The 143,463-nt window shown below is 53.8% G+C and overlaps 1 protein-coding gene across 1 annotated transcript; it reads left to right on the top strand.

The window, feature by feature from the left end:
* Positions 1-31,416: 31,416 nt before the first annotated feature.
* On the top strand, positions 31,417-136,662 carry LOC310919499 (low affinity immunoglobulin gamma Fc region receptor II-like; the record flags this gene model as incomplete). The annotated part of the gene is made up of 7 exons (XM_083878865.1): positions 31,417-31,447; positions 133,721-133,741; positions 133,830-134,060; positions 134,314-134,580; positions 135,848-135,931; positions 136,428-136,478; positions 136,562-136,662. 7 exons carry the CDS (start codon positions 31,417-31,419, stop codon positions 136,660-136,662), a joined length of 786 nt encoding a protein of 261 aa, XP_083734991.1.
* Positions 136,663-143,463: the final 6,801 nt, after the last annotated feature.

The following is a 143,463-nucleotide window of genomic DNA, read 5'->3' as shown; positions in this document are numbered from 1 at the left end:
TTTGTAGCTTATTTTTTTTATCAAACTAATAACCAAATTCTCACTGAGAGGTTTGCTTAGCCAAAACCATTCTCTTATAGAGCACTCTCCAGTTAAGCTTTGCTCAAAGGTGGCAGTATTTTTTATGACTAATTGTTTTTTCTCAGCCTGACAGGTTGAGAGTTGCAGATCAGCAAAGCAAGTGTGGTTTGGGTTGATATAAACTTCTATTGAGGACTTTGAGTTCTTCTCATCATTGATGAGGGAATGCCTCTCTGAACCAGCTCCTTTTATGGGTTTACTCATCACCCAGACTATCATGAGTCCTCCCAAGAGTCCAGTATGAACCTTTCTCATTTTTTTGGTCTCACCTGGGCTTGCCTCTTGGTTTCAGGAGCTGTCCGGGTTCAGTTTCCAGAGGTTTGTTTTTTTGTTTGTTTGTTTGTTTGTTTTTCTTTTGCACTTTCACACTTGGCTGTTAACTTTTAGGTAGCTTTCTTGGGGTATGCTCTATGAGAGATTTCTAAATTTTTGTAGTAATTTTTTTTTAATAATTTATACTAATTCAAGACAACAAACAATCCCACAGCTTTTGTGATTTATATGCACTCTCAGAAACAACATACAATAATAACAACAACAAACTTTTAACAACAATATTACAACCAACAATACTAACAGTAAAAAAGAAGAAAACAAAACAAAACAAAACTAAAAAATTTCCTGTAAGCAGTATGTAGTTCTTTTTCACTGAGTTTTTGGGGTTTTTTTGAAAGTCATTTTTAAAGGATCTGTCTGTGAAACAACTGTCCACTGGGGATGTTTTCTTGGAAGATCTGGGCTGGACAGATTGTTTGGAGCTGGCACTGGTCCCTTCACTCTGGTAACATGGGTCCAGCCTTTTTCCTGTGTTCAGACTGCGGTATGGGTGGTTAGCAACACCTGGAAAGGACCTTCATATTTTGGGGCCTGTCTTAGTTTGAAAAGACAGGAGTCTGTAAAGGAAGGCAAAAGCCTCCTGTGAAGTGGAAAAGGTAAACCCCCTCCCTCCCTCCGAATTACCACAATTTCAAAATAAAAAAAAACAGCTCTCAGGCAAAGGTATGGGAATGGGAATAATAGTTATTTACTAGAAAAAACTAAAAATAAAAAAAAAAGAACAACAAATGTAATTAGTACAAACAAAACTACTGATACAGTCAGAAAACCTGACACCCTGAGGAGTCAGGGTGTTGGTAAAAGTCCAGTTGGATGGTGGCTGTGGCTCCTGCAGTGGCAGATGAAATGCTGCTGAAGCAGAGATCCTGTAGAAGGGTATAGTTCTCTGTGAAGGTCTGGTGATAGAGTAGATGGGCCTGGTCCTCCTCTGGGAATCCAGCAGGGAAGAAGCTGCTTCTCTGGGAATCCAGCGAAGATGGCTGCTCCTCTGGGAATCCAGTGAAGAAAAACTGGGCCGATGGCTTAGACCAAGCTTATTTTATGCAGGTAGGAATGCTTGGTTCCTCCTTCTGGGTGGAGCATCTCACAATGGGATGATGTACCTTATCAGTCATGCAGTGAGTCACTTAATGGCCCATTAGCAGGAGACATCTCCCCGGAGGGAGACATTGTTCTTGGAAGAGATAAGATAACTGCCCCCCACCTCCAACAGATGGCAAATAGAATACATTCTTATCTCACAAATCCAGGACATTATCCACCCCTTATTCTATTTCCATCTGCATCACAATGAAATCTTACACCCATTTCTCACTTAAGACTAGGTTTCCTTGTGGTACACAACGGGTTTCTCCATCTTTCTGCATTACCCACCAAGTATAACCAGGTCCTTGAGCAAAAACAATCCCACGGATGGGTTTGTCTTTGCCTGAGGTGGGATTAATCCAAACAGTTTTTCCTAAAATACCTTTCATATGTACCACAGGGACTTTATCTCCATCTACTGTGTGCACGGGTTCAGACTGGGCAGGACCAGCTCGATTGATGGACCCTCGGGTGTTGACCATCCAGGTTGCTTTTGCCAGGTTCATTTCCCAGTTTCTAAAAGTTCCACCACCAAGTGCCTTCAGGGTGGTCTTAAGGAGTCCGTTGCACCGTTCAACTTTGCCGGCAGCTGGAGCATGATAGGGAATATGATATATCCATTCGATACCATGTTCTCTGGCCCAGGTGTTGATAAGGCCGTTCTTGAAATGGGTTCCGTTGTCCGACTCTATTCTCTCAGGGGTGCCATGTCTCCACAGGACTTGCTTTTCCAGGCCTAAGATGGTGTTCCGGGCGGTGGCATGAGGCACAGGGTAGGTCTCCAGCCATCCAGTGGTGGCTTCCACCATGGTCAGCACGTAGCGCTTGCCTTGGCGTGTCTGGGGCAGTGTGATGTAGTCTATCTGCCAGGCCTCCCCATACTTGTACTTGGACCACCGTCCACCATACCATAGGGGCTTCACCCGCTTGGCCTGTTTGATGGCAGCACACGTCTCACAGTCATGGATAACCTGAGAAATGCTGTCCATGGTTAGGTCCACCCCTCGGTCTCGTGCCCACTTGTAGGTGGCATCTCTGCCCTGATGACCTGACGCATCATGGGCCCATCGAGCCAGGAACAACTCCCCCTTATGGTGCCAATCTAGGTCTATCTTTGACACCTCTATTCTTGCTGCCTGATCTACTTGCTCGTTGTTTCGGTGCTCCTCATTAGCCCGACTTTTGGGGACATGGGCATCTACATGACGGACTTTCACTGTTAGTTTCTCCACCCGAGAGGCAATGTCTTTCCATATATCAGCAGCCCAGATGGGTTTTCCTCTGCGCTGCCAGTTGGCCTTTCTCCACCTTCCCAGCCACCCCCACAGAGCATTGGCTACCATCCACGAATCGGTGTAAAGGTAGAGCCTTGGCCACTTCTCCCTTTCAGCAATGTCCAGGGCCAGCTGAACAGCCTTGAGCTCAGCGAGTTGGCTCGATCCACCTTCTCCTTCGGTAGCCTGTGCAACCTGTCGTGTGGGGCTCCATACGGCTGCTTTCCACTTTCGGTTTATCCCTACGATGCGACAAGAACCGTCAGTGAAAAGAGCGTAGCATGTTTCCTCTGCTGGTAGTTGGTTATATGGTGGCGCTTCTTCAGCCCTTGTCACTTGTTCCTGTTCCTCATCATCAGTGAGACCGAAGTTTTCACCTTCCGGCCAGTTCGTAATTATCTCCAAAATCCCAGGGCGATTCGGATTTCCAATACGGGCACGCTGGGTGATAAGGGCAATCCATTTGCTCCATGTAGCATCAGTGGCATGGTGGGTAGTGGGAACCTTTCCTTTGAACATCCAGCCCAGCACCGGGAGTCGGGGTGCCAGGAGGAGTTGTGCTTCCGTGCCAATCACCTCCGAGGCGGCTTGAACTCCTTCATAGGCAGCCAAGATTTCTTTCTCTGTTGGGGTGTAGTTGGCTTCGGACCCTCTGTAACCTCGGCTCCAGAATCCCAAGGGTCGGCCTCGAGTCTCACCAGGCACCTTCTGCCAAAGGCTCCAGGACAAGCCATTGTTCCCGGCTGCAGAGTAGAGCACGTTCTTCACCTCTGGTCCCGTCCTGACTGGGCCAAGGGCTACCGCATGAGCAATCTCCTGCTTGATCTGGGTGAAGGCTTGCTGCTGTTCAGGGCCCCAGTGGAAATCGTTCTTCTTGCGGGTAACCAGGTAGAGAGGGCTCACAATCTGGCTATACTCGGGAATGTGCATTCTCCAAAATCCTATGGCACCCAGGAAAGCTTGTGTTTCCTTTTTGTTGGTCGGTGGAGACATCGCCGTGATCTTGTTGATGACCTCAGTGGGAATCTGGCGGCGTCCATCTTGCCATTTCACTCCAAGGAACTGGATCTCTCGGGCAGGTCCTTTGACTTTGCTCTTCTTAATGGCGAAACCGGCTTTCAAGAGAATCTGGATGATTTTTTCTCCTTTCTCAAACACCTCTGCCACTGTGCTCCCCCACACAATGATGTCATCGATGTATTGCAGGTGTTCTGGAGCCTCACCCTTTTCCAGTGCAGTCTGGATCAGTCCATGGCAGATGGTGGGGCTGTGTTTCCACCCCTGGGGCAGTCGGTTCCAGGTGTACTGCACACCTCTCCACGTGAAAGCAAACTGAGGCCTGCATTCTGCTGCCAGAGGAATGGAGAAAAATGCGTTAGCAATGTCAATAGTGGCATACCACTTTGCTGCTTTGGACTCCAGCTCGTACTGGAGTTCCAGCATGTCCGGCACGGCAGCGCTCAGCGGTGGAGTCACTTCATTCAAGCCACGGTAGTCCACAGTCAATCTCCATTCTCTGTCGGATTTGCGCACAGGCCAGATGGGGCTGTTGAAGGGTGAGTGAGTTTTGCTGACCACCCCTTGGCTCTCCAGCTCACGAATCATCCGGTGGATGGGGATCACAGCATCTCGATCTGTCCGATATTGCCGGCGGTGCACTGTCGAGGTCGCAATTGGCACACGTTGCTCTTCCACCCTCAGGAGTCCTACTGCAGACGGGTTCTCTGATAATCCAGGCAAGGTGTTCAACTGCTTAATGTTCTCTGCCTCTACAGCAGCTATTCCAAAAGCCCACCTGAGTCCCTTTGGGTCTTTGTAATAGCCGTTCCGGAGAAAGTCTATGCCTAGAATACATGGAGCGTCTGGGCCGGTCACAATAGAATGTTTCTTCCACTCCTTCCCGGTCAGGCTCACCTCGGCCTCCACCAGGGTCAGTTGCTGAGATCCCCCTGTCACACCAGCAATGGAAACAGCCTCTGCCCCCACCTGTCCCGATGGTATTAAAGTACACTGCGCACCAGTATCAACTAAAGCATCATATTTTTGTGGCTCTGATGTGCCAGGCCATCGGATCCACACTGTCCAGAAGATCCGGTTTTCCCGTGCCTCTCCCTGGCTAGAGACAGGGCACCTCTAACACTGGTTATTATTCCCTTCCTGGGCATACATACTAGAGGTTCCTTCAAGGGGATCTGACACATCATACCCGGCAGCTCGGTCATGGGAGGTCGAGGCTACCTTCACCTTGGTGGAAGTTCCTCGGTTAGAGTTTCCCTCTTTGAGCTGACGCACCCGTGCTGCCAGGACAGAAGTGGGTTTCCCATCCCACCTACCCATGTCTTCCCCATGGTCACGCAGGAAGAACCACAAATTGGCCCTTGGGGTGTACCCTCTGTCTCTAGCTGGGGAATGTTGGGCACTGAATTTGGGGCCTGTAACTCGCACAGGGGCTGCATTAACTTTCTTCATCTCCTCCCTCATCTCCCTCATCTCCTCTTTGAACTCCTTAATCACAGCTGAGATATGAGCCTGCATTGGGCCATTGATCATGCTCTCATAATTCCTCAGCTTGTTGGCAACAGAACCCACGGTCTCTCGGTTAGTATCTGCATCAATTGTTGCAATAAAAGTGGTGTATTGAGATGGCCCAAGGTTTGCTAGGCTCCACAGCATTTGCCCTGTGCACCTGACTTTGTCGGGGTCATTGTCATGCTGTCCATCCCTCCCGAAGAGTACCTCCAATATTGCTACTTCCCTCAGCTGTTGGATCCCTTCCTCAAGGGTCTTCCAGCGCATCCTATGGTGGTGCTCCTGCATTCTTTCCCTGTGGACAAACCTCTCTCTGACACTCATTAAAAGCCGCTCCCAGAGAGAAAGAGACCCTGGCTCCCTTACAAAAATCTGATTCATACCTGAGTCCTGGGTCAAGGGTCCCAAGTTCCTTGCCTCACCACCATCCAGCTGCACGCCTGTACCCATAAGATCCCAGACCCGGAGTAACCAGGTAGTATAAGCCTCACGTCCCCGTCGCACAATGTCTTTGTGCAGGTTACGGAGACTTTCGTACCTCAGGGACTCGGTGATGATTGCAACCTCTGGCTCCCCTGTGGGTTGTGAGGTTCCTCCATTCCTATCCTTATCTGGGTGCTCAGCTTTCATCTTAGACCTCCTTGTTTCTACCGGGGCAACTGCTGCTGGCTGTGACTGCCTTTGTGGTTCGGCTGGACCCTGGACAGTTGTAACACCTGTGGGTTCCACTGCTGTACTATTTGGCTGTCCCTCTTGAAGGCAAAGTGAGGGTTTCTCAATAGCTGGGGAAATGCACTCCTTCAGCATCTGACTCATCTCCTTAACCAGAACCCCCACCCAATCTGGGTGGTTCATTTCTGAGACAGACTGTGGGGCAGGGTCAGGCTCTGGAACAGCAGCATCTCTAGTCTCTGGGGCAGGTGTCAGGGTAGTTCTCCATGTTAATCTTCCCTTATCTCTGAGTGCTAAATATAACAGGCATATCAACAACACCACCCATTGTATGACATCATTAGCATTCAGAGTGGATCTTAACCCTTCAAAAACTGGTGGAGCAGACCCAAAAAGATGGTTAAAAGGTTGGGAGAAAATCTCCCCTGGTGTCATTTCTTCACAATAGGTACCATTATTAAGGTAACCCCAAAAACACACAGTTAGTGTATGATAGCTCTGAATCCATGTACCTGCCTTCCAGAGGAAGTTAAAGATCCATGAATTCCTCACCTTATTAACCCATAAGCCAAACTGGATAACAGCCACAGTAGCCTTAGTTATAGGACCCATATCTAGATAAGGGCCTGCAAATGGAAGAAATACAGCCACGATCACGTGCCACCCAAACCAAGGTAAGCTAGACCACATGGTGACACTCAAAGATGTTTCTATATCAGCACACACAATTAGATTACTTAAGAACTATTATTCCCTTTTTCCTTTCAATGCCCTCGAGCCCCACGTTGGGCGCCAAGATCTGTCTTAGTTTGAAAAGACAGGAGTCTGTAAAGGAAGGCAAAAGCCTCCTGTGAAGTGGAAAAGGTAAACCCCCTCCCTCCCTCCGAATTACCACAATTTCAAAATAAAAAAAAACAGCTCTCAGGCAAAGGTATGGGAATGGGAATAATAGTTATTTACTAGAAAAAACTAAAAATAAAAAAAAAAGAACAACAAATGTAATTAGTACAAACAAAACTACTGATACAGTCAGAAAACCTGACACCCTGAGGAGTCAGGGTGTTGGTAAAAGTCCAGTTGGATGGTGGCTGTGGCTCCTGCAGTGGCAGATGAAATGCTGCTGAAGCAGAGATCCTGTAGAAGGGTATAGTTCTCTGTGAAGGTCTGGTGATAGAGTAGATGGGCCTGGTCCTCCTCTGGGAATCCAGCAGGGAAGAAGCTGCTTCTCTGGGAATCCAGCGAAGATGGCTGCTCCTCTGGGAATCCAGTGAAAAAAACCTGGGCCGATGGCTTAGACCAAGCTTATTTTATGCAGGTAGGAATGCTTGGTTCCTCCTTCTGGGTGGAGCATCTCACAATGGGATGATGTACCTTATCAGTCATGCAGTGAGTCACTTAATGGCCCATTAGCAGGAGACATCTCCCCGGAGGGAGACATTGTTCTTGGAAGAGATAAGATAACTGCCCCCCACCTCCAACAGATGGCAAATAGAATACATTCTTATCTCACAAATCCAGGACAGGGCCAATGGAGTACTACTCCAGGACTTGATTAATACCCAATCCCCAGGGTTAATTTGGTGAGTATTTGAGTCAAGGGGAGACGTTTGGGGGAGCTATCCTTTTTTTCTGAGATGTTCTAGTGTTTTTCCAATTGTTATTATATACTTTTGGGTTTTGGTTTCTCCTTCTTGGTAACCTCCAGTGCTATAGGGGGTTAACAAGAATGGAAGTTCAAACATCATTTCATAAGGGGAGACTCTTATATCAGATCGGGGCCTAGCTCTTATCCGCAGAAGGGCAAGAGGCAAACATCTGAGCCAGTTTAGTTGTGTTTCTTCTATTAATTTGGTTAATATATTTTTGAGAGTTCTAGTCATTCGTTCTACTCTCCCTGAGCTCTGAGGATGCCAGGGAGTGTGGAGTTTCCACTTTATTCCTAATGCTTTAATTGTTCTTTGTAAGATTTGAGCAGTAAAGTGGGGTCCTCGATCTGAGTCAATATTGCTGATTAACCCATATCGAGGGACTATGTGTTCTAGGATGATTTTTATTACTAGTTCTCTGTTTCTTTTTTTGTTGGGAATGTTTCCACCCAGTGAGATGGTCAATTATTATTAAAAGATGTTTATAGCCTTGAACAGATGGCATCTCAGTAAAATCTACTTGAATACTTTGGAAGGGTCTTAAAGCTAATTCTCTTCCCCCAGGGGTAACTTTTTTCATTACTTTTTGATTGGTTTTTTGACAAATGACACATCCTTGGGTTACAGTTTTGGCTAAATCATACACTCCTAGACATAAATTTTCTCTTAGGAAGTGGTCACATAACCCTTGAGTTCCCCAATGAGTTATTTTATGGATTTCAGTTAACATTTTTCTTGCTAGGGGCTTATTTAAAAACTTTCTTCCATCAGAGGTTACCTACTCTCCCTGTCTCCCTTTTTGCATTTTTAGTTCTTCTATTACTTTTTGTTCTTTTTCACTATTGGTTGGTTCTGTGTCTTTTTCATTTTCTTCTGAAACTTTGGTTAATGCTAAAATTTTGATTGGTTCTTTAGACTTTAGGGCTGCCTTTTTTGCTTCCTGATCTGCTACTTGGTTTCCTTTTTCTTCTAAAGTACTTCCTTTTTGGTGCCCTTTTATGTGCACTACTGCTATTTCTTCTGGTTTTAAAAGGGATTCTAATACTAATTTTATTAGGTCTTTGTGCACTAGATCTTTTCCTTTGGAATTTAAGTATCCCCGTTCTTCCCAAATTTTTCCAAATGTATGGACTACCCCAAAAGCGTATCTTGAATCAGTGTAGATTGTTCCCCGGTCTTTTTCTAATAAATCCAGTCCTCTTTTTAATGCATAAATTTCACAAAGCTGTGCTGACCACTCTGGAGGTAACCTTCCTCTTTCTATGACCTTTATGTTTTCTTTATCTGAACTTTCAACAACTGCATACCCAGAGACCCTTTTTCCCTCTATTACTCTTGAAGATCCATCTATGAACAAATGTCTGCCATATGGTAGGGGCACACTCTCCAAGTCTTCCCTCACCTTTGTTTGGAAGTTCATAAGTTCTAAACAGTCATGCTCTAAATCTAGAGAGGGCTCTCCGGAGAGAAATTGGGCTGGGTTTAAAGATTTGGAAGTAGTCATGTGTAAGTTTTCAGTGTTCATCAGGGTGATTTCATACTTTAGGATTTGGGAATCTGTTATCCATCCTGGGGCTCTCTGGCTCGGGACAGTTTTTAAATCATGGGATGTGTGTACTCGTATTTTTCCTTGGAATGTTAGCTTCTGGGTTTCTTCTACTAGCACTGCAGTGGCCGTGATGGCTTGTAAACAGGTGGACCACCCCCTTGCTACCGGGTCTAGTAATTTGGAGAGGAAGGCTATTGGTTTTTTGCTTCCTCCCCACTCCTGAGTTACTACTCCATAGGCAATTCCTTCTTCAGTATTTACAAATAGGTCAAATTCTTTTTTAAGATCTGGTAAACTTAAAACAGGTGCGGTGGACAATTTATCTTTTAATTCTTTTAGTTGTTTTTCATCTTCTTCTGTCCATTCAATAGGCTCTGGGTTGACAAGTTTACTATAGAGAAATTTTACACTTTGGGTGTATTTGTCTAGCCATAACCTACAGTATCCGAAGAGGCCCAAGAGTTTTCTGATATCTTTTTTAGTTTTTGGAGGGGGTATTGACAAAATACCTGCAATTCTTTCGGGGCTCAACTTTTTGTATCCTTTTCCAATTAGGTGTCCTAAGTATGTTACTTCAGATTCAACAAATTGTAATTTGTTTTGGGATACTTTTAATCCTTTTTCTCCCAGAAAATTTAAAAGCTGTATACTAGTAATTTTTACTTTAGCTTGGTCCTCTCCAGATATTAATAGGTCATCTACATATTGCAAAACTTGTACTTGTTTCTCAGGAGTAAATTGTTCTAATAACTTTTCTAGGGCTTGCCCAAATAAGTTCGGTGGCTCTGTGAACCCTTGAGGTAGACGAGTCCACCTTAACTGTTGCTTCCTCTTTTTTTCTGGGTGGTCCCACTCAAAGGTGAACCAATCTCTACACTCTTCTGCCAGAGGACATGCCCAAAATGCATCTTTTAGATCTATGATAGTAAACCAGGCATGCTCTCGGGGGATTTGGCTTAGAAGGGTATATGGCTTGGAAACTACAGGATGTCTGGTAACTGTTCTTTTGTTAATTTCTCTGAGGTCTTGAACTAACCGATATTTCCCTTCTGCCTTTTTTACAGCTAGGATGAGTGTGTTATGGGGGGACATGCATGGTTCTAAAATGCCTTCTCTAATTAATTGGTCAATTACTGGTGCTAACCCTTTCTTCCCTTCTGGAAATATTGGGTATTGCTTCACTCGAATTGGGGGGATTCCTGCCTGCATTTCTATCTTTATTGGTGGAATATCAAGGAGGCTACTTTTCCCCCCTTCTGCCCAAACTTCTGGGTTTATTTCTTCCAGGTCTCTTGTGGTTAATCTCATAATTTTTACTACCATTTTCCCTTGTTCTGGGACAACCCCCACTCCCAACCTGACTTGCAAGTCTCTTCCTAGTAAATTACCTTCTACACTTGGTAGATAAATAAAATCACACATAGTTTGTCGTGAGTTTCCTCGGATTTCAACATTTTCAATTATTAATGCTTGGAATGGTTTTCCTTCTGCTCCTGTTACTTCACACATTTTGTTTCCTAAAGTTACTCCTGTTGGGAGCTTATGGAGACTAGATCGATTTGCTCCTGTATCAACTACAAATTCATATTCCTCATGTTGGGGACCCACATTGAAATTTACTATGGGCTCCTCTTGGTGGTACATTAGGTCCCCTAGTGTATAGAGCCCATGACACTCCTAAGTTTCTTTACCTTCTCCCCTTAATAGTTTTTCTAATGCATCTTGCTCTTCTTTGATTGTCTCATCAAGAGTTAACTTTTGGCAATTTCTTTTTAGGTGCCCTGCTTCTCCACAGTAGAAACACCTCCGATCTTCTCCCTGCTTTTTAGGGGTTACCCAGGGTGGTAAAGTGTTTCTTTTCCCTCCGACTGGCTTTTTGTCCTCTCCGTTGGGCGGACTCTGGTTAGATACACTTTCCCTAGCCACAGCTACCATAACCCTGGCTTTTGTTTTAGCTTTATCTTCTTCCCTTCTTAAATAGACCTTTAAGGCTTCCCTTAACAAGTCGTTTATTCCTTTTTTTTGCCAGTCTTCTATTTTTTCTAATTTTCTTCTAATATCTGGCCGGGACTTTGTAACAAACTGTGTTTTAAGTAACACCTGGCCTTCAGGGCTTTCTGGGTCAATATTAGAATATACTCGGAAATTTTGTTTTATTCTGCTCAGCCAAGTGGCTGGGGTCTCATCCTTTCCTTGCATACTATCAAATGCAAGTTTTGAGTTATTGCTTCTGGGGACTGACTCTTTAATTCCTTTGATTATCAAATTTCGATAATCATCCATATTTCTCCTGTCTTCTTCCCTATTTGGATTCCACTTTGGATCACTCACTGGCAGTTTCTGTTCACCTGGGGGCCCTATTCTATTCTCCCTTTCCCAAATCCGTATCCCTGCTGTTCGAATCATTCTTATCTCGTCGGGGCTAAATAAAATTCTGAATATAGAATTTATTTCCCCCCACGTGAAGGTATTGGGACCCAGGAACTGATCTACCTGTTCAGCCACCCCCACTGGATCTTCTACTAAGTTTCTTAGTTCCTTTTTGAAGTTCCTGACCTCTGAGGCTGTCAGAGGGGCATTTACAAATCCCACCCCTCCAGCAACTCTGCCCATTGGAACTTCTCTCAAAGGAAAAAGCTTAGCTTTAGATCTTGTGTTATAAGAATGTCCCTCTGGATTATTTTCAGGGGGACGTTCTATGCTTGGGGTGGGCAAATTCGGTTCTCAGTTTGCAGGTGGGGCTGGAACCATGGATGGCAAGGGAGAAAAAACATAGCTACTGTTAGGGGAAACTGGGGGTATTTCTGTTGTATAGAAGGGGTTAGTACTGGATGGGGGGAAACTCACCGGAGGGCTGGTTAGGGAGGCGGCAAGGGTATTGGTAGAGGGAGGAATAGGGGAATTAGTTTGAGGGATTTGAGGGTGGCTTGGGGCTGAAGGTAGGGGGGAAACAGGGGTTACAGTTTGGGGAAGTCGGAAGGGGTTTCCAGGGGGAACCTGGGGCATATCTGGATATGCGGGAGGGGGAGGTAAGAAACTAAGTGGATCCCAGATGGGGCCATTCTCTTCTTTATCACTCTTTTCTTTTTTTCCCCTGTAACTTACAAATCTTTATGTTCTCCCTATTTTTGCTTTGTTCTTCCCAACAAGCAGCATACTGCACTTGTTCTGATTTTCTGTCACCTTGGGCTCTCAGATGCTGATTTAACTGAGCACACATCCAAGGGTCTGTTGTTCCGTGCCATGGCCATTCTCCAGGTAAACTCAGAGTAGGCCATACCTCTATACAATAATGGATCATCTTGATCTTATCTTAATTTCTAGTACTCTCCTCCCTGTCCCACTGTTCTAACATCTTTCCTAGTGGGCTCCCTGGAGGGATGTGTGGTATTTTCTCTTTTTGTGTTTCAGCCTCTCTAGGATTACTTATCCAAGTACCCATTCTCACTTGGTAACTTTATTCAAATTTCTTGAAAGCTCTTTCACTCACACTCACTCGATTCACACTCACTCGTGAGCTCTGGAAGCAGTTCGTATGACCCACCCTTAGGGCCCCGACCACTGCCACAGCCAGCCCCCGGTACCCGTCAATGGCCTCAGCACTCCTGGTGCTTTCGTCACCACCCCAGCCGGTACCCTCTTTCACTCCTGCGCGTCTGGCGTATCCCCGTAAGCAGCCGGTCAACCTGGGCCCAGAGTTCCAGACGCTACTTCTGCCAGGATACACACACACAGTATGCGACTCACTCACTCGCCCTATCGTCAAGTTCCTCACACGTTGGAACTTCCCTGACTTTCACTCACTGCACCCGGTAGCACCGGCCTTAAATACCCCCGACCAGCTTTACCACTCCGTGTCCGGTAGCATGGCGCTCCTGACCACCCCCGCCCAACACAACACACTCAAGCCCGGTAGCGTATCTAATCCGACCCCCGACCAATGCACTCTTCACACCCGGTAGCGTGCCCCCCTTTGGACACCCCTGTCCAGTGTGACCGTCCTGTTTTTACTCCGTCAGTTACCTCAGCCTGGCCACCCCTCCCCTGGGAGCAGCCCCTGGTAACCTCGGCCAGTACCTCTTGCTCTCTCCACACCCCTGCAGGTCCCTGGGAGCAGCCCCTAGCCACCCTTTCTCCTGCGTGGGTGTGGTGCGTGCCTCACACACTTGTCCCTGGCCTCCCCACACACTTGAGGTGACCTGGGTGGTTTGCCCCTACAGGTTTAGGGGAAACCTACAGTACCACTTACTCTATGATGTGCCACTCACACTCTATTCAGCCTCCGCACATCCGGAGGGGGGTCCTCTACACCCCTGGAGACGCCTCTCTCACTCTGTTTCCTTTCACTTCCTCCTGTTCCTGACCACTCCTCTCGCGAGGAGGTGGAAATGCAGTACTGAGGAGTCCTCAGTCGCTTCGGGGGTCCGAGCTACCGGCCCCCGTCTCACACACACACACACACACTCGCCTGTCTCCACTCCTGCCACCGAGTTTATACTTACCCGGTGCCCCTCAATGGCGCCCCCTTGTGGCTGCCGTGTGTCCCTCGAGGCTGGCGTGCGTTGTCCTCGCTGGTTGTCCCTCGAGGCTGGTGTGCGTTGTCCTCTTTGGTCCAGGAGGCCAGCTGTTCAGGAGGTCCAAGGTGGGCGGTGCCTTCCTGTCTCGGTCCTCTTCTGGGCGTGGCAAATCCCGGACGAGCTCCCAGTTGTTATGAATAAAATGGGCGGAGATAATATTAATCTCCTTAAAATGCCTTTATTAATCAGCTCTTACAATAGTTGCTTGAGGGGTTTTTGGCTGCCTGTGTGCGCCGTGGAGGAGGAGAGTTTTTATCAGCTCTGCTGCAGGCAGTTCAACAGAGCTGGAGAACCCGCCTCTCGCTGGGAGTAAACCTAGGGTTCTTAGTTTCTTTTGTTTTCTTCGAGGGTCTCATCTCTGGTTTGGTCTTTTTAACTTACAGCTAGTAAGAAAAACCGGAGAAATTAGTTCTTTTGATACTTTAGGGTCTACATGGCTTAGCATTGGTTCTTGTGTGTTTTAATTTTACTTAGTTTTATTTTTTTAAGGGGTTTTTGGTGTTAAAAGGGGTCCCGAGATGCATTTCGGGGTCTTTGATTTGCATGCGGGGTCGGCCTGGGCAGCAGGGGCTGCAGGCTTTCATAGTATCCAATATGGCGTTTTGGAGGCCTTGGGGCTGGGCAGCACCAGGGCTGCTAGATGTGGCTGGCGTGGGTTCTCTCCTCTTGGAGCGGGGCGGCAGCCCGGGCGCGTTCGGGGACGCGGCCCTGCGGGCCTGTGGACGCGCCATCCAGCAGCGGCGGCTGGCTGTGGGCAGGCTGAGCCACGTGCGGGCTTTGGGGCTTCTTTGCGACTGGGCTTGAGCCGGGCGGGCGGCATGGCGGCTGGAGCCACGCTGGGGGGGCGGCTCTGCGGGCTCCGGGATTCCCCGTGTTGGGCTTGGGGGGAGCGGCCGGCCCCTCTTTCTCCCGCTCCGGCGGCGGCGGCTGCGGGCGGCCGGGGTCTCCCGTGCCGGGCAGCGCTGGGCCCGGCAGTCTCGAGGACACCGGGAGCTAGCTCCGCGGTGGCACGGGGGAACAGCTGGCTTCTCTTTCTTTTTCACTCTGGTGGCGGCAGCACCGGCCGCTCTGGGGTGGGGGGGGCACGGAGGTGGCTTTTTACAAAATAAACATTTAAGATATTAATACACTTATTGTATGACAATTAAAGGTTTCAGTTTTCTGAATTGCATTTTTTTCAATACCATAGAAGGCAAACGTGTGATATCACAGAGCTGGCTGGGACATCACAGCATGCTTTACAACATCACAGAGTGCCCTGTGTCATCATGAAGCAGATTGTGACATCAAAGCGTGGTTAGTGATATCACAGAGCAGCTGTGTATGTCCTCACACAACAGCTGTGATGTTACAGAGCAGATGGTGACACCATAGGATGGTTTTGTTGACACCATATAATGCACTCTGACATCACAGGATGGCAGTGTAACATCATAGATGGGGCTGTTTGATCACAGGGTGAGTGGGCTGTGATGTCACAGGAGGGCTTTGAGGTCACTGCATTGGTCACTCTGCCCCACTCCCCTCTCAAAGCTCCCCCCCCAGAAGTTCCCCTGTGCTGCTCGTGCAGAGTGGTGTCCCCTGTCCCCCTGGGGCCCCTCCTGCCCCCAGCACCACAGCCTCCCCCAGAGGATGTTCCACAAGATCAATCCCCACAGCCTGACACAGGGACAGGGGGCCAGGGCCATGGATGGGGTGGGACAGGGGAACAGGGACCCCTCCAGCAGCATTCCTGTCTCATCCCTGGGTGAGAGCCTGGGCCAGGGCTCCTTCCCCCAGATCTACAAAGGCACCAGACAGGACCAGGATGAGGGGGACAGACCCCACCAGCCCCCAGTGGTGCTCGAGGTCATGGACAGCAGCCACCACAAGGGCCTTCAGGGGAGGGCCTTTCACAGCCTTCCTCCCCCCCGAGCTGTCCTGTATCCCTGTCCACTGACTCTCAGGCATCCATATCCCACATCTTCCACACCTCCATGTCCCACAGCCCCCACACACCCATATCCCATGGATCCCATGCATCCACACCCCACAGCTCCCAATGCATCCACCTCCCTCAGCTCCCACGTGTTCCTGGTGATCCCCCCAGCTGGCACTAGCCCAGTCCAGTGTGTGGAGCCACACTGAGGGTCCTCATCCCTCTTCCCCCCAGTCAGAAGAAGGAGAAATTCACCCACCGGAATGTCTCTGCTAAGAAGGTGCTGCTGGCAGTGCTGAGATCAGCCACTGCCTGCCTGAGTCTGCAGAAGGAACAACTTCCTTCCTTCCTTCCTTCCTTCCTTCCTTCCTTCCTTCCTTCCTTCCTTCCTTCCTTCCTTCCTTCCTTCCTTCCTTCCTTCCTTCCTTCCTTCCTGCCTTCCTGCCTTCCTGCCTTCCTGCCTTCCTGCCTTCCTGCCTTCCTGCCTGCCTTCCTGCCTGCCTTCCTTCCTGCCTTCCTGCCTTCCTGCCTTCCTTCCTGCCTTCCTTCCTGCCTTCCTGCCTTCCTTCCTGCCTTCCTCCCTCCCTCCCTCCCTGGACTCCTGGGGTGCACTGGGCAGTGGGGAGGGGCTGGGACAGCCCAAACATGGGAAGGACAAATCCAAGGGATGGCAGAGATGAAATTACAGCAACCTAGAGGTGTCTGAGGCTGTGAGGGGAACAACCCAGCAGGCAGTGAGTGCAGGGATAAAGGAAGGGAACAAGGGGCTCCAGATGCCAGAGAGAGGATTTCAGGAATCCCAAAGGGCATCGTTGGGCTTTGGCAGAGCTGCTCTGGAGACAGAGGCAATTCTACAGCTCAGTCCCAGGCCTGGCATTCCACAGCCCCTCAAGACACTGCTGTGGATGAGAAGCCCCCCGAGGTTTACAGTGGGGAGGTTACAGGAGGTTGGTGCCCACTGGGGAGGGCACAGACACCCCCACAACCTCCCAGAACCACCCCAATCCCCCATCCCTTGAAGGGTCTCAGAGCTGGGAACCAGGGAACAGACAAGACCCTCCAGCTGAAACACTTGTGACACTCCTGAACGTGACCTATGTCCACAACACCCAATGACTATCCTGCCCCCTCTGCCCCAGCACTGCAATGGAAAACTGCAGCTTTTTCCCTATGGAAAAATGGCTGACTTGGCTCCAGATTGCAGCGGTGAGGCTGAGACCCCCAAATCTGTAGTGGCTGAAGCTGTTGGAGGCTGCCTCTGCTCTCTCCTGATCCCCACTGTATCGCCCAAGGGGTTTCTGTCCTAAAGGCTTGGGACACTTTGGGTTTCTTGGCTTTTGCGAGAAAACCTGTTCCAGACTTCTCCATTCTTGCTCATCCTCTGGAGGATCAGAGCAGGCAAGAGAAGCGTGGGAATGGAGCCCCAGGCAGGAAGGGGCTCCCCAACTCCTCCTCCTTGAAGCCAGTGCCCATCCAAGTGTGGGGCCCAGCCATGGCCCAGCCCCAGTGCACAGGGATGGGCATTGGCCAGCCCTGCTCTGGCCAGCCCCAGCTGGCAGCCAGGACCTGAGGGTCCCCCCTGCCCCCTTGGCTTTGATTCTGGCAGCTTTAGAGCTGTTCCAAAGGTGAGAATTCTGTGGCAGGAAAAGACCTGGCTGTGGTTTGCTCAGGCCTGTGCAAGAAGCGCAGAAGCCAATGGGAGCCCAAGCAGTGGCTCTGTGAGGGCCTTTGATGGTTTTCAGGGCTAGTTGGAAACAGCCCCTGCAGGGGCAGCTGTGAGGGAACCAGTCCGGAAATGCAGCAATTGATCATTTCTTCCCTCTCAGCAAGGGGCTGAGAGAGCCCCAGAAGTTCTACAAATCCCAAAACAACCTGAATGGGACCCTCCTTATTGAACAAAACCTGCCGCCCTTTGGAACCTCCCAGAAAGAATGTTTGGGTTCTGGATGTGGACACCAGCAGAGAGGGAAAAGTGTGGAAATATTGAGCAGGGACTCCACCCGTGGGTCTGGGGAACAGGGGTGTCCCAGCAGGAGCAGGGAGTGCCCAGGCAGGGGAATTCAGGGCAGGGTGTTGTGCATTTCCCAGGGAAGCAGACCTTGAGGGACACACGGGCATTTCCATGGTCTCCTGTGCACCATTCTTAGCATGGACAGAGTCTGTTCTCTCCCTTTTGAGAACAGAACACTTGGGGAGTAAGTCAAGTTTATAAGTGGGAAGGAGAAAAATGGGAAGAGTTCCTGAATATGACCCAACCAAAGCCTTCCCTATGGGCTGGGTTACTGCCCAGGAGGCAGGGAACAATCCCATGGACCTGTAGGACACTCAGGGAGATTCCACACTCTGAGTTTCCCACAAGCAAACGCTGCTGTGGGATGCACCAATGGGGTCCTAAAGGGAACCAAAAGGTCTCATTTCCTCTGTGATTTGTTTGTGTTGTTATTGTAAGTGACTATTGGGAGAGCAGTGTTTAAAAGAATTCTATCAACCAGACCATTTTCTACATTGTCAGTTTGATTTTTGCTGAATTTCCCTTTAGTTGGGAAAAAAATGGTGTGGGAAAAGATTTTTACATTTACATCCTGGATGTGTAGTTTTGTCTCAACCAGCTGGGCATCAGGGAATTACATCAAATTTAGCCAGCAGTTACCATCATCAGGGCAAGGTTGTAACACGTGTTCCTTAAGTTTGGGCAGCCCAGATATCAGAGGGCCCCACTGGGGACAGTAAAAATAGTCAGGGTCCTCCAGGACAGACGTTCCCAGGATTTGCCACCTCTTGGACCAGAATCCCCAAAGATGTGCCACCCCCAGAAGGAGGAACTCCCTGTGGTAAGACCCCAGGACAAGATCCAGGTGTCACCACAGCAGAGGAGCCCTTTTCCCTCAGGGCAGGACCTCTTTGGTTATCCCCACCCTGCCCCAGGACAGAACCCACGTCCTCAGTTCAGCATAAACGGCCTCTTCCTTCTACTGCAGGAAAGAGAAAGTGAAAATCTTTCACCCCCCACAGCTATCCAACCACTGCTGTACCCCCCAGCCCCCTTTGTCCCTTCCTGGGATCCCTGCACCATTACCTGCTCAGGTGTTCCCTGGGATGGCTGAGCCAGGAAATGGGGGGGATGGGAAAAAGCCGAGGGGTGTGTGGGGCACAGACCCAGAGCCTCAACCCTGGGGTGCCCCCCTGGCCATGAGCACACTGTGGGGGCTGTGCTGGGCTCTGAGTCACCCCAAAATCTGGGACACTCAGGGAAGGAGCTGCAACCCCTGTGCCCACCTGACACTGCCCATCCCTGGGACCCCCATTCCCCTGGGAACCCAACCATGAGACACCTATTCCTTTGGTCTCTCCTCCCTGGGACCCCCATTCCAGGACTCCCATTGCTCAGGACTGCCATTGGCTCCATCCCATCCCATGGGCAGCGTCTTCCCCCAGAAATCCTCTTGCTGAGGTCTCCTTTTTTTGCCCTTCATCCCCAGCCCTGGGACCCACATCCCATCACCCTAAATCCCTGGGCAACATGTTCCTGAAGGACCTCCATCCCTGAATGTCCCCAGGCATGGAGACCCCAATTCCCCTGGACCCCCATTCTCCTGGACGCTCATCCTTGGTTCCCCACAACACCTGGGGCTCCCACTCTTGGGAACACCATCCCTCTCTGAGCCCCCAGACTATCCCATAATGTCCCCAGCCTGTCCCATACTGTGTCTCCACCCATCCCCCACCCTGCCCCCACCAAGGACCACCTACACGTGGGGACAAGACGTGACCTCACTTCCTTCCTCTTCATCCGAAGAGCCGCCACCCAGGGGACCGGTGGTCACAGCAGCAAGTGACAGCCAGTCCACATGGCTGGGGACACGGGGATGGCCGGGAAGGTGGTGCTGCTCCTGTGGGGTGAGTGCCCCAGGCATGGGCCTGACACCCTGGGGATGGGCCCTGGTGAGGCAGAGACCAGTGGGGAGGGGGCACAGGGGGGCTGTGGGGTCCCCTGAGGTCCCCAAGGCCAGAAGAGCCAGTGCATGGGCATGGAGCCCAGTTTGACCAGAGTCATGGTGTGGCTGTGGGGACAGGAACAGGGGGACAGGAAGAGGGGAACTTGGATGTGGGGGACAGGAAGAAGGGGATAGAGATGAGGGCAAAAGGATGTTGTAGAAGGAACTCTGGGGCTGGGGCAGCAGTGGGGACAAGGACAGGGACAAGGGCCACACACCATGCAGATGGGTTATGGGGATACACAGCATTGGAATGGGAACACAGGTGCAGGGCCATGGGGATGTGGCTTTGGAGACAGATGCAGTAAGGCTGGGTGGAGCTGACTAGTGCAAACATGGGATTTCCATAGTGCCCCCATGTCCTGCCTCAACCCAGGGTGACTGAGGTGTGCCTGTCCTCAATGAAAAAAATGAAATTTGGAAAATTAAAACCCCTGATTGTTATGTAATAAGTGTATTAATATCTTGAATGTTTATCTTGTAATGTAACAGTAAAAAGCCACCTCCGTGGCACCCCCCCCAGACCCCAGACCACCTTAAAAACAGACCTCGAGAGCGGGCGAGCCTGTTCCCTTCAAAGAAGCCCGGCACCACGGCTCCCCACCCCCGACGCCAGGTGCTCCCGCCGAACCACCGCTGAGCGGCCTGGCGCTCCCGCCGCCGGGGCCGGGGGAGGGAAAGCCAGCTGCTCCTCCGCTGCCCACCGTGGGGACCACAGCCGGGGGGCCGGGCGCTCCTGCTGGACCGCCGCCGAGCAGCGGGCCACCCGCCGCCGCGGGCTCCTGGCTCCCGGCGCCCCTGTGATCCCTGCCAGGCAGCCAGGCGCCGCCGAGAAAGCTGAAAAGTGAGCGGGGACGCCCAGCCAGGGACCCCAGCTGCCGCTGCCGCCGCTGCTGGATGGTGTGTCCCCGAGCCCGGCGCGGAAAACCCCAAAGCCCGCAAAACCACCATGGGCGGCCGCCAGACCGCCGCCCCGCTCCAAAAGGAACACGCTCCGTCCCCACCTCACAGCCCCAGCGCTGCCCACCATCGAGACCTCCAAGACGCCATGGCTGTTGCGAAACTGCCATGAGATCATTAGAGTCTGCAGCCCCTGCGCCCTGGAGCGACCCTGTACATGCAAATTAGAAATCCCAGGTGCATCTCGGGACCCTTTTAACACCAAAAACCCCTTATAAAAATAAACCTAAGTAAAATTAAAACACACAAAAACCAATACTAGGCTGTGTAAACCCTAGAGTATCAGGAGAACTGATTTTTCCAGTTTTTGTGACTCGCTGTGACTTAAAAGTACCAAGCCAGAAGTGAAACCCCGAGGCAAACAAAGGGAATTCAGAACTCCAGGAATACTCCCGATGAGGGAAGAGTTCTCCAACCCTGCTGAACTTCCTGCTGCAGAGCTGACAAGGACCCTCCTCCTCCACGGTGCACCGGGCAGCCAAAACCCCTCGAGCAACCATTGTAAGAGCTGATTAATAAAGGCATTTTAAGGAGAAAAATATTATCTCCGCCCATTTTTAACACTCAAGACCTCCAGCTACACCAGTGCTCCATTGGGGACAGTCTGGGGACAGACACCACACCTAGTCCCCAGGTGCTTCTGTCCCTTCCTTGCCACCCCCACCCAGCCCTACCTCTTCTCCCTTCCAGCCCAGACCCTCGGCCTCGCTGGTGAGTCTTCAGCAGATGCCATGTCCCCACCCCGCTGTCCCCAGCCCTGTGCTGGCCCTGGCAGACTGGTGTCCCCTGTCACCCACAGGTGCCCACACCACCCAGCTCCTGGTGGATCCCCCCTGGATGTCGGCGGTGCTGTGGGACCGGGTGACACTGACCTGCCAGGGCTTGGGGACTGCCGGTGACACCACCTGGTACAAGGATGGACAGCGCTGGGGGCAGAACAGACATGACCACTTCACTGTCACTGATAGTGGCACCTACACGTGTCAGTGACGTGGCAGTGGGCTCAGCCCCGCAGTGAGAGTCTTAAATGGTGAGGGAGGATCTTAAATGCGCACGGTCTCCCCCTGATAGATCTGGGTGGGCTCCACTCTGTGTGGGGCCTCACACCCCTCGTGTGGCAAGAACCTGTCCCCTGTACATAGGGACATCTCAATGCATCCCAGTGCATCTCAGTGTGATGGGACACCCGTGGTGACCCCTGTGGCATGGAGTTGCTCCTGGTGTTCCTGAGATCCTCCTGCACAATGGAGACTCCACCCAGATGTCCCTGGTGCCATGGGCACCCACCTTGGACCTGTCCCAATCCCCTCAGTGTGATTGTACCCTCCTGTCCTACAGACCAGCTGGTGCTGCAGGTGCCAGCACGGACACTGCTGGAGGGGGACATGGTGACACTGCGCTGCCGGGCCATGCAGGACACATCAGTCACCAAGGTGCAATTTTATCAGGATGAGAAAGATCCAGGAGGCTTCCTCAGGGGGACCGAACTGTCCTTGTACCGCCTGCAGCTGCACCACAGCGGCCGCTACCACTGTGAGGGCTCACTGCGCTTCTGGCGGCTATTGTCATCTCCAGTGACAGTGACAGTGCATGGTGAGCACCCCCATGGCTGGAACTCCAATATCCTGACACCCACAAAGCCCATTCCCAGTGGACTCAGGGTCACAGTCGTCACCTCCCCTCTCCTTCCCAGAATTCTTCACAGCGCCTGCGCTGGAGGGCCCTCCCGAGCCCATCGAGGGGTCCTCCCTCAATCTCAGCTGCCTCAGCACCCCCAGCCCCCTGCGGTCCCAAATCTGCCTCCTGCACCTCTTCTATCACAACAGGCAGTTGGTGGGGAGCCCACAGGGGTCCCCACAGCTCCTGGTGCCCTCTGTGGGGATCTCCCACTCGGGGAATTACAGCTGCCAGGTGCACTCTGAGGGGGAGGCCGTGCAGAAGAGCAGCGCCCAGCTCCGCGTCACAGTGCGCAGTGAGTGTGGGGATGGGCACGGGGAGCCCCCACAGCCCTTCCCAGGTCCCCTGCCCTGCCTAGGGCCCTCCATTCCTGACCAGATCCCCCAGTCCCCTCCAGTGCCTGTCTGGGGTTAACCATCCTTTTCTGGGTCCCTCACCAAGTCCTCCATCCCTTCCTGGGTACTCCCATCTTTCCTCTAGAATTTTTCCATGTCTTCAATCACTGCTCGGGTCCCACTGCCTTTCCCCCCATCCTTCACTGAGTCCCTTCACCCATTCCTGGGCCAACTCCACCCCTCTCTGATCTCCCCTCATGGTCCCCAGGTCCTACCATACCCTCCCGCAGGTGCCCCCTCAGCCCACTCCAGGTGTCCCCTCTCTAAATGCCTATTATTCCTTGGGGTTCTTTTCTAAGCCCCTCATCAACTCTGGGTGCCCTCGTCCTCACTCGGTCCCCTTGCCCCTCGAAAACCTCACCGGTGTCCCCCCCTCCCACAGGAGTCCCAGTCTCCGGTGTGTCTGTGTGGGCACAGCCCCCTGGGGGACAAGTGGCACTGGGGGACCACCTGGTGCTGAGCTGCGTGGTGGCCACGGGGACAGGTCCCCTTTCCTTCCCCTGGCACCGGGAAGGCTCGGGGGCACCACTGGGCACCAGCCCCCACCTGGAGCGGCAGCACGTTGGAGACAATGACAGCGGCCAATACCAGTGCCGGATTAGCGATGGGGACAGTGTGGCTGAGAGTGTCCCCCTGAATGTCACTGTCCTGGGTGAGTATGACCCTCATGCTGGAGGTGGCCCCACCCACAGCACCCTCCAGGAAACTCTCATCCCCATGTCCCTGTGCCTCTTGCTGGCTGCCAGCACCTCCCCCCATCCTCAGACACACCTCTCTCCCTGCAGTGCCTGTGGCCAATGCCACCATCACCCCCGGTCCCCTGTCACACCAGGTGCACACAGGTGACCCTGTGACCCTGCACTGCTCCGTGCAGGTAGGCTCAGCCCCTGTCACCTTCACCTGGCTGCACAATGGCCGGGAGGTGGCCCAGGGTCCTGTCCTGGAGCTTGGGGACATTGAAGTGGGACATACAGGCACCTACCAGTGCGTGGCCACCAACCAGCTGGGACAGGACGGGCACCGCGTGTTCCGGGCACTCAGCCCTGAGCTGGCCCTGGAGGTGACACCGCAGGGACACGGGGGCACAGGTGGGATCACAGGGGGTCATTAGGGAGTGAAAGACCCCAGCAGTGATGGGTGATCCTGATGTTTCCCTCTCTGTTTCTTGCAGTGGCCACAGGGGTTGTTGGGTCCCTTTTATTCTTGGTCCTGCTTGTGGCTGTCATTGTGGCCTGGCACTGGTGGCACCGCCTTGGTGGGTGACAATGAAGGGACAGGGGTCCAAGGCAGCTGTAGGAAGCCCCGCAGAGTTGGGGAGTGATAGGGCAGCACCCAAAGCCCCAGAATTTTAACCTTGGCTGGGGATCCTGTAAGGTTTGGGGAGATGCTGGAGGGTCCTGCAGGGATGTTGGGGGTTCTTTCAGGAATCCTGAGGGCATCTAGGGGGTCTCTCTCCATGCCAGGCTTTGGGTTCTTCAGGCTGAGTTGGCTGGGTGCACTGGGGAGGTTCATGGATTCTGGGGGTCTTCAGGGATGCTTGGAGGTCCTCATGGGAATTGAGGGTCCTGTGGGGGTTCTGGAATCCTGAGAGGGGTCAGAGCCCTGGGGACCCCACAGTCACTTCTCCCCTCTTTCCTCTGCAGCCACCAGGAAGCACCAGGAAAGGTAAGTGGAGGTCTCCAGCCATGGCCCCTCTTTTACTCCCTCACAACTCTCCATCCTCTCCCACACATCCCCTTTATCCCCACATGGACCCCCCAGAGACCCTGGCCCCCCCAGAGGAGGGGGAGGTTCTGTACACCCACGTCATGAGCACCAAACAGTCATGGCGTGAGTACAGTGGTGGAGGGGGACATGACATGTCACCCAGTGGTGACACCCCCCACCTTGATCCCCCAAACTGGTGTCTCCTGCAGGGCCCCCACCCCCCCCCCCCATCGCCATCCCCCAGGAACTTCTGGTGACCTACGCAGTGTTGGGAAAGATGAATCAGGGAAACCTTATAAATATGATTGCTTAGCAAAAGATTCTGAAAATATGAAACCTGTAATTGAAATGAAAGCGTACTTTGAGTTGTAGGATACTAAGTCTTAGTTGCTGTATAACCTGAAGACAATAACCTAGCCAGCTGAAGGAGAATCCCTTTTGATTGAACAATGCCTTTCTGCTGGCTAAGGAATCCAAAGGTCAGTGTAGCAAAACAGAAAAGTCTAAAGAGTAGTTTTTAGAGTTTAAAATATAACACATGGTAATGTAGTAGTTCTTATAGGCTGTATGTAGATTCTATAGGGTTGTGTGTCTTGTATTGGTTGGTCACTGTAAATTAGAATATTCATCACAAAAGGAGATATAATGTATTGTAACCTGGACCTCGCTCTCTTCTCCTCTCTCTTGGCCCCTACTCTCTTGGCTTCTCCTCTCTCTTCACGCTCTGGTCCCTGCTCTCTTGGTTTTCCCCTCTCTGCTCTTCTCTTCTCTCTTCCCCCTGCACTCTGACCCCTGCCACGTTGCTCTAGCTCTCTCCCCTCTTCTTGCCAGCTTACCCTCTTGTTCTCTCGTGCTCTCTCTCTCTGGGACTTCCCTTCAGCCGGGGCTGGTGGCTGAAGGGAAGGCCCTTTCTACCTACGACCCTTGCAATAAAACCACATATTCTAGAATATCTCAGGTTTGCAGAATACCTTGTCCCTGTAAGTCACGGATGCTTCTACAACGCAGAGCTTCCAGGACCCCACGGTCAACCAAAGGAGCCCAGTGACATCTGTGAGATTGTGCCATGACTCCAGGGGGACTGGGGGGCACTGGGAATCCAAACCCAAGGGCACCCACACATATGTGTGCTGCCCATAAATACTGCCCCTCCCCCTGCCAGTGGAAGCATAGAATGCAAAGATCCCAAAGGGCTGAGACAAGAACAATTTCCTGCAAACAGCAACAAAAGAACAAATCCAACAGCAACAAGGTTCAGAATTCAAAGATCACAAAAGGAACGATTTCCAGGGAAAACCCCCAAATAGGAACAAACCCCAGACACTTCCCCCAGCACGTTTCCTCCGCCAGAGGAACCTGGCAGGGCTCTGGATCTTCATTGCTCTCATGGCCAAAGTGGCCTTCAGGAGGCTCTGTTTTCTCTTGTCCCTTGTCTCAAACAGTTCTTCTGGTGTGTTCCCCACATGATGATTTCACAAACGCCCTGTGCGTGCTCCTGAGCCTCCCCCTTTTCCAGGACACTCGGGATCAGGCCATGGCACAGGGCGGGCTGTCAGAGACACGAAAAGTGTGATGTGTTGAGACATTTTGGAACACCAGTGTGTGGCAAGGGTGAGTCAGGCCCTTCTTTTGGTGAGACAGAGCTCCATCTGTCAATCAGTCTTCCAGCCATAGCACACTGGGGACAACATGACACTCTCTGCCAAACTCAGGTTCTGAGTGAGAACTTCCACCTGAGGGAGGGCACTTGGTGGCACAAGGGCTTCAAAGGCAGAGCATGAGGTGGCCCTGTGTCTGACCCTATCTTCTCTTGGAGTATCTGTTCCATCCATGCTGGAACCCAGGAGTTGGCAGCTGTCTTGGTTTAAAAGACAAATGTCTGCCAAGGAAAGAGGGAACCTTCTGGGAATAGAAAGAAGACCCATACCTAAAAACTATTATAATTTCAAAAACCAAGGGGTTCCCAGGAAAAAGTGCCAGAAAGTGTATAAAAGTTCTTAAGCGGAAAATTTTTCAAAGAGAACAGAACAAACAACAACACAAAACCAGAACTTTCCCACCCACTCAGGGCTGGTTTTTCATCTTTGGTGCAGTTATGACCACGCCCACCAGGGGCCGCTGCAGGGAGCACTCCCGGCCAGCAGGGGGCGCTGCAGGGAGCACTCCCGGCCAGCAGGGGCCGCTGCAGGGAGCACTCCCGGCCAGCAGGGGGCGCTGCAGGGAGCACTCCCGGCCAGCAGGGGGTGCCCCGGTGCCAGCTCGATCCCCTCAGGGCCGATGGCGGCCTCGGCTTGGAGGGAGGGAGGAGGGGAAATCGCTCCTTTTGCAAACTCACGGCCACCGATCAGTCCCGGCACCACCACCGGCAGCGGGCAGAAGAGGCCAAGGCAGCAGGTAGGATCACAGTGCCGAGTGGCAGCGTAGCAGCGTCCCTGCACAACACACGCAGCCGCTCTCCCTGATCCTGAACAGAGGGAAGGCAGCACCGACTGCCCGGACAAGTTTTGGGGTCACAGCAGCACCTCTCATGGCTTTATGCCACAATTCCTGAAAACCCTCAGCCTTTCACTCCCTTTTCCTCCTTCAGCCATGGCACAGCAGCTTTGGGAATGTTGAATTCCCCTGGGATGGCGAGGAAAGCAGGTGCTCAGTGCTGACACTGTTGCCATTTGATTCAATAAACTGTATTTAGATAGTAGTAAACCTTAATAGTTGACACTTAATTGACATTAGTAGTAGTCATGCTAAGGTTTGGTAGGCCGCATGTAACCCGTAGATGAACTGTTATAGCAGATTTTGTCAGATTTTGCAATGTAAGCAGCATAGCTAAGAGATAATCACTTATCTTAAGGAGTGTATCCATTTATCTAGAGAATGTATCTCATTTATCTAGAGAATGTACCTTTTGGAGGGAATGTACCTTTTGGCAGAAACTTAAATGTCAGAGAGATTATTGTAGCAGGTGGTAGAAATGAAGTAAGAATTTGTTATGATGAAGAAATCATGTAAAGAAACATATAAAAACCCTGTGATTTTTCTGTGAGATGGGGCTCTGTCTTTGGACACTAGTCCACAGGCTCCCGGGCCCTCAATAAAGCACCGCATAAACGACTTCGGTTGTTTGTGTCTTCTTCGGATCGGGCAACAACACTGCCAGGCCTCCTCAGGGGGCTCCAGCCCACGTTTGGAGTTCCTGCTCTTCCTGGTCACTGCTGGTCCTGACACAGCAGCCACAGGGAGAGGCTGAGGAAGAGAGCAGAGCCACAGCCCCAAGGGCTCTGCAGGTGAACAGGGCCAGCCTGGGCGGGGAGCAGTGGCTTGAGAAGGCAGAATGGGGTGAAATTTGGTCTGGTTGTGCCAATGGCCCTGTTCTGCTCTGGGTGTTGCAGGCCCTTAACAAGGTATTGTAATAAGGGCTGATGTTTCTGTAGTTCAACTGTGCTCCCAAAACATCCTTGTGTACATACACATCTCTGCTGCCTGTCCAAGGGATTTTGAGCATTGGAGAGATTTTGAAGGACAGGTGCCCCCAGCTCTGCCCTCAAGAAGCAATTTTGGCTGCCAGGAAGGATTTCTGGTGATTTTTGCTGGTGTTGGGGATGATTCAGTGCCTGTGCCATGTGGCCAGGAAGGCCGAGCTGGAGCAGCAGCTGAGGCGGGAGCGGCTGGAGCAGGTGGCCACGGGAACAGCACCTGGCCATGCAGGTGGAGCAGGAGCACCGGGAATTACACAGGGTGCTCAGGTGAGGCCCACAAGGCAAGGCCATGGTGGGGCACCGCTTGCCATTCGTGCTGCCCTGAGATTTTGGGACAGAACAGTGACACCCATTGGGCTCCAAAACCCCCTCAGGACTCGGGCACAGCCTCACAGGAGGAACCAGACCAGGCCTTGGGGACGATTCAGGCACTCCTGGGCTTGTTCCCGACAAAGGGCAGCACTGTGGGAGCGGTGGGCACATCCCGAAGGATCAGCCCGGGGCTGCTGGAGCCCGAGTGCTGCGGGCAAGGACGGCGGGAGGGAGCCGGGCCCCGCTCAGGTGGCGCTGCCCGAGGAACGTCTCATCCTGCAGGAGCTCGGGAGCCTCTGCCGGTGCCGGCCCTGCGGCTGTCGGGGGGCGCGGCCAGAGGGGCCGGGGGGCACCGGGTGGGAGGGGCCGGGATGGAGGGACCGGGACCCCAGTGGGGAGCCCCGAGGGTGGAGGGACCGAAATGGCCGAGGGGAGACCCCGGCCCGGCGGGGGAGCAGAGACCCTGGGCTGGGCTCTGCGGGAAGGAGGGACCGGCACGGTGGTCCCAGAGCACTGGGAAGGGCCCAGCTGCCATCGCGCTGCGAGTGCCAGGACTGTCACGGGGTGTCTGAACCGACTGTGACAGCGTGTCCCAAGCCACTGTCGGGATGTGTTTGGACCGACCGTTGCCAGGTTAACGCCCCCACAGCTTTGGGCACTTGGGGGGTGCCCTGGAATGGGCAGGGCAGGGGTGGGGCAGAGCCCTGTCTATTCCCCGTGCCCTGTGCAGGTGAGGAGGGCAGGGATGGAGCAGCTTTGGGGACACCTGTGTGAAAAACAGATTTCATTTTCCTGGTAAATTTTAAGAAATAGGTTTAATAATAATAAAAATATAAAACAATTATGAAACAGATAAGCAAAGCATTGCTGGCCGAGTGACTTGGCACTTAGCCAAGTCCACAACCTGCTATTTCAGAGGCCTTGTATAAATACCCTTTCTATTGCATCAGTCTAGTTGAATATTCAAACTTTTCCACAAAGTCGTTTCCATATTCCAGGAAGTGTTTTACATGGTCCCTCCTCACGTCCGCCTTTTTAGAGCATGTGTATTTCTCTGCTGTGTCTTCACTATCACCTCCAGCTTGGGCCGTGGTCTATACTTTCTTCAGATGGCAGATGCTGATAGTGGGTATATCAATAGCAGGGTCTTCTCTACATGTTCACTGGATGTTATCCTGGCCAAACAGATAGTTCGAGCATGCTATATTAATACAACACAACTTTCTAAGATAACACATATAGTATTTATTTCAATATTTGTGAAAAGCCAATCATATAATACATTTCAAACACCTGAAATCCACACAGGGTCACTCCACACAGCCACACCATAACCACAGGGCAGAGCCCCTGCTCAATATTTCCACCCTTTTCCCTCTTGACTGAAGGCAGCAGCCAGACCCCAAAATTATTTCTGCACAGTTCCAAAGGGCTGCAGGTTGGACACAAGAAGGAGGAATGTCCAGGTCTGCTTGAGCAGATCATACCTGTTTTTGCAGTACTTGTGGGGCTGTCTTAGTCCCTTGCTGACAGTGAAGAAATGATCAATTGCTGCATTTCCAGGCTGGTTCCCTTACAGCTGCCCCTGCAGGGGGATTTCCAGCCAGCCCTGCTCTGAAAACCATCAAAGGCCCTCACAGAGCCACTGCTTGGGCTCCCATTGGCTTTTGTGCTTCTTGCAGGCCTGAGCAAACCACAGCCACGCCTTTTCCTGCCACAGAATTCTCACCTTTGCAGCAGCTCTAAAGCTGCCAGAATCAAAGCCAAGGGGGCAGGGGGACCCTCAGGTCCTGGCTGCCAGCTGGGGCTGGCCAGAGCAGGGCTGGCCAATGCCCATCCCTGTGCACTGGGGCTGGGCCATGGCTGGGCCCCACACTTGGATGGGCACTGGCTTCAAGGAGGAGGAGTTGGGGAGCTCCTGCCTGCCTGGGGCTCCTTTCCCAAGCTGTTCTTACCCTCTCAGATCCTGCAGGGAACTGGCAAGAATGGAGAAGTCTGGAACCCTCCTAGAGCTGTCACCATCCCCCAGGACAGGATTCCCTTGGCCAGCATGTGTCCCCCCTGGGACAGGATCCCCCCCCTGGACATGACCCACTTGGATGTGCCACCACAGGACAGAACCCAATCCCCCATGTGACACTCAGCACAAACGGCCTCTTCTTTCTGCTGCAGGAGAGAGAAAGTGAAAGTGTTGGGGGGGCACAGCCAGACACACCCATCCCCACAGCCTTCTAACCCTTCCTGAAGACCCCTCGCCCCTGCTTTCCCCACTCTGGGGTTCCCCCAACCAGTTCCTTGCTCAAGTGCTCCCCAGGATCATCAAGGCACAAACTGGGGGATTGTGAAATTGAAAGAAAAAGAAAGGAAATGGAAATGAAGAGAGGAAAGATCACTGGCGGGGGCGGGGGGGGGGGGGGGGGGCGTGGTGTGGACGACACACACAGACGTAGAGCACCTTTGATTCTGCCTGGGGTCATCACCAGACCATGAGCACCTCAGGGGCACTGCTGGGCTCTGTGTCACCCCAAAATCTGAGGCACCCATGGAAGGAGTGGTGACCCATGGGCCCGCCCAGCCACTGCCTATTCTTGGGATCTCCGTTCCTTATGTGCCTCCTCCCTGGGCCCCCATGTCTGCCATTCCCCTGGATCTCCATGGCCCAGGGCCCCCATTCCCAAGGGACCCTCTCCCCTTCAATCCATCTTCTGAAATCCCCCTTCCCCCATGGCCTTCACTCTCCCAGGAGCCACCATTCCAATGGTGCCATCATCCCTGGCACACGCATCCCATCACTCCAAATCCCTGGAGCCCACATTCCCCTGGGACTCCCAGCCCTGAGTCCCCCCAGCCCTAAGGACCCCCATTCCTATGGCACCTCCATCCTCAGTGACTCCCCCCTCCCAGGACCTCCATTCCCCAGGGACCCAATTCATAGGACCCTCCATTCCCCTGGACACCCATCCCTGGCTACTCCAACCCCCTGAGCCCCCCACTCATGAGAACCCCATATGCCACCTTGTGCTGCCCAGCCTTGACCCCAGCCTGTCCCCACCCTGCCCACAGCCTGTCCCCAGTTTGTGCACACCCTGCCCCCACCAGGTGCCACCTACGCATGAGAGTGAGACCTGACCTCGCTTCCTTCCCCTTCCGCCAAAGAGCCGCCACCCAGGGGACCGGTGGCCACAGCAGCGAGTGACAGTCAGTCCACATGGCTGGGGACACGGGGATGGCCGGGAAGGTGGCGCTGCTCCTGTGGGGTGAGTGCCCCGCGCACGGGCCTGACACCCCGGGGATGGGCCCTGGTGAGGCAGAGACCAGTGGAGAGGGGACACAGGGGGGCTGCAGGGTGCTCTGAGTTCCCCAAGACCAGCAGAGCCAGTGCAATGAGGTGACCGTGGTTGTGGGGTGGCTGTGGGGACAGGATCAGGAGGACAGGAGAAGAGGGACCAGAATGCGGGGAGAGGAATTATGGGGCTGCTGCAGCTGTGAGAACAGGGAGAGGGTGACAGGAATGCAGACACAGGGACAAGGGGACAAGCACCATGCAGATGGACCATGGGGACAGAGGCCGTAGGGCTTGTGCCAGCATGGGGTCCCCATGCCTGGGGTGTCCACAATGTCCTCATGTCCTGCCTGAGCATGGGGTGGCTGCAGTTCCCCAAATTCCAAGACATCTGTGCCACACCAGTGTCCCCCTGGTGACAGTTTAGGGACAGCCCCCACACCCCAGGCCCCCATACCTCTCTCTACAGGGCCACCACCACCCAGCTCTGTCCCTTCTCCCTTCCAGCCCAGACCCTCGGCCTCGCTGGTGAGTCCTCGGGGGATGCCATGTGTCCACCTCGCTGTCCCCAGTCCAGTGCTGGCCCTGGCAGGCTGGTGTCCCCTGTCACCCGCAGATGCCCAGACCACCCAGCTCCTGGTGGAGCCTCCCTGGAGGCCGGCGGTGCTGTGGGACCGGGTGACACTGACCTGCCAGGGCTTGGGAACCGCCAGTGACACCACCTGGTACAAGGATGGGCAGAGCTGGGAGCCGAAGGAACTCGACAACTTCACTGTCACCAAGAATGGCACCTACCAGTGTTACAGACCTGGCAGCGGGTTCAGCCACACAGTGAGCGTCGTAAATGGTGAGGGCTGTTTGGGTGTCCCCAGGGTGGCACGTGTGGGACCTCGAGAGTTTTGGGTGGGCTGCACTCCATGGGTCACCTCCTGGTGTGACCAGAGCCTGTGCCCTGAACACGGGGACATCCCAGAGCATCCCAGTGCAGGGGGACCCTGTTTGTGGAATTAGGGACCCCTGGTGCGCTGCGTGTGACTCAACAGGGGGGCCCTGTGAAAACAGGACCCCCCTGGTGTGACAGGACCCTGTGTCCTGCAGACTTGTTGGTGCTGCAGGTGCCAGTGCGGGCACTGCTGGAGGGGGACACGGTGACACTGCGCTGCCGGGGCTGGTGGGACATGTCGGTCACCCAGGTGCAATTCTACCATGGGGACAAGGAGGTGAAGAGCTCCCCTAGTGGGACCGAGCTGTCCCTGTCCCCTCTGCAGCTGAACGACAGTGGCCGCTACCATTGTGAGGGCAAGGTGTACTCCAGGGGGTCATGGCAGTGGCAGAAGTCGTCGCAGGTGACAGTGACAGTGCACGGTGAGCCTCACCCCCACAGCCTCCCTGGGCCGCCTGGCTGGGGACACTCAGCCCTATCTGGTGACCTGCAGACCTTCCTGCGGACCCCCATTACTGCCCACACCATTTCCAGGTCTCTCACTGGATCCCCCAGCCCTACGCGGGTACCTCAATCTTTCCTATAAACTTTTTCTACGTCCCCCCATCACTGCTCAAGTCCCCCTCCTTATCCCCTCATCCTTCACTGGGTCACTTTGCCCATACCCGAGTCAACTCCTCCCCTCCATGATCTTCCCCCACAGTCCCCAGGTCCCACCATCCCCTCCCTGAGTCCCCACACCCTCATTGGCGTCCCCCCCATCCCTTTCCTTGTGTCCCCTCCCTGAAACCCTTATCCTTCCTTGAGATTCCTTTCCAAGCCTCCCCCTAGCTCTCTGCCCCCTCTTCCTCCCTGAGATTCCCCTGCTTCTCTCCACTATCCTGCCATGTCCCTCACTGTCCCATCGTGTCCCTCACTGTCCCCTGCTGTTGTCCCCTCCCACAGAAATCCCGATCCCGTGGGTGTCCGTGTGGGCACAGGCCCCCGGGGGACAGGTGGCACCAGGGGACTGCCTGGTGCTGAGTTGTGTGGTGGCTGCGGGGACAGGTCCCCTGTCCTTCACCTGGCACTGGGGGGGCTCTGGGGCACCACTGGGCACCAGCCCCCACCTGGAGCTGCGACACATTGGGAACAATGACAGCGGCCACTATCACTGCCGGGTCAGCAACGGGGACAGCGTGGAGGAGAGTGTCCCCCTGAATGTCACTGTCCTGGGTGAGCAGGACCCTTGGGGAGGGATTGATCCCACCCATGACACCCCCATCCCACCTCACCAGGTGCCAGCCCTCTCTGTCTCCCCACAGTGCCCGTGACCAATGCCACCATCACCCCTAGTCCCCTGTCACACCAGGTGCACACAGGTGACGACGTGACCCTGCGCTGCTCAGTGCAGGTGGGCTCAGCCCCTGTCACTTTCACCTGGCTGCACAATGGGCAGGAGGTGGCCCAGGGTCCTGTTCTAGATCTTGGAGACATCGATGTGGGAGATTCAGGCACCTACCAGTGCGTGGCCACCAACCAGCTGGGACAGGATGGGCACTGCATGTTCCGAGCACTCAGCCCTGAGCTGGCCCTGGAGGTGACCCCTGGCTCACCCTGGGTCACAGGTGGGGTCACACGGGGTCACACGGGGGGTGCAGGACTCTTGGGGTTCTGGGTGACCATGATGTGTCCCCCTCTGTCCCCAGCAGTGGCCACAGGTGTCAGCGGGTCCCTCCTGTTCCTGGTCCTGCTCGTGGCTGTCATCCTGGGCTGGCACCGGCAGCACTGCCTGGGTGGGTGACAATGAGGAGGGATTGGGGTCCCACAGGTTGGGGTGAAGTCCCCCTAGAGTAGAGGGGACCAACAGCTTATGACTTGGGTAAAGTTGAGCCACCAGAGACCTCAGCTGGGGGTCCTGGGGAATTTGGGGAGGTCTTGGAGGATCATGGTGGGATACTGGGGTTCTCTCAAGGATTTGGGGGAAGTTTGGGGGCTCTGGGGGCTCAGGGGGTTCAAGGGGTGGTGCAAGGATTTTTGGAAGCTTCAGGGATGCTCGAGGGTCCTGGGGGCCATCAGGGATTCCAAAAGTGTTCAGGGGCCCTGAGGACCCCACAGTCACCCCTCTCCCCTTCCCTTTGCAGCCCTCGGGAAGCAGCTGGAAAGGTGAGTGAGAGGCTCCAGGACTGACCCCCCATTCTGCCCTTACCCCAAAACACCTCCACCCCACAGACACCCCCGTATCCCCACAGGCCCCCCCCAGATCCCCCGGCCCCGCCAGAGGAGGGGGAGGTGCTATACACCCATGTCGTGAGCACTGAGCGGGCAGGGGGTGAGTACAGGGTGGGGACACAGGGACATGTCACCCTGCACCCATGTCCCCCCAACCAGTGTCTCTCGCAGGGCCCCCCCGAGCCACATCCCCCCAGGTGACCTACGCAGAGCTGCCAGGACCCCACAGGCGACAGCGGGACCCCAGTGACATCTACGGGAACGTGCTGTGACACTGGGGACACACTGAGGGCACTGGAGGTTCCTGCCCGAGGACACCCCTCATGTGTGTCCCCCCCCCAGCTCCCGTGGGTGCCCACCGTGCCCGGGGGTGGCCACGAGTGGGGGTCCCATGTGGGGCTGCCCAGAGCTCCCCGTTCCAGAGCTCCCAGTGCTCCCAGTACCCCCAGGGGCTCCCCATTCCCTCCCCCAGTGCCAGGGGGCACAGGACCCTTGTCCCTCCCACTGCACCCAAAACGCAGCTTTTTGATTAAACCGGGAGAAATGGTTTTTGTTTGTTCAGCTGTGCCAGGTCAGCTTGGGCGGAGGAGGGTCCCGGTCAGGTTGTTGAGCAGATCCGTGTGGGATTTGCAGGATTTTTGGGGCTCTCTCAGTCCCTTGGGGACAGGGACAAAATGATCAATTGGGGCATTTCCGGCCTGGTTCCCTCGCAGCTGCCCCGCACAGGGGAAGGAGCTGCCGCTCCCTGTTTGTCCCCTCTGGGTGACACCGGCCAAGGGCTCGGGGACCTGCGGCAGTGCCGCCCCGTGGCCACGGGCACCGATCCCGCAGTGTTAAAAATGGGCGGAGATAATATTTTTCTCCTTAAAATGCCTTTATTAATCAGCTCTTACAATGGTGGCTCGAGGGGTTTTGGCAGCCCGGTTCGCCCTTGAGGAGGAGGGTCCTTGTCAGCTCTGCAGCAGGAAGTTCAGCAGGGCTGGAGAACTCTTCCTTGTCAGGAGTCTTCCCGGAGTTCTGATTTTCGTTTGTTTGCCTCGGAGTCTCACCTTTTGTTTGGTATTTTTAGGTTACAGCGAGTTACAAAAAGTGGATTAATTGGCTCTTATTGATGCTCTAGCGTATATACAGCTTAGTATTGGTTTTTGTGGGTTTAAATTTTACTTAGGTTTATTTTTATAAAGGGTTTTTGGTGTTAAAAAGGGTCCCAAGATGCATTTGGGATTTTTAATCTACATGTATGGGGTCGCCCGGGGGGCGAAGGGGCTGCAGGGGCTCTAGCAGCTTCATGGCAATTTCGCAAGTTATCGGCGAACTGGTTGCGCTCGGGGAGCAGGCGTCTCGGAGGTTTTGCGGGCTCAACGGTGGTGGGGGGGAAGAGGTGCTTGTGGCGGCACCTCAGCGGCTATCCGCTGTGGTTTGGGGGAAGCGGGTTCTTTTTGGAGCGCAGTCGGGTTGGGGCGGGCGTCCTGTTGGTAGAGACATGCTGCCGCGGCGGCGGTTTTGCAGGCTCTGGGGAGCCGGGTCTTTTTTGGTGTGGGCCGGGCTGGGGGCAGGCTGCTCTGTTGGTCTGCGGCGGTGGCGCAGCCGGAGCGCCCGGCCCCGTGGCGGAAACGCTGCAGCCCGAGGCTGCCAGGGACGCGGCTCTCTCCACGGGAGCCCAGGGATGTGCCACCCCATCGGCGCCGCAGCTGCGGCTGCCCGGTGGCGGCCCAGAGAGCCGTGGCTGCTGGCATCCCGCGGGGGCCGGGGCTGGGATAGCCCGTTTCGGGGCTGGTGCAGGTTTTTTTTAAGGTGGTCCGGGGTCTGGGGCCGGTGCAGGCTCTTCCGACGTCCGAGGGGGGGCCTGCGGGCGGCTTCTAGCGACCAGGTAGCCCCCCTTTCACTGCCCCCCCCCAGGCTGGGTGACCACAGAGGTGGCTCTTTACTGTTACATTATAATTTAAGATTATTACATATAAAATATTAATATACTTATTCTATGACAATCAAGGGTTTCAATTCTTTACATCTTTAATATCTCTAATTTTCATTTTTATCACGCAGCTGCCGAGCCCCTCGGGCCAAGCCCAGCTCAGCCCATCCCCAGCCCAGCCCTGCCCGGTGCCCCCCGGTGCCCAAAGCCCTGCACCCGGCGCTCCCCGAGCGGCATCTGAGCCCCGGAGCTGCTGCGGAGCCTCCGCCGGGCCCGGCCCTGGGGCGGGCGGGGGGCGCCGGGAGGGAGATGCCGGGAGGGCCGAGGGGACCAGGGAGCCCGGGGAGGAGCCCCCAGCACTGCGGGAGCCGAGTCCTGCCCTCGGGTCACTGTCGCACGTCGCGGCTGCCATCGCGCTGCCGAGGCCGGGACTGTCCCGGGCTGCGGGCACCGACGGTGGCCCTGTGTCCCCAGCGGCTGTGACAGCGTGTCCGAGGCCACTGTCGCCGTGTGTGGGGACCGGCTGTTGCCGTGGCAACGGGACCGACGGCTCCGGGCACTGACGGGGCGCCCCGGGACAGGCGGGGGGAGCGGGGAGGGGCTGGGGCCGCCCAGTGTTGGGAAGGGCAAATCCAAGGGATGGCGAAGATGGAATTGCAGCAGCCGAGAGGAGCCCGAGGCTGCGGGAGGAACAGCCCTGCAGGGAGGAGAGAGGGGCACGAGGGGCTCCGGAGATTCCCCGGCAGCCCGTGGGGGTCCCCGGGGAGCAGAGACCCCCCTGCAGCCCTGCAGGAGCCCCTGGCCGAGCAGGGGATGCCTGAAGCGGGCTGTGAGCCCATGGGAAGCCCCTGCTGGAGCAGTTCCCGAGAGGAGAAGGTGTTTTTCAGATGTATTTTACTTCTTTTTCAACTCTGATCTGATGAATGATAAATTCAGTTCATTTCCCCAAGTCGAGTGCATTTTGGCTGTGACGGCACTCACAGACTGATCCCTCCCTGTCCTTCTCCCAGGACAGGACACCACCGGCTGTGGTGGTTTCAGGTTCCTCAATTCCTATTTCCTAAATTTAGTGTAGTGGTCTGAGTGTGTACCAGATTTATTTACTCTTTTTCTGCTGGGAGATAGGATTAGGAGAAAGGCAAAGCAGGCTCAAAGTTAAAAGGTATAAAGATGGGTTTATTACCAGAACTAGAAGAGGGAAAAAAATTAATGGGAATCAGAATAAAACTTTCAAAACACTTCCCTATCACCCCAGAGCTTCTTCTCTTTCTCACAGACAACGTATAAAGACAAAACTCAGAACTCTAGGTCTGTAGCACTTTAATCAGTCCATTTAGAGAGAGAAATCTCTTTTGGTTGGTATGGTATTTTTGAACAAGAATGATCATATGGCTTGTGGCTTTTAACTCTCACAAAAGCAGCCACCCAGGGAAAATCTGCAGTTGTGGATTTCCCACATCACGCAGCCTTTTCCGCAGCTACATATGGGCCATGGACTCATGCATACTCATGGGGTATCAGTTTTAAAGATGAACAGCTCCAAAAGCAAAGGGTTTTCTTGACTATCTCTAAAATCATCTCAAGGAACAGGGGTCTTCTTTTTCCCTGGGGGCAGAGGACTTCTATCTTTATCTTCCTCTCTTCAAAATTCTCCATGAGACCACAGCTATTTCAATATTTACTTAGCCCATCACAAATGCCTTTGCTTATCTCTACATCTTAAATACTCTCATAATCCTCCCAAATGCATATTTGTTCCACAGTTTAAAGGGATATTCTAGCATATTACAGTCGCTTAACCATGGCTTACAGAAGACTTTCAGCCCAAAAACCAAGGCATCTTCTCCATCTCCTCATTTAAGATACCACTTTTCCTCAACTGACCCCGAATCTTCATAGAGTCTCTTTACATGTCTTTCAAACTGGCTTTTCTCTCACTCAGAGATAGGTTAGTGCTTTGTAAGTCCCATCTGTGCACAGAAAGAGTTACCATTCTCCCAGGTCTGCAGAGGCCGTGATGGTTCTCCTGGGCAGGGGCCGAAGGTGGTAAATTCAGGCCGTGCTGGGGCTGGGCCAGGATCTCAGGGCTTCTGGCTGCATTCAATTTTCAGCAGCGGGGCCACTCTGCACGGCTGCAGAGCTGCCCCTGCTCTTGGCCGCCAGATCTCTGGAGCTGCTGGGGCCTCTCCCTCCGCAAGGGCTCTTGGTGACGGTGGCTGGAGCTGTTCCTAGTAAAGAATACTTGTTGGATGGAGGGAGACTGACTCAACCAATGTTGATCAATCAGGCTCGATTTTATTTGTTTTCTCGCTTACATTTATATTCTAAATAATTAGTTCATACATATTGCAAAAGCCAAGCTCCTGATTGGTAGTGACTACACAATAGCTTACTTCATGTTATATCAGCATATTGCAACAGTTGTATCGCCTTATAGCGTTCAGTTCCTCTTTTCTCATGATCTCAGTTTCTCTCCCTCATCCTCATGCTGGCCTTGTCCTAGCTTCTAGTTACAATATTAGTCTAAGAGCTATTGTGTCCCTTATCCTCTACCCATTCCTCAGCTATCTTCTCCACAATTCCCCCTTTTTCTTTAATGGTTGCAAGCACTTGGGACTGACGACGAGAAAAACAAGCAAACTCCAATCTCACGCATAGAATGACAATTAAAATCATAAGCAAAAATTATAGCTTTTCTTTCAAAAGCTGAGTTAGCCATGGTGTTAGACCAAAAGTTTATAGCGGCTCTGTTCTGAAGGACTGCGTGTCTCAGGCTGTTTACATCTTGAGTGAGTGCTGATATGACCTCTGTAGTAACATTTGCCTGCTTTATAGCCCAACATGCAAGTTTATTAAGTGACACCAATGCATGAGCTGTGCCAACTCTAGGAGTTATACATGCAAAAATAACCACGCCTCCAGAACAGCACTTTTGCTGGTTCCAGCCAAATGCCTGTTTTAGGATCTTTGTATTTTACCCATACATCGGTTTGATGTTCCTTATCAGGGCCTTTAGCATGCCTCACGGCTGCTGGCTCCTTTAAATTTTTAAACACACACAAATGATTTATTACAAATAACACAGTGGTCAATCTCTACTGTAAATCTGTCACTGTCTCCTGTTTCTTTAAATATGCTTTAAGCATTCCATGTGTGTGCTCTACCACAGCCTGCCCAGTGGGTGAGTGAGGAATGCCTGTTTTATGTTCCACCCCCCAAGTTTGCAGGAAGGTTGTGACACGAGAGCTAGTATATGAACGGCTGTTATCAGTTTTTATTGTCTTCGGCACTCCCATGACTGCAAAGCAGGCAGTAAGATGTCGAAGTACATGACTGGCCCGTTCTCCTGCCTGAGCTGTAGCCCATACATACTTGCTATATGTGTCCACTGTAACATGCACATATTTTAGTCTACCAAATGATTGAATATGAGTAACATCCATTTGCCATATTTCATTTGGTCTCTGTCCCCGGGGGTTGACTCCCACTCCTATACCGACCCCTCCATTGTGGTAACTACAAATAGGACAAGCTTTTACTATATCAGTAGCCTCTGTTGAGGTTATCTTAAATGCTCGCATCAACCCCTTGGCATTCTGATGGAATATAGCGTGTGACTCCTTAGCTTGGTTCTGGGGGGGCAGGGGTGGTGTTCCTGCTACTGCAACCAGCTTATCAGCTCTATCATTTCCTTCGCCTAACCCAATGTCCCACTTATGACTGCAAATGTGAATAACTGCATAGTGGTGTGTTCTTGTTTGAATTGCCAACCTTAGTTGAATGAGAAGGTTCCCTAGTCTTTTGTTACTTATTTGTCTTATTTCTGAACCCTCAATTCTCTGCACTATCCCAGCAACATATAACGAATCTGTAACAATATTCACCGGCTCTGACAAATTGTCATGACCCATACAACAGCTGACAATTCCAAAGTTTGTAAAGAATCCCCCTCTTCAGCAGGCAATATTACTTCTTGCCATTCATTTCCCTGCTGCCATGTAATAGCAGCTTTTTGTGACCTTTTCCCAGCATCTGTGAAAACTGTGATTGCTTCTGGGATGGGCTGTTCACGCCGCAGAGGTTTGCTCAGCCACTGTTGTTCTCCCACCCATCGCAAGGGTGGGGGCCACTTTACCGTTGTCACAACTGTGGCCCCTCCCCCCAGCAGAGCAAGGCCCACCTCCTCATGATTTTCAATGTACCATTGCAGTATATCTCGAGCTATTGGCAATAGAATAGTGCCTGGTTCATTCCCTGTAATCTGTCGTGCACGCTGTCTTCCTTTATGGATAAGAACTGCCAACATTTCTGATTTTTGAAAAACAGTTTTACATTGTCGTAGGAGTGGCTGTAACCATTCTAATACCCGAATGTCTTTCACCTTTCCCCTATTCTCCCCTCTTTTCTTTAATTGCTGAACAAGGGCTCCAAGAAGATGGCGTTTTCCTAGCTATATAGCCAAATCAATAGGCAGGAGAGGGTCACGACGAGAAATACTGCCCTGCTGAATGATTTCAGCAATTTTCTGGAGCACTGTATGCTGACGTAAGGTCGGCGCAATTTTTGCAGTAGGATCAGTCTCTTGCAACATCGGTCGTAACTCCATAAGCAGTTCATTTGGAATGCCAACCACTGGCTTGAGCCACTGTAAGTCCTCAAGCAATTTCTGAGCATCATTTAGAGTATGTAGTTCTGTTTGCAATGTAAGTTTCTGTGGAGTAATAGTGCTGTCTGTAATTTTCCACCCCAAGTATTTCTACAGGGCCTGCAACTGCACTTTTTCTGGTGCAATTTGTAATCTCTGTTTTGCCAAGATATCTTTTACATATTTCAATTGCGCAGCTGTAAAAGGTTCGGCCTGTGCCAACAATATATCATCCATGTAATTATAAGTAATTGCATTGGGCCATGCTTGTCGTATTGGTTGTAAGGCTGCTGTTACAAACAATTGACACAAGGTGGGGCTATTGCGCATGCCTTGGGGAAGAACTGTCCACTCATAACGCTGATCAGGTTCAGCTCTGTTTATAGCCGGCAAAGTGAATGCAAACCGCTGTGTGTCTTCTGGGTGCAAGGGAATAGTGAAAAAACAGTCTTTTAAATCTATAATCATTAGAGGCCACTTTTCAGGGAGTATTGCTGGACTAGGCATTCCAGGTTGTAAAGCTTTCATAGCAACCATTTGTTCATTTACAGCTCTTAAATCATGGAGTAAACGATATTTACCAGATTTCTTCCTGACAACAAATATGGGTGTATTCCAGGGGCTAACAGACAGTTTCAAATGGCCTTGGCAAAGTTGTTGCTGCACTAAATCATGTGCCTGTTGAAGACTTTCCCGTTTTAGCGGCCACTGCTTCACCCACACTGGTGAGGTTGTTTTCCAGGTTATGGGAATTGGGAAAGTCCAAGCAGTGGCTCCTTCCTCAAAGGGTAGTCGTTTGTGAGGACCATTCCCAACTGCGATAGTAAGTCTCCGCCTATAAGGCAACGTACTCCTATTGGTAACGGAGCCACAGCTAATACACCATTCACAGTCCGATTGTTTATGGAGACTGTTATTTTGGGGGTACGTCTAGCCAGAGTTACCCCTCTTACTCCTGTAATAGTAGAACCTCCAGTCTCCAACGGCCACTCTTTTGGCCACACCTCTGGGTCAATAATGCTGGTGTCAGCACCTGTGTCTAAGAGAATCTTTATGGCAATTGAGTGTCCAAAACATGTCAGAGTAATGTGTCTTCGTGGTCTGGTGGACAGATCAAGTGTGATCATCACCACACCACCAGTGGACCCAAAGCCCCCCGTTCTTGCTTCAGGGTGTTCAGGGGCTAAGGGTTTAGCTAGCTGGGGCAGGGGAACTAGTTGAGCCAAACGTTGCCCTGCCTCTATTTTTGTTGGGGGTTGTGATACTTGCAGTATAATTTTTATTTCCCCGTTATAGTCCGCATCCAGAATACTAGGCAACACAAATAATCTTATAAGAGATGCTGATGACCGTCCTATTATTAGTCCCCCAAGTCTTTGTCCCTTTATTATCAATGGTCCATGCACACCTGTAGGTACTGCCAACGGAGCAGTGGTGAGAATCGTTACATCTATTGCGGCTGCCAGGTCCAGGCCGAGGCTTCCGGAGGTGGTGGGGTGCAGGTCACTGGCTGCTGTACAGCTGCTATTTGTGTCCCGGCGCGGCGGCTGGATGGTGCGCTGGTCTTGCCGTTTCCCGATCTCCTCCGACAGATTCCTGTGTTATGGGTATCAGAGCGACACTTTTGACACCATACTCTACTTGCAGGACACTCTTGGCGAAAGTGACCTATTGCTCCACACCGGTAGCACCTTCTACGATTTTCTTCACCTTGCTTCAGCTGACTTGCTGTAACAGCAGCTTGGAGTGGAGCAAGAGCAGCAAAAACTTGAGCTTGACTACTCTCTGCCTGTTTCTGTAGTGTTTCACCCAGCCCTTTAATAGCCTCAACGATAAATTCCTGAGACCCAGAGGGCACAGATGCCGCTTTCTCTAGAGCCTCTTTTACAGACCAATTAGCTCTCAAGGTGTTAACTAGGTTTTTTGTAGCCTGATTACCATTTTGGAGTATACACTGTTTTAACATAGCTCTTTGCATATAGAATGGTACTTTAGCTTTTTCTATTCCTTCTACTAGTCGATCTACAAATTTGCCTAATGGTTCTTCCCTACCTTGTTTTATTGTCATATATATAGGGGTCCCATGTGGATCTTTTACCTTATCCATAGCAGCTCTAGCGAGCCTCATGACCTTTTGACACTTTTCTGGTCCTAACAGAGCCTGTGCCTCTGTTCTTACCCAATTGCTTGTTCCCAGCAATTCATCTAAGGTAACCCCATGTAGAGGATCTCTAGGTTGTCTCTGTGCAGCAACTGACTCCTGTGCTAGGGCTTGCCAGTGAGCTTGAAATAACAAAAGTTGGTGGGGTGTAAACACAAGCTTAGAAATACCTCGACAATCTGCTGGCAACAGCAAATATGTACCCCAGATATAATCCAGCATTTGCCGAGCAGGCTCACTGTTTACCCCATATTGGCTAACAGTGGAGCGCAATTGGGAAAGTAATTTCCAATCAAGGGAAATCAATTGGGCAATGACACCTCCTCCCGGTGCAGGATTATATATTACCAGGCATGCCATCGAGCTCCCTGCTTCTATTATCTGTGCATCCCCTCGTTCTACTCCTTCTCTAGCTAGGGGCACTCCATATCTCCCTCCAATTTCTGGCTACTATCTCTGTTAAATCTGATTCAACTTTTGGAATAGTTTCATTGCTCACCCCAGTCCATGGTAATGGACATGAATCTGTCAGCTGACCCGCAGCGACTGGAGGCATTGGGGGAGCCGATGGTACAGAGTCTGCAGCTACCGTGTCCCCTCTGGTGGCACCCATTTGCCCTGGAGGTAGACGTAATGTCGTACATGCAGGAGGCAAGGGAAAGTCTGACTTTGATGAATACATCAGATTCTTTCTTTGGGCTGCTACTGCCTGCTGAGCTGCCCGTTTTTCTACTTGGTGTTGCAGCAGAGCATTATGTACTGCTCGCCACTGTTTCCCTAACTTCTTAGCTGTTTTATCATCATCTAAACTTGCATCCCATAGTTTATCCCCAAATTTTCACCATTCAGAAAGCTTATGTACTGTATGGGGGTTCATAAAACACCCCTTATCATACCCATATGCTAGCAAGCCTGGCAACTCCTTTTTAATATCTATACCCTGGACTTGCCATTTTTCTAGCATATAGGCAAATAAATCATATGCTGCTTGCCTCTCCATGTTAGTCAGCGCTGTGCAGCTCCCCGAGGTCTTCGGCAGCACGTATCAGCCGGCCCCACCGATGTGAGCACCGGGGCGTGGAAGATCTTCTTTCGCCGTTTCTCTGCCAGCCTCACCGATGTGAGCACCGGGGCGCGGAAGAGCTTCTTTCGTTGTCTCTCTGCTTGCAGGACCTGAACTCCTACTCCTCCAACCGTGGTGCAGTATCACGTTTCAGGGTCACCATTTGTTGGATGGAAGGAGACTGACTCAACCGATGTTGATCAATCAGGCTCGATTTTATTTGTTTTCTCGCTTACATTTATATTCTAAATAATTAGTTCATACATATTGCAAAAGCCAAGCTCCTGATTGGTAGTGACTACACAATAGCTTACTCCATGCTATATCAGCATATTGCAACAGTTGTATTGCCTTGTAGCATTTAGTTCCTCTTTTCTCATGATCTCAGTTTCTCTCCCTCATCCTCATGCTGGCCTTGTCCTAGCTTCTAGTTACAATATTAGTCTAAGAGCTATTGTGTCCCTTATCCTCTACCCATTCCTCAGCTATCTTCTCCACAGTCCAGGGCCCTGACAGGTTTCTCTGGTGGAGGAAATGTGCTGGGGGAAGGGTCTGGAATTTGTTCCTTTTCGGGGGCTTTCCCTGGAAATTCTTCCTTTTGTGACCCTTTGGATTCTGAACCTTGTTGCTGTTGCTGTTGGTTTTGTTCTCTCGTTGTTGTTTGCAGGAAATTGTTCTTGTCTCAGCCCTTTGGGACATTTGCCTTTTCTGTCTTCACTAGCAGGGGGAGGGGCAGCACCCCCTGGTTTTCAGTGTCACCCCAGAACTGGAGAATCCCATTCCTAAAGCCTGACAGAGCTGAACAAAGAAACACCATTTCTGCCAGTTTAACTAAAAGTCTGCATTTTGGGCCAATAAAAGGGAAACGGGCACATGGCTGTACTCAGGCTGCTGAGAGGGGGATTGCAGAGCCACTGGGAGTACAGGGGTACTGGGAGACAGAATGGGAAACACCTGGACTTACTGGGAGCAATGGAGAGGCACTGAGAGGAGAAATAGGAAGGCCCTGGGGGTACTGGGAGCACTGTGGGGAGGGAATGGGGAAGTCTCTGAGAGTACTGGAAGAACTTGTGTGTGGAAAGGGGAGCCAGACGTGGTAGTGGAAGAGAGTGGGGAAACCCTTGTAGGTTCTGGGGTCATGGGGAGCTCTGGGTGTCCTGTGCAGCCTCACACGTGACCCCCACTTGTGCCCCCTACCCGTGAATGTTGGGCACCCATGGGAGTTGTGGGGGGGAGACACACATATGTCTGCCCATTGGTGGGGTCCCCCACTGGCCCCCAGTTCCCCCAGAGCCCCCAGTGCCCACGTGTGCCCCGAGTGTCACAGCACATTCCCGTAGATGTCACTGAGTTCCCGCTGTCGCCCATGGGGTCCCCGCAGCTCCGCTTAGGTCACCTGGGGATCCTGGAGTGTGGTGGCACGGGGGGACACTGCGAGAGACACTGGCTGTGGGATCTGGGTGGGGGTGACACTCATGGGTGACGTGTCCCTCTGTGTGTGTCCCACCCTGTACTCACCCCCCATCTGCTTGGTGCTCACGACATGGGTGTACAGCACCTCCCCCTCCTCCGGGGGGGCCGGGGGATCCGGGGGGACCCTGCAGGGAAAAAGGGGATGAGTAGGAGGGGGTTGGGGTAAAAGGGGATAGTGTGGTTTGATCCCCCCACTCACCTTTTCTGGTGCTTCCTGGCAGCTGCAAAGGAAAGAAGGGAGGGGTAACTGTGGGGTCCCCAAGGCCCCCTCAGGTATCCTGAAACCCCACTGGACCCTCAGTTTCTTCCAGGACCCCTGAGCATCCCTGATGCCTCCCAGAACCCCTGAACCACCCCAGTGCTCTGAACCTCGTGAGTGCCCAGAAGCCAATCCTGGCAGGGGGGAGACCATCCAAATTCCCTCAGGATTACTGAGAGAACCTCCAACATCCCTGCAAGACCTTCCAACAACACCCCAAATCCTTGAGAACCCTGAGCAAAGATCCTGAGCAGTCAGCACTGCCCAAGTCAGGGCTGTGGGTGCTGCCCATCACCCCCACATTCCAGGTGGCCTCCCACCTCCCCAGGGCCCACTGTTGCCCCCATTGTCACCCACCCATGTTGTTCCACTGGTGCCAGCCCACAGCAACACCCACGAGCAGGACCAGGAACAGGAGGGACACACCAACCCCTGTGGCCACTGTTGGGGATAGAAGGGACACATATGGGTCACCTATAACTTTGGGAATATGGCAATCCCAATAACCCTGTGTGACCCCACCTGTATTACAGTGTCCCTGTGGTGTCACCTCCAGGGCCAGCTCAGGGCTGAGTGCCCAGAACACACGGTGCCTGTCCTGTCCCAGCTGGTTGGTGGCCATGCACTGGTAGGTGCCCGAATGCCCCACATCGACGTCCCCAAGCTCGAGGACAGGACCCCAGGCCACCTCCCGGCCATTGTGCAGCCAGGTGAAGGTGACAGGGGCTGAGCCCACCTCCACTGAGCACTGCAGGGTCACGGGGTCACCTGCATGCACCTGGTGTGACAGGGGACCAGGGGTGATGGTGGCATTGGCCACAGGCACTGTGGGGACAGAGACAGGGATGAAGCCAGGGGAAGGGGCTGCACCCAGCGTGGGAGAATGAGGGAATCTGTGTGGTGGCACTTGCAGACAGAGGGTCTCCTTTACCCAGGAGAGTGACATCATGCTGGTGGGACCATAATGTGTTGTGGGATGAGGGCATCTGATAGATGAAGGGTGAGGGATGAGGATGGGATGAGGGTGAGGTGAGGATGGGATGAGGGCTGCTGTGCCCAAGGCTGGTGATGGCTGTCACCTCATGGGGGACATGGAATGGCATGGGTGGGATGTGATGGGTCTGATCAGGCAAATCAACAGGGGCATCACCCCAGTGCCAAGGGTCTCACTCCCCAGGGAGGGTCACACTCAGTAGGGTGATTAGGGACATGGGAGAAGTGAGGGACATCAGGGAGCAGTGAAGGACTCAGGGAAGGGGAGGATCAGAAAGGGGTGGGGGAATCCCAGTGAGAAGTAGGGGGCCCAGAGATGGGAGAGAGGCTTGGAAAGGGCTAGAAGGGACCCCAGGGAAAGGTGGGAGATTTGCTGAAGGGACAGACACAGATAGGGTTAAGGGGACCACAGGGAAGGATTTGGGAAGTCAGAAAGGAATGGTGGGACCTGTGGACAATGGAGAGATTTTGGAGAGGGAGAGGTACAGCTGTGGAAGAGTGAGGGGACCTGGTGAGGGATGAAGGCACCAGAGAAGGTGATGGGAGGAGCCAGGGAGAGACCTGGGAAGGCAGGGTGGCATGCAGAGGGTTGAGCAAGGATGGGAGACCAGGGAGGGCTGTGGGGGCTCCCCGTGCCCATCCCCACACTCACTGTGCACCGTGACGTGGAGCCGGGCGCTGCTCTTCTGCACGTTCCCCCCCTCGGAGTGCACCTGGCAGCTGTAATTCCCCGAGTGGGAGACCCCCACGGTGGGCAGCAGGAGCTGTGGGGACCCCTGTGGGCCCCGCACCAACTGCCCATCCTGGTAGAAGAGGTGCAGGAGGGGGGCTGGGGGCCGCAGGGGGCTGGGAGTGCTGAGGCAGCTGAGATTGAGGGGGGACCCCTCGATGGGCTCAGGGGAACCCTCCAGCACCGGCACCATGAAGAGCTCTGGGAAGGAGAGGGGAGGGGGATTTGTGACACCGAGTCCCTGGGGAGGGGCTGTGGGGGTGTCAGGATGGCAACTGTGGGGGTGCTCACCATGCATGGTCACTGTCACTGGCGCTGACTCCTTCCACTCCTGTAATACCCCAATGCTCACCCGGCCTCCGCAGCGGAATTGGCCACTGTGGTTCAGCTGCAGAGGGGACAGGGACAGCTCGGTCCCAGTAAGGGGCCTGTTCACCTCCTCATCCCCATGGTAGAATCTCACCGAACTGACTGACAGGTCCCGCCATAACCAGCAGCGCAGTGTCACCGTGTCCCCCTCCAGCAGCGGCTGTGCCTGCACCTGCAGCACCAATGGGTCTGCGGGACACAGGGGTCCTGTCACACCAGGAGGACCCCTTTTCACAAGGACTCTCCCTCTGGGTCACACCCAGCCCACCAGGGGTCCCCAATATCAGAAACAGGGTCCCTTCACACTGGAATGCTCTGGGATATCCCCCTGTGCACAGAACAGGTGCTGGTAACTACAGGGTGTGACCCATGGAGCTGAACCCACACAGAGCCCTCAGGGTCCCCCAGGTGCCACACTGGGGACAACAAACACTCCTCACCTTGTAAGACTCTCATGGGGGGACTTAGCTTGGTGCCAGGTCTGTCACACGTGTAGTTGCCACTCTCGGTGACAGTGAAGTGGTTGAGTCCCTTCTGCCCCCAGCTCTGCCCATCCTTGTACCAGGTGGTGGCACTGGCAGTCCCCAAGCCCTGGCAGGTCAGTGTCACCCGGTCCCACAGCACCACTGGCCTCCAGGGGGGCTCCACCAGGACCTCAGTGGTCTGGGCACCTGTGGGTGACAGGGGACACCAGCCTGCCAGGGCCACTGCATGGGGCTGGGGACAGCGGGGTGGGGACATGGCATTCCTTGAGGGCTCACCAGTGAGGCCGAGGGTCTGGGCTGGAAGGGAGAAGGGACAGGGCTGGGAACTGCAGAGACTGCAGCACATGGAAGTGAGTTTTGGGGTCTGTCCCTAAACTTTCCCCAAATGAAAACTGGTGTAGCACGGAGGTCTTGAGGACAGGGACATCTTTGTCACCCTAGACTGAGGCAGGACATAGGAACACTATATGTTTGCACAGGTCACTTCCACCCAGCCCTACTACACCTGTCCCCACAGTCACATCCCCATAGCCCTGTGCACATGATACGATTCCAATGGCACTTCTACCCATGCTCCATCCACATGGTATGTGACCCTTGTCCCTGTTCCTGCATCCCTGTTCTGCTGTCACTGTCCCCACAGCTGCCCCAGCCTCGAGGTTCCTTTTGACACATCCTTGTCTCCACATCTCTATCACCCTATTCCTGTCCCCAGAGCCACCCCATGACTCTGCTCACACTGGGGTCCATGCCCATGCACTGGCTCTACTGGCCTTGGGGACCTCAGGGGACCCCACAGTCCCCCTGTGCCCCCTCCCCACCGGTCTCTGCCTCACCAGGGCCCATCCCTGGGGTGTCAGGCCCGTGCCAGGGGCACTCACCCCACAGGAGCAGCACCACCTTCCCGGCCATCCCCGTGTCCCCAGCCATGTGGACTGGCTGTCACTCGCTGCTGTGGCCACCGGTCCCCTGGGTGGCGGTTCTTCGGATGAAGAGGTAGGAAGCGAGGTCACGTCTTGTCCCCACGTGTAGGTGGCCCTTGGTGGGGGCAGGGTGGGGGATGGGTGGAGACACAGTAGGGGACAGGCTGGTGACATGATGGGATAGACTGGGGGCTCAGTGGGGGATTGTATTCCCTGGAGTGGGGGGGCTCAGGGGTTTAGGGGAACCAAGGATGCGTGTCCAGGAGAATGGGGGTCCAGGGGAATTGGGGTCTCCATGCCTTGGTGCATTCAGGATGGGGGTCATGTAGGAACATGGTCCCCAGAGATTTCAGGTCATGGCATGTGGGTCTCAGGTTTGGGGGTGCAGGGGGAAAAAAATGGGGACACTTGGGAATTGGGGTTCTGAGCAAAGAAGCATCCCATGGAATGGGATCAAGGCACTGGTGGTCCTGGGCAATGGGAGTCCTGGGATGGGGGTCCCAGGGAGGAGAGACTGAAGGAATGGGGGTCCCATGGTTGAGTTCCCAGGGAAATGGGGGTCCCAGGGATGGGCAGTGGCAGGTGGGCATAGGGGTCACAGCTCCTTCCCTGGTTGCCTCAGATTTTGGGGTGACTCAGAGCCCAGCACAGCCCCCACAGTGTGCTCATGGCCAGGGGGGCACCCCAGGGTTGAGGCTCTGGGTCTGTGCCCCACACACCCCTGGGCTTTTTCCCATCCTCCCCATTTCCTGGCTCAGCCATTCCAGGGAACACCTGAGCAGGTAACGGTGGGGGGATCCCAGGAAGGAGAAAAGGGAGGTGGGGAGTGCAGGCAGTATTTGGAGGACTGTGGGGATGAAAGATTTTCACTTTCTCTTTCCTGCAGCAGAAGGAAGAGGCTGTTTATGCTGAGCTGAGGACGTGGGTTCTGTCCTGGGGGGGCACATCCAGAGGGCTCCTGCCCTGAGGGAAATGGGCTCCTCTGGTGTGGTGACATCTGGTCATGTCCCAGGGTCTTGTTCCAGGGGACTCCTGGTTCTGGGGGTGCCATGTCCTTGAGGATTCCTGTCCCAGAGGTGGCACATCCTGGGTACCTCTGTCCTTTGGGGTCGCTGAGCATTCCCACTGTCCCCAGGGGGCCCTGTGATCTCTGGGCTGCCCAAACTTATGGGAGCACCTGTTACAACCCTGCCCTGATGATGCTAAATGACAGACTAAATTTGGTTGAATTCCTTGATGTCCAACTGGTTGAGACAAAATAGGACATCCTGGAAATAAAGGCAAAAATCTTTTCCCACAGCATATTTTTTCCCAGTCAAAAAAGAAATTCAGCAAAAATCAAACAGACAATGTAGAAAATGTTCTGCTTGGTAGAATCCTTTTAATTTTTGCCCTCCCAACAATCACTCACAATAAAAACCACAAACAAATCACAGAGAAATGAGACTTCTTGGTTCCATTTAGGAGCCCATTGGTTCATCCCACGGCAGCATTTGCTTGTGGATAACACAGTGTGGGATCTCCCTGACTGTTCAACAGGTCCATGGGATTGTTCCCTGCCTGCTGGGCAGCAACCCAGCCCATAGGGAAGGCTTTGGTTGGGCCACATTTAGGAACTCTTCCCATTTTTCTCCTTACCAACCTGAAACTTGATTTACTTCTCATGGCTTCTGCTCTCAAAAGGGGAGAAACTCTGTCCATCCTTGGAACAGTGCACAGGAATCCCTGGAAATGCCCGTGTGTCCCCCAGGGTCTGCTTCCCTGGGAAATGCACTCCACCCTGCCCTGAATTCCCCTGCCTGGGCACTCCCTGCTCCTGCTGGGACACCCCTGTTCCCCAGATCCACATATGAAGTCCCTGCTCAATATTTCCACACTTTTTCCTCTCTGCTGGTGTCCACATCCAGAACCCAAACATTCTTTCCGGGCAGTTCCCAAGAGCTTCAGATTTTATTCAAGAAGGGTCCCAGTCAGGTTGTTGAGCAGATGGGTGTGGGATTTGCAGAACTTCTGGGGCTCTCTCAGCCCATTGCTCAGAGGGACAAAATGATCAATTGCTGCATTTCTGGACTGGTTCCCTCACAGCTGCCCCTGCAGGGGCTGTTTCCAGCCAGCCCTGCTCTGGAAACCATCAAAGGCCCTCACAGAGCCACTGCTTGGGCTCCCATTGCCTTTTGTGCTTCTTGCAGGGCTGAGCAAGCCACAGCCAGGCCTTTTTCCTGCCACAGAATTCTCACCTTTGCAGCAGCTCTAAAGCTGCCAGAATCAAAGCCAAGGGGGCAGGGGGGACCCTCAGGTCCTGGCTGCCAGCTGGGGCTGGCCAGAGCAGGGCTGGCCAATGCCCATCCCTGTGCACTGGGGCTGGGCCATGGCTGGGCCCCACACTTGGATGGGCACTGGCTTCAAGGAGGAGGAGTTGGGGAGCTCCTTCCTGCCTGGGGCTCCATTCCCAAGCTGCTCTTGCTGGCTCAGATCCTCCAGGGGATCAGCAAGAATGGAGAAGTCTGGAACCCTCCTAGAGCTGTCACCATCCCCCTGGACAGGACCCCCTTGGCCAGCATGTGTCCCTCTCTGGCACAGGATCCCCTAGGACTGAACCCTCCCTCCCCGTGTGACACTCAGCACAAATGGCCTCTTCCTTCTGTTATAAATGCAATCGCAAAATCGGATTAATATCAAAAGCAATTTATTAGAAAAACTATCCCAATCACCAACAAAGAGAAAAACCACAATAAGGATGGACAGCACAGCGCTGGGTGGACAGGGATCTGTGCCCTATGGTACAGATTTCCCAAATCCACAAGGAGCAGAATGCAGCTTGGGGTTTTATAGGGTTTTTCGTATCCCGAGGCAAAACAGGTGTGGGGCACAGTCCAACAAAGAGTCCAAATACAACGTTGAATGGATTTCCCGGATTCGTCAAGCTTTGTAAATAGCGATAGGGGAAGGTTCTTTTCACCTGTGGATCATGCTTGCCAGTCCTGGTTGCATCAGTGGGTGGACTCTGAAGAGGAGTTGCCTCGGCCGGGTGTGTTGATGATCATTATCTCAGCTGGCCAATTTCTTTGTCCACCTTGATGGCCCTTGTCCTGCTCTTTGTCTCGGGCTGATAAGCGGCTGTGGCTCGAGGAGCTGCCTGACTCGGGAAGGATTTTAAACAGACCACACCTTTTTAGATCTTTATACCAATACAATAAAACATACATTTCTATATTTCTCTTCACATTTTTTTACCAATATGTTACATTTACCACACTTCTGCTGCAGGAGAGAGAAAGTGAAAGTCTTTTGGGGGCACAGCCAGACACCCCCATCCCCCACAGCCTCCCAACCCTCCCTGCAGACCCCTCACCCCTGCTTCCCCCACCCTGGGGTTCCCCCAACCCATTCCCTGCTCAGGTGCTCCCCGGGGTCATCAAGGCATGGACTGGGGGATTGTGAAATTGAGGGGGAAAAGGAAGGAAATGAAAGCGAACAGAGGAAAAAGCCCCTGGGGGATGGGGAAACACAGACACGGAACGTTTCAGAATTCAGCTGGAGTGACCCTCAGGCCACGACCACCTCAGCGGGCTGTGCTGGGCCCTGGGTCACCCCAAATTCTCAGGCACCCAGAGAAGGAGCTGTGACCCCTGTGCCCACGCAGCCACTGCACATCCCTGGGACACCCATTTCCCAGGGACCTGAACCATGGGGCCCCCATTCCTTATGTCCCCCTATCCCTTGGACTCCCATCCCAGGACTGCCATTCCCCAGGATCTCCATGGCCCAGGAGCCCCATTCCCAAGGAACCCTCTCCCATTCATTCCATTCCCTGAAAACCCCCTTCCCTCAAGACCTTGATTCTACCAGGATCCCCCATTCCCACAGGACCCCCATTCCCCTGCACTCCATCCCTGGCACCCCCATTCAATGACCCCAAATCCCTGGAGCCCACATTCCTGTGGGACTCCCAGCCCTGAGTCTCCCCAGCCCCAGGGACCCCCATTCCCATTGCACCCCAATCCTGAATGACTCCCCATCCTCATGACCTCTCCCCACCCTGCCCCCAGCCTGTCCCCAAATTGTGGTCACCCTGCCCCCAAAAAAGGCCACAGCCATGCTGGGGACATGGCCTGACCTCATTTCCTTCCCCATCCTTCTGAAGAGCCGCCATCCAGGGGAAGCCACCCCTGACAGTGAGTGACAGCCAGCCTGGATGGTCAGAGACATGGAGATGACCGGGAAGGTGGTGCTGCTCCTCTGGGGTGAGTGCCCCAGATATGGGCCTGACACCCCGGGGATGGGCCCTGGTGAGGCAGAGACCGGTGGGGAGGGGGCACAGGGGGGCTCTGGGATCCCCAGTGCATGAGGGGATCAGGGTTGTGGGGTGGCTGTGGGGACAGGAGAAGTGGGACAGGACTGGAAGGACAAGAACGTGGGGAGAGGAATTATGGGACTGGTGCAGCTGTGAGGACGGGGACAGAGTGACAGGGATGCAGGGACAGGGACAAGGGTACAAGCACCATGCAGATGGGCCATGGGGACAGAGGCCATGGGGCTGGTGGGGGTGACCTGTGCCAGCACAGGGTCCCCATGCCTGGGGTGTCCACAATGTCCTCATGTCCTACCTGAGCATGGGGTGCCTGCAGTTCCTCAATCTCGAAGACATCTGTGCCACACCAGTGTCCCCCTGGTGACAGTTCAGGGACATCCCCCACACCCCGTGCCCCCACACCTCTCTCCCCATGGTGCCACCCCCACCCAGCCCTGTCCCTTCTCCCTTCCAGCCCAGACCCTCGGCCTTGCTGGTGAGTCCTCGGGGGATGTCATGTCCCCACCCCGCTGTCCCCAGCCACGCATTGGCCCTGGCAGGCTGGTGTCCCCTGTCACCCACAGGTGCCCAGACCACCCAGCTCCTGGTGGAGCCCCCCTGGAGGCCGGCGGTGCTGTGGGACCGGGTGACACTGACCTGCCAGGGCTCGGGGCCCGCCAGTGCCACCACCTGGTACAAGGATGGGCAGGAATGGTGGAAAGAGGCACCCAACAACTTCGCTGTGAACAGGAGTGGCACCTACCAGTGTGACAGACCTGGCAGTGGGTTAAGCCCCACTGTGAGAGTCTTAAATGGTGAGGGGAGTTTGGGTGTCCCCAGCCTGGCACCTGCAGGGACCCCAAGGGCTCTAAATAGTCTCCACTCCATGGGTCACGCATCCCCTGCACACGGGGACATCCCAGAGCATCCCAGTGCAGGGGGACCCTCTTTGTGGAATTGGGGACCCCTGGTGCTCTGGGTGTGACTCAATGGGGGCTCCCTGTGAAAATGGGACCCTCCTGGTGTGACAAGACCTCCATGTCCCACAGACCGGCTGGTGCTGCAGGTGCCGGCGCGGCCGCTGCTGGAGGGGGACACGGTGACACTGCGCTGCCGGGGCTGGCAGAACATGTCGGTCACCCAGGTGCAATTCTACCATGAGAATGAGGAGGTGAGCAGGTCCCCCAATAGGACCGAGCTGTCCCTGTCCCCTCTGCAGCTGAACCACAGCGGCCAATACCGCTGCCGGGGCTGGCTGAACTCCGGGGAGTCATGGCAGTGGCAACAGTCGGCGCCAGTGAACGTGACAGTGCACGGTGAGCCTCACCCCCACAGCCTCCTTGGGTCCCGTGCTTGGGGACACTCAGCTCTGTCTGGGGACCCCCAGTCCTGCCTGTGGGCCCTCATTACTGCCCAGACCCCCCATCCCTGCAGCGGGTCCCTCATCCATTTCTGGGTCTCTCACCAGATCCCCCAGCCCTACATGGGCTCATCTTTCCTGTAAACTTTTTCTATGTCCCCCCATGACTGCTCGAGTCCCCCTCCTTATCCCCCCATCCCTGAATGGGTCACTTTGCCCGTACCTGAGTCCATTCCACCCCTCTCTGGTCTCCCCCGATGGTCCCCAGGTCCCATCATCCCGCCCCTGAGTCCCCACACCCTCCCTGGGGTTCCCCCCCATCCCTCTCCAGGTGTCCCCTCCCTGAACTCCCCATCCTTCCTTGGGGTTCCTTTCCAGGCCTCCCCTCAGCTCTGCCACCCCTCTTCCTCACTGCGGTCCTCCTGTCTCTCTCTGCCCATGTCCCCCCACCCCGCCTCCCCATGTCCCTCATTGTCCCTTGGTGTCCCCTCTCTCGCAGAGTTCTCGCTCTCTGGGGTGTCAGTGTGGGCACAGCCACTCAGGGGACAGGTGGCACTGGGGGACCGCCTGGTGCTGAGCTGCACGATGGCCATGGGGACAGGTCCCTGTCCTTCACCTGGCATCAGGGGCCAGGAGGCACTGCCAGGAACTGGTCCCCACCTGGAGCAGTGGCATGCTGGGGACAATGACATCGGCCACTACCAGTGCAGGGTCAATGATGGGGACAGTGTGGCCAGGACTGTGCCCCTGAATATCACCGTCCTGGGTGTGAAGGCCCCTTGGACTGGGGGTGACCACACCCATGACACCCCCAGCCCACCTCGCCAGCTGCCAGCCCTGTCTGTGTCCCCACAGTGCCCGTGGCCAATGTCACCATCACCCCTGGTCCACTGTCACACCAGGTGCACACAGGTGACCCCGTGACCCTGCGCTGCTCAGTGCAGGTGGACTCAGCCCCTGTCACCTTCACCTGGCTGCACAATGGGCAAGAGGTGGCCCGGGGTCCGATCCTGGAGCTTGGGGACGTCGATGTGGGACATTCAGGCACCTACCAGTGCGTGGCCACCAACCAGCTGGGACAGGACGGGCACCACGTGTTCCGGGCACTCAGCCCTGAGCTGGCACTGGAGGTGACATCATGGGGACATGGAGGCACAGGTGGAGTTAGCAAATGGAACTGGCTGCCACAGGAGAGGGACTCACAAGGTCACTGGGACAGGAGAACCTCTGGGGTGATCCTGGTGAGCCCAGTGTTTCTCCCTCTATTTCCTGCAGTCGTTGCAGGGGTCGTTGGGTCCCTGTTGTTCCTGGTCCTGCTCATGGGCATCATCGTGGCCTTTTACTGGTGGCACCGCACGGGTGGGTGACAATGGGGGATGGGGGTCCTGGAGAGTGGTGGGAAGGCCCCCAGAATACAGGGGCCATGGGGGGGCACCCACAGCCCCTGACTCAGGAGGGGCTGAGCCTCCAGTGACCTCAGCTCAGGGCCCTGAGGTGTCTGGGGAGGTGTTGCAGGGTTGTACAGAATAGTTGGTGGTTCTATCAGAGATTTTTTGGGAATTCAGAGGGTATCCTTCCCTGCCAGGTTTGGGGTTCTAGGGGGTCAGGATATTGGGGGAACTGGGGTGGTGCAGGGTTTCTGAGGGGCATCAGGATACTGGGGAGACCTGGGGGGAATTGAGGGCCTGGGGGTGGTTCAGGATTCCTGCGGGTGGATGGAGGCCCCTGGGACTCCAAAGTCACCCCTCCAGTTTTCCTTTGCAGATGCCAGGAAGCACCAGGAAAGGTGAGAGCAGGCTCCAGCCATGATAAAACTTTTACCCAAACCCCCAGCACCTCCCATCCCCTTTCATACACCTCTTTATTCCCTCAGGGCCGCCTCCAGAGCCCCTGGCACCCCCCGGGGAGGATCCTCAGGTGACCTACATGCAGCTGCAGGGGCCACACGGGCAACCATGGGAACCCAGTGACATCTATGACAATCTGAAACAAAAGTTGTGACACTCTGGGGAACGGGAGGCACTGGGAGACACTGGGGGTGCTCCTTCCATGGCTCCTGTGGTTGCCCTTCCTTCCAAGGGAGGTGGTCATGAGTCAGGGGGAGGCTACACAGGGCACCCTGTGCTCCCTATTTCCTATCCCAGTACCCCCAGGGGCTCCCCCATCCCCTTCCCAGTACCTGCAGGGGCTCCCCAATCCCCATCTGAGTGCTCCAAGTACCTTCAGTGGCTTCCCCATTCTCTCCCCACAGTGCTCACAGCACACCCAGGGGTTTCCCACATTCCCCATTCCCCTGGCCCATCCTGCTGTAGAAGGGGCAGTCGGGGAGGATTCTTTCTGATCAATTTCTCAGATGAAAATGAAGCACAAACATCGCAAGATTATATCTGAGAACTGTTTATTCATAAAGGAGGCTAACTGTTCTTATGGGAGGGGATTATAAGAGAGTAGAGATGGAAAAAGAGAGACAGGGAGAGAAACAGAAGACAGACACAGCGTTATCACAGGAACCCCGGGCGCTCTGTTGGCATCACTCAGCAGATGGAGTGTGTGTGTGGTGAGCCCTCGTGGCTTTTGTGAGTGGCTGGGTGTGATTTCCAAGTGGTGGCACCTGCGTGTCTCTGGCATCGGTGAGCGATGGCTGTGGGCTGGCTGTGGGCTGGTGCTGTGGCACTGGTGGCCATGGGATGGCTGCCATGGGCAGGGACTGGGGTGCAGCAGGCTCGTTGCTGTGGGCAACACGGGCAAAATGGTAAAGGCAGCAGATGTGTGCAGGCAGCCTCTGCTCTGCTGAGGAAGTGGTGGAGCACCAGGTTGGGGAAGCAGTGGAGCACCAGGTCGTCGCAGGAATGAGCTGCCTCACAGAAGCAGCAACGCAGGGAAGAACAGGTGCAGACAGAGAAGGACCACTGGGAGGAAAAGGTGAGGTGAGGAGAAGGACCAAGCTGATCCTCTGAGTGAGTCCCTGATCCCCCCAAGAAACCCAAAGCAAAATGGCTCCTGTTGTGTCACAGTTAACTGCTTTCATTTGCTCACGTACAGCGTATGTTGAGACATTAATGAAAATCAGATGGATTCCTCTCAACCCCCATGCCCCCCGTGGCCCTGCAATCCCCTTCCCAGTGCTCCCAGTACACTACGTGGCTCTCCACTGCCCATCCCAGTTCCAAGGGAGCACAGTGATGCTGTTGTACACCACAACGACACAAAGAATCCAACTTCAGAAAGCTGAAAATGACTCCTTTATTCTTGGGATGTGTCTCGCTTATTATACTATTCTACACAGACCAATTTGATTGGTGAAACAAAGACAAACCTCTTCAATCACATTGCTCAGACCAGAGGGACATCAAGAAGAAGTCCCTCCTAGGAAAAAAAATATCAACAATTTGCCGTTTCAAAAACATGTCTCTTGTTTACAGAAAATTCCCTGGGAAAGGAATTTCAGAAAATTAATACCATCTCAGGCATGAACCAGGGCTACAGCACAGGACCTGGTTTCCTGCTCCTGGGACAAAAATGCAGCTTTTTGGTTAAGCTGACACAAATGTTTTTCTTTGTTCAGCTCTGTCAGGCTTTAAGGAATGGGATTCTCCTATTTTCAGCTGCCAATATGTCTTGATTTGAAAGACAGGTGTCTGCCAAGGACAGTGGGAACCTCCCTTGGAATGGAAAAGATGACCCCCTTCCCTCTAACCTATTATAACTTTGACATTAAGGGGCTTTCAGGAAAAGATATGGGAACATGAATAACAGTTCTGTACTAGTCTATATTGTGAGAAACAAGTTCATGGAAGTTGACTTTCCCTGGGTAACCTCGGAAGCAGCAAGCTGGAATGGGAGAGGTGAGCAGACCCCAGAGTGGCAAAACAAAAAGTAACAGAAACTCTGCAGCTGTAGCAGGAGCCCCGGGGTGTCCCAGCAGGCCCCCCACCAACTGTCTATCCTGGTAGAAGAGGTGCAGGAGGGGGGCTGGGGGCTGCAGGGGGCTGGGGGTGCTGAGGCAGCTGAGATTGAGGGGGGACCCCTCGGTGGGATCAGAGGAACCCTGCAGTACTGGCACCATGAAGAGCTCTGGGAAGGAGAGGGGAGGTGAGGACTGTGACTCTGAGTCCACTGGGAAGGGGCTTTGGGGGTGTCAGGATATTGGAGTTCCAGCCATGGGGTGCTCACCATGCACTGTCACTGTCACTGGTGCTGAGAGTGACGGCCCAAAGCTCACCCAGCCCTCACAGTGGTAGTGGCTGCTCTGGTGAAGCTGCAGGGGGGACAGGGACAGCTTGGTCCCACTGAGGAACCCCCCCAGATCCTTCTCATCCTGGTAAAATCACACTCTGCTGACTGACATGTCCTGCATGGCCCAGCAGCGCAGTGTCACCGTGTCCCCCTCCAGCAGTGTCAGTGCTGGCACCTGCAGCACCAGCTGGTCTGTGGGACAGGAGGGTCCCATTGCACTGAGAGGCCCGAGAGGTCCAAGGTGGGTGCCCATGGCACTGGGGACATCTGGGTGGTTTCAGGTTTTATGGTTCTTTCTCTGCCCGAGACTTCAAGGCTGGTTGTTCGAGTGGGTGTTTTTTCTGTCTCTGTTCTCTCAGACCTCTGAAGGTTTTGAGTCTGCTGTCTGGTGCGGCGCGAGAATGATAAGGAGTCTCAAGGTCTTTGTTGTCTTGGTTTCCCATGTTGTTTATTAATTCTTATCTTACAATTCTCTGTGTCCGGCCAAGGTGTTCACAGCAGCTCAGACATGATGTGACTCACCCCGTGATGGGAGGTCACTCTGCTTTTATTCAGATAACTACGGGGTAATTATTTACCGGTTCATACCGATGCCTATCACCTATACTAACAGAGTCATTTCTACTTTGCTCCAAACCACTGAAACTACTTTGTGCCCACATCACTACAGAACATGGATACCAAGGGAGAAGACGAATCCAGGGCACCGCCCTAAAATCTCCAACTTCTCCCCTTGCATCTACATTCTAAAAATCCCAAAACTACAAAATCTTCTACACAGTGATAACTACACTACTGTCTGTTACACATTTGTGACTTGCACTTCTTCTGTTTGGAAGTTTTTCACATGGACCAAAATCAAAGATTCTGTCCTCTGGGGGCAAAGCCCCTGCACAGACCCCAGACCCTCTTTTTCGGGTCCCAGGTCTCTCTACCGAGGTCAGTGACTTTCCAGGGCGCCCAGAGGGATGCCCTGGACTCCAACAGGTGGAGTCTCCATTGTGCACAAGGATCTCAGGAACACCAGGAGCAACCCCATGGCACAGGTGTTCCATGGGGGTCACCTCACACTGGGATGCCCTGGGATGTCCCTGAGTGCAGGGGACAGACTTTCACCCCACCAGGGGTGTGAGGCCACCCATTGGCAGACATTTCTCTTTTAAACCAAGACAGTTGCCAGCTCCTGGATTCCAGTGTGGATGGGACAGACACTCCAAGAGAAGACAGGGTCAGACACAGGGCCACCTCATGCTCTGCCTTTGAAGCCCTTGGGACACCAAGGGCCCTCTCCCCAGGTGGGAGTTCAGGTCACCTGGCAACTCAGTAGCTGGTTTGGCAGAGAGTTTCACTGACCCAACTCGGGGGGTGCCCTGGAATGGGTGGGGCAGGGGCGGGGCAGAGCCCTGTCTATTCCCCGTGCCCTGTGCAGGTGAGGAGGACAGGGATGGAGCAGCTTTGGGGACACCTGGAATCCAGCCAGGGTCACTCACCACAGCCACACCATGACTGGGGGGCAGAGCCACTGGAAATATTTCCACACTTTTTCCCCGTGCCTATCGGCCCCAGCCAGAACCCAAATATTCCTTCCAGGAGGTTCCAAAGGGCTGCAAATCTGAGACAGGAAGGTAGAGATTCCCAGCCAGGTTGTTGAGCAGATGGGTGTGGGATTTGCAGAATCTTCTGGGGTTCTCTCAGCCCCTTGCTGAGAGGGACAAAATGATCAATTACTGCATTTCTGGACTGGTTCCCTCACAGCTGCCCCTGCAGGGGGGTTTCCAGCCAGCCCTGCTCTGAAAACCATCAAAGGCCCTCACAGAGCCACTGCTTGGGCTCCCATTGGCTTTTGTGCTTCTTGCACAGGGCTGAGCAAACCACAGCCAGGCTTTTTTCTCCCCCCACCCCCACAATTCTCACCTTTGCAGCAGCTCTGAAGCTGACAGAATCAAAGCCAAGGGGGCAGGGGGGAACCTCAGGTCCTGGCTGCCAGCTGGGGCTGGCCAGAGCAGGGCTGGCCAATGCTCATCCCTGTGCACTGGGGCTGGGCCATGGCTGGGCCCCACACTTGGATGGGCACTGGCTTCAAGGAGGAGGAGTTGGGGAGCTCCTTCCTGCCTGGAGCTCCATTCCCAAGCTGCTCTTCCTGGCTCAGATCCTGCAGGGGACCAGCAAGAATGGAGAAGTCTGGAACCCTCCCAGAGCTGCCATCCCCCAGGACAGGACCCCTTTGGCCAGCATGTGTCCCCCCCGGGACAGGATCCCCCCAGGACAGACACATCCCCCCGTGGGACACTCAGCACAAACAGCCTCTGCCTTCTGCTGCAGGAGAAAGTGAAAGTGTTTTGGGGGCACAGGTGGACACCCCCATCCCCCACAGCCTCCCACTTCTCCCTGCAGACCCCTCACCCCTGCTTCCTCCACCCTGGGGTTCCCACAACTCCTTCCCTGCTCAGGTGCTCCACAGGATCATCAAGGCATGGACTGAGGGATTTTGAAATTGAGGGGGAAAAGGAAGGAAATGGAAATTAAGAGAGAAAAACGCCCCTGGGGGTTGGGCGAACACAGATCTGGAGCCCTTTGGAATCCAGCTGGGGTGACCCTCAGGCAACGACCATCTCAGAGGGCTGTGCTGGGCCCTGGGTCACCCCAAAATCTGAGCCACCCAGAGAAGGTGCTGTGACCCCTGTGCCCACGCAGCCACTGCACATTCCTGGGACCCCCATTCCACAGGGACCTGAACCATGGGGCCCCCATTCCTTATGTCCCCCTATCCCTTGGACTCCCATCCCAGGACTGCCATTCCCCAGGATCTCCATGGCCCAGGGTCCCCATTCCCAAGGAACCCTCTCCCATTCAGTCCATTCCCTGAAATTCCCATTCCCACAGGATCTTGATTCTCCCCTGAAAACCCCATTCCCATGGGACCCTCCATTCCTCCCGCACCCCATCCCTGGCACACCCATCCCACGACCCCAAATCCCAGGAGCCCACGTTCCCATGGGACTCCCAGCCCTGAGTCCCCCCAGCCCCAGGGACCCCCATTCCCAGTGACTCCCCCTATTCATGACCCCCATTCCCCAGGTACCCCATCCCAGGGTCCCCAAACCCCCTGACCTCCCACTCCTGATATCACCATGTCCCACTTTGTGCCACCCAGCCTTGTCCCCACCCAGCCCAGAGCCTGTCCCGAGCTTGTGGCCACCCTGCCCCCACATAAGGCCACAGCCACGCTGGGGACACGGCCTGACCTCACTTCCTTCCCCGTTCTTCGGAAAAGCTGCCACCCAGGAGACAGCCACCCCTGACAGTGAGTGACAGCCAGTCTGGATGGTCAGAGACACGGGGATGGCCGGGAAGATGGTGCTGCTCCTGTGGGGTGAGTGCCCCAGACATGGACCTGACACCCTGGGGATGGACCCTGGTGAGACAGAGACCACTGGGGAGGGGGCACAGGGGGGCTGCAGGGTGCCCTGAGGACCCCAAGGCCAACAGGGCAGGTGCAATGAGGGGATCAGGGTTGTGGGGTTGCAGTGGGGACAGGAGAAGAGGGACAGGACTGGAGGGACTGGAATGTGGGGAGAGGAATTATGGGACTGGTGCAGCGGAGAGGACAGGTACAGGGTGACAGGGATGCAGGGACAGGGACAAGGGTACAAGCACCATGCAGATGGGCCATGGGGACAGAGGCCATGGGGCTGGTGGGGGTGACCTGTGCCAGCACAGGGTCCCCATGCCTGGGGTGTCCACAATGTCCTCATGTCCTGCCTGAGCATGGGGTGGCTGCAGTTCCCCAAATTCCGAGACATCTGTGCCACACCAGTGTCCTCCTGGTGACAGTTCAGGGACAGCCCCCACACCCCATGCCCCCATACCTCTCTCCCCATGGGGCCACCCCCACCCAGGCCTGTCCCTTCTCCCTTCCAGCCCAGACCCTCGGCCTCGCTGGTGAGTCCTCGGGGGATGCCATGCCCCCAGCTCGCTGTCCCCAGCCCTGTGCTGGCCCTGGCAGGCTGGTGTCCCCTGTCACCCACAGGTGCCCAGACCACCCAGCTCCTGGTGGAGCCCCCCTGGAGGCCGGCGGTGCTGTGGGACCGGGTGACACTGACCTGCCAGGGCTCAGGGACTGCTGGTGCCACCACCTGGTACAAGGATGGGCAGCGCTGGTGGCCGGAGGGACCTGACAACATCACTGTCACCGCGAGTGGCAACTACACGTGTGACAGACCTGGCACTGGGCGCAGCCCCACTGTGAGAGCCTCATATGGTGAGGGTGGTTTGGGTGTCTCCAGGGTGGCATCTGTGGCACACCGAGGGCTCTGGGTGGGCTCCACTCCATGGGTCACCTCCTGGGGTGACCAGAGCCCGTCCCCTGCACACAGGGACATCCCAGAGCATCCCAGAGCAGGGGGACCCTGTTTGTGGAATTGAGGACCCCTGGTGCTCTGAGTGTGACTCAGTGGGGGCTCCCTGCAAAAACGGGACCCCCCCTGGTGTGACAGGACCTCCGTGTCCCACAGGCTGGCTGGTGCTGCAGGTGCCGGCGCGGCCGCTGCTGGAGGGGGACACGGTGACACTGCGCTGCCGGGGCTGGGGGGACAGGTTGGTCACCCAGGTGCGATTCTACCATTGGGACGAGGAGGTGAGCAGGTCCCCCAATGGGACCGAGCTGTCCCTGTCCCCTCTGCAGCTGCACCACAGCGGTGACTACCACTGCTGGGGCCAGGTGTACTCCTTGGAATCAAGGTCATTGGAGCAGCACAAGTCGGCGCCGGTGACAGTGACAGTGTACGGTGAGCCTCACCCCCACAGGGTTAGGGACACTCAACCCCATCTGGCGACCCCCAGCCCTGTCTGAGGACCCCCATTACTGCCCAGACCTGCCATCCCTGCCATGGGTCCCTCATCCATTTCTGGATCTCTCACCAGATCCTCCAGCCCTACGTGGGTACCCCCATCTTTCCTGTAAAGTTCTTCTAAGTCCTCCCATCACTGCTTGAGTCCTCCTCCTTATCTCCTCATCCTTCAATGGGTTGCTTCGCCCATCCCTGAGTCAACCCCACCCCTCCCTGATCTCCCTCCACGGTGCCCAGGTCCCACCATCCCCTTCCTGGGCCCCACACCTTCCCTGGGATTCCTTTCCCCCCAGCTCTGCCATCCCTCTTCCTCACTGGAGTCCCCCTGCCTCTCTCCATGACACCACTCCCCGCTGTGTCCCTCACTGTCCTCTGCTGTTGCCCCCTGATGCAGAAATCCCAATCCCGTGGGTGTCCGTGTGGGCACAGCCCCCCGGGGGACAGGTGGCACTGGGGGACTGCGTGGTGCTGAGCTGTGAGGTGGCCACAGGGACACGTCCCCTGTCCTTCACCTGGCACCAGGAGGGCGCAGAGGCATCACTGGGCACCAGTCCCCGCCTGGAGCTGCGCCACTTTAGGGACAATGACAGCGGCATCTATCACTGCCAGCTCAGCAACGGGGACAGCGTGGCGGAGAGTGTCCCCCTGAATGTCACTGTCCTGGGTGAGGGGACCCTTGAGCAGGGGTTGACCCCACCCACAGCACCCCCATCCCACCTCACCAGGTGCCAGCCCTCTCTGTGTCCCCACAGTGCCTGTGGCCAATGCCACCATCACCCCCAGTCCCCTGTCACACCAGGTGCGCGGCGGTGACAACGTGACCCTGCACTGCTCAGTGCAGGTGGGCTCAGCCCCTGTCACCTTCACCTGGCTGCACAATGGCCAGGAGCTGGCCCAGGGTCCTGTCCTGGAGCTTGGGGACGTCAATGTGGGACATTCGGGCACCTACCAGTGCGTGGCCACCAACCAGCTGGGACAGGACGGGCACCGCGTGTTCCGAGCACTCAGCCCTGAGCTGGCCCTGGAGGTGACCCCTGGCTCACCCTGGGTCACAGGTGGGGTCACACGGGGTCACACATGGGGTGTTCAGGACCCATCGGGTTCTGGGCGACCCCAATGTGTCCCCCTCTGTCCCCAGCAGTGGCTGTGAATGTCGGCAGGACCCTCCTGTTCCTGGTCCTGCTCCTGGCTGTCACTGGGGGCTGTCACTGCTGGCACCGCCGGGGTGGGTGACAGTGTGGGAGATTGGGGTCCTGGAGTGAGGGGAAGCCCCCGGAGTCAGGGCAGAGATGGGGAAGCACCCAGGGCCCCTGAGCTGGGGGAAACTGAGCCCACAGTGACCTCGACAGGGGATCCTGAGGGATCTGGGGAGAATTTGGAGGGTCTTGGTTGGGCTCCAGGTCCATCCCTGGGTAGCCTTTGAATGAGCATTGGGGTGGCACTTGGTGCTCCTGGAGGGTTTGGGGAGCTCTTGGAGGGCCGTTCAGGAATGTGGGAGAATCTTTCTGGGGTCCTGGGGGAGTCTGAGGCATGTCCCTCCCTGCTGAGCTTAGAGTTCCAGGGGATCAGAGTGTTGGGGACAATGGGGACTTGGGAGCACTGTGATGGTGCAGAAGTTTTGGGGGGTTCAGGGCTTCTTAGAGTGTCCAGGGGGGAATCAGAGGCCCAGTGGGTTTCAGGGCTCCAATAGGGATTCGGGGGTCCTGTGGGTGGTTGGAGCTGTCGAGGTCCCAGGAAGGTTCAGGGGTTCCGGGGTCCCCAAGGTCACCCCTCCCCTTTTCCTTGCAGCTGCCAGGAAGCCCCAGGACAGGTGAGTGGGGGGCTCTTGCCAGGACTCCCTTCTCCCCCTCCTCAGACACCCCTCAGACCCCCCTTATCCCCACAGGACCCCCCCAGAGGAGGGGGCAGTGCTGGAGCCCCACATCGTGAGCACAGAGCGGGCAGGGGGTGAGTACAGGGGGGACAGGGACACGTCACCCACAGGTGTCACCCCCCACCCAGGTCCCCACAATCGCTGCCACTCTCAGGGCCCCCACAGGTGTCCTCCGGCCCTGCAGCACCTCGGGATCCACAAGTGACCAACGCGGAGCTGCCAAGACCTTATAAGGGACAGAGGGACCCCAGTGACACCTCCGAGAGTGTGCTGTGACACTGGGGGACACTGGCAGCACTGGGGGGCATCGATTCCCCTCAGGGGTTCCTTTTTGTTTTTCACAGCACCCCACAGGGCTCCTCAATCCCCCTCTCAGTGTCAGGGCAGCACACAACCCCTACTTCTCTTATTGAATCCAAAATGGTACTTTCTGATTAAATTGGGAAAAATGTTTGGGTTTTCTTTATTTTCTTGAGTTCTGTCTGTCCATCTCGTGAAGGAGGATGGTCCCAGTCAGGTTGTTGAGCAGATGGGTGTGTGATTTGCAGAATCTTCTTCTCGGATCTCTCAGCCCCTTCCTGAGAGGGACAAAACGATCAATTCCTGCATTTCCGGACTGGTTCCCTCACAGCTGCCCCTGCAGGGGGGTTTCCAGCCAGCCCTGCTCTGAAAACCATCAAAGGCCCTCACAGAGCCACTGCTTGGGCTCCCATTGGCTTTTGTGCTTCTTGCAGGGCTGAGCAAACCACAGCCACGCCTTTTCCTGCCACAGAATTCTCACCTTTGCAGCAGCTCTAAAGCTGCCAGAATCAAAGCCAAGGGGGCAGGGGGGTCCTGGCTGCCAGCTGGGGCTGGCCAGAGCAGGGCTGGCCAATGCCCATCCCTGTGCACTGGGGCTGGGCCATGGCTGGGCCCCACACTTGGATGGGCACTGGCTTCAAGGAGGAGGAGTTGGGGAGCTCCTTCCTGCCTGGGGCTCCATTCCCAAGCTGCTCTTGCTGGCTCAGATCCTGCAGGGAACCAGCAAGAATGGAGAAGTCTGGAACCCTCCCAGAGCTGCCATCCCCCAGGACAGGACCCCTTTGGCCAGCATGTGTCCCTCCCGGTACAGGATCCCCCCAGGACAGAACCTACCTCCCCCGTGTGACACACAGTACAAACGGCCTCTTCCTTCTGCTGCACAAAAGAGAGAGAGAAAGTGAAAGTGTTTGGGGGGGGCACAGGTGGACACCCCCATCCCCCACAGACTCCCACCCCTCCCTGCAGACCCCTCACCCCTGCTTCCCCCACCCTGGGCTTCCCCCAACCCATTCCCTGCTCAGGTGCTCCCCAGGATCATCAAGCATGGACTCGGAGATTGTGAAATTCACGGGAAAAAGGAAGGAAATGAAAGCGAAGAGAGGGAAAAGCCCCTGAGGGTTGGGGAAACACAGACCGAGAGCCCTTTGGAATCCACTTGGGGTGACGCTCAGGCCATGACCACCTCAGAGGGCTCTGCTGGGCCCTGGGTCACTCCAAATTCTCAGGCACCCAGGGAAGGAGTTGTGACCCATGGGCCCACCCAGACACTGCACATCCCTGGGACCCCCATTCCTTATGTTCCCCCTCCCTGGGACCCCCATTCCAGGACTGTCATTCCCCAGGATCTCCATGGCCCAGGAGCCCCATTCCCAAGGAACCCTCTCCCATTCATTCCATCTCCTATGACTCCCCTTCCCTGAGGACATTGATTTTCCCAGGATCCCCCATTCCCACAGGACCCCCCATTCCCATGGTTCCCCCCCATTCCCCCTGCACCCCATCCCTGGCACACCCATCCCATGATCCCAAATCCCTGGAGCCCACATTCCCCTGGGACTCCCATCTCTGAGTCCCCCAAGCCCTGGGGACCCCATTCCCATGGCACCCCCATCCCAGTTTTGGGAATTGGGTTTGTTCCTTTTTTTACTTTAAAGAATTTTTTCTCCATAAGTTACTAAGGAGACAATGTACTGGGTGCTTAAGGGTGCCCGACCAAAATAAAGAGGTGGCCAAAGCTCAGAGGGGGAAGATTACCCGGTTTTTGGGGCAGGTAAAGGACAGAGCTGGAGGCAGCTTGGTCTCTCTGGCTTTTGGCATTTGGGGAGAGAGAACAGCCAGGCTGCTGCTTGCTGCGGGAGGAGTTCACTGTCACTGGAGGGGTCCAGTCTTGGGAAATCTACCATCATCTGCTCTCCTGCCCTGGAATTCTGAGCTCCTCCACCTGCCCTGCTGGAGCTGGGCCAGCCCTGCCCCGCCATCGCAGCTTCTTCAGCGCTGCTCCTCTTGCTACAGTGTGACCCTGCACCCCCCTGCCCTGCCGGGACATCCCGCCCCTGCCCTGCCAGGGACATCCTGCCCTCCCAGCCACCAGCCCGGGACTTTCCACTGTTCCAGCTTGGTGCTCTGAGGATCCTGCAGGGGCACCGAGACCAAACTGCCCTGGGTTTTTGTGAAGCAAATCCCTCAAGGTTCTTGGTACTGGTTTTGTTATTAATGCTGTAGTTGTAGTTTTTTGCTTTGTTATATGTATAAGCAAAGAACTGCTATTTCTACCCCTAAATCTTTGCCTGAAAGCCTCTAACTGCAAAGTTATAATTGGAAAAGTGGAGGTGGTTTACATTCTCCATTCCAAGGGAAATTTCAGCTTTCCCTGGCAGATACCCGACTTCCAAACTCAAGACACATAGGATCACAGCATCTCATAAGATCAATATGCACTTAGCCCATGTCCTGGGTTGCAGTGTAGGATGTACACAAAGTATTTATTCTATCACCATCTTCATGAACTGTTGAAACCAGGTGGGCTACTGTTTTCCCAAGCCCCCTGCCTTTTCTGCTAATGACCCATTAACGCCTTTAGAGTGTCTTCTGCTAATGACTTTTGGGGTGTCTTCTGCTAATGGCCCATGAGTCACAGGTAACTCCCTCTAGGGGTTATCTCTGTTAATGGGCCATCAAGGACCCATTTCACACTTCTCATGCTATTGTGAGATGCTCTGCCCAGGGGGAGGAGCCAAGCATTCTCACCTGGATATAAGCTGGTATGTGGGACAGTGCAAGGGCACTTATGCACTGGATTCCCAGAGGAGCAGAGCTACCAGACCTCTCTACAGGATCACTGCTTCAGGAAGAGCACCTCACCTGGACTGCTTCCACCATCCTGCTCAGGTTGTATTCTGACTCTGTCAGTGATCCTTTGTGTTATTGTATTTATTTTATTTTACTTTTACATTTTACCTTTCTTCTTATTAAATTATATCTCTGACTTAGAGCCTCTCATTCATTTTGCTTTCAAACCACAACATTTTTTGGTGCCCAACGTGGGGCAGAGGCAGAGAAAAGTCAGAACTACAGTTTTGTATTTGAGAAGACACCTGTCTGCTATGATGCTCAACATGCTTACATGTGTCTTATACCTATCTCTCTATATTTTTCCACACATGAGGTACTATCTGCCGGTCTTAATGCTCCTGTGTAGACCAGGGTATGGTACTAAAATTGCCTTATTGGTCTTCTATGTCCATTGCTTGATAAACTCCGAGGCAATGAACAGCATTCAGAATATATACCCAGTTTTGGATTTGTGTCCTGGTCTAGGATCTGGGGCCTCAACAATCTCACTCAGCCCCTGTGGGGAGGAGTAAAGAATGATTTTTTCCAGCTTTTTAGGCACCACACAGCAGTTTTTGAAAATATTGAGTACCCTCTGGATGCCAAGGACAGTATTATGTTATTGTCATCCCCGCTTTCTCTTCTCTGCACAGCCCTTTGTTTTTTCTGCACCATACTTAGGAACAAAACACTACCTGGTGTGATACAGCGTGTTCCTAAGGAAGAGAAAGAGGGAAAGAGAAACAAAGCAACATCATCAGCATCTACACAGACTATTGCAGAGGAGAAAGAAGCCAAAAGTGAATCAACAGTGTCTGCATCTACACAGACTGTCACAGAGGAAAGGGGAACCAAAGACAAGGCAACAGTGTCCTCATCTACACAGACCATCACAGAGGAGAAAGAAGCCAAAAGTGAATCAACAGTGTCTGCATCTACACAGACTGTCACAGAGGAAAAGGGAACCAAAGACAAGGCAACAGTGTCCTCATCTACACAGACCACCACAGAGGAGAAAGAAGCCAAAAGTGAGGCAATGGTGTCCACATCTATGCAGACTGTCACAGAGGAGAAAGGAACCAAAGGTGCCGTCAGCATCTCCACACAAACCGTCACTGAACTGGAACAACCTAAACCAGTAGCAGTTGCCACCACTCAGAAAAAGAAGTCAAGGAGCAAATCAGTCCGTGTAGTGACTGACGAGGATGCAGCAGGACCTTCGCAGCCAGCAGAGGAGACAGAGATAGAGATTATTACTCGCTCTCTATCCCTGGGTGAGTTGCGTGACCTACGAAGGGAATTCACCCGCCAGACCAACGAGTCCATCCTGACCTGGCTGCTCTGCATCTGGGACGCTGCAGCCAATGACACCATTCTGGATGAAATTGAGGCCAGGCAACTGGGATCGCTGTCCCGAGATGTGGTCATTGACCAGGGGATTGGGAAAACCCAAGAACCTCTCAGCCTCTGGCAGCGACTGCTGACAAGTGTGAAAGACAGATACCTTTGTAAAGAAGACCTCCAAGCGCACCAAGGCAAATGGAGCACAATAGAACAAGGTATCCAACGCCTGAGGGAATTGGCTGTGCTGGAGATCATTTTTTCAAAAAACGAGAGATTTCCTAAAAACCCAGATGATGTCCAGTGCACATCACGGATGTGGCTGAGACTTGCACGGCTTGGACCAGAGATGCACTCACGTTACCTGGCAACACTGCAATGGAGGGAAGGTGAGGACAAGGTGGGTGTCTTGGCTAATAAATTAAGAATTTACGAGGACACTGTCATCGCCCCAGTTCGCACCCATGTCTCGTCTGTGGAAGTGCGACTGGCTGAGCAAGTCCGGAGCTTGATTGAAGAAGGCCATCAGAAATTAAAAGAACTTAAGGAAGAAATTTACCATATCTCACCAGAGCTGACGAGAGTCTCTGCCATTAGGAGCAGGCGTCCCCCAGCCAGGGAAAGAGGATACACACCACAGGGTAACCTCTGGTCTTTTCTTAGAGAGCATGGAGAAGATATGAAGAAGTGGGATGGAAAACCCATTTCCGCTTTAGCAGCCCGAGTACGTGAACTGAAAAGAGGAACACCTACCACAAGAAGCCCATCTAGAATCAAGGTTGCCCCAGTCTCTCAGAACTCCAGACGGTACAGGAGTGATGATATGACTGATCCTCTGGAAGGGACCTCAGAAACATATGTACAGGAGGAGAACAATGTATGCCATGACCAGGAATAGGGGTGCCCTGCCTCTAGCCAGGAAGAGGAAAGGGATAATCGGATCTACTGGACTGTGTGGATCCGATGGCCTGGCACATCTGACCCACAAGAATATACGGCGTTGGTTGACACTGGGGCCCAATGTACCATGATGCCATCAAGGTATGTAGGAACAGAATCCATCTCTATTTCTGGGGTGACAGGAGGGTCCCAGGAACTGACTGTATTAGAGGCTGAAGTGAGTTTAACTGGGAACGAGTAGCAAAAACACCCCATCGCAACTGGTCCAGAGGCCCCATGCATTCTCGGCATAGACAATCTCAGGAATGGATATTTCAAAGACCCGAAAGGATATCGCTGGGCTTTTGGAATAGCTGCAGTTGAGAAAGAAAACATCAGACAGTTGAATACTTTGCCTGGTCTCTCAGATGACCCCTCTGCTGTGGGACTGCTGAGAGTCGAAGAACAACAGGTACCAACTGCCACAACAACAGTACAACCGCCGCCAATACCGCACTGACAGAGACTCTGTGATTCCCATACATGAGATGATTCGTAAACTGGAGAGCCAAGGGGTGGTCAGTAAGACTCATTCACCTTTCAACAGCCCAATATGGCCTGTGCGTAAGTCCAGTGGAGAATAGAGATTGACGGTGGATTACCGGGCTCTGAATGAAGTCACGCCACCACTGAGTGCTGCCGTACCAGACATGTTAGAGCTTCAATATGAGCTGGAGTCCAAGGCAGCAAAGTGGTATGCGACCATTGATATTGCCAATGCCTTCTTCTCCATTCCTTTGGCAGCACAGTGCAGGCCCCAGTTTGCTTTCACCCGGAGGGGCGTGCAGTACACCTGGAACCGACTGCCCCAGGGGTGGAAACACAGCCCCACCATCTGCCATGGGCTGATCCAGGCTGCACTGGAGAAGGGTGAGGCTCCAGAACATCTGCAGTACATCGACGACATCATCGTATGGGGAAACGCCCCAGGGGAGGTCTTTGAGAAAGGAGAGAAGATTATCCAAATTCTGTTGAAAGCTGGTTTTGCCATTAAACGAAGTAAGGTTAAGGGACCGGCTCAAGAAATCCAGTTCCTGGGAGTCAAGTGGCAAGATGGACATCGCCAAATCCCCACAGAGGTAATAAACAAGATCACTGCCATGTCCCCACCTACCAACAAGAAGGAAACACAAGCTTTCCTAGGTGCCATAGGCTTCTGGAGGATGCACATTCCTGAGTACGGTCAGATTGTGAGCCCTCTCTATCTGATTACTCGCAAGAAGAACGATTTCCACTGGGGCCCTGAACAGCAACAAGCCTTTGTTCAGATCAAACAAGAGATTGCTCACGCAGTAGCCCTTGGCCCAGTCAGGACGGGACCAGATGTGAAGAATGTGCTTTACTCTGCAGCTGGGAACAACGGTCTGTCCTGGAGCCTGTGGCAGAAAGTGCCTGGGGAGACTCGAGGCTGACCATTGGGATTCTGGAGCCGAAGTTACAGAGGCTCTGAAGCCAACTACACTCCCACAGAGAAGGAGATCTTGGCCGCCTATGAAGGAGTTCAAGCTGCCTCAGAAGTGATTGGCACTGAAACACAGCTGCTTCTGGCACCCCGATTACCAGTGCTGGGGTGGATGTTTAAGGGAAAGGTTCCCTCCACACATCACGCCACTGACACCACATGGAGTAAATGGATTGCTCTCATCACACAGCGCGCCCGTATTGGAAACCCAAATCGCCCTGGGATTCTGGAAGTTATAACAAACTGGCCAGAAGGTGAGAATTTTGGATTATCGTCTGAAGAAGAAGAAAACCAAGTAACGCGTGCCGAGGAAGCCCCACCATACAATGAGCTACCGGAGACTGAAAGACGATATTCTCTCTTCACTGATGGCTCCTGTCGAATTGTAGGTGCTAACTGAAAATGGAAAGCTGCAGTTTGAAACCCCACATGACAAGTTGCACAGGCTACCGAGGGACAAGGTGGGTCGAGTCAGGTTGCAGAGCTTAAAGCTGTCCAGCTGGCTTTGGATATTGCAGAACGAGAGAAATGGCCGAGGCTCTATCTCTACACTGACTCATGGATGGTAGCTAATGCTCTGTGGGGATGGCTGAATCGCTGGAAAAAGGCCAACTGGCAGCGCAGAGGAAAACCCATCTGGGCTGCTGACATTTGGCAGGACATCGCTGCCCGAGTAGAGAGACTGACCGTGAAGGTTCGACACGTGGACGCACACGTACCCAAGAGCCGGGCTAATGAGGGGCATCGCAACAATGAGCAGGTGGACAAAGCTGCCAAGGTGAAAGTATCACAGGTGGATCTAGACTGGCAGCACAAGGGAGAACTGTTCCTAGCTCGTTGGGCCCATGATGCCTCTGGCCATCAAGGAAAAAATGCGACATACCGATGGGCCCGTGACCGAGGGGTGGACCTTACTATGGACAGCATCTCCCAGGTCATCCACAACTGTGAGACCTGCGCTGCAATCAAACAGGCCAAACGAGTGAAGCCTCTGTGGTATGGTAGACGATGGCTGAAGTACAGGTATGGGGAAGCCTGGCAAATTGACTACATCACCCTTCCCCAAACCCGCCAAGGAAAGCGCTACGTGCTGACCATGGTGGAAGCCACCACTGGATGGCTGGAAACCTACCCTGTGCCTCATGCCACTGCCTGGAACACCATCCTGGGCCTGGAAAAACAAGTCCTGTGGAGACACGGCACCCCTGAGAGAATTGAGTCGGACAATGGGACCCATTTCAAAAACAGCCTTATAAACACCTGGGCTAGAGAACATGGTATTGAATGGATATATCACATTCCTTATCACGCACCAGCTGCCGGAAAAGTTGAACAGTGCAATGGACTACTAAAGACTGCCCTGAAGGCACTTGGCGGGGGGACCTTCAAGAATTGGGAAATGAACTTAGCCAAAGCTACCTGGATGGTCAACACCCGAGGGTGTATTAATCGAGGTGGTCCTGCCCAGTCTGAACCCTTGCACACAGTGGATGGAGATAAAGTCCCTGCAGTACATATGAAAGGCATTTTAGGGAAGACTGTTTGGATTAATCCCGCCTCAGGAAAAGGCAGACCCATCCGTGGGATTGTCTTTGCTCAAAGACCTGGTCACACTTGGTGGGTAATACAGAAAGATGAGGAAACCTATTGTGTACCACAGGGAGACCTAATTTTAAGTGAGAACAGTGTGTAACATTTTATTCTCCATGTGTATGCATATCTTTGTAAAAATGTATTAATTTGGATATGATGTAGATGGTAATAGAATAAGGGGTGGATTATGTCCTGGGTTGCAGTGTAGGATGTACACAAAGTATTTATTCTATCACCATCTTCATGAACTGTTGAAACCAGGTGGGCTACTGTTTTCCCAAGCCCCCTGCCTTTTTTCTGCTAATGGCCCATTAATGCCTTTGGGGTGTTTTCTGCTAATGACTTTTGAGATGTCTTCTGCTAATGACCCATGAGTCACAGGTAACTCCCTCCAGGGGTTATCTCTGTTAATGGGCCATCAAGGACCCATTTCACACTTCTCATGCTATTGTGAGATGCTCTGCCCAGGGGGAGGAGCCAAGCATTCTCACCTGGATATAAGCTGGGATTTGGGACAGTGCAAGTAGCACTTATGCACTGGATTCCCAGAGGAGCAGAGCTACCAGACCTCTCTACAGGATCACTGCTTCAGGAAGAGCACCTCACCTGGACTGCTTCCACCATCCTGCTCAGGTTGTATTCTGACTCTGTCAGTGATCCTTTGTGTTATTGTATTTATTTTATTTTACTTTTACCTTTTTACCTTTCTTCTTATTAAATTATAGCTCTGACTTGGAGCCTCTCATTCATTTTGCTTTCAAAACACAACAGGTGCTTTTGGTGTTAAAAGGAATCCGAATTTGGGCTACATTTTTGACTACTAGGGACTTTTTGTAGCTTATTCTTTTTATCAAACTAATAACCAAATTCTTACTGAGAGGTTTGCTTAGCCAAAACCATTCTCTTATAGAGCACTCTCCAGTTAAGCTTTGCTCAAAGGTGGCAGTATTTTTTATGACTAATTGTTTTTTCTCATCCTGACAGGTTGAGAGTTGCAGATCAGCAAAGCAAGTGTGGTTTGGGTTCATATAAACGTCTATTGAGGACTTTGAGTTCTTCTCATCATTGATGAGGGAATGCCTCTCTGAACCAGCTCCTTTTATGGGTTTACTCATCACCCAGACTATCATGAGTCCTCCTAAGAGTCCAGTATGAACCTTTCTCATTTTATTGGTCTCACCTGGGCTTGCCTTTTGGTTTCAGGAGCTTTCCGGGTTCAGTTTCCAGAGGTGTTTTTTTTGGTTTGTGGTTTTTTGTTTGTTTGTTTGTTTGTTTGTGGTTTTTTTGGTTTTTTTTTTTTCCTTTGCACTTTCACACTTGGCTGTTAACTTTTAGGTAGCTTTCTTGGGGTATGCTCTATGAGAGATTTCTAAATTTTTGTAGTAATTTTTTTAAAATAATTTATACTAATTCAAGACAACAAACAATCCCACAGCTTTTGTGATTGATATGCACTCTCAGAAACAACATACAATAATAACAACAACAAACTTTTAACAACAATATTACAACCAACAATACTAACAGTAAAAAAGAAGAAAACAAAACAAAACAAAACTAAAAAATTTCCTGTAAGTAGTATGTAGTTCTTTTTCACTGAGTTTTTGGGGTTTTTTTGAAAGTCATTTTTAAAGGATCTGTCTGTGAAACAACTGTCCACTGGGGATGTTTTCTTGGAAGATCTGGGCTGGACAGATTGTATGGAGCTGGCACTGGTCCTTTCACTCTGGTAACATGGGTCCAGCCTTTTTCCTGTGTTCGGACTGCGGTATGGGTGGTTAGCAGCACCTGGAAAGGACCTTCATATTTTGGGGTTAATGGAGTACTACTCCAGGGCTTGATTAATACCCAATCCCCAGGGTTAATCTGTTGAGTATTTGAGTCCAGGGGAAATGTTTGGGGGAGATGTCCTTTTTTTCTGAGATGTTCTAGTGTTTTTCAAATTGTTATTATATACTTTTGGGTTTTGGTTTCTCCTTCTTGGTAACCTCCAGTGCTATAGGGGGTTAACAAGAATGGAAGTCCAAACATCATTTCATAAGGGGAGACTCTTATATCAGATCGGGGCCTAGTTCTTATCCGCAGAAGAGCAAGAGGCAAACATCTGAGCCAGTTTAGTTGTGTTTCTTCTATTAATTTGGTTAATATATTTTTGAGAGTTCTATTCATTCGTTCTACTCTCCCTGAGCTCTGAGGATGCCAGGGAGTGTGGAGTTTCCACTTTATTCCTAATGCTTTAATTGTTCTTTGTAAGATTTGAGCAGTAAAGTGGGGTCCTCGATCTGAGTCAATATTGCTGATTAACCCATATCGAGGGATTATGTGTTCTAGGATGATTTTTATTACTACTTCTGCTGTTTCTCTTTTTGTTGGGAATGCTTCTACCCAGTGAGTGAGATGGTCAATTATTATTAAAAGATGTTTATAGCCTTGAACAGATGGCATTTCAGTAAAATCTACTTGAATACTTTGGAAGGGTCTTAAAGCTAATTCTCTTCCCCCAGGGGTAACTTTTTTCATTACTTTTTGATTGGTTTTTTGACAAATGACACATCCTTGGGTTACAGTTTTGGCTAAATCATACACTCCTAGACATAAATTTTCTCTTAGGAAGTGGTCACATAACCCTTGAGTTCCCCAATGAGTTATTTTATGGATTTCAGTTAACATTTTTCTTGCTAGGGGCTTATTTAAAAACTTTCTTCCATCAGGGGTTACCCACTCTCCCTGTCTCCTTTTTTGCATTTTTAGTTCTTCTATTACTTTTTGTTCTTTTTCACTATTGGTTGGTTTTGTGTCTTTTTCATTTTCTTCTGAAACTTTGGTTAATGCTAAAATTCTGATTGGTTCTTTAGAATTTAGGGCTGCCTTTTTTGCTTCCTGATCTGCTACTTGGTTTCCTTTTTCCTCTAAAGTACTTCCTTTTTGGTGCCCTTTTATGTGCACTACTGCTATTTCTTCTGGTTTTAAAAGGGATTCTAATACTAATTTTATTAGGTCTTTGTGCACTAGATCTTTTCCTTTGGAATTTAAGTATCCCCGTTCTTCCCAAATTTTTCCAAATGTATGGACCACCCCAAAAGCATATCTTGAATCAATGTAGATTGTTCCCCGGTCTTTTTCTAATAAATCCAGTCCTCTTTTTAATGCATAAATTTCACAAAGCTGTGCTGACCACTCTGGAGGTAACCTTCCTCTTTCTATGACCTTTATGTTTTCTTTATCTGAACCTTCAACAACTGCATACCCAGAGACCCTTTTTCCCTCTATTATTCTTGAAAATCCATCTATGAACAAATGTCTCCCATATGGTAGGGGCACACTCTCCAAGTCTTCCCTCATCTTTGTTTGGAAGTTCATAAGTTCTAAACAGTCATGCTCTAAATCCAGAGAGGGCTCTCCGGAGAGAAATTGGGCTGGGTTTAAAGATTTGGAAGTAGCCATGTATAAGTTTTCAGTGTTCATCAGGGTGATTTCATACTTTAGGATTTGGGAATCTGTTATCCATCCTGGGGCTCTCTGGCTCAGGACAGTTTTTAAATCATGGGGTGTGTGTACTCGTATTTTTCCTTGGAATGTTAGCTTCTGGGTTTCTTCTACTAGCACTGCAGTGGCAGCGATGGCTTGTAAACAGGTGGGCCATCCCCTTGCTACCGGGTCTAGTAATTTGGAGAGGAAGGCTATTGGTTTTTTGCTTCCTCCCCACTCCTGAGTTACTACTCCATAGGCAACTCCTTCTTCAGTATTTACAAATAGGTCAAATTCTTTTTTAAGATCTGGTAAACTTAAAACAGGTGCGGTGGACAATTTATCTTTTAATTCTTTTAATTGTTTTTCATCTTCTTCTGTCCATTCAATAGGCTCTGGGTTGACTAGTTTAATATAGAGAAATTTTACACTTTGGGTGTATTTGTCTAGCCATAACCTACAGTATCCGAAGAGGCCCAAGAGTTTTCTGATATCTTTTTTAGTTTTTAGAGAGGGTATTGACAAGATACCTGCAATTCTTTCAGGGCTTAACTTTTTGTATCCTTTTCCAATTAGGTGTCCTAAGTATGTTACTTCAGATTCAACAAATTGTAATTTGTTTTGGGATACTTTCAATCCTTTTTCTCCCAGAAAATTTAAAAGCTGTATACTAGTAATTTTTACTTTAGCTTGGTCCTCTCCAGATATTAATAGGTCATCTACATATTGCAAAACTTGTACTTGTTCCTCAGGAGTAAATTGTTCTAATAACTTTTCTAGGGCTTGCCCAAATAAGTTTGGTGACTCTGTGAACCCTTGAGGTAGACGAGTCCACCTTAACTGTTGTTTTCTCTTTTTTTCTGGGTGGTCCCACTCGAAGGCAAACCAATCTCTACACTCTTCTGCCAGAGGACATGCCCAAAATGCATCTTTTAGATCTATGATAGTAAACCAGGCATGCTCTCGGGGGATTTGGCTCAGAAGGGTATATGGGTTGGAAACTACAGGATGTCTGGTAACTGTTCTTTTGTTAATTTCTCTGAGGTCTTGGACTAACCGATATTTCCCTTCTGCCTTTTTTACAGCTAGGATGGGTGTGTTATGGGGGGACATACATGGTTCTAAAATGCCTTCTCTAATTAATTGGTCAATTACTGGTGCTAACCCTTTCTTCCCTTCTGGGGATATTGGGTATTGCTTCACTCGAATTGGGGGGATTCCTGCCTGCATTTCTATCTTTATTGGTGGAATATCAAGGAGGCTACTTTTCCCCCCTTCTGCCCAAACTTCTGGGTTTATTTCTTCCAGGTCTCTTGTGGTTAATCTCATAATTTTTACTACCATTTTCCCTTGTTCTGGGACTACCCCCACTCCCAACCTAACTTGTAAGTCTCTTCCTAGTAAATTACCTTCTACATTTGGTAGATAAATAAAATCACACATAGTTTGTCGTGAGTTTCCTCGGATTTCAACATTCTCAATTATTAATGCTTGGAATGGTTTTCCTTCTGCTCCTGTTACTTTACACATTTTGTTTCCTAAAGTTACTCCTGTTGGGAGCTTATGGAGACTAGATCGATTTGCTCCTGTATCAACTACAAATTCATATTCTTCATGTTGGGGACCCACATTGAAATTTACTATGGGCTCCTCTTGGTGGTACATTAGGTCCCCTAGTGTATAGAGCCCATGAGACCCCTAAGTTTCTTTACCTTCTCCCCTTAATAGTTTTTCTAATGCATCTTGCTCTTCTTTGATTGTCTCATCAAGAGTTAACTTTTGGCAATTTCTTTTTAGGTGCCTTGCTTCTCCACAGTAGAAACACCTCCGATCTTCTCCCTGCTTTTTAGGGGTTACCCAGGGTGGTAAAGTGTTTCTTTTCCCTCCGACTGGCTTTTTGTCCCCTCCATTGGGCGGACTCTGGTTAGATACACTTTCCCTAGCCACAGCTACCATAACCCTGGCTTTTGTTCTAGCTTTATCTTCTTCCCTTCTTAAATAGACCTTTAAGGCTTCCCTTAACAAGTCATTTATACCTTTTTCTTGCCAGTCTTCTATTTTTTCTAATTTTCTTCTAATATCTGGCCAGGACTTTGTAACAAACTGTGTTTTAAGTAACACCTGGCCTTCAGGGCTTTCTGGGTCAATATTAGAATATACTCGGAAATTTTGCTTTATTCTGCTCAGCCAAGTGGCCGGGGTCTCATCCTTTCCTTGCATACTATCAAATGCAAGTTTTGAGTTATTGCTTCTGGGGACTGACTCTTTAATTCCTTTGATTATCAAATTTCAATAATCATCCATATTTCTCCTGTCTTCTTCCCTATTTGGATTCCACTTTGGATCACTCACTGGCAGTTTCTGTTCACCTGGGGGCCCTATTCTATTCTCCCTTTCCCAAATCCGTATCCCTGCTGTTCGAATCATCCTTATCTCCTTGGGGCTAAATTAAATTCTGAATATAGAATTTATTTCCACCCACGTGAAGGTATTGGGACCCAGGAACTGATCTACCTGTTCAGCTACCCCCACTGGATCTTCTACTAAGTTTCTTAGTTCCTTTTTGAAGTTCCTGACCTCTGAGGCTGTCAGAGGGGCATTTACAAATCCCACCCCTCCAGCAACTCTGCCCATTGGAACTTCTCTCAAAGGAAAAAGCTTAGCTTTAGATCTTGTGTTATAAGAATGTCCCTCTGGATTATTTTCAGGGGGACGCTCTATGCTTGGGGGGGGAAATTCGGTTCCCAGTTTGCAGGTGGGGCTGGAACCATGGATGGCAAGGGAGAAAAAACATAGCTACTGTTAGGGGAAACTGGGGGTATTTCTGTTGTATAGAAGGGGTTAGTACTGGATGGGGGGAAACTCACCGGAGGGCTGGTTAGGGAGGGGGCAAAGGTATTGGTAGAGGGAGGAATAGGGGAATTAGTCTGAGGGATTTGAGGGTGGCTTGGGGCTGAAGGTAGGGGGGAAACAGGGGTTACAGTTTGGGGAAGTCGGAAGGGGTTTCCAGGGGGAACCTGGGGCATATCTGGATATGCGGGAGGGGGAGGTAAGAAACTAAGTGGATCCCAGATGGGGCCATTCTCTTCTTTATCACTCTTTTCTTTTTTTCCCCTGTAACTTACAAATCTTTATGTTCTCCCTATTTTTGCTTTGTTCTTCCCAACAAGCAGCATACTGCACTTGTTCTGATTTTCTGTCACCTTGGGCTCTCAGATGCTGATTTAACTGAGCACACATCCAAGGGTCTGTTGTTCCGTGCCATGGCCATTCTCCAGGTAAACCCAGAGTAGGTCATACCTCTATACAATAATGGATCATCTTGATCCTATCTAAATTTCTAGTACTCTCCTCCCTGTCCCACTGTTCTAACATCTTTCCTAGTGGGGTCCCTGGAGGGATGTGTGGTATTTTCTCTTTTTGTGTTTCAGCCTCTCTAGGCCTACTCATCCAAGTACCCATTCTCACTTGGTAACTTTATTCAAATTTCTTGAAAGCTCTTTCACTCACACTCACTCACTCACACTCACTCGTGAGCTCTGGAAGCAGTTCATATGACCCGCCCTTAGGGCCCCGACCACTGCCACAGCCAGCCCCCGGTACCCGTCAATGGCCTCAGCACTCCTGGTGCTTCCGTCACCACCCCAGCCGGTACCCTCTTTCACTCCTGCGCGTCTGGCGTATCCCCGTAAGCAGCCGGTCAACCTGGGCCCAGAGTTCCAGACGCTACTTCTGCCAGGACACACACACACAGTATGCGACTCACTCACTCACTCACCCTATCGTTAAGTTCCTCGCACGTTGGAACTCCCCTAACTTTCACTCACTGCACCCGGTAGCACCGGCCTTAGATACCCCTGACCAGCTTTACCTCTCCGTGTCCGGTAGCATAGAGCTCCTGTCTACCCCCGCCCAACACGACACACTCAAGCCCGGTAGCGTATCTAATCCGACCCCCGCCCAATGCACTCTTCACACCCGGTAGCGTGCTCCCCTTTGAGCACCCCCGCCCAGTGTGACCGTCCTGTACCCCGTCAGTTACCTCAGCCTGGCCACCCCTCCCTTGGGAGCAGCCCCTGGTAACCTCGGCCAGTACCTCTTGCTCTCCCCACACCCCTGCAGGTCCCTGGGAGCAGCCCCTAGCCACCCTTTCTCCTGCATCGGTGTGGTGCGTGCCTCACACACTTGTCCCTGGCCTCCCCGCACACTTGAGGTGACCTGGGTGGTTTGCCCCTACAGGTTTAGGGGAAACCCACAGTACCACTTACTCTATGACGTGCCACTCACACTCTATTTAGCCTCCGCACGTCCGGAGGGGGGTCCCCTACACCCCTGGAGACGCCTCGCTCACTCTGTTTCCTCTCACTTCCTCCTGGTCCTGACCATCCTCTCGCAAAGAGGTGGAAATGCAGTACTGAGGAGTCCTCAGTCGCGGCGGGGGTCCGAGCTGCCGGCCCCTGTCTCACACACACACACACACACACTCGCACGTCTCCTGCTCCCGCCACCGAGTTTTATACTTACCCGGTGCTCCTCAACGGCGCCCCCTTGTGGCTGCTGTGTGTCCCTCGAGGCTGGCGTGCGTTGTCCTCGCTGGTTGTCCCTCGAGGCTGGCGTGCGTTGTCCTCGCTGGTTGTCCCTCGAGGCTGGCGTGCGTTGTCCTCTTTGGTCCAGGAGGCCAGCTGTCCAGGAGGTCCAAGGTGGGCGGTGCCTTCCCGTCTCGGTCCTCTTCTGGGCGTGGCCAATCCCGGGCGAGCCCCCAGTTGTTATGAATAAAAATGGGCAGAGAAAATATTAATCTCCATAAACGCCTTTATTAATCAGCTCTCATTAATATTTGCTCGAGGGGTTTTTGGCTGCCCGTGGTCGCCGCGGAGGAGGAGGGTCCTTTTCAGCTCTGCTGCAAGCAATTCAACAGAGTTGGAGGACCGACCCTTGCTGGGAACAATTCCAGAGTCCTGACAGTTCTTTGTTTTCTCCTGTGGTCTCATCTCTGGTTTGGTCTTTTTAACTTACGGCTAGTAAGCAAAACCGGAGAAATTAGCTCTTCTGATTCCCTAGGGTCCACACGGCTGAGCATTAGTTCTTATCCGTTTTAATTTTACTTGGTTTTTATTTGATAAGGGGTTTTTTATGTTAGATTTCATCCCGAGACGCTCTCGGAGTCCTTAATTTGCATGCGGGATCAACCGGGGCGGGCGCTTGGAGCTCTTTGCGGCCACGTGGTAGTCTTGCCGCAGTAATGGCATTTTCAGGGTCTCATGCTGCTTCACAGCGGCGGTCAACGTTTGCAGGGGTTTGGGCCGGGGCTTGTGTGGTGGGAGGTGGAACGTGGCGGGTGTGGGGTTTTTCTCTTGAAGCGGGGCAGCCGTCCGGCTGGCTCGGGGATGCGTCATCTGGCCGAGGCGGCTGACCGCGTGGCGGCTGCGGGCGGATGGGCGGCCGGGGTTTCTCCGCGCTGAACCGGCGGCGGCTGACTGCAGTCAGGCTTCTCCTCAGCTGGAACTCTTTGTGCTGAGCCTGGGGGGGAAGCGGCTGGCTCCTCTCCCCTCCGCTCCGGCGGCGGCGGCGGGGGTTGGGACTTCCCCGTGCCAGACGGCCGACTGCTTTGCGGCTGGAGCTCCGTTGAGGCGGGCGGCTCCGCTGCGGCTCCCTCGCCCCATCTTTGACCTGGGGTGGGGGCGCGGTGCTCGAGCTTTGATGGGAACGGGTTCTTTGTTTTTAAGGTGGTCTGGGAGGAAAGGTGCCACGTGCCACTGAGGTGGCTTATTATAGGATAAACATTTTAAATTTTATTTTTATCACTGGGACACGGGAACTGGGAGTGGGGATACTGGGAGTGCTGGGACACGGAACTGGGGTTACTGGGGGCGCTCCGAGCGCTGGGACTGGGGACACTGGGGATACTGGGGACACTGGGACTGGATCCCAGCAGGGGCAGGGCAGGAGCAGGAGCAGAATGGATCAGGAACAGCTCGGGACAGGTGAGAACAGGCTCAGGTGAGATCACACCCACTCACGCACACTCAGATTCACACTCAGGTGAGCACAGACTGAGCTGAGAGCAGGCTCAGGTTAGAGCAGGTTCAGGTGAGAGCAGGTGAGCACACGCTCAGGTGAGAGCAGGCTCAGGTGAGGGCAGCTCAGGTGAGACCAGGCCCAGCCCCCCCCCCCCCCCGCCCCTCCCGCAGGTGCCCCGGCCCCGCCCCGGGCTCACCTTGACCACGAGTGGCTCGGGCTGAGCCTTGAGCTCCTCGTCCCTGCACACGGTGACGGGGCCGCCCCGCAGGATGGAGCCCCACACGAACACCTGGACAGGTAACCGGGTCACTGGGTGTGCTGGGGGACTGGGGACACTGAGGACACTGGGGGGACTGGGGATACACTGGGGGGACTGGGGACACTGAGGATACACTGGGGACACTGGGGAGACTGGAGCCCCAGGACACCAGAACTGGGGTGACTGGGGATACTGGGACACACGGAGTAGGGTTAGTGGGGATACTGGGAGCACTGGGACACACAGACAGGGCTGACTGGGGATACTGGGGTTACTGGGACACATACAATGGGGTCACTGGTGTTACTGGGGATACTGGGATTACTGGTGTCCCCCGGGTCCCCGGTGTCACTGGTGTCACTCCCCCAGCTCTGCCATCCGTCTTCCTCACTGGAGTCCCCCTGCCTCTCTCCATGACATCCCTCCCCCGTGTCCCTCACTGTCCTCTGCTGTTGCCCCCTCCTGCAGAAATCCCGATCCTGTGGGTGTCCGTGTGGGCACAGCCCCCCAGGGGACAGGTGGCACTGGGGGACTGCGTGGTGCTGAGCTGTGAGGTGGCTGCAGGGACACGTCCCCTGTCCTTCACCTGGCACCGAGAGGGCACGGAGGCATCATTGGGCACCAGTCCCCGCCTGGAGCTGCGCCACTTTGGGGACAATGACAGCGGCATCTATCACTGCCAGCTCAGCAACGGGGACAGCATAGCCAAGAGTGTCCCCCTGAATGTCACTGTCCTGGGTGTGAGGGACCCTTGGGCTGGGGGTGACCCCACCCATAGCACCCCCATCCCACCTCACCAGGTGCCAGCCCCATCTGTGTCCCCACAGTGTCCATGGCCAATGCCACCATCACCTCCAGTCCCCTGTCACACCAGGTGCACACAGGTGACCCCGTGACCCTGCGCTGCTCAGTGCAGGTGGGCTCAGCCCCTGTCACCTTCACCTGGCTGCACAATGGCCAGGAGGTTACTCAGGGTCCCGTCCTGGAGCTTGGGGACGTTGATGTGGGACATTCAGGCACCTACCAGTGCATGGCCACCAACCAGCTGGGACAGGACGGGCACTGCGTGTTCCGGGCACTCAGCCCTGAGCTGGCCCTGGAGGTGATCCCTGGCTCACCCTGGGTCACAGGTAGGGTCACACGGGGTCACATGGGGTGTTCAGGACCCCCACGGTTCAGAGTGACCCCAATGTGTCCCCCTCTGTCCCCAGCAGTGTCTGTGAATGTCGGCAGGACCCTCCTGTTCCTGGTCCTGCTCCTGGCTGTCATCGGGGGCTGTCACTGCTGGCACCGCCGGGGTGGGTGACAACGGGGGGGATTGGGGTCCTGGGGTGACGGGAAGCCCCCAGAGTGGGAGCAGACACGGAGGGCAGACCCAGGGCCCCTGAGCTGGCGGAAACTGAGCCCACAGTGACCTTGACAGGGAATCCCCGGGGGGGGTGGGATTTGAGGGGAATTTGGAGGGTCTTGGTTGGGCTCCAGGTCTATCCCTGGGTAGCCTTTGAACAAAGCATTGGGGTGGCACTGGGTGCTCCTGAGGGTTTGGGAAGCTCTTGGAGGGCCGTTCAGGAATGTGGAGGGATCTTTCTGGGGTCCTGGGGGAGTCTGAGGCATGTCCCTCCCTGCTGAGCTTAGAGTTCCAGGGGATCAGAGTGTTGGGGACAATGGGGACTTGGGAGCACTGTGATGGTGCAGAAGTTTTGGGGGGTTCAGGGGTTCTTGGAGTGTCCAGGGGGGAATCAGCCGCCCTGTGGGTTTCAGGGCTCCAATGGGAATTTGGGGGTTCTGTGGGTGGTTGGAGCTGCCGAGGTCCCAGGAAGGTTCAGGGGTCCCAGGGTCCCCAAGGTCACCTTCTCCCCTTTTCCTTGCAGCTGCCAGGAAGCCCCAGGACAGGTGAGTGGGGGGCTCTTGCCAGGACTCCCCTTTTCCCCTCCCCAGACACCCCTCAGATCCCCCTTATCCCCACAGGACCCCCCCAGAGGAGGGGGCAGTGCTGGACCCCCACATCGTGGGCACTGAGCGGGCAGGGGGTGAGTACAGGGGGGACAGGGACACATCACCCACGGGTGTCACCCCTCACCCAGGTCCCCACAATCGCTGCCACTCTCAGGGCCCCCACAGGTGTCCTCCGGCCCTGCCCCACCTCAGGATACACAAGTGACCAACATGGAGCTGCCAAGACCTTATAAGGGACAGAGGGACCCCAGTGACATCTTCGAGAGTGTGCTGTGACACTGGGGGACACTGGCAGCACTGGGGGGCATCGATTCCCCTCAGGGGTTCCTTTTTGTTTTTCACAGCACCCCACGGGGCTCCTCAATCCCCCTCTCAGTGTCAGGGGGGCACACAACCCCAATGTCTCTTATTGAGTCCAAAATGCTGCTTTTTGATTAAATTGGAAAAAACTTTGGGTTTTCTTTCTTTTGTTGACTTCTGTGGGTCCATCTCATGAAGGAGGATGGTCCCGGTCAGGTTGTTGAGCAGATGGATGTGGGATTTATGGAACTTCTGGGGCTCTCTCAGCCTGTTGCTGAGAGGGAGAAAAATGAACAATTGCTGCATTTCCGGACTGGTTCCCTCACAGCTGCCCCTGCAGGGGCTGTTTCCAGCCCCGCTCTGAAAACCATCAAAGGCCCTCACAGAGCCACTGCTTGGGCTCCCATTGGCTTTTGTGCTTCTTGCACAGGCCTGAGCAAACCACAGCCACGCCTTTTCCTGCCACAGAATTCTCACCTTTGCAGCAGCTCTGAAGCTGCCAGAATCAAAGCCAAAGGGGCAGGGGGGACCTTCAGGTCCTGGCTGCCAGCTGGGGCTGGCCAGAGCAGGGCTGGCCAATGCCCATCCCTGTGCACTGGGGCTGGGCCATGGCTGGGCCCCACACTTGGATGGGCACTGGCTTCAAGGAGGAGGAGTTGGGGAGCTCCTTCCTGCCTGGGGCTCCATTCCCAAGCTGCTCCTGCCAGCTCAGATCCTGCAGGGGATGAGTGAGAATGGAGAATTCTGGACACCACCCCAACCTGCCATCCCCCAGGACATCCTGGAGGCACATCTCCCTGGATGTGCCCCCCCTAGGACAGAACCGGCCCCCATTGTGACACTCAGCAAAAATGGCGTCTTCCTTCTGCTGCAGGAGAGAGAAAGTGAAAGTGTTTTGGGGGCACAGCCAGACACCTCCATCCTCCACAGCCTCCCAGCCCTCCCTGCAGACCACTCACCCCTCCTTCCCCCACCCTGGGGTTCCCCCAACCCATTCCCTGCTCAGGTGCTCCCCAGGGTCATTATGGTACAAACTGGGTTGTTGTGAAATTGAGAGGAAGAAGGAAGGAAAGGAAATGAAGAGAGGAAAAAGTTCCTGGGGGGTGGGGGAAACAGAGATCCAGAGCCCCTCAGAATCCACCTGGTGATCACCAGTCCATGAGCACTGCGGGGGACAGTGCTGGGCTCTGGGCCACTAAAAATTTGAGGCACCCCTTGAAAGACCTGTGACCCACGGACCCACACAGCCACTGCCCATCCCTGGCACTCCATTCCTTGGGTACCCCTTCCCTGGGACCCAATCCTGGGACTGCCATTCTCTTTGATCTCCCTGGCCCAGGAACCAGTTTCCAAGTGTGAAAAACGAGGTTCACTTTTTAGTAAATTTTAAGGAATATGTTTAATAAAATAATTAAGACAATTAGGAGATAAGAAAAAACCAAGAACGGCTGGCCAGGTGACTTGGCATTCAGCCAAGTCCACACCTTGCTTTCTCAGGGATACTCGTTAAATACCCTTTTCGTTATATCGATATATGAAATTCCATAAACTAGTTTCCATATTCCAGGAACTGCTTTGCATGGTCCCTCCTTGGGTCCGCCTTTTTCGAGCATGCGTGTTTCGTGGCTGTGTCCTTTTTATCGCTTCCAGTTTGGGCCTTGGTCCGTGCTTTCTGCGGGTGGTAGATGCTGATAGTTGATGTATCAGTAGCAGAGTCTTCTTTACATGTTCACTGGATGTTATCCCAACCAAACAGACAGTTTAAGCATACTTACATCAACTACTCCCTTTATATCTAGTCTTCTTTTACCAATAGCAGAAATAAACTTATATCCTATATCCTTACTATGTTATTAATCATATAGCACACATCTTGCGAAAAGCCAACTTTATAATACACACTTACAACACCCCAGTATCCTGACCCCCTAGAACCCCAAACCTGGCAGGGAGGGGTACCCTCTGAAATCCCCAAAAATCTCTGATAGAATCCCAACTACTCTGCACAACCCTGCAACACCTCCACAGACACCTCAGGGCCTGGGCCGAGGTCACTGGGGGCTCAGCCCCTCCCAAGTCAGGAGCTGTAGGTGCCCCCCCATGGCCCCTGTATTCTGGGGGCCTTCCCACCACTCTCCAGGACCCTCATCCCCCATTGTCACCCACCCATGCGGTGCCACCAGTGAAAGGCCACGATGATACCCATGAGCTGGGCCAGGAACAACAGGGACCCAACGACCCCTGCAGCGACTGCAGGAAATAGAAGGAGACACACTGGGGTCACCAGGGTCACCCCAGAGGTTCTCCAGTCCCAGTGACCTCGTGACTTCACCTCCTGTGGCAGCCAGTTCCCTTTGCTGACCCCACCTGTGCCTCCATGTCCCCACGATGTCACCTCCAGGGGCAGCTCAGGGCTGAGTGCCCGGAACACGCGGTGCCCGTCCTGTCCCAGCTGGTTGGTGGCCACGCACTGGTAGGTGTGGCAGTGGGTTGATGAGTGCTAATGGTTGTCCTTTGCTGATGTGTTACGTGTTAATGTTGCATAGTTCATGACCTGTTACCCCTTATTCTCCCTATTCTTAGGACCATAAAGCAGTTACCTGTCAATCTTGTTGTTTACATGGCACCTGGCCTTCCCATTCAACCAGAGACCTCTCCCAGTGTCTAGAAACTTCTGGGAAGAGTCCTGGGTGATTGGTTAGAGTCAGAGCTTCCCCCTCCTATTATGTACCCTAAATCCCTGTCATTGGTCCCCATGCTCTGCTGTCCCACGTGTTCCTTCCCCCCCTTTAAAAACTGTAACTCTCAGGGGTTCGAGGTCTCTCCGTCTCTCCGTCTGTCTCCCTGTTACTTGGAGCCTTGGCCCTGAGGTAGAATAAACCTCAGTTGCTGCCTTCACGGGGGGTCCCATCTCTCAATCTATCTGTGCCTTAGTAGTGACTCTGCTTCACTGGCTCAAAGACCCCTGTGTTGCAGTGGTGCCAGGGCTGGCCGGAGACAGCAACACCTGGGAGGTGGCCACTGTAGGTAGGTGCCTGAATGTCCCACATCGACGTCCCCAAGCTCCAGGACAGGACCCCGGGCCACCTCTTGCCTATCAGGGAGCCAGGTGAAGGTGACAGGGGCTGAGCCCACCTGCACTGAGCAGTGCAGGGTCATGGGGTCACCTGCTCGCACCTGATTTGACAAGGGACTGGGGGTGATGGTGACATTGGCCTCGGGCACTGTGGGGACACAGAGAGAGCTGGCACCTCCAAAGGTGGGCTGGGGGTGGCATGGGTGGGGCCACCCCCAGCCCGAGGGGCCTTCACACCCAGGACAGTGACAGTCAGGGGCACAGTCTAGGCCACACTGTCCCTGTCACTCACCCCGCACTGGTAGTGGCTGATGTCATTGTCCCCAAAATGCCACAGCTCCAAAGGGGTGCCAGTGCCTGGCAGTGCCCCCTGGCCCCTGATGCCAGGTGAAGGACAGGGACCTGTCCCCGTGGCCACCTCACAGATAGCACCAGGCGGTCCCCCAGTACCACCTGTCCCCTGGGGGGCTGTGCCCATATTGACACCCCAGAGAGCGGGACCTCTGTGAGAGAGGGGACACCAAGGGAGAGTGAGGGACATGGTGGGGGCAGGGGGGGGCAGAGAGAGGCAGTAGGACCTCACTGAGGAAGAGGGGTGGCAGAGCTGAGGGGAGGCCTGGAAAGGAACCCCAAGGAAGGATGGGGAGTTCAGGGAGGGGACACCTGGATAGGGATGGGGGGGAACCCAGGGAAGGTGTTGGGACTCAGGGAGGGGATGGTGGGACCTGGGGACTGTGGGGGGAGATCAGAGAGGGGTGGGGTTGACTCAGGTACAGGCAAAGTGACCCATTGAGGGATGTGGGGATAAGGAGGGGGACTCGAGCAGTGATGGGGGGACATAGAAAAAGTTTACAGGAAAGATGGGGGTACCCACGTAGGGCTGGGGGATCTGGTGATAGACCCAGAAATGGATGAGGGACCCGCTGCAAGGATGGGGGGTTTGGGCAGTAATGGGGGTCCTCAGACAGGGCCGGGGGTTGCCAGATGGGGCTGAGTGTCCCCAACTAGGGGACCCAGGGAGGCTGTGGGGGTGAGGCTCACCGTGCACTGTCACTGTCACTGGCGCCAACTGTTGCCACTGCCATGACTCCCCGGTTTTCAGCCAGCCCCGGCAGCGGTATTGACTGCTGTGGTTCAGCTGCAGAGGGGACAGGGACAGCTTGGTCCTATTGGGGGACCTGCTCACCTCCTCATTCCCATGGTAGAATTGAACCCCGGTGACCGACATGTCCCGCCAGCCCCGGCAGCGCAGTGTCACCGTGTCCCCCTCCAGCAGCGGCCGCGCCGGCACCTGCAGCACCACCCAGTCTGGGGGACACAGGGGTCTTGTCACACCTGGGAGAGGGTCCCATTTTCACGGGGAGTCCCCACTGAGTCACACCCAGAGCACCAAGGGTCCCCAATTCCACAAACAGGGTCTTCTTGCACTGGGATGCTCTGGGATGTCCCCAAAATAGGGGATGGGCTCTGGTCACACCAGGAGGTGACCCATGGAGCAGAGACCACCCAGAGCACTTGGGGTCCCTGCAGGTGCCAGGCTGGGGACACCCAAACTCCCCTCACCATTTAAGACTCTCACGGTGGGGCTGAATCCACTGCCAGGTCTGTCACACTGGTAGGTGCCACTCCTGTTCACAGCGAAGTTGTTGGGTGCCTCTTTCCACCACTGCTGCCCATCCTTGTACCAGGTGGTGGCACTGGTGGTCCCCAAGCCCTGGCAGGTCAGTGTCACCCGGTCCCACAGCACCGCCGGCCTCCAGGGGGGCTCCACCAGGAGCTGGGTGGTCTGGGCACCTGTGGGCAACAGAGGACACCAGCCTGCCAGGGCCAACACGGGGCTGGGGACAGCAGGGTGGGGACATGGCATCCCCCAAGGACTCACCAGCGAGGCTGAGGGTATGGGCTGGAAGGGAGAAGAGACAGGACTGGGTGGGGGTGGCACCGTGGGGAAAGAGGTATGGGGGCATGGGGTGTGGGGGCTGTCCCTGAACTGTCACCAGGGGGACACTGGTGTGGCACAGATGTCTCAGAGATTGGGGAACTGCAGCCACCCCATGCTCAGGCAGGACATGGGGTGTCCTGGACATTGTGGACACCCCAGGCATGGGGACCCTGTGCTGGCACAGGTCACCCCCCGCAGCCCCACGGCTTCTGTCCCCATGGCCCATCTGCATGGTGCTTGTCCCCTTGTCCCTGTCCCTGCATCCCTGTCACCCTGTCCCTGTCCTCACAGCTGCACCAGTCCCATAACGCCGCTCTCCACTTTCTGGTCCCTCCAGTCCTGTCCTCCTGATCCTGTCCCCACAGCCACCCCACAATCCCGTCACCTCATTGCACTGGCTCTACTGCACTGAGGATCTCAAGTGACTCCACAGCCCCCCTGTGCCCCATCCCCACCGGTCTCTGCCTCACCAGGGCCCATTCCCATGCCCACGGCACTCACCCCACAGGAGCAGCACCACCTTCCCGGCCATCCCTGTATCTCTTACCATCCAGACTGGCTGTCACTCGCTGTCAGGGGTGGCTGTCCCCTGGGTGGTGGCTCTTCCATAGAATGGGGAATTGAGGTCAGGCCGTGTCCCCAACTTGGCTGTGGCCTTTGTTGGGGGTAGGGTGGCCACAAGCTCGGGACAGGCTCTGGGCTGGGTGGGGACAAGGCTGGGTGGCACAAAGTGGGACATGGTGATATCAGGAGTGGGGGCTCACGGGGTTTGGGGACCCTGGGATGGGGTACCTGGGAATGGGGGTCATGAGAAGGGGGAATCACTGGGAATGGGGGTCCCTGGGTCTGGGGGGACTCGGCTGGAGTCACAGGGGAATGTGGGCTCCTGGGATTTGGGATCATGGGATGGGTGTGCCAGGGATGGGGTGCAGGGGGAATGGAGGGTCCCATGGGAATGGGGTTTTCAGGGGAGAATCAAAGTCCTGTGGGAATGGGAATTTCAGGGAAAGGAATGAATGGGAAAGGGTTCCTTGGGAATGGGGACCCTGGGCCATGGAGATCCTGTGGAATGACAGTCCTGGGATGGGAGTCCAAAGGAGAGTGGGACATAAGGAATGGGGGTCCCATGGTTCAGGTCCCTGGGGAATGGGGGTCCCAGAGATGTGCAGTGGCTGGGTGGGCCCGTGGGTCACAGCCACTCCTTCCCTGGGTGCCTCAGATTTTGGGGTGACCCAGGGCCCAGCAGAGTCTGCATGTTATAGATTAGCAATGCAATGTTTGGCTCTCGCAATTAAAGGATGAATATTATGTGTGTGTTAAGAGAAGTTTTATTGATTTATAGTTATGTTATTGTCGTAAGTCCTCCCATAGTCCTCTTTTCCCTGCCCCTTGTCACGGGATTGGTAGACGGGACATTGAGGGAGGGGCTGGCTTGTCACTAGGAGGCGTGGCATGGCAACACCTGACCTTCAATCAAAATGCAAGAAAGTAGTTTCCACCAATGGACAGTGAAGGAAAGTTGACTGACAGGCTTTGGGAGGGGCCAAAGTTGGTTGATGTAACACCAGGAGTACAAAAGGCAGAGTAGATATTTTGTAGACAAGCACATGGTGGTTCAGTTCCATCCTCCCAGCGCTGCTCTTTCTCCTTATTCAGTCTTTTGTTGTATTTTGTTAAGGTTTAATAAACCTTTGAAATTTTAAAAGTGAGTGTTGTTTCTCAGAAATGGGGACTCAGTCTGGGATATACACCTTGTCTCTGTGGCCCTAGGAGTTTTCAAAAGAGAAGCGTGCCCTGCCGTGTGTTCGGTGACTCAGTGAATTCCTCCTGGGATCATCAGTGATGGCAGGTCGAAACCCTTGGGACAGTGGAAGACTGAAAAACAAAAAATTAAAAAATTAAAGTGGGAAGATACAGCTCGTCTCTGCAGCCTTAAAATTTTTGACAAGAGGAGCATGCCCCACTGTGAGTTTGGTGACTCAGTCAGTTCCTCCTGAGACCATTGGTGATCAGAAGTCGAAACCTTGGGGACAGTGGAAGACTGAAAAATGCAAAAAATTAAAGGGGGAAGAGAAAAAGCTCCCCAGGGAAAAATCCGCAGATGATCTGGAAGACTGTGAGTATTTGCACATGTATGTGAGCCTGGGAGTGTGCTTAGAGTGTGTGTGAGATTTGAAAGAGTTTCTGAATTAAGAGATACTCAAGAGTCCCCACATTGGGATGCCAGGTTGAGGGTCACCAGTTTTAAGGGGACTCAAGAGAACCTGGGGGCACCAGGTTGAAAGTCACTGTTTTTAAGGGGACTCAAGAGCTCCTGAGGGTGTAAGGTTCAGATTACTGGATTTAGGGGTGTCAGATCAGTGGTGGCCGTGCCTTTATCGGGAGGTTCCGAGCACACGGCGCCGGCAGTGGAGGCAGCCAAGCGGCGCAGACCGCGCTTGTCCGGGGCGAGGGGCCTCTGGCGGCAGGGGCGGCCAGGCGGTGCAGAGGAGCCGTGGGGGCCCACGTGGGGAGCGGCGAGCGGGGACCTGGCACAGGAACTCCCGGCACTCACCGACCCAGCGGAACTGACCCAGTGGGATGAGAGTCACCAGATCACAGGAGAGTTGTTTATTTGCTTTTGTTTTCCAGGGAGAAGGCCAGGTTTGTTTTCCGCTTTCTTTTCTCTCCTTTCCTTTCTTTCCTTTTTTTTCCCTTTCCTTTTCCTTCTAGCTGATTGGAAAGGTGGGCCTTGTTAGGTGGGTTGTGGTTGGCTGGTTGGGAAGGCAGCTCTTGTCGAGAGGGCCTGTGATTGGCTGCTTGGGAAGGCAGGTTTTTTTGGGAAGGCCTGTGGTTGGCTGGTTGGGAAGACATGTTTTGTCAGGAGACCTGCGATTGGCTGTCAGGATAAGACTGGGAGCAAGTAGAGAATCCCAAGAAGAAAAGAAGGAAGTGAAAAGATAGCAAAAAGTGTACCCTTAAACAGTGCCCTGGGCAGTAGACGAACCCAGTGGAGATGGAGAACAACAAGAGTGAAAATAATGTGTTGGGAGTTGGTTGCTTTTTCTTTCATTTTCTTTCCTTGTTACCTGTGGGACTTTTTTCCCATTGAGTTGCTAAGAAGCCCTGATGGCTGCGTGCTTGAGATGGCGGGAGGGGAAAACTCTTGGCAGACATGGGAAACTCTCGTTCACTCAATCTGAGCCTTCGAATGGTTACAGAGAAGTGACTGCTTGGGGAAAGGAATTCACTGCTGCTGCAGAAGTCCAGATCACTCTTGTTTCTTCTGGTGTGAGGTGAGCCTCTGCTCCTGGGAGAAACCACTGAACTGGAACCGGGTCATCTCCTGCCTCACTAAAAGAGCGGCTTGTTGCTGTGCTGGGAGCAGGGTCACTGTTGTCCTGCCTCCAATGCTTCTTCAGCACTGCTCTGAGTCTTTTCGCTACTCTGTAGCTCACACCCTCTGGCTGCCGAGACCTCCTGCATCTTCAGCCTCAGCTTCGGAGTTTCTGATCCATCCCTTCCATCCCTTCCCATCTGGGCCCAGCCGCCATCACCACGTGCTCCCCCAGCCCGCCCCTCAGCGCCCCCTGCAGCCGTGGGGGGATCATCACACCTGCCCCACCCACTGGGAGCCACCAGCGCCCCTGCTGGCCGTGACCAGAACTGCACCAAAGGGAAGCTGTTACGGGGTTCCGGGTTCTGTTTATTATTAATGCTGTGGTTGTTGTTGGTTGTTTGCCTCATTATACGTACTAGTGAAGAACTGTTATTCCTCTCCCCATAACTTTGCCAGAGAGCCCATTAAAATTTTAACAGTTTGGAAGGAGGGACTTTGCATTGTCCATTCCAAGGGAGGCCCTGCTCTCCCTAGCAGACACCTGTCTTTCCAAACCAAGACATAAGACTATGCAGTATTGTGTAATAATGTGGACTGAAAGGAAGATTGAATCCAACGAACTATACGGGCCTTGGTGTGAGTCAGAGGAAGAATGGATGTATCAAGTTTTCAACATCCATAAACAACCCCAGCAGAGATCAGAGAAAAAAGAATTCTCACTGAACAGTCCGTTATGCTCTGGTCTCTCTCTCCTGACCCTACAGAGTGGCCTGGAGCTTCCCTTACCGTGTGTGCCTGATCCCCAGGAAACTGTGAGCTACCCTCCATAAAAATAGGAACCACATGTACCCCCAACTCAGGTAAGGGGCAAGAGGTGCCCCTTGACAAAACTCAACAATTTACCTACACTGCCCTTTCCCTTCCTCTCCTCATGTGCACTGTTCCAACCCCAAAGGCATGGAGGGTGGAATATTGCCTACAGGGTAGCAAGCAGTAAATGTCCAATTACTCTCTTTTCCAGAAGGGCTCTAAGAAGTGCTGTGCATGCATGTGCCAGTGTGTGTGACTTGGTGAACACCTGTCCCAGTGTGTGTGATTTGGTGCAGGCATGTGCTACTGTGTGTGCCAGGGTGTGTGACTCTGTGCAAGGGTGTGTGAGTCTGCACATGCTGTGCCGGTGTGTGCCAGTGTGTGTGGCTCTGTATGCACACACAGCTGCTGGGATGTACCCGTGTGTCAGTGTGTGAAGCTGCATGTGTGTTTTCTAGTGTGCCCAAATGTAAGTGTACACGTCCCACTTTGCACGGCTACCGATGTGCTCGTGTGCCCAGCACTGTGCACATGGACACCTCTGTAGTCCAGCTCTGATCAAGGAGTGTTGTTGCTTTTTCTCTGCTAGAGCTGGCTGCAGATCCTCTGTGGGATTATGTGCAAGCAAAGCCCCGTGTAAGGTATGTACGTATATAACACTGCACATATTACTGTGCACAACTCTGTGCGTGTGTGTGCAAGGGTGTGTGTCATGGGTTAAACACAGCTTGGTTTATAGTTAAAGAGGAAACAGTTCCCTGTAAGGACCTTGGAATTTCATTTGGAAAGGACAGGGACTTATCAGAGGCCAATTTTTAGATATTGACATATTGTATAGCCACTGAGGAAGCTGGATGCTCTGTTGTGAATACACATATAAGTTGAGCAATCCTGGGAAACTTCCCTTTTTCCTTCCTGCCTTGGAACAGGTAACAGGGCTGGTCCTGCTCTGCCGTGGGTCCTCCCCAGGCCTGGCACAGCCTGGCTGGGCTCTGCTGCTGCTGCAGCCCCGGCGGGGCCGAGCTGGCCCTGGGCCCCATCAGCTGCCGGCAGGGGAAGGGGAGGCCCCAGTACTGACATCTAGCTGACTTTAAGACCTACCTCGCCACAAGCCAGGCTGAGAGAGATGTCTCCTCTGTCCCCCAGGAGCAGCTCTGAGCCCAGGCTAGGCTGAGCCCACCCCATGAGAGCCAGGGTTGGAGAGGGGAGGCATCCACCAGCCTGGCTCCTGAGATCCTGGCCGCCGTTCCTGAGCCTTCCCCTGTCGTACCTGGATTTCTTGGTTTCAAGTGTTTGAATCTTTGCAGCAGGTTCTCACGCTGCTTCATGTAAACAATACGTATTCTTAGAAATTATCTGTATGTTTTGCATTCTTGTTCTCTGAGAGAGAACTTGACTGATGGTCATATTGACCAATGGAGTCAGGAGGTTGTAACCTCCTTGGGCCAATCTTGGCCCTCTGTACAAAATGTATATAAGCCTATTGGAGTCAGATAATAAAGAGCATTCCATGTTTCACCAAGCTGCTGCCTGCTGTCCTCTGTCAAGGTCCACTCCCACACCACAACGTGTTGCCCCTCTAAAGGCATGGGGTAACATTCCCCCATCGGCGCGGCTTTGAAATACACCATGAAATCCAACATGAAATCCAACACGAAATCCAACACGAAATCCAACAGCCCTGCAGCTACAGCAGCCACCCCCCAGCAGAGATTACATGACCATCTACAGGCCCCGGTGAGGTGTTAACTCTTTCCTTACACAGATGAAATGTATAAAGCACTAACCCTTCTCTGAGTGAGAGAAAAGTTAGAGTGGGAGACATGTAAAGAGACAGTATGAAGATACCAGGGACAGTGAAAGAGGAGTTACATCCTAAGTGATGAGGAGATGGAAAGGATGCCTTGGTATTAGGGCTGAAAGTCTTTTGTGAGCTGCAGTAACAGAGTGTAATGTGCTAGAATATTCCTTTAAACCATGGAACAAATATGCATTTTGGGGAGATGTTGTGGTTTGAAAGCAAAATGAATGAGAGGCTCCAAGTCAGAGCTATAATTTAATAAGAAGAAAGGTAAAAAGGTAAAAGTAAAATAAAATAAATACAATAACACAAAGGATCACTGACAGAGTCAGAATACAACCTGAGCAGGATGGTGGAAGCAGTCCAGGTGAGGTGCTCTTCCTGAAGCAGTGATCCTGTAGAAAGGTCTGGTAGCTTTGCTCCTCTGGGAATCCAGTGGATAAGTGCCCTTGCACTGTCCCACATACCAGCTTATATCCAGGTGAGAATGCTTGGCTCCTCCCCCTGGGCAGAGCATCTCACAATAGCATGAGAAGTGTGAAATGGGTCCTTGATGGCCCATTAACAGAGATAACCCCTAGAGGGAGTTACCTGTGACTCATGGGCCATTAGCAGAAGACACCCCAAAAGTCATTAGCAGAAGACACTCTAAAGGCGTAAATGGGCCATTAGCAGAAGACACTCCAAAGACCATTAGCAGAAGAGGCAGGGGGCTTGGGAAAACACTAGCCCACCTGGTTTCAACAGTTCATGAAGATGGTGATAGAATAAATACTTTGTGTACATCCTACACTGCAACCCAGGACAAAAGACCCGTTCCCCTTATTCTATTACCATCTACATCATATCCAAATCAATACATTCTTACAAAGATATGCATACACATGGAGAATAAAATGTTACACACTGTTCTCACTTAAAATTAAGTCTCCCTGTGGTACACAATAGGTTTCCTCATCTTTTTGCATTACTCACCAGGTGTGACCAGGTCCTTGAGCAAAGACAATCCCACGGATGGGTCTGCCTTTTCCTGAGGCGGGATTAATCCAAACAGTCTTTCTTAAAATGCCTTTCATATGTACTGCAGGGACTTTATCTCCATCCACTGTGTGCAAGGGTTCAGACTGGGCAGGACCACCTCGATTAATAGACCCTCGGGTGTTGACCATCCAGGTAGCTTTGGCTAAGTTCATTTCTCAATTCTTGAAGGTCCCCCCGCCAAGTGCCTTCAGGGTAGTCTTTAGTAGTCCATTGCACCGTTCAACTTTTCCGGCAGCTGGTGCGTGATAAGGAATGTGATATATCCATTCAATACCATGTTCTCTGGCCCAGGTGTTTATAAGGCTGTTTTTGAAATGGGTCCCATTGTCCGACTCAATTCTCTCAGGGGTGCCGTGTCTCCACAGGACTTGTTTTTCCAGGCCCAGGATGGTGTTCCGGGCAGTGGCATGGGGCACAGGGTAGGTTTCCAGCCATCCAGTAGTGGCTTCCACCATGGTCAGCACGTAGCGCTTTCCTTGGCGGCTTTGGGGAAGGGTGATGTAGTCAATTTGCCAGGCTTCCCCATACCTGTACTTCAGCCATCGTCCACCATACCACAGAGGCTTCACTCGCTTGGCCTGTTTGATTGCAGCACAGGTCTCACAGTTGTGGATGACCTGGGAGATGCTGTCCATAGTAAGGTCCACCCCTCGGTCACGGGCCCATCGGTATGTCGCATCTCTTCCTTGATGACCAGAGGCATCATGGGCCCAACGAGCTAAGAACAGTTCTCCCTTGTGCTGCCAGTCCAGATCCACCTGTGATACTTTCACCTTGGCAGCTTTGTCCACCTGTTCGTTGTTGCGATGCTCCTCATTAGCCCGGCTCTTGGGTACGTGTGCGTCCACATGTCAAACCTTCACGGTCAGTCTCTCTACTCGGGCAGTGATGTCCTGCCAAATGTCAGCGGCCCAGATGGGTTTTCCTCTGCGCTGCCAGTTGGCCTTTTTCCAGCGATTCAGCCATCCCCACAGAGCATTAGCTACCATCCATGAGTCAGTGTAGAGATAGAGCCTCGGCTATTTCTCTCATTCAGCAATATCCAAAGCCAGCTGGACAGCTTTAAGCTCTGCAACCTGACTCGACCCACCTTGTCCCTCGGTAGCCTGTGCAACTTGTCGTGTGGGGCTCCAAACTGCAGCTTTCCATTTCCGGTTAGCGCCTACAATTCGGCAGGAGCCATCAGTGAAGAGAGCGTATTGTCTTTCAGTCTCTGGTAGCTCATTATATGGTGGGGCTTCCTCAGCACGTGTTACTTGCTTTTCTTCTTCTTCAGACGATAATCCAAAATTCTCACTTTCTGGCCAGTTTGTTATAACTTCCAGAATCTTAGGGTGATTTGGGTTTCCAATACGGGCGCGCTGTGTGATGAGAGCAATCCATTTGCTCCATGTGGTGTCAGTGGCGTGATGTGTGGAGGGAACCTTTCCCTTAAACATCCACCCCAGCACTGGTAATCGAGGTGCCAGAAGCAGCTGTGTTTCAGTGCCAATCACTTCTGAGGCAGCTTGAACTCCTTCATAGGCGGCCAAGATCTCCTTCTCTGTGGGAGTGTAGTTGGCTTCGGAGCCTCTGTAACTTCGGCTCCAGAATCCCAATGGTCGGCCTCGAGTCTCCCCAGGCACCTTCTGCCAAAGGCTCCAGGACAGACCGTTGTTCCCGGCTGCAGAGTAAAGCACATTCTTCACATCTGGTCCTGTCCTGACTGGGCCAAGGGCTACTGCATGAGCAATCTCTTGTTTGATCTGAACAAAGGCTTGTTGCTGTTCAGGGCCCCAGTGGAAATCGTTCTTCTTGCGGGTAACCAGATAGAGAGGGCTCACAATCTGACCGTACTCAGGAATGTGCATCCTCCAGAAGCCTATGGCACCTAGGAAAGCTTGTGTTTCCTTCTTGTTGGTAGGTGGGGACATGGCAGTGATCTTGTTTATTATTTCTGTGGGGATTTGGCGACGTCCATCTTGCTACTTGCCTCCCAGGAACTGGATTTCTTGAGCTGATCCTTTAACTTTACTTTGTTTAATGGCAAAACCAGCTTTCAACAGATTTTGGATAATCTTCTCTCCTTTCTCAAAGACCTCCCCTGGGGCGTTTCCCCATACGATGATGTCGTCGATGTACTGCAGATGTTCTGGAGCCTCACCCTTCTCCAGTGCAGCCTGGATCAGCCCATGGCAGATGGTGGGGCTGTGTTTCCACCCCTGGGGCAGTCGGTTCCAGGTGTACTGCACGCCCCTCCAGGTGAAAGCAAACTGGGGCCTGCACTGTGCTGCCAAAGGAATGGAGAAAAAGGCATTGGCAATGTCAATGGTCGCATACCACTTTGCTGCCTTGGACTCCAGCTCGTACTGAAGCTCTAACATGTCTGGCACAGCAGCGCTCAGTGGTGGCGTGACTTCATTCAGAGCACGGTAATCCACCGTCAGTCTCCATTCTCCACTGGACTTACGCACAGGCCATATTGGGCTGTTGAAAGGTGAATGAGTCTTACTGACCACCCCTTGGCTCTCCAGTTTACGAATCATCTCATGTATGGGAATCACAGAGTCTCTGTCAGTGCGGTATTGGCGGCGGTGTACTGTTGTTGTGGCAGTTGGTACCTGTTGTTCTTCGACTCTCAGCAGTCCCACAGCAGAGGGGTCATCTGGGAGACCAGGCAAAGTATTCAACTGTCTGATGTTTTCTTTCTCAACTGCGGCTATCCCAAAAGCCCAGCGATATCCCTTCGGGTCTTTGAAATATCCATTCCTGAGATAATCTATGCCGAGAATGCATGGGGCCTCTGGACCAGTTGCGATGGGGTGTTTTTGCCACTTGTTCCCAGTTAAACTCACTTCAGCCTCTAATACAGTCAGTTCCTGGGACCCTCCTGTCACCCCAGAAATAGAGATGGATTCTGTTCCTACATACCTTGATGGCATCATGGTACATTGGGCCCCAGTGTCAACCAACGCCGTATATTCTTGTGGGTCAGATGTGCCAGGCCATCGGATCCACACAGTCCAGTAGATCCGATTATCCCTTTCCTCTTCCTGGCTAGAGGCAGGGCACCCCTATTCCTGGTCATGGCATACATTGTTCTCCTCCTGTACGTATGTTTCTGAGGTCCCTTCCAGAGGATCAGTCATATCATCATTCCTGTACCGTCTGGAGTTCTGAGAGACTGGGGCAACCTTGATTCTAGATGGGCTTCTTGTGGTAGGTGTTCCTCTTTTCAGTTCACGTACCCAGGCTGAGGTACTAAGGAGGAGGTGGGTTTTCCATCCCACTTCTTCATGTCTTCTCCATGCTCTCTAAGGAAAAACCAGAGGTTACCCCGTGGTGTGTATCCTCTCTCCCTGGCTGGGGGACGCCTGCTCCTAATGGCAGAGACTCTCGTCGGCTCTGGTGAGATATGATAATTTTTTTCCTTAAGTTCTTTTAATTTCTGATGGCCTTCTTCAATCAAGCTCCGGACTTGCTCAGCCAGTCGCACTTCCACAGACGAGACATGGGTGCAAACTGGGGCGACAGTGTCCTCGTAAATTCTTAATTTATTAGCCAAGACACCCACCTTGTCCTCACCTTCCCTCCACTGCAGTGTTGCCAGATAACGTGAGTGCATCTCTGGTCCAAGCCGTGCAAGTCTCAGCCACATTCGTGATGTGCACTGGACATCATCTGGGTTTTTAGGAAATCTCTCGTCTTCTGAAAAAATGATCTCCAGCACAGCCAATTCCCTCAGGCATTGGATACCTTGTTCTATTGTGCTCCATTTGCCTTGGTGCACTTGGAGGTCTTCTTTACAACGGTATCTGTCTTTCACACTTGTTAGCAGTTGCTGCCAGAGGCTGAGAGGTTCTTGGGTTTTCCCAATCCCCTGGTCAATGACCACATCTCGGGACAGCGATCCCAGTTGCCTGGCCTCAATTCCATCCAGAATGGTGTCATTGGCTGCAGCGTCCCAGATGCGGAGCAGCCAGGTCAGGATGGACTCGTTGGTCTGGCGGGTGAATTCCCTTCGTAGGTCACGCAACTCACCCAGGGATAGAGAGCGAGTGATGATCTCTATCTCTGTCTCCTCTGCTGGCTGCGAAGGTCCTGCTGCATCCTCGTCAGTCACTACGCGGACTGATTTGCTCCTTGACTTCTTTTTCTGAGCGGTGGCAACTGCTACTGGTTTAGGTTGTTCCAGTTCAGTGACGGTTTGTGTGGAGATGCTGACAGCACCTTTGGTTTCTTTCTCCTCTGTGACAGTCTGCGTAGATGTGGACACTGTTGATTCACTTTTGGCTTCTTTCTCCTCTGCAATAGTCTGTGTAGATGCTGATGATGTTGCTTTGCTTCTCTTTCCCTCTTCCTCTTCCTTAGGAACACGCTGTATCATACCAGATAGTGTTTTGATCCTAAGTATGGTGCAGAAAAAACAAAGGGCTGTGCAGAGAAGAGAAAGCAGGGATGACAATAACTTAATACTGTCCTTGGCATCCAGAGGGTACTCAATATTTTCAAAAACTGCTGTGTGATGCCTAAAAAACTGGAAAAAATCATTCTTTACTCCTCCCCACAGGGGCTGAGTGAGATTGTTGAGGCCCCAGATGTAGCATCCTAGACCAGGACACGAATCCAAAACTGGGTATATATTCTGAATGCTGTTCATTGCCTCGGAGTTTATCAAGCAATGGACATAGAAGACCAATAAGGCAATTTTAGTACCATACCCTGGTCTACGCAGGAGCATTAAGACCGGCAGATAGTACCTCATGTGTGGAAAAATATAGAGAGATAAGTATAAGACACATGTAAGCATGTTGAGCATCATAGCAAACAGGTGTCTTCTCAAATACAAACCTGTAGTTCTGACTTTTCTCAGTGCCTCGTGCCCCATGTTGGGCACCAAAAAATGTTGTGGTTTGAAAGCAAAATGAATGAGAGGCTCCAAGTCAGAGATATAATTTAATAAGAAGAAAGGTAAAAAGGTAAAAGTAAAATAAAATAAATGCAATAACACAAAGGATCACTGACAGAGTCAGAATACAACCTGAGCAGGATGGTGGAAGCAGTCCAGGTGAGGTGCTCTTCCTGAAGCAGTGATCCTGTAGAAAGGTCTGGCAGCCCTGCTCCTCTGGGAATCCAGTGGATAAATGCCCTTGCACTGTCCCACATACCAGCTTATATCCAGGTGGGAATGCTTGGCTCCTCCCCCTGGGCAGAGCATCTCACAATAGCATGAGAAGTGTGAAATGGGTCCTTGATGGCCCATTAACAGAGATAACCCCTGGAGGGAGTTACCTGTGACTCATGGGCCATTAGCAGAAGACACCCCAAAAGTCATTAGCAGAAGACACTCTAAAGGCGTTAATGGGTCATTAGCAGAAAAGGCAGGGGGCTTGGGAAAACACTAGCCCACCTGGTTTCAACAGTTCATGAAGATGGTGATAGAATAAATACTTTATGTACATCCTACACTGCAACCCAGGACAAAAGACCCGTTCCCCGGGCTGCTGCCGGACCACCGCCGCCGCTGTGGCGTGGCTCTACCGACGGGACGGCCCGCCCCACCCCGGCCCCGCTCCAAAAGAACCACTCCCCAAGCCGCGGCAGATAGCCGCCGAGGTGCCGCCACTGGCGCCTTCCCCCCCCCGCCACCATTGAGCCTGCGGGACCTCCGAGACACCCCCTCTCCACTGAGCGCGGCCATCTCGCTGATACTTGTTGCGAAATACCATGAGGCTGCTGCAGTCCCTGCCCCACCAGGGTGACCCCATAGAATATGTAGATTAGAAATCCCAAATGCATTCTGGGACCCTTTTTAACACCAAAAACCCCCTATAAAGATAAATCTAAGTAAGATTTAAACCCACAAAAACCAGTACTAAGCTGTATATACCCTAGAGCATCAATAGAGCTAATTAATCCAATTTTTGTAACTCGCTGTAACCTAAAAATACCAAAGGAAAAGTGAGACCCCGAAGCAAACAAACAGAAATCAGAACTCCATGGAGACTCCCGGCGAGGGAAGAGTTCTCCAGCTTTGCAGGAACATCCGGCTGCAAAGCTGACCAGGACCCTCCTCCTCAAGGGCGAACCCGGCTGCGAAATCCCTCGAGCCACCCTTGTAAGAGCTGATTATTAAAGGCATTTTAAGGAGAAAAATAATATCCCTGCCCATTTTTATCACCTTCCACAAAGACAATGATTTTCCCAGGATCCCCCATTCCCACAGGACCCCCCATTCCCATGGTACCCCCTGCCCCATTTCCCCTGCACCCCATCCCTGGCAACCCATCCCATGATCCCAAATCCCTGGAGCCCACATTCCCCTGGGACTCCCATCTCTGGGTCCCCCAAGCCCTGGGGACCCCATTCCCATGGCACCCCCACACCAGTGTCAGCGGTTGGGTTTGTTCCTTTTTTACTCTAAAGAAATTTTGCCCATAAGTTACTAAGGAGACTAAGAACTGGGTGCTTAAGGGTGCTCGACCAAAACAAAGAGGTGGCCAAAGCTCAGAGGGGGAAGATCAGGCAAGTTTTAGGGCAGGTAAAGGACAGAACTGGAGGCAGCTTGGTCTCTCTGGCTTTTGGCATTCGGGGAGAGAGAACAGCCAGGCTGCTGCTTGCTGCGGGAGGAGTTCACTGTCACTGGAGGAGTCCAGTCCTGGGAAATCTACCATCATCTGCTTTGTGCCCTGGAATTCTGAGCTCCTCCACCTGCCCTGCTGGAGCTGGGCCAGCCCTGCCCCACCATCGCGGCTTCTTCAGCGCTGCTCCTCTTGCTACAATGTGACCCTGCACCCCCCTGCCCTGCCGGGACATCCCGCCCCTGCCCTGCCAGGGACATCCTGCCCTCCCAGCCACCAGCCCAGGACTTTCCACTGTTCCAGCTTGGTGCTCTGAGGATCCTGCAGGGGCACCGAGACCAAACTGCCCTGGGTTTTTGTGAAACAAAGCCCTCAAGGTTCTTGGTACTGGTATTGTTTTTAATGCTGTAGTTGTAGTTTTTTGCTTTGTTATATGTACAAGCAAAGAACTGCTATTTCTACCCCTAAATCTTTGCCTGAAAGCCTCTATCTGCAAATTTATAATTGGAAAAGTGGAGGTGGTTTACATTCTCCATTCCAAGGGAAATTTCAGCTTGCCCTGGCAGATACCCAACTTCCCAACCCAAGACACAAGATCACCGCTTCTCATAAGATCAATATGCACTTAGTCCATCACAAATGCCTTTGCTTACCTCTACAATTTAAACACTCTCGTGTCGCCCTTGGCTTTCTTGCTTTCAAGTGTTTGAATCTTTGCAGCACCGTTCTCATGCAGCTTCACATAAACAATATTGCATTCTTAGAAATTATCTGTATGTTTTGCATTCTTGTTCTCTGAGAGAGAACTTGACTGAAAGTAAGAGTGACCAATCAGGTCAGGAGGTTGTAACCTCCTTGGGCCAATCTTGGCTCTCTGTACAAAATGTATATAAGTAGGATTAGAGTCAGATAAAAAAGAGCCTTCCATGTTTGACCCTGTGGCTGCCTGCTGTCCTCTGTGAGGGTCCACACCCACGTCGCAACGTGTTGCCCCTCAAAGTGCAGGGGTAACACTCGTCATCTCCCCAAAATGCATATTTGTTCCACAGTTTAAAGCAATATTCTAGCACATTACACTCTGTTTCCATGGCACACAAGAGACTTTTAGCCCAAATACCAAGGCATCTTCTTCATCTCCTCATCACTTAGGATATAACTCCTCTTTCACTCACCCTGGTATCTTCATACTGTCTCTTTACATGTCTCCCACTCTAACTTTTTCCTCACTCAGAGAAGGGTTAGTGCTTTGTAAATCCCATCTGTGTAAGGAAAGAGTTAACACCTCACCCAGGCCTGTAGATGGTCATGAAATCTCTGCTGGGGGGTGGCTGTTGTAGCTTCAGGGCTGTTGGATTTCATGTTGGATTTCGTGTTGGATTTCGTGTTGGATTTCATGTTGGATTTCATGGTGGATTTCATGGTGGATTTCATGTTGGATTTCAAAGCCGCGCCGATGGGGGAAGGCTCAGGAACGGCCAGGATCTCAGGAGCCAGGCTGGTGGATGCCTCCCCCCTCCACCCCTCGGGCTCATGGGGTGGGCCTGGCCAAGCCCGGGCTCGGAGCTGCTCCCGGGGGGCACGGGGGACATCTCTCTCAGCCTGGCCTGTGGCGGGGTAGGTCTTAAAGTCAGCTAGATGTCAGTACTGGGGCCTCCCCTTCCCCTGCTGGCAGCTGATGGGGCCCAGGGCCAGCTCGGCCCCGCCGGGGCTGCAGCAGCAGCAGAGCCCAGCCAGGCTGTGCCAGGCCCGGGGAGGACCCACGGCAGAGCAGGACCAGCCCTGTTACCTGTTCCAAGGCAGGAAGGAAAAAGGGAAGTTTCCCAGCATTGCTCAACTCATATGTGTATTCACAACAGAGCATCCAGCTTCCTCAGTGGCTGTACAATATGTCAGGATCTAAAAATTCGCCTCTGATAGGTCCCTGTCCTTTCCAAATGAAATTCCAAGGTCCTTACAGGGAACTGTTTCCTCTTTAACTAAAACCAAGCTGTGTTTAACCCGTGACACACACACTTGTACACACATACACACAGAGTTGTGCACACTAATATGTGCAGTGTTATATACATACATACCTTACACAGGGCTTTGCTTACACATAATCCCACAGAGGATCTGCAGCCACCTCCAGCGGAGAAAAAGAAACAGCACTCCTTGTCAGATCTGGGCTACAGAGGTGTCCATGTGCACAGTGCTGGGCACACGAGCACATCGGTAGCTGTGCAAAGTGGGACGTGTACACTTACATTTGGGCACACTAGAAAACACACATGCAGCTTCACACACTGACACACGGGTACATCCCAGCAGCTGTGTGTGCACACAGAGCCACACATACTGGCACACACAGGCACAGCATGTGCAGACTCACACACTGGCACAGACTCACACACACTGGCACATGCGTGCACAGCACTTCCTAGAGCCCTTCTGGAAAGGAGAGTAGTTGGACATTTACTGCTTGCTACCCTATAGGCAATATTCCATCCTCTGCGCCTTTGGGGCAGGAACAGTGCACATTAGGAGAGGAAGGGAAAGGGCAGTGTAGGTAAATTGTTGAGTTTCATCAAGGGGCACCTCTTGCCCCTTACCTGAGTTGGGGGTACATGTGGTGCCTGTTTTTGTGGAGGGTAGCTCACAGTTTCTTAGGGATCAGGCACATACGGCAAGGGAAGCTCCAGGCCTCTCTGTAGCGGTCAGGACAGAGAAACTAGAGCAAAAAGGGTTGTTCAGTGAGAAGTCCCTTCTCTCTGATCTCTGCTGGGGTTGTATAAGGATGTTTAAAACTTGATATACCCAGTCTTCCTCTGACTCACACCACAGCCAGTACACTTGGTTCGACTCCAATCTTTCATTCAGTCCATGTTATTACACAATACTGCATAACCTTATGTCTTGGTTTGGAAAGACAGGTGTCTGCTAGGGAGAGCAGGGCCTCCCTGGGAATGGACAATGCAAACCCCCTCCCTCTGAATTATTGTAATTATGAAAAATTAAGGGGCTCTCGTACAAAGATGTAGGGATAAGGATAACAGTTCTTTACTAGCATGTAAAACAAGGCAAACAACCAACAACAACCACAGCATTAATAATAAACAGAACCCGGAACCCCGTAACAGCTTCCCTGAGCACGGCACTTTCCCCTTTGGTGCAGTTCCGGTCACGGCCAGCAGGGGCGCTGGTGGCTCCCAGTGGGCGGGGCAGGTGTGATGATCCCCTCGTGGCTGCAGGGGGCGCTGTGGGGCGGGCTGGGGGAGCACGTGGTGATGGCGGCTGGGCCCAGATGGGAAGGGATGGAAGGGATGGATCAGAAACTCTGGAGCTGAGGCTAAAGACGCAGAAGGTCTCAGCAGACAGGGGTAGTGCTGAAGAAGCATTGAGGGCAGGACAACAGCGACCATGCTCCCTATTGGACGCCAGGACATCACTTTGGATGACCTGGGACCCGGGAAAGGGAATTTGAGCCCGGGACAGGGAGGTGTGGAGCCAGTCCAGGAGAGTTGGAGACCTTGGCACAGAGCCCAGGAAGACACTGAGTTTGATCTTAGCCCATGGAAGAAACTTCCGACACAAGGAGAGGAATTGCAAATCACCAGGAAGTGAAAATAGTACTTTAGCACAGTAGAACATGCAAAATTCAGTAGTTTTAGGATTCTTTGAATAGAGGTAAATGGGGGACAAGATGGTGGAATTTGGGTGGTACTTCGTGTCCCTCTCCTTCTTTCTCATCCTCCATCTTCTGGGGTGGTGATGATATAAGGTAGTTAGAGTGGATTGGGTCAAAGCAGAAGTGACCCTTTTAGTGTAAGCACTAGGCATTGGTACAAAATAGTAAATAACTACACGTAACTATCTGTATAAATGTGAGGTGACGTCACATCGGTGGGCAGTCGCCTCATGTCCCAGCCGCTGTCCGGATCTCGGCTGGGAGCGGAGGAATAAACTCTGTGATATCAAATAATAAACAACTCAAGAAACCAGAAAACAAGGCCTTGAAGACTCCGCTTCTTTGTACCAACGTGACTCAGGGCTTTTAGAGGGCAAGGACTTTAAACAACCTGAATCTCGGGTGAGAAAACCAACCTGAGAGCTCCCAGCTCAGCAACAGGCCCCGCTTTTAGTGAGGCAGGAGATAACCAGGTCCCAGTTCAGTGGCTGATCCTGGGAGCAGAGGCTCCCCCCACATCAAAAGAAACAGGACTGAGCTGGACTTCTGCAGCAGCAATGAATTCCTTTCCCCAAGCAGTCACTCCACTGTAACCATTCGAAGGCTCAGATTGAGTGAACGAGAGTTTCCCGTCCCTGCTGAGAGTTTTCCCCTCCCGCCATCTCAAGCACACAGCCATCAGTGCTTCTTAGCAACTCAATGGGAAAAAAGTCCCACAGGTAACAAGGAAGGAAAATGAAAGAAAAAGAAACCAACCCCCAACACCTTATTTTCACTCTTGGTGTTCAGGTTACATCTCCAGTGGGTTCGTCTATTGCCCAGGAGGCTCTTTGGCAGCCCGCTAGGCAGTAGATGAACCCAGTGGAGACACTGTTGCTATAACTTCACTTCCTTCTTTTCTCCTTGGGGATTCTCTACTTGCTCCCAGTCCTATCTTGACAGCCAATCACAGGTCTCTGACAAAACACGCCTTCTCAACTAGCCAAACACAGCCCTTCCCAACCAGTCAATCGCAGACCTCCACAAGACCCACCTTCCCAATCAGCTGGAAGGAAAATGAAAGGGGAAAAAAGGAAGAAAGGAAAAGAAAGGAAAGAAAGAGGAAAACAAACCTGACCTTCTCCCTGGAAAACAAAAGCAAATAAACAACTCTCCTGTGATCTGGTGACTCCCGTCCCACTGGGTCAGTTCCGCTGGGTCAGTGAGTGCCGGGAGTTCCTGTGCCGGGTCCCCGCTCGCCACTCCCCACGTGGGCCCCCATGGCTCCTCTGCACCGCCTGGCCGCCCCTGCCGCCAGAGGCCCCTCGCCCTGGACAAGCGCGGTCTGCGCCGCTTGGCTGCCTCCACTGCCGGTGCCGTGTGCTCGGAACCTCCCAATACAAGCACGGCCACCACTGATCTGACACCCCCTAAATCCGGTAACTCTGAACCTGACAGCCTCAGGAGCTCTTGAGTCCCCTTAAAACTGGTGACCTTCAACCTGATGTCCCCAGGTGCTCTTGAGACTCTCTCAATCTGGCAACTCTTTCAAGTCTCACACACACTCTAAACACTCTCCTGGGTTCACACACATGTGCAAATACTCACAGTCTTCCAGATCATCTGCAGTTTTTTACCCAGAGCTCTTTTTCTCTTCCCCCTTGAATTTTTCACAATTCAGTCTTCCGCTATCCCCAGGGTTTGAACTTGCAAAAACCGATGGTCCCAGGAGGAATTGACTGCGTCACTGAACTCACAGTGGGGCATGCTACTCTTTCGAAAATTCCCAGGGCCACGGAGATGAGGTGTATATGCCAGACCAACTCCCCATTTGTGAGAAACAATGCTCACTTTTAAATTTCAAAGGTTTATTAAACTTTAACAAAATACAAGACTGAGTAAGGCGAAAAGGCAGCGCTGGGAGCATGGAACTGAACCACCATGTGCTTGTCTACAAAATATCTGCTCTGCCTTTTATAATCCTGGTGTTACATCAGCCAACTTTGGCCCCTCCCAAAGCCTGTCAGTCAACTTCATTTCGACATCCATTGGTGGAAACTACTTTCTTGCATTTTGATTGGAGGTCAGGTGTTGCCATGCCACGCCTCCTAGTGACAAGCCAGGCCCTCCCCCAATGCCCCAATTACCAATCCCGTGACAACAATACAAGGGGAAGGGAAAGAGAACTACGGGAGGATTTACCACAATAACATAACTATACATCAATAAAACTTCTCTTAACACACACATAATATTCATCCTTTAATTGCGAGAGCCAAACATTGCATTGCTCATCTATAACATGCAGACTCTGCTGGGCCCTGGGTCACCCCAAAATCTGAGGCACCCAGGGAAGGAGCTGTGACCCACGGGCCCACCCAGCCATGGCACATCCCTGCGACCCCCATTCCCCAGGGACCTGAACCATGGGACCTTCATTCCTTATGTCCCCCTATCCCTTGGACTCCCATCCCAGGACTGCCATTCCCAAGGATCTCCATGGCCCAGGGTCCTCATTCCCAAGGAACCCTCTCCCATTCATTCCATCCCCTGAAATTCCCATTCCCAAAGGACCTTGATTCTCCCTTGAAAACCCCGTTCCCATGGGATCCTTCATGTGCCCCGCACCCCGTCCCTGGCACACCCATCCCATGACCCCAAATCCCTGGAGCCCACCTTCCCATGGGACTCCCAGTCCTGAGTCCCTCCAGCCCCAGGGACCCCCATTCCCAGTGACTCCCCCTTCTCATGACCCCCATTCCCCAGGTACCCCATCCCAGGGTCCCCAAAACCCCTGAGCCCCCACTCCTGATATCACCATGTCCCACTTTATGCCACCCAGCCTTGTCCCCACCCAGCCCAGAGCCTGTCCCGAGCTTGTGGCCACCCTGCCCCCAACAAAGGCCACAGCCACGTTGGGGACACAGCCTGACCTCATTTCCTTCCCCGTTCTTCGGAAAAGCTGCCACCCAGGAGACAGCCACCCCTGACAGCGAGTGACAGCCAGCCTGGATGGTCAGAGACATGGGGATGGCTGGGAAGGTGGTGCTGCTCCTGTGGGGTGAGTGCCCTGGGCATGGGAATGGGCCCTGGTGGGGCAGAGACCAGTGGGGAGGGGGCACAGGGGGGCTGTGGGGGTCCCCTGAGGTCCCCAAGGCCAGCAGAGCCAGTGCAATGAGGGGAACAGGGTCATGGGGTGGCTATGGGGACAGGACTGGAGGGACCAGAAAGTGGGGAGTGGAATTATGGGACTGGTGTCATTGTGAGGACAGGGACAGGGTGACAGGGATGCAGGGACAGGGACAAGGGGACAAGCACCATGCAGATGGGCCATGGGGACAGAGGCCATGGGGCTGGTGGGGGTGACCTGTGCCAGCACAGGGTCCCCATGCCTGGGGTGTCCACAATGTCCCCTTGTCCTGCCTGACCATGTGGTGGCTGCAGTTCCCCAATCTCCGAGACATCTGTGCCACACCAGTGTCCCCCTGGTGACAGTTCAGGGACAGCCCCCACACCCTGTGCCCCCATACCTCTCTCCCCATGGTGCCACCCCCACCCAGGCCTGTCCCTTCTCCCTTCCAGCCCAGACCCTCGGCCTCGCTGGTGAGTCCTCGGGGGATGCCATGTCCCCACCCTGCTGTCCCCAGCCCCGCATTGGCCCTGGCAGGCTGGTGTCCCCCTGTCACCCACAGGTGCCCAGACCACCCAGCTCCTGGTGGAGCCCCCCTGGAGGCCGGCGGTGCTGTGGGACCGGGTGACACTGACCTGCCAGGGCTTGGGGACTGGTGGTGCCACCACCTGGTACAAGGATGGGCAGCTCTGGTGGAAGGAGGGACTCAACCACTTCACTGTCACTGAGAGTGGCACCTACCAGTGTTACAGAACTGGCAGTGGACTCAGCCCCACAGTGAGAGTCTCACATGGTGAGGAGGGTTTGGGTGTCCCCAGGGTGGCACCTGTGGCACCCCAAGGGCTCTGGGTGGGCTCCACTCCATGGGTCACCTCCTGGGGTGACCCGAGCCTGTCCCCTGCACACGGGGCCATCCCAGAGCATCCCAGTGCAATAGGGCCCTGTTTGTGGAATTGGGGACCCCTGGTGCTCTGCGTGTGACTCAGTGGGGGCTCCCCGTGAAAACGGGACCCCTTCCGGTGTGACAGGACTCCCGTGTCCCCCAGACTGGGTGGTGCTGCAGGTGCCGGCGCGGCCGCTGCTGGAGGGGGACACGGTGACACTGCGCTGCCGGGGCTGGTGGAAAAATTCGGTCACCCAGGTGCAATTCTACCATGGGGATGAGGAGGTGAGCAGGTCCCCCAGTGGGACCGAGCTGTCCCTGTCCCCTCTGCAGCTGCACCCCAGCGGTGACTACCACTGCCGAGGCCAGGTGTACTCCGGGGAATCATGGGTGCAGCACCATTTGGTGCCGGTGAATGTGACAGTGCACGGTGAGGCTCATCCCCACAGCCTCCCTGGGTCCCCTGGTTGGGGACACTCAGCCCTGCCTGCAGACCCTCATTACTGCCCACACCCCCCATCCCTGCAGCGAGTCCCTCATCCATTTCTGGGTCTCTCACTGGGTCCCCCAGCCCTACGTGGGTACCCCCATCTTTCCTGTAAACTTTTTCTATGTCCCCCATCACTGCTCGAGTCCCCCTCCTTATCTCCCCATCCCTCACTGGGTCACTTTGCCCATACCTGAGTCAACCCCACCCCTCTCTGATCTCCCCCCCCGGTCCCCAGGTCCCCCCCATCCCTCCCTGGTGTCCCCTTCCTGAACCCCCATCCTTCCTTGGGGTTCCTTAACAGGCCTCCCCCCAGCTCTGCCACCCCTCTTCCTCACTGGAGACCCCCTGCCTCTCTCTGCACGCCTCCCCCCCCCCGCCCCCAACGTGTCCCTCACTGTCGCCTGCTGTTGTCCCCTCCCACAGAAATCCCGATCCCGTGGGTGTCCGTGTGGGCACAGCCCCCCAGGGGACAGCTGGCACCAGGAGACCGAGTGATGCTGAGCTGTGCAGTGGCCGCAGGGACAGGTCCCCTGTCCTTCACCTGGCACTGGGGGGACTCAGGGACACCTCTGGGCACCGGCCCCCACCTGGAGCTTCGGCACATTGGGGACAATGACAGCGGCCACTATCACTGCCGGGTCAGCAACGGGGACAGTGTGGAAGAGAGTGTCCCCCTGAATGTCACTGTCCTGGGTGAGGAGGACCCTTGAGCAGGGGTTGACCCCACCCACAGCATCCCCATCCCACCTCGCCAGGTGCCAGCCCTGTCTGTGTCCCCACAGTGCCTGTGGCCAATGCCACCATCACCCCCAGTCCCCTGTCACACCAGGTGCACACAGGTGACCCCGTGACCCTGCACTGCTCAGTGCAGGTGGGCTCAGCCCCTGTCACCTTCACCTGGATGCACAATGGCAAGGAGGTGGCCCGGGGTCCCGTCCTGGAGCTTGGGGACGTCGCTGTGGGACATTCAGGCACCTACCAGTGCGTGGCCACCAACCAGCTGGGACAGGACGGGCACCGCGTGTTCCGGGCACTCAGCCCTGAGCTGGCCCTGGAGGTGACATCGTGGGGACATGGAGGCACAGGTGGGGTCACACGGGGTCACAGGGGGGTACAGGACTCTTGGGCTTCAGCATCACCCCACCCTGTCCCCCTCTGTCCCCAGCAGTGGCCACAGGGGTCGGCGGGTCCCTCCTGTTCCTGGTCCTGCTCGTGGCTGTCATCGTGGGCTGGCACTGGCAGCACCGCCGGGGTGGGTGACAATGAGGGGGGATGGGGGTCCCAGGGATTGGGATGAAGTGCCCCCAGAGTAGGGGGGCCATAGGGTGTCACAAACAGCTCCTGACTCGGGTGAAGCTGAGCCCCCAGAGACCTCAGCTGGGGGTCCTGGGGGATTTGGGGAGGTCCTGGAGGGTTGTGCAGAGATATTGGGGGTTCTGTCAGGGGGTTGGGGGGAATATGGGGGCTCTGGGGGCTCCGGGGGTTCAAGGAGTGGTTCTAGGCTTTTTAGGGGCTTCAGAGATGCTCAAGGGTCCTGGGGGCAGTCAGGGGTTCGGAGGGTGTTCAGGGGCCCTGAGGACCCCACAGTCACCCCTCCCCCCTTCCCTTGGCAGCCCTCAGGAAGCAGCAGGAAAAGTGAGTGGGGGGCTCCAGGTCTGACCCCCCCTTTTACCCTCACCCCAAACCCCCCCACCCCCACAGACACCCCCTTATCCCCACAGGGCCCCCTCGGATCCCCCAGCCCCCCCAGAGGAGGGGGAGGTGCTGTACACCCACGTCGTGAGCACCGAGCGGGCAGGGGGTGAGTAAAGGGTGGGGACACAGGGACACGTCACCCATGGGTGTCACCCCCCACCCAGGTCCCCACAACCAGTGTCTCTCGCAGGGCCCCCCCGTGCCACATCCCCCCAGGTGACCTACGCGGAGCTGCCGGGACCCCACAGGCGACAGCGGGACCCCAGTGACATCTACGGGAACGTGCTGTGACACTGGGGACACACTGGGGACACTGGAGGTTCCTGCCCAAGGCCACTCCCCGTGTGTGTCCCCCCCCAGCTCCTGTGGGTGCCCACCGTGCCCGGGGGTGGCCACGAGTGGGGGGTCCCATGTGGGGCTGCCCAGAGCTCCCCGTTCCAGAGCTCCCAGTGCTCCCAGTACCCCCAGGGGCTCCCCATTCCCTCCCCCAGTGCCAGGGGGCACAGGACCCTCGTCCCTCCCACTGCACCCAAAACGCAGCTTTTTGATTAAACCGGGAGAAATGGTTTTTGTTTGTTCAGCTGTGCCAGGTCAGCTCGGACGGAGGAGGGTCCCGGTCAGGTTGTTGAGCAGATCCGTGTGGGATTTGCAGGATTTTTGGGGCTCTCTCAGTCCCTTGGGGACAGGGACAAAATGATCAATTGGGGCATTTCCGGACCGGTTCCCTCGCAGCTGCCCCGCACAGGGGAAGGAGCTGCCGCTCCCTGTTTGTCCCCTCTGGGTGACACCGGCCAAGGGCTCGGGGACCTGCGGCGGTGCCGCCCCGTGGCCACGGGCACCGATCCCGCAGCTGCCGAGCCCCTCGGGCCGAGCCCAGCTCAGCCCATCCCCGGCCCGGCCCTGCCCGGTGCCCCCCGGTGCCCAAAGCCCCGCACCCGGCGCTCCCCGAGCGGCGTCTGAGCCCCGGAGCTGCTGCGGAGCCTCCGCCGGGCCCGGCCCTGGGGCGGGCGGGGGGCGCCGGGAGGGAGGTGCCGGGAGGGCCGAGGGGACCAGGGAGCCCGGGGAGGAGCCCCCGGCACTGCGGGAGCCGAGTCCTGCCCTCGGGTCACTGTCGCACGTCGCGGCTGCCATCGCGCTGCCGGGGCCGGGACTGTCCCGGGCTGCGGGCACCGACGGTGGCCCTGTGTCCCCAGCGGCTGTGACAGCGTGTCCGAGGCCACTGTCGCCGTGTGTCGGGACCGGCTGTTGCCGTGGCAACGGGACCGACAGCTCCGGGCACTGGCGGGGCGCCCATTTGGGGTCACCACTTCAGCCCCAGCACGGCCGGGGGGCAGAGCCACTGCTCGATCTTTCCACGCTCGTCCCCAGGACAGGATCCCCTGGATGTGCCACCCCCAGGATGTGTCACCCCCAGAACAGGGACACCCCTGAACAGGGACAGGACCTCCTGGATGTGCCCCCCAGGACAGAACCCGCCCCTCCCGTCTGACTCAGCACAAACGGCCTCTTCCTTCTGCTGCAGGAGAGAGAAAGTGAAAGTTTGGGGGGCACAACCCGATATCCTCAGCCCCCACGGGGCCCCCACCTCTCCCTGCACCCCCTGTACCCCATTTCCCCTCCCCGGGGTCCCCTCAACCCGGTACCTGCTCAGGAGCTCCCCAGGATCGCTGAGCAGGGAACTGGGGGGTGCAAATGTGACACGAAAAAAAAAGAAAAAAAAAAAATTAAAAAAAAAAAAAAAAGGAAGGAAATAGAAATAAAGAGAGCAAAAAGACCTTGGGGAGGCAAGGAGGAAACCTCAGAATCTGCTGGAGAGACCCCCCCAAACCACAAACACATCACGGGAACAGCACTGGGCCCTGGGTCACCCCAAATTCTCAGGCATGCAGGGAAGGAGCTGTGACCCACAGGCCCACCCAGCCACTGCACATCCCTGGGACCCCCATTCCCCAGGGACCTGAACCATGGGGCCCCCATTCCTTATGTCTCCCTATCCCTTGGACTCCAAGCCCAGGACTGCCATTCCCCAGGATCTCCATGGCCCAGGAGCCCCATTCCCAAGGAACCCTCTCCCATTCATTCCATCCCCTGAAAACCCCCTTCCCTCCAGACCTTGATTCTCCCAGGACCCCCATTCCCACAGGACCCTCCATTACTCCATCCCTGGCACCCCCATTCAATGACCCCAAATCCCTGGAGCCCACATTCCTGTGGGACTCCCAGCCCTGAGTCCCCCCAGCCCCAGGGACCCCCATTCACATTGCACCCCAATCCTGAATGACTCCCCATCCTCATGACCTCCATTCCCCTGGGGCCCCATCCCTGGCACCTCACATTGCCCTGGACACTCATCCCCGGCTCCACAAACCCCCTGAGCCCCCCACTCCTGAGAACCCCCTGTCCCACCTTGTGCCACCCAGCCTCGTCCCCAGCCTGTCCCCACCCTGCCAACAGCCCATCCCGAGCTTGTGGCCACCCTGCCCCCAACAAAGGCCACAGCCACGCTGGGGACACAGCCTGACCTCACTTCCTTCCCTGTTCTTTGGAACAGCCAACACCCAGGGGACAGCACCCCTGACAGCGAGTGACAGCCAGCCTGGATGGTCAGAGACACGGGGATGGCCGGGAAGGTGGTGCTGCTCCTGTGGGGTGAGTGCCCTGGGCACGGGCCTGACCCAGGGTATGGGCCATGGTGAGGCAGAGACTGGTGGGGAGGGGGCACAGGGAGGCTGTGGGATCCTCAGTGCATGAGGGGATCAGGATTGTGGGGTGGCTGTGGGGACAGGAGAAGGGGAACAGGATTGGAGGGACCAGAAAGTGGGGAGAGGAATTATGGGACTGGAGCTGCTGTGAGGACAGAGTGACAGGGATGCAGGGACAGGGACAAGGGGACAAGCACCATGCAGATGGGCCATGGGGACAGAGGCCATGGGGCTGGTGGGGGTGACCTGTGCCAGCACAGGGTCCCCATGCCTGGGGTGTCCACAATGTCCCCTTGTCCTGCCTGACCATGTGGTGGCTGCAGTTCCACAATCTCCGAGACATCTGTGCCACACCAGTGTCCCCCTGGTGACAGTTCAGGGACAGCCCCCACACCCTGTGCCCCCATACCTCTCTCCCCATGGTGCCACCCCCACCCAGCCCTGTCCCTTTTCCCTTCCAGCCCAGACCTTCGGCCTCGCTGGTGAGTCCTCGGTGGATGCCATGTCCCCACCCCGCTGTCCTCAGCCCAGCAGTGACCCTGGCAGGCTGGTGTCCCCTGTCACCCGCAGGTGCCCAGACCACCCAGCTCCTGGTGGAGCCCCCGTGGAGGCCGGCAGTGCTGTGGGACCGGGTGACACTGACCTGCCAGGGCTTGGGGACTGGTGGTGCCACCACCTGGTACAAGGATGGGCAGCAATGGGGTCCAAACATATCCGACCACTTCACTGTCACTGAGATTGGCAACTACCAGTGTTACAGACCTGGCAGTGGGTTCAGCCGCACTGTGACAGTCTCAGATGGTGAGGGGGGTTTGGGTGTCTCCAACCTGGCACCTGTGGCACCCCGAGGACTCTTGGTGGGCTCCACTCCATGGGTCACCTCCTGGGGTGACCAGAGCCTGTTCCCTGCACACGGGGACATCCCAGAGCATCCCAGTGCAGGGGGGCCCTGTTTGTGAAATTGGGGACCCCTGGTGCTCTGGGTGTGACTCAGTGAGGGGGCCCTGCGAAAATGGGACCCCCCTGGCATGACAGGACCCCCGTGTCCCCCAGACTGGCTGGTGCTGCAGGTGCCGGCATGGCCGCTGCTGGAGGGGGACACGGTGACACTGCGCTGCCGGGGCTGGCGGGACAGATTGGTCACCGGGGTGCAATTCTACCATGGGGACAAGGAGGTGAGCAGGTCCCCCAGTGGGACCGAGCTGTCCCTGTCCCCTCTGCAGCTGCACCTCAGCAGCCAATACCACTGCCGGGGCCTGGTGTACTCCAGGGAATCAAGGTCATGGGAGTGGCAGAAGTCAGCGCTGGTGAACATGACAGTGCACGGTGAGCCTCACTCCCACAGTTTCCCTGGGTCCCCTGCTTGGGGACACTCAGCCTCATCTGGGGACCCCAGCCCTGCCTGTGGACCCCCATTACTGCCCAGAACCCCCATCCCTGCAGCGGGTCCCTCATCCATTTCTGGGTCTATCACCAGATCCCCCAGACCTACGTGGGTACCCCCATCTTTCCTGTAAACTTTTTCTATGTCCCCCCATCACTGCTCGAGTCCCCCTCCGTATTCCCCCATCCCTCACTGGGTTGCTTTGCCCATACCTCTGTCAACATCACCCTACTCTGATGTCCACCCACAGTCCCCAGGTCCCAGCATCCCTTCCCTGAGTCCCCAAACCCTCCCTGGGGTCCCCCCACATCCCTCTCCAGGTGTCCCATCCCTGAATCCCCCAACCTTCCTTTCCACGCCTTCTCCTCTTCCTCACTGGGGTTCCCCTGCCTCTCTCTGCCCCTCCTTTCCTGCCCTGTGTCCTCACTGTCCCCTGGTGTCCCCGTCTCCCTGCAGAAGTCTCTGTGGGTGCAGCCCCCTGGGGGACAGGTGGCACTGGAGGACCGCCTGGTGCTGAGCTGGGTGGGAGTCATGGGGACAGGTCCCCAGTCTTTCTCCTGGCATTGGGGGGACTCGGGGGCACCGCTGGGCACCAGCCCCCACCTGGAGCTGTGGATGTTGGGGACAATGACAGCGGCCACAATCACGGCTGGCCAGCAATGGGGACAGCGTGGAGGAGAGTGTCCCCCTGAATGTCACTGTCCTGGGTGCGACGGACCCTTGGGCTGGCGTTGACCCCACCCATGCCACCCTCATCCCACCTCACCAGGTGCCAGCCCTGTCTGTGTCCCCACAGTGCTCACGGCCAATGCGACCATCACCCCTGGTCCCCTGTCACACCAGGTGCACACAGGTGACCCCGTGACCCTGCACTGCTCAGTGCAGGTGGGCTCAGCCCCTGTCACCTTCACCTGGCTGCACAATGGCCAGGAGGTGGCCCAGGGTCCTGTCCTGGAGCTTGGGGACGTCGATGTGGGACATTCAGGCACCTACCAGTGTGTGGCCACCAACCAGCTGGGACAGGACGGGCACCGCGTGTTCTGGGCACTCAGTCCAGAGCTGGCCCTGGAGGTGACATCGTGGGGACATGGAGGCACAGGTGGGGACAGCAAATGGAACTGGCTGCCACAGGAGAGGGACTTATGTGGTCACTGGGACTGGAGAACCTCTGGGGTGACCCTGGTGACCCCAGTGTTTCTCCCTCTGTTTCCTGCAGTCGCTGCAGGGGTTGTTGGGTCCCTGTTGTTCCTGGTCCTGCTCATGGGTATCATCATGGCCTTTCACTGGTGGTACCTCACAGGTAGGTGACAATGGGGGATGGGGGTCCTGGAGAGTGGTGGGAAGACCCCCAGAATACAGGGGCCATGGGGGGGCACCCACAGCCCCTGACTCAGGAGGGGCTGAGCCCCCAGTGACCTCAGCTCAGGGCCCTGAGGTGTCTGGGGAGGTGTTGCAGGGTTGTACAGAATAGTTGGGATCCTATCAGAGATTTTTGGGGAATTCAGAGGGTATCCCTCCCAAACAGGTTTGGGGTTCTAGAGGGTCAGGGTGTTGGGGGAACTGGGGTGGTGCAGGGTTTCTGAGGGGCATCAGGATACTGGGGAGACCTGGGGGGAATTGAGGGCCTGGGGGTGGTTCAGGATTCCTGCGGGTGGATGGAGGCCCCTGGGACTCCAAAGTCACCCCTCCAGTTTTCCTTTGCAGATGCCAGGAAGCACCAGGAAAGGTGAGTGCAGGCTCCAGCCATGATAAACCTTTTACCCAACCCCCCAGCACCTCCCATCCCCTTTCATACACCTCTTTATTCCCTCAGGGCCCCCCCAGAGCCCCTGGCACCCCCCATGGAGGATCCTCAGGTGACCTACATGCAGCTGCAGGGGCCACATGGGCAGCCATGGGAACCCAGTGACAGCTATGACAATCTGCAACAAAAGTTGTGACACTCTAGGAACTGGGAGGCACTGGGAGACACTGGGGGTGCTCCCTCCATGGCTCCTGTGGTTGCCCATCCTTCCAAGGGAGGTGGTCATGAGTCAGGGGGAGGCTACACAGGGCACCCTGTGCTCCCCATTTCCTATCCCAGTACCCCCAGGGGCTCCCCCATCCCCTTCCCAGTACCTGCAGGGGCTCCCCAATCCCCATCCGAGTGCTCCAAGTACCCTCAGTGGCTTCCCCATTCTCTCCCCACAGTGCTCACAGCACACCCAGGGGTTTCCCACATTCCCCATTCCCCTGGCCCATCCTGCTGTAAAAGGGCCAGTCGGGGAGGATTCTTTCTGATCGATTTCTCAGATGAAAATGAAGCACAAACATGGCAATATTATATCTGAGAACTGTTTATTGATAAAGGAGGCAAAGTGTTCTTATGGGAGGGGATTATAAGAGAATAGTGAGGGAAAAAGAGAGACAGGGAGAGAAACAGAAGTCAGGGACAGCGTTACCACAGGAACCCCAGGCGCTCTGTTGGCATCACTCGGCAGATGGAGTGTGTGTGTGGTGAGCCCTCGTGGCTTTTGTGAGTGGCTGGGTGTGATTTCCAAGTGGTGGCACCTGCGTGTCTCTGGCATCGGTGAGCGATGGCTGTGGGCTGGCTGTGGGCTGGTGCTGTGGCACTGGTGGCCATGGGATGGCTGCCATGGGCAGGGACTGGGGTGCAGCAGGCTCGTTGCTGTTGGGCAACACGGGCAAAATGGCAAAGGCAGCAGGTGTGTGCAGGCAGCCTCTGCTCCGTTGGGGAAGTGGTGGAGCACCAGGTTGGGGAAGCAGTGGAGCACCAGGTCGTTGCAGGAATGAGCTGCCTCACAGAAGCAGCAAAGCAGGGGATAATGGGTGCAGAAGAGAAGGACCACCGGGAGGAAAAGGTGAGGTGAGGACCAAGCTGATCCTCTGAGCAAGCTCCTGATCCCCCCAAGAAACCCAAATCAAAATGGCTCCTGTTGCGTCACATTTAACTGCTTTTATTTGCTTGTGTATAGTGTATGTTGAGACATAAATGAAAATCAGATGGATTCCTCTCGGGGTTTAATCCAGTTGTTTCCCACCCGAGATTCCAAAGCTGGCTGGTGTGGGCACGAAGGGAGTGATTTTCCCTCTTGACCTCTGAAGGATTTAGGATCTGCTGTCTGACTCTGTGTCTCTGTGTTCTGTGCTGAGCTCGGTGCTCGGTGTTCGGCGCGAGAATGATGAGGAGTCTCAAGGTCTTGGTTTTCTGGTTTCTCGCGTTGTTTATTAGTTCTTATCTTACAATTCTCTGTGTCCGGCCATGGTGTTCACAGCAGCCTGGACACGAGGTGACTCCCCTTCCCCTGTGTCCGGCCATGATGTCCACTGCAGCTCGGACACAAGGCGACTCCCCCCTGTGATGGGAGGTCGCTACCTCTTATACAGATAACTACGTACCCATTGTTTACAATTCTATGCCAATGTCTATCACCTATACTAACAGGGTCATTTCTACTTTGATCCAATCCACTGAAACTATTTTGTGCCCACGTCACTGCAGAAGATGGATGCCAAGGGAGAAGATGAAGAACCCAGGGCACCGCCCTAAAACCACCATCTTGTCCCTTTGCATCTACATTCTAAAAATCCATTACTACAAAATCTTCTGCACAGTGATAACTACACTACTCTCAGTAACACCTTTGTGACTTGCAATTCTTCTCTGTGTTAGATGTTTTTCTCATGGACCAAAATCAAAGGCTGTGTCTTCCTGGGCTCTGTGCCAGGCAAACCCCCCTGCGCAGACCCCAGACCCTCTTTTTTGGGTCCCAGGCCTCTCTACCGAGGTCTGTGACTTCCCAGGGCGCCCAGAGGGATGCCCTGGACTCCAACAGATTCCTCTAAACCTCCATGCCCCCGTGGCCCTGCAATCCCCTTCCCAGTGCTCCCAGTACACTACGTGGCTCTCCACTGCCAATCCCAGTTCCAAGGGAGCACAGTGACACTGTTGTACACCACAATGACACAAAGAATCCGACTTCAGAAGGCTGAAAATGACTCCTTTATTCTTGGGATGTGTCTCTCTTTTTATACCATTCTACACAGACCAATGTGATTGGTGAAACAAAGACAAAGCTCTTCAATCACATTGCTCAGACCAGAGGGACATCAAGAAGAAGTCCCTCCTAGGGAAAGAAATGTCAACAATTTGCCATTTCAAAAACATGTCTCTTGTTTACAGAAAATTCCCTGGGAAAGGAATTTCAGAAAACTAAAAACATCTCAGGCACGAACCAGGGCTACAGGACAGGACCTGCTCCTGGGATGAAATGCAGCTTTTTTGTTAAACTGACACAAATGGAGTTTCTTCGTTCAGCCCTGTCAGGCTTTAAGGAATGGGATTCTCCTATTTTCGGCTGCCAATATATCTTGGTTTGAAAGACAGGTGTCTGCCAAGGACAGTGGGAACCTCCCTTGGAATGGAAAAGATGACCCCCTTCCCTCCAAATTATTATAACTCTGAAATTAAGGAGGTTTCAGGAAAAGATATGGGAAGAGGAATAACAGTTCTGTACTAGTCTATATTGTGAGAAACAAGTTCATGGAAGTTGACTTTCCCTGGGGAACCTCGAAATCAGCAGGCTGAAAAGGGAGAGGTGAGCAGACCCCAGAGTGGCAACACAAAAAGTAACAGAAACTCTGCAGCCATAGCAGGAGCCCTGGGGTGTCCCAGCAGGCCCCCCACCAACTGTCTATCCTGGTAGAAGAGGTGCAGGAGGGGGGCTGGGGGCCGCAGGGGGCTGGGGGTGCTGAGGCAGCTGAGATTGAGGGGGGACCCCTCGATGGGTTTTGGGGGGACCCTCCAGCACCGGCACCGTGAAGAGCTCTGGGAAGGAGAGGGGAGATGAGGACTGTGACTCTGAGTCCACTGGAAAGGGGCTTTGGGGGTGTCAGGATATTGGAGTTCCAGCCATGGGATGGTCACTCTGCACTGTCACTGTCACTGGTACTGACAGTGATGGCCCAAAGCTCACCCAGCCCTTGCACTGGGAGCGGCCACTGTGGTGCAGCTGCAGGGAGGACAGGGACAGTTCTGTCCCACTGAAGAATTCCCCCAGATCCTTCTTGTCCTGGTAAAATCACACCCTGCTGACTGACATGTCCTGCATGGCCCGGCAGTGCAGTGTCACCGTGTCTCCCTCCAGCAGTGTCAGTGCTGGCACCTGCAGCACCAGCTGGTCTGTGGGACAGGAGGGTCCCATTGCACTGAGGGGTTGGAGACACGTTTAAGGTAGGTGCCCATGGCACTGGGGACATCAAGGTGGAGTCTCCATTGCATGGGATGGTTTCAGGGACACCAGGAGCAACCCCATGGCACAGGTGTTCCATGGGGGTCACATCACACTGGGATGTCCTGGGATATCCTTGAGTGCAGGGGACAGACCTTCACCCCACGAGGGGTGTGAGGCCACCTATTGGCAGACATTTCTCTTTTAAACCAAGACAGTTGCCAGCTCCTGGGTTCCAGCGTGGATGGGACAGACACTCCAAGGTGTTGCGAAAGATGGAACAGGAAGGACTTATGGATATGATTGTATGGTAAGAAATACTGCAGATGTAAGACCTGTGAGTGAAATAGAAATGAAAGCCAGGGTTGAGATGTGTCGCTATGTCGGTCACACAAAAGACACGCAGGCCACAGCAGGTCAAGCAGCTATGAATCTACTTTAATGTCTGACTCCATCCTTATATACATTTTGTACAGAAGGCCAAAGATTGGCCAAAAGGGTCACCACCTTATGAACATCATTGGTGGACTTGACCATCAATCACATTCCTCCTTCTAGAGAAGAAATATGTAAACACATAGATAAAGTTCTAAGAATACAATATTGTTTATGTGAAGCAGCGTGACAAAGCTGCTGCAAAGGCACAAAATTTCACAGGCAAGAAATTCAGGGCTACATCTCACCCTTTTACCATTAAAAAAGAAAAAAAAAAAAAAAAAAAATTAACAATGTTCAATTTCTGGTTGTGGAAGGGCCATCGGAGTGATCACTTGCGACCTCGACATCAGAGTCGTCTCTCAGTGGTTCCTCCACTTGTTGACCTTCATGTTGGTCACGGTCTCCTGGCTGTCTGTTGGCCAAATTCTGTCTCTGCGGTCTCAGGTCAGGACGAACACACTTTGCAGGTACCCAGCAAACTCCAGTATCTGTGGAGACACAAGCATACCCTCGCCCCGAAGCGATAAGGTCATAGGGACCTTCCCATTGCTTGGTGACTAGATTTCGCACCCGGACCTTCGCTCGGGGCTGATGCGTCTCGTCCGAAGCCTGCAATGAAAGGTGGTGATTCAGGAAAACAGGGTTACTTGAGTTCTGCGGCACCGTAAGGTGATTAATTGTATACAAAGCCTTTTGCAACCGACTGTGTGAGGTTTCACCCTGCATTCCCCGCTTTTGCTTCTGGAGAACACATTTGAGTGTACCATGAGCATGTTCTACAATTGCCTGGCCAGTGGGGGAATGAGGGATACCCAACTTATGAGAAACACCCCACAACTGCAGGAACTGCTGCACCCTCTGTGAGGTGTAAGCAGGACCATTGTCAGTCTTGACAGCAGAAGGTATGCCTAAAACAGCAAAGGCCTGCCTCCAGTGGGCAATGACATCACGGGCCTTTTCTCCTGCATGAGCTGAAGCCCACATAGCAGATGAGATTGTGTCCACCGTAACATGCACATACTTGAGCCGGCCAAACTCGGCAACCTGGGTAACATCTGTCTGCCAAAGTTCCAAGGCCTTAAGGCCCCTGGGGTTTACCCCTGCCGGCAAAGGTGCAGCGACCACGTGACAGTCATCACAGGACTCGACAATGTCACGGGCCTCAGTTGGTGTCAACTGAAACTGCTTCTGCAGCGTATGTGTGTTCTGGTGGAAGAACCCATGTGATGCCTTGGCCTGCGTGAGTGTATCAGGCTGAGGTGCTACCCACGCTGGGTTAGCCAACTTGTCAGCCCCCGCGTTACCTTCCGCTACGAATCCAGGCAAATTCGTGTGGCTTCGAACGTGCAGAACATAGTAGGGATGAACCCTGTCCTGAAGTGCACACCACAGGGTCTCCAGTAAATGAAACAAGGCAGGATTACTGACCTCTCTCAATACCCAATGACCCAACCGCTGAGCAATGTCGGTCACATAAGCGGAATCCGTGACCATATTGAAGGGTTGCTGGGAAAATTTCTGAAAAGCCATGAAGGCAGCCCTTAACTCAGCCAACTGGGCTGACCCATCCTCGTGGCCTTCCAGGATCTTCCACTCAGATCCATCCTTCCAAGTGACAATGGCCTTCCCTTTTTTTCCCGATCCGTCAGTGAAGACGGTGGGTCCTTGCACTGGTTCCTGGCTATGTTTGGGCCTCAATGAAATTTGTGTGGATTTGGCCACCTGCAGTAGCTTGTGGCTGGGCAGATGATAAGTGATCTGCCCTGTAAAATATCCAGAGCACTTTGCAGTGACACGCTGTTTGCAAGGCTCCAGTCAAAATCTTCCCGTGGTACCGGGAGCACAATCTGTGCAGGATCCACACCTATCAATTGAAAACACTGTTGTCGGCATTTGGTTATCAAACGACCAATAAGCTCGAACAATGCCCTTGCTGTCTTCTGCGGCTGATGGGGCAAGAAAACCCATTCCAGGACATGCAAGGGGTCAGACCACTTGTCACTCCATTGGCCAGTTATGGCTGTGGGATGTAAATCTGGAGTGGTGATGAACACAGTGACATCAATGGAGGGATCAATGCGATGAACCTGTCGAGTCGAAACAGCTCACTGAACCTCCTCCAGCACCTGATGTGCCTCTGGGGTCAGTGTCCGAGGTGATTTCAGATCAGTGTCCCCCTTCAACAGATCAAACAGAGGAGACAACTGTCCTGTGGTCAGTCCTAAATACGGACGCAACCAAGTGATGACACCCACCAATTTCTGGGCATCATTCAATGTGCGCACTGAATTTTCAAATTGCACCTCTTGATGCTGGATTGTACGCTCCAGTATCTTGACACCCAGATATTTCCAGGGAGGTTGCTTCTGAACCTTTTCTGGAGCCACCTGCAGCCCATTAGAATGCAAAGCATGGATCAGCTGGGGCTGAATCCTCTGCAACGCATCCTGGCTGGATGCAGCCACCAGGATATCATCCATGTAGTGAAAAATTTGGGCATTAGGAAATTGCCTGCAAACTCCAGGCAAGGCTCGGGCCACATACTATTGGCACAGGCTCGGGGAATTTCACATGCCTTGCGGCAAAACTCTCCATTGATACCGTTTTGCAGGCTCAGCATTATTAATTGCTGGCACTGAAAAGGCAAATTTTGGTCTGTCATCAGGATGCAAAGGAATTGTAAAAAAACAATCCTTCAGATCCACAACAAGGACCGGCCATTCTGCTGGAAGCATGGTGGGCGATGGCATACCAGCCTGCAGCGTCCCCATGCTTTCCATCACTGCATTCACTTTTCGCAGGTCTTGCAACAGCCTCCATTTCCCAGACTTCTTTTTGATGCAGAACACAGGGGTGTTCCAGGGACTGGTAGAAGGCTCCAAGTGACCCTGGTCCAACTGGTCCTGCACCAAATCATGAAGGGCGACCAATTTATCTCGGGAAAGGGGCCACTGAGGATCCCAAATGGGTTTGTCCGTCAGCCACCGTATGGGAGGCGTCGGACACACTGCGCCCTTCAACACAGTGGCCCCAATTAAAAATCCGTCCCCATGCGCACCCCCCACGCGGCCAGAGCATCCCTCTTCCACAAATTGGCAGGGGTGTCGGTGACATGGGGCCGGACAACATCTGCCTGACCCTCTGGGTTTGTGATTGTCACCAGCTTCTGGCTCACATAGCAATGCTTTGTCCCTCCCAGTCCTGCAACAGGTGTCCGCACTGGGTCCAAAGGCCAATCCGGGGGCCATGCAGCAATGGACACAATCGTGACATCTGCGCCCGTGTCAAGCGTCCCGTGGAGATGAATTTCTGATGGCGTTGCACCAGGAAGGGACAGGGTGCATGTCTTCTCGGGACGTCTCTTCTTGGTCAGGACGTTGGTCCAGAAGACCTGAGGCGGTCCAGTGGATCTGAAGCCGCCATCTCCTCTCACCTGACTCTCTGCCCTGGGAACAGAGGACTTAAAAGGCACAAGTTGAGCAATTCTTGTTTTCTCAGGGATAGTGAGGGGAGGAGTGGATGTGGAGACCATGGCATAAATCCTTCCCGTGTAATCTGCATCCACGAGACTCAGATGCACAATGATACCCTGAATGGTGGTGCTAGATCTGCCCATAAGAAGGGCACTCAAACCATCACCCAGAGGACCAAAGGCGTCCAGGGGGATTTTATGCACTGTGCTGTCCTTCAGGACAACCGTTTCAGTGGTGCAGATGTCTACACCTGCTGAACCACAGGTGCTGGCTGTGAGCTTGCCCAGCAGATCTCCATCGGCTCTGGGGATTGGGAAGACACTTGTGTCTGAGCGTGCTTCCCCTTCGCGCTCCGCCGCCCGTTTCCTGAGCTCGACAGAGGTTGACCATTCACATGAACCGTTGCCTTACAAGCATCGGCCACGTGATTTGGTCGTCCACAGCGTCCACAATAAAATGAAACAGTGGTCTCCTTTTTCCCTTTCTTCCCTTTCTGCTTGCCACTTTGAGCATTTGCCCATTTCTGCTTCCCACCCCGCTGCCCCTTCCAAATTGGCTGCTGGGTGGTAGCCAAGGCAACCACCTTACCACCAGTGGTGCCCGTCTTCGAACAGGCCTTAACCATCTGCATGAATGAGGGCTTGCCTGGCAAGGCCTCAATGATCTTCCGGCATTCTGCATTGCAATTGCTCCTTGCCACAGTGGTGAGCAACACACCTCTGGCAGTGAAATCATCCACCTGTCGCTCAACTGAAGCCGTCAGCCTATCTGCAAACCTCAAGAAAGGTTCATCTGCTCCCTGAAAAATCATGGTAAATGTCTGCTTCGGTGCAGCCACCTCCATTGTCTGTACCAATGCTGCCATGCCAAGTCTTTGACTCTGCTCCAGCACCAAGGGCTCATAGGTAATCTGTTTATTCACATCAGCAAATTCACCTACACCCGTCAACACGTCTGGCCTGACCCCATACCTAGGGTCATCCTGACAAGCCATCCGATTCTGTGCTGCAGCAGTTTCAGCCAGTTGAGTCTATTTAGACTCAAACATGTCATATTCGACCGGCTGAAAAAGAACCTTGGCCAAACACCGAATGTCATAGGGAGGTAACATGTCTGTGTCTATCAGTCATAATATTTGCATCATCTCCGGAGACTCCAGACCGTGTTTACCAATCCTATCGCGAAGATCAACCAGTGCCTGCCATGACAAATGGGCATGTTTCTTTTGGCCGGCATCTTTCACCACAGGGAAAGCTTTCAGCCTGGCTGGCGAACCATCATCGTCCTCTGACTCATGTCCCGCATGTTCCACAGGGACAGGGGCGAGAGCCCGTCTCGCAACCCCTGCAGAGCTAGAGGATTCATCCTTGCCCTGCAGGGGGCGCCGTGCCGAACCACGGCCGCCCACAGCTTCAGCCTTGGCACGGACATCCTCCCAAAACCGTGCGCGGTCTCGTGGCCGGAGCGTCACCCGGCATGGGGGCAGGGTCCAATGACCAGCTGAAGGGGACTCAGCGTCCCGAGACCCCGTGCCACGGGAGAACACCCGTCTATCATCGGCTGCGCCATCCCGTCCTTTAAAAGTGAACACCGCGAGGCTGGTTGCCGCCTCAGCGTCAGAGGCGGCGGCGCACAAAGCGCTGCCCCGGCTCAGGGGTGGGGGGAAACGCAGCACTGGGGGAAGCGTGTCCCGCCTTGCCGCGGCACTGCCCCGCACTGCCTTCACAGGTGCGGGCGATTCGGGGGGAGAAGAAATCACGGGGGAACGGCTGCGATCCCCACAAGAATGATGGGGGCTTGGGGAGGGCGACAAGCTCTTTGGCGAAACCGCCCGAAGACAACCCGAACGCCGCCCCATCCCGGGATTCCTGTCCGGCGGAGCTGCAGCCGCGGGAGGAGGGTATTGGAACCGCCCCCAACAAGGTCCCTTCAGCTGCGCGGACTCCAATGGTGGTGGTCCAGTGCCCCTGCTGCGGGGTGGACGTCTTGCTCTCCGAGGCTGCGCCCCCCTGCGCGGACCACGGCTGCGCTCCAGGCTGCCTGGAGCTGCGCGTACTTTGCCGATCCCTGCCGCGCGCCTCCGGGGCCGCACCACCTTCCTCCACCAGGTATCTCATAGAGATACCACAATGCGGACAATCCGCAGTCACCATCCCATTTTCCGGGTCCAAGTGCGCCCTCGGCGCCTCCAGCGCCGGGAACGCACGGGGGGGGGGGGGAAGTGGAGGGATCAGCCCCCCGCCGCCTCCGCGGCTTAGAACTCAGGTGCGTTGGTTCCGCAGGGCGTCCACGAGCCCCAGAATCTCCCACACCCAAACGCCTACGAGGCGTGGGTACAGGTGGAGTCCACACCGAGGACTCCAAGCCCACCTCAGCAGCTACGCTGATGGAGGGCAAGCTGCCCTCACTGCTGCGCCTGCGTGGAGCGGGAATCGGTTTTCCCGCTAACTTCGCAGGGGCGCGGGAGGTATCCAGTAAAGCCTCCACACTCCAGCACCGCCTGCGAGGAGCAGGAACAGGAGAAACAGCCTCACCGTTTCCCTGGCCTCCAGCCCGGAAGAAAAATTCAGGCTGGAGTCATCCTTTGAGGCCTCAGAACCGGGAAGTTGCAAAATACCCAGCACCCCTCCCAGACTTTTCCAAGTATTCAACAACCTCACAGACTCCCTGCCCCCCTCTTCAGTAAAAACCTGAAGCAGGTCGTCTCCCAGGGACTGCCATTCTGCCGTCAAAAAAGCGACCTCAGGACTCCAAAAGAAATGATGGGTTCTAGCATAATAAAACAACCCGTAGACGTCCCTTTGGGGTACATAGATTCCCTTCTTCCGTAGGACCTCAAACCAAAGGTCCAGCACGAGGGCATCATCCTCTGAGGACAGGGAAGAGACCATATCTCTTACCACTCATTACCCCAGCCACACAACAAATGCAGTCTCCACACTGGGAACAAATGCAGTCTGGACACAGAAGGGTCCACCTGACGTGCAGTTCACGTCGGGGTCACCAGATGCTGCTATGTCGGACACACAAAAGACACGCAGGCCACAGCAGGTCAGCAGCTATGAATCTATTTTAATGTCTGACTCCATCCTTATATACATTTTGTACAGAAGGCCAAAGATTGGCCAAAAGGGTCACCACCTTATGAACATCATTGGTGGACTTGACCATCAGTCACATTCCTCCTCCTAGAGAAGAAATATGTAAACACATAGATAAAGTTCTAAGAATACAATATTGTTTATGTGAAGCAGCGTGAGAAAGCTACTGCAAAGGCACAAAATTTCACAGGCAAGAAATTCAGGGCGACACCCATTGGCTTTTGTGCTTCTTGCACAGGCCTGAGCAAACCACAGCCAAGCCTTTTCCCCCCACAGAATTCTCACCTTTGCAGCAGCTCTGAAGCTGCCAGAATCAAAGCCAAGGGGACAGGGGGGACCCTCAGGTCCTGGCTGCCAGCTGGGGCTGGCCAGAGCAGGGCTGGCCAATGCCCATCCCTGTGCACTGGGGCTGGGCCATGGCTGGGCCCCACACTTGGATGGGCACTGGCTTCAAGGAGGAGGAGTTGGGGAGCTCCTTCCTGCCTGGGGCTCCATTCCCAATGAGCTTTTGCCAGCTCAGATCCTGCAGGGGACCAGCAAGAACAGAGAAGCCTGAAACCCTCCTGGATCTGCCATTCCCCTGGACAGGACCCCCTTGGCCAGCATGTGTCCCCCCTGGAACAGGATCACCCCAGGACAGACACATCCCCCCCCGTGGGACACTCAGCACAAACGGCCTCTGCCTTCTGCTGCAGGAAAGAGAAAGTGTTTTGGGGGCACAGCAAAAACTCCCACTCCCTAAAGCCTCCCAACCCTCCCTGCAGACCCCTCACCCCTGCTTCCCCCACCCTGGGGTTCCCACAACCCATTCCCTGCTCAGGTGCTCTCCAGGACTATTAAGCATGGACTAGAGGGTTGTGAAATTGAGGGGAAAAAGGAAGGAAATGAAAGTGAACAGAGGAAAACACCCCTGGAGGATGGGGGAACACAGGCCCAGAGCCCTTCAGAATCCACCTGGGGTGACCCTCAGGCCACAACCACCTCAGAGGGCTGTGCTGGGCCCTGGGTCACCCCAAATTCTCAGGCACCCTGGGAAGGAGCTGTGACCCACGGGCCCACTCAGCCACTGCACATCCCTGGGACCCCATTCCCCAGGGACATGAACCATGGGATCCCCATTCCTTATGTCCCCCTATCCCTTGGACTCCCATCCCAGGACTGCCATTCCCCAGGATCTCTATGGCCCAGGAGCCCCATTCCCAAGGAACCCTCTCCCATTCATTCCATTCCCTGAAATTCCCATTCCCACAGGACCTTGATTCTCCCCTGAAAACCCCATTCCCATGGGACCCTCCATTCCCCCTGCACCCCATCCCTGGCACACCCATGCCATGACCCCAAATCCCTGGAGCCCACGTTGCCATGGGACTCCCAGTCCTGAGTCCCTCCAGCCCCAGGGACCCCCATTCCCAGTGACTTCTCCTTCTCATGACCCCCATTCCCCAGGTACCCCATCCCAGGGCCCCCAAACCCCCTGAGCCCCCACTCCTGATATCACCATGTCCCACTTTGTGCCACCCAGCCTTGTCCCCACCCAGCCCACAGCCCGACCCGAGCTTGTGGCCACCCTGCCCCCAACAAAGGCCACAGCCACGCTGGAGACACAGCCTGACCTCATTTCCTTCCCTGTTCTTCGGAACAGCCGCCAACCGGCGGACAGCCACCCCTGACAGAGAGTGACAGCCAGTCTGGATGGTCAGAGACATGGGGATGGCCGGGAAGGTGGTGCTGCTCCTGTGGGGTGAGTGCCCCGGGCATGGGAATGGGCCCTGGTGAGGCAGAGACTGGTGGGGAGGGGGCACAGGGGGGCTGCAGGGTCCCCTGAAGTCCCCAATGCCAGCAGGGCCAGTGCATGAGGGGATCAGGGTCATGGGGTGGCTGTGGGGACAGGAGAGGGGGGACAGGATTGGAGGGACCGGAATGTGGGGAGAGGAATTATGAGAGTGGTGCAGCTTTGAGGACAGGGACTGGTTGACAGGGATGCAGGGACATGGAGAAGGGGACAAGCACCATGCAGATGGGCCATGGGGACAGCGGCCATGGGGCTGGTGGGGGTGACCTGTGCCAGCACAGGGTCCCCATGCCTGGGGTGTCCACAATGTCCTCATGTCCTGCCTGACCATGAGGTGGCTGCAGCTCCCCATATTCTGAGACATCTGTGCCACACCAGTGTCCCCCTGATGACAGTTCAGGGACAGCCCCCACGCCCCATGCCCCCATACCTCTCTCCCCATGGTGCCACCCCCACCCAGGCCTGTCCCTTCTCCCTTCCAGCCCAGACCCTCGGCCTCGCTGGTGAGTCCTCGGGGGATGCCATTTCCCCACCCTGCTGTCCCCAGCCCCGTGCTGGCCCTGGCAGGCTGGTGTCCCCTGTCACCCACAGGTGCCCAGACCACCCAGCTCCTGGTGGAGCCCCCCTGGAGGCCGGCGGTGCTGTGGGACCGGGTGACACTGACCTGCCAGGGCTTGAGGAATGCCGGTGCCACCACCTGGTACAAGGATGGGCAGCACTGGTGGCCAAATGCACCTGACCAATTCACTGTCACTGAGAGTGGCACCTACATGTGTGACAGACCTGGCAGTGGGCTCAGCCCTCCCGTGAGAGTCTCAGATGGTGAGGAAGTTTTGGGTGTCCCCTGGGTGGCACCTGTGGGACCCTGAGGGCTCTGGGTGGGCTCCACTCCATGGGTCACCTCCTGGTGTGACCAGAGCCGGTCCCCTGCACACGGGGCCATCCCAGAGCATCCCAGTGCAGGGGGACCCTGTTTGTGGAATTGGGGACCCCTGGTGCTCTGGGTGTGACTCAACAGGGGGCTCCCTGCAAAAACGGGAACCCCCTGGTGTGACAGGACTGCTGCGTCCCCCAGACTGGCTGGTGCTGCAGGTGCCGGCGTGGCCGCTGCTGGAGGGGGACACAGTGACACTGCGCTGCCGGGGCTGGCAGGACAGTTCGGTCACCGAGGTGCAATTCTACCATGGGAACAAGGAGGTGAGCAGGTCCCCAAGTGGGACCGAGCTGTCCCTTTCCCCTCTGCAGCTGCACCACAGTGGTGACTATCACTGCCGGGGCCAGGTGTACTCCAGGGGATCATGGGTGCAGCACAATTCAACGCCGGTTACAGTGACAGTGCACGGTGAGCCTCACCCCCACAGCCTCCCTGGGTCCCCTGGTTGGGGACACTCAGCCCTGTCTGGGGACCCCCAGCCCTGGCTGCAGACCCCCATTACTGCCCAGATCCCCCATCCCTGCAGCGGGTCCCTCATGCATTTCTGGGTCTCTCACCGGATCCCCCAGCCCCACGTGGGTACCCCCATCTTTCCTGTAACTTTTTCTATGTACCCCTGTCACTGCTCAACTCCCTCTCCTTATCCCCCCATCCCTCACTCAGTAACTTCACCCATACCTGAGTCAACCCTACTCCTCCCTTATCTCCCCCCACAGTCCCCAGGTCCCACCATCCCCTCCCTGGGTCCCCACACCCTCCCAGTGGTCCCCCCGCATGCCTCCCTGGTGTCCCCTTCCTGAACTCCCCATTCTTCTGGTGGTTCCTTTCCAAGCCCACCCAGCACCCCTTCCTCAATGGGGTCCCCCTGCCCCTCTCTGCACCCCTTCCCCCATGTCCGTCACTGTCCCCTGGTGTCCCCTCTCCCACAGGAGTCCCAGTCTCGGGAGTGTCCGTGTGGGCACAGCCCCCCGGGGGACAGGTGGTACTGGGGGACGGCCTGGTGCTGAACTGCACGGTGGCCATTAGGGACAGGTCCCCTGTCCTTCACCTGGCACCGGGGGAGCTTGGGGACACCGCTGGGCACTGGCCCCCACCTGGAGCTACACCATATTGGGGACAATGACAGCGGCCACTATCGCTGCCGGGTCAGCAATGGGGACAGCGTGGCCGAGAGTGTCCCCCTGAATGTCACTGTCCTGGGTAAGTGGAACCCTTGGGGAGGGGTTGATCCCACCCACAGCATCCCCATCCCACCTCGCCAGGTGCCAGCCCTGTCTGTGTCCCCACAGTGCCCGTGGCCAATGCCACCATCACTCCCGGTCCCCTGTCACACCAGGTGCACACAGGTGACAACGTGACCCTGCGGTGCTCGGTGCAGGTGGGCTCAGCCCCTGTCAACTTTACCTGGTTGCACAACAACCGGGAAGTTTCCTGGGATCCCGTCCTGGAGCTCAGGGACGTCGATGTGGGACATTCAGGCACCTACCAGTGCATGGCCACCAACCAGCTGGGACAGGACGGGCACCGCGTGTTCCGGGCACTCAGCCCTGAGCTGGCCCTGGAGGTGACCCCTGGCTCACCCTGGGTCACAGGTAGGCTCACACTGGGTCACACAGGGGGTGCAGGCCTTTTGAGCTTCAGGGTGACCCCACTGTGTCCCCTCTGTCCCCAGCAGTGGCCGCAGGGGTCGGTGGGTCCCTCCTGTTCCTGGTCCTGCTCGTGGCTGTCATCGTTGGCTGGCACCGGTGGCACCGCCTCGGTGGGTGACAATGAGGGTGGATGGGGGTCCCAGGGATTAGGGTGAAGCCCCCTCAGAGTAGGGGGGCCACAGGGTGTCACAAGCAGCTCCTGACTTGGGTGAAGCTGAGCCCCCAGAGACCTCAGCTGGGGGTAATGGGAAATTTGGGAAGGTCCTGGAGGGTCGTGCAAGGATATTGGGGTTCTGTCTGGGGTTTCGGGGAAATTGGGGGGCTGTGGGGGCTCATGGGGTTTAAGGAGTTGTTCAAGGTTTTTAGGGGCTTCAGAGATACTCGAGGGTCCTGGGGGCAGTCAGGGGTCCTGAGGGTGTTCAGGGGCCCTGAGGACCCCACAGTCACCCCTCCCCCTTCCCTTTGCAGCCTTCAGGAAGCAGCAGGAAAGGTGAGTGGGGGGGGTTCAGGTCTGACCCCCCATTTTACCCTCACTGCAAACCCCCCCACCCCCACAGACACCCCCTTATCCCCACAGGGCCCCCCCGGATCCCCCGGCCCCCACAGAGGAGGGGGAGGTGCTGTACACCCACGTCGTGAGCACCGAGCGGGCAGGGGGTGAGTAAAGGGTGGGGACACAGGGACACGTCACCCACGGGTGTCACCCCCCACCCAGGTCTCACAACTGATGTCTCTCGCAGGGCCCCCCTGTGCCACATCCCCCCAGGTGACCTACGCGGAGCTGCCGGGACCCCACAGGCGACAGCGGGACCCCAGTGACATCTACGGGAACGTGCTGTGACACTGGGGACACACTGGGGGCACTGGAGGTTCCTGCCTAAGGCCACCCCCCGTGTGTGTCCCCCCCCCCCCAGCTCCTGTGGGTGCCCACCGTGCCCGGGTTGGCCACGAGTGGGGGGTCCCATGTGGGGCTGCCCAGAGCTCCCCGTTCCAGAGCTCCCAGTGCTCCCAGTACCCCCAGGGGCTCCCCATTCCCTCCCCCAGTGCCAGGGGGCACAGGACCCTCGTCCCTCCCACTGCACCCAAAACGCAGCTTTTTGATTAAACCGGGAGAAATGGTTTTTGTTTGTTCAGCTGTGCCAGGTCAGCTCGGACGGAGGAGGGTCCCGGTCAGGTTGTTGAGCAGATCCGTGTGGGATTTGCAGGAGTTTTGGGGCTCTCTCAGTCCCTTGGGGACAGGGACAAAATGATCAATTGGGGCATTTCCGGACTGGTTCCCTCGCAGCTGCCCCGCACAGGGGAAGGAGCTGCTGCTCCCTGTTTGTCCCCTCTGGGTGACACCGGCCAAGGCCTCGGGGACCTGCGGCGGTGCCGCCCCGTGGCCACGGGCACCGATCCCGCAGCTGCCGAGCCCCTCGGGCCGAGCCCAGCTCAGCCCATCCCCGGCCCAGCCCTGCCCGGTGCCCCCCGGTGCCCAAAGCCCCGCACTCGGCGCTCCCCGAGCGGCGTCTGAGCCCCGGAGCTGCTGCGGAGCCTCCGCCGGGCCCGGCCCTGGGGCAGGCGGGGGGCGCCGGGAGGGAGGTGCCGGGAGGGCCGAGGGGACCAGGGAGCCCGGGGAGGAGCCCCCGGCACTGCGGGAGCCGAGTCCTGCCCTCGGGTCACTGTCGCACGTCGCGGCTGCCATCGCGCTGCCGGGGCCGGGACTGTCCCGGGCTGCGGGCACCGACGGTGGCCCTGTGTCCCCAGCGGCTGTGACAGCGTGTCCGAGGCCACTGTCGCCGTGTGTCGGGACCGGCTGTTGCCGTGGCAACGGGACCGACAGCTCCGGGCACTGACGGGGCGCCCATTTGGGGTCACCACTTCAGCCCCAGCACGGCCGGGGGGCAGAGCCACTGCTTGATCTTTCCACGCTCGTCCCCAGGACAGGATCCCCTGGATGTGCCACCCCCAGGATGTGTCACCCCCAGAACAGGGACATCCCTGAACAGGGACAGGACCCCCTGGATGTGCCCCCCAGGACAGAACCCGCCCCTCCCGTCTGACTCAGCACAAACGGCCTCTTCCTTCTGCTGCAGGAGAGAGAAAGTGAAAGTGTGGGGGCTGCAAGGCCGGACACCCCCAGTCCCCAAACCCCCCCACCTCTCCTACAGCCCCCGCACCCTTTTTCCCCTCCATGGGGTTCCCTCAACCCGGTACCTGCTCAGGAGCTCCCCAGGATCGCTGAGCAGGGAACTGTGATTTATTAAAAAACAATGGACATTGATCTAATACCAATATCCAACTATGACGGACAAAGACTCTCTAACAGTTTAAAGTTAGAAAGTGTATGTTTATTACGACGCCGGGCAGCGTGCAGGACAGCTCCCAGAAACACACGCGCCTTTTACAGATCATCACAGGGTCTTTTATCTACAGGAGTATTGAATACACAAACTACAAATGCATATTCATAGCTCTGATACCTCCCATTCTCCGCTTCGTATGGTAATTAGCCCAAAAAGCCATCAAGCATGCGTAGTTTGTTCTTTGAAATGGGTCGGTGGTCTTTTTAATGGGGTGGGGTCCCAAAATGATGAAGTAAGATTGTCTTCCTCAGCTCTGACTTTTTAACCTTTAGTGTTCGTGACAGCTAAATCCTGTTTTTCCCAGGACTGTTTGATTTATGATTGTATTGTGTTCATAGGGCCTATTGATTATTCAGGATGCAGAAGCCCTAGTTTGACAGCTCTCATGATTTATCAGTTCCTTATCAGTTCCTTCAGTCTGGCTTCTGTTAGCAAAAGGGAAGTCCTAGCTACATTATCTCAGCACTATCTATTTTGACTACAGTCTTCAATGCCTCATTTTCCCCACTTCTCTTTTTAAAGTGAGTAAATTCTTTTACTCAAAAGAGTCTTTCTCTTCAATCCAATCTGTACAGCTAGTGTCTCTTAAGACCAAGCCATACGCTTTTGATAATGAGGTTAAGGCTGCTATTCGTCGTAGCATCCTCCAATTCCAAACAAGCATCACAACAGATAAAACTAAACTTATACTAACCAAAATAATCAACACAACTATAGGGTGGACTAAGGCATTTAGTATACCAGTTGCTGCTGGAGACCACCCAAAAGCACATCCCACCAGTGATGGGACAGATGTTCCTCAAGCCTCTTAAATACTCCTTTGATGGTTTCTGTGTCATAGTGAATTGTAATTAATGTCCTTCTTCCCTCTTCTTTAATTTCCTTTAAGATTTCTTTCAATCTGGGATGTTCCTATGGGTTATCTTACAGGTGCCCGATAGGAAAAATCACATCCCTTAATTCTGACAAAATTGCAAATACACAAATTGAATTGGGTAATTTGGTTGTCTATTTTTATGATGTGGCATGCTGTCTTTGGACAGACACAACCTTGCCCTGTATACACCAGTGAAGTTTTCTGTTTGTCTCAAAGTGACAGATCTTAACTGTCTTCTTGCAGTACAGGGCTCTAGATTAACAGTTTGCTATTTTCCTTCAATTTCTTGTGCTCACATTCGGTGTTCAGAAGGGTACAATACAGTTCCCTCATGATTTAATCTTTAGGGGACTATTGGCATGTATAGTTAAAACAAAGGCTGTCACTGTACTAGTCACAGGATTATAGGTGAAATACTCCCAACCCTGTTCCTAGCACCCCAGTGAGAGATCTCTAGATGGCACCTGGGGATCACAGCCTTTCTATTACAGGTACACCCCTCTATTTTGAGTTTAAATGGAGGACATTTCCTTCCCATAACCTTTAGCATCTTATTTAAAGCCTTACGAGAGTAAGCATCATAAGCTTTTCTTTGGCACCTGTTTATCTCAGTCACATTGTACAACGCGGTATTGCGTTGACCCTTGTTATGGTTAAGCTTATTACAGCAATAATTACAACTTTCCACATAGTGTCTATAATAACTATTAGTCCATCTATTTGTGGTTCTGAGTGAGTTTCAGTTTTAGTTCATCGTCGCCTGGTGTGATCTTCCAGATTCCTTCTGGGGCTTTCTTCACTTGGGAGTGATGGATCCAGGCCTTCTGTTCTTTGATCTTGATTGTAGTGAAAGTAGTAAGAAGCATCTGGAATGCTCCTTCTCACTGTGGTTCCAAGAACTTTTCTGCAAAAGACTTAATTTCTAGGTTGTCTAATTTTTGTTTTGAGCTCCAGCCACATATTTCTTAATTTCTCTATTTAGGGCCACTATATACTTGTGGCTCTCTATCTGGGGATATGGTGGCTGGAACTCTACCCCCGGTATTATTTTTGCAACCGTGCTTTGGTTACTTCTCGGGCTTTAGCCGTTCTAGTAGGCAAGGCTTCTGGCCATCCTGAAAAGGTATCAGTTAACACCAATAGGTAACGATATCCTCCCTTCCTGGGCAGCTCTGTAAAATCAATTTGTTATTGTTGCCCAGGTCCACAGCCTTTCCCAATTTGTCCCATTTTAGGCTTTGGTGTATTTTTGGAATTAGTTTGGAGGCAAAGACTACACTAACGGGTTACCTGTATCACTGTACCTTGTAACTTTCTGGCCACAATTCTTTCTTTCAAATAACTATACAAGATGTCTATTCCCCAGTGTGTTTTCCCATGTTCTCTTTGCAATAATGGCCATAACAAATAGGATGGTACTACAAGCTTCTCTTTCTCTGTCATGGCCCACCCTTCCTGATTATAATTTGCTTTTTCTGCTTTATACTGGCTTACCTTTAATTGATTTTTTTTTTTTTTTTTCATCTGGGATAAGTGCTGTCTCAATTGTCTCATCGGGTACCTCACCTTTAGCTGCGTCTTTTGTCTCTCTGTCCGCCAGCATATTCTTCCAATTAGAGCTCACTTTTTGATGCGATCTGTGCCATCCTCTCAAGTAGCTGCACAGCATCTAGCAGCTTTAGGATTTTATTTTTTTTTCCAAATGGCTCCATGTGCAAGGACTACCTCAAAGGTATCCAGCCTTCTGTGCAGAGGTGTTGGTGGGCAATGGTCCAGACTCTATTACCTCTCTGCTGATGGTACCTGCATACCCAGCATGCCTCTTTCCACTGACAACGTAGCTGCTTCTGTCAGTAAACCAGGTCTCAGCATCCCCAATCGGAGTGTCCTTCAGATCCGGGTGACTGGAGTAGGTGGTTTCGATGGTCTCCAGGCGGTCGTGGATCACTGGTTCTCCTATACTCCCGCTGAGGAAGGAAGCTGGGTTTACAATGTTAGTTACCACAATCTTTACATCGTCTTGTTCTACCAGTATAGCTTGGTACATTAGGAATCTCTGTGGGGAAATCTAATGTCCTCCTTTTCTTCAAGGACTGCAGACATTGTATGGGACACTAGCACAGGCATCTTCTGGCCTAGAGCGAATTCTGAGGCACTCTGGCCATCCTTTAGGAGCTGTGTACTCACGTCTGGAAGTCCCAGGGCTGGAGCTGACATGATGGCCTTCTTTAGCTGGTCAAAGGCCTGAATAGCTTTCTTAACCCAGGTAAATGACTGTTTGCCTCATCAGCTGGGCTTTCTTCTGGGATCTGCAAGCCCAAAAAGTTTAGGAGGCTTACCGTCCGGTCCACTCATGTTCCCTGGATCTGGGTAGCTATTGGGAGGTCTTGTGCATACTGGAGCGACTGTTTGCAAGCTGCTCCCCAAATATCTTCTATCCAGTTTGAGGTTCTCCTGTGCAAGGACCACCTCAAAGGATTCAAATGAAAAGATTTTCTGGCTGGCTTTATGGAGAGGGAGGCAAAAGAAAGCATCTGCACATCTAAAACAGTAAGTGAGTTAACAAGATATAACGGTTAGCAACTACTGAATACAAGCCTTCAGTTATCTTGTCAACAGCTAAGTTATGACTTGTCAGGCTTCTTCACTGGCACGATAGGAGTGTTGAAATTAAACTGACACTCCTTCAGTAGTTTTATCTTTAAAAAGTTTTCTTTGCCCTGCTGGCATGTCAGGAGCCCACACTCCAGGAAACACCTAATCTATTTTCTTTTTTTATTATTATTTTTTTTTTCAATTTTTTTTTTTGTTATCTACATTAAACTTTGATCCTTTACCTCCAAAATAATTTTTCTATTTTTAAATATTACTTTTGCCTCCAGCTGCTCTAGCAGATTTCTGCCTAAAAGTGCAGATGGAGCATTAGGCATATAAAAGTCGATGGATTCTCTATTGTTTCCCCAATTTAAACTTCAATGATTTGTAAATGTAAGCCTTTTTTAGGTTGGCCAGCCGCTTCTTTTACTATTACATAGTTACTGGTTACAGGTGTTAGGGTTTTATTGCCCCGGTGTCTTATCAAGAATTTTATTTTTTTTTCTCTGTTATGGCATCAAGCAGCAATTGGAATCGGGTAAATGCTGCTTGATTACAAACTTCATTTTCTTAGCAACCCCTATTGGATCACTTCGATAGCCTTTAGCACCCTTTTCCCAAATCTCTAAATCAATTGAGGAAAAGGGGACCTTAATCAGTTTTGTCTCTCCATCAGAGGTCATTGCTTGTCGAAGCACCAGCTTTTGAAGAAAGAATTTTTTTTAAAAGGAAAAATTCTTTTTACTTAAAAGAAAAACCCCATACAATTGCCTAGACACTTAATCCAAATTACTGGTTATTAATTTTTAGGGTTTCTGAAATTCCGTTTCTGGGCAGGGGAACTCTTTGAACCAGCTTTTCAATTCTTGTTCCTTCTATTCCTGGTCATATAGTTTAACCAGAAGAAAGGAAAGAACAGCTTGTTAATCTTAAAACAAAAATTTAGCAATATGTATTCTTTAAAACAAGGCTCGAAGCACCAGCTGTTGAAGAAAGAATTTGTGTTTACATAAAAAAGGAAAAATTCTTTTTATTTAAAAGAAAAAAACTACGCGATTACTCAGACACTTAATTCAAATTACTGGTTATTAATTTTTAGGGTTTCTGAAGTTCCATCTCTGGGCAGGGGAACTCTTTGAACCAGCTTTTCAATTCTTGTGCTTCTTATTCTTAGGCATATAGTTTACCAGAAAAAGGGAAAGAACATCTTGTTAATCTTAAAACAAAAAGTTAACAATTGAAGAAAAATTGCAATCAACTTCTTATACACTGTCCCCCTTCACCAAAACCTGTTTATGTGATAGCAATTTTTTTAGGCTCACAAAACAATGGGTTCTGACGACTTTAAACTCACTTAGTTAAAGATTTTAACACAGCGTCTCCAATCAAAAACACTCCACAAATTTTCTGCACTGAGGAAAAAGCGGGGAGGTTTCTCGATCAGGCAGTTTTGGCTCTTTTTACAATTAAAACTGCATTCTACAAACAAACAACAGTTAAAACAAACACATCAGGCTTTTTCAGAATTTCAAAGACTCAGCCTGAGGCTGCAAATCCCGGCTCCCTGCCGGTTACCGGGACAACCCAGATTCCTGCCTGATCACTGTGATATCTCAGGAGAATGCTTGCAAAAAGCACAAAAAAACCACCCAAAACTTTTTTTTTACACTTGCTTGTTTTTCTCATAAACAATAAACAGTTTATCCACCCACAGATGTTTTTCTATTGAAAAACACACTGATTAAAATCACACTATCAGTTATGCAGTCAGGACTCACAGCGCTCTCCGTGACACCCTCCAGTCACGGCCCAAGCACATCCCCCC

This window comes from Zosterops lateralis (genome assembly GCF_965231275.1).
Source record: "Zosterops lateralis genome assembly, chromosome: 27".
Lineage (NCBI taxonomy): Eukaryota > Metazoa > Chordata > Aves > Passeriformes > Zosteropidae > Zosterops > Zosterops lateralis.
Note: the sequence above shows the minus strand (reverse complement) of the source record. Positions and strands in the feature narration are given on the sequence as shown.